The sequence below is a fragment of the Schistocerca americana genome, chromosome 3 (assembly GCF_021461395.2).
Source record: "Schistocerca americana isolate TAMUIC-IGC-003095 chromosome 3, iqSchAmer2.1, whole genome shotgun sequence".
Classification (NCBI taxonomy): Eukaryota; Metazoa; Arthropoda; class Insecta; order Orthoptera; family Acrididae; genus Schistocerca; species Schistocerca americana.
The window spans coordinates 58,410,097-58,554,275 of NC_060121.1; the positions used below are offsets into that span (position 1 = coordinate 58,410,097).

Here is a 144,179-nt window from a genome sequence, read left to right on the forward strand (position 1 = left end):
GCAGAAATTACATCTATGTATGGTGAATTTTGGTAACGAGGCTCTCTGCAGCCCCTTCCAGTCCTCCTTCACCTAGGTTAGAAAATAAGGGAGATATACACAGATGTGCATAAACTACATCTATGTATGGTGAATGTTGGTAAGGAGGCTTACTGCAGCCCCTTCCAGTCCTCCTTCACCCAGGTCAGAAAATAAGGGAGTTATATACAGCTGTACAGAAATTACATCTACGTATGGTGATTAATGGTAAGGAGACATTCTGCAGCCCCTTCCAGTACTCCATCACCTAGGTTAGAAAATAAAGTAGATATATACAGCATTGCAGAAATTACATCTACGTATGGTGAATGTTGGTACAGAGGCTTTCTGCAGCCCCTTCCTGTCCTCCTTCACCTACGTTAGAAAATAAGGGAGGTATACACAGCTGTGCAGAAATTACATCTACGTATGGTGATTGTTGGTAAGGAGGCTTTCTGCAGTCCCTTCCAGTCCTCGTTCACCTAGGTTAGAAAATAAGGGAGATATACACAGATGTGCATAAACTACATCTATGTATGGTGAATGTTGGTAAGGTGGCTTACTGCAGCCCCTTCCAGTACTCCTTCACCTAAATCAGAAAATAAGTGATATATACAGCTGTGCAGAAATAACATCTACGTATGGTGAATGTTGCTAAGGTGGCTTTCTGCAGCCCCTTCCAGTCCTCCTTCACTTAGGTTAGAAAATAAGGGGGATACATACAGCTGTGCAGAATTTAAATCCACCAATGGTGAATGCAGGTAGGAGGCTTTTTGCTTCCCCTTCCAGTCCTCCTTCACCTAGGTTAGCAAATAAGGGAGATATACACAGCTGCGCAGAAATTACATCTACATATGGTGAATGTTGGTAATGAGGCTTTCTGCAGCCCCTTCCAGTCCTCCTTCACCTAGGTTAGAAAATAAGGGAGATATATACAGCTGTGCAGAAATTACATCTACGTATGGTGAATGTTGAAAAGGTGGCTATCAGCAGCCCCTTCCAGTAATGCTTCACCTAGGTTAGAAAATATGGGAGATATATTCAGCTGTGCAGAAATTACATCTATGTATGGTGAGTGTTTGTAAGGAGGCTTTCTGCAGCCCCTTCCAGTCCTCCTTCACCTAGGTTAGAAAACAAGGGAGATATGTACAGCTGTGCAGAAATTACATCTACGTATGGTGAATGTTGCTAAGTATGATCTCTGAAGTCCCTTCCAGTCCTCCTCCATCCAGGTTAGAAAATAGGGGAGATACATACAGCTGAGCAGAAATTACATCTACATATGGTGAGTGTTTGTACAGAGGCTTTCTGCAGCCCTTCCAGTCCTCCTTCACGTAGGTTAAAAAATAAGGGAGATACCTACAGCTGTGCAGAATTTAAATCCATCAATGGTGAATGTAGGTAGGAGGCTTTCTGCTTCCCCTTCCAGTCCTCCTTCACCTAGGTTAGCAAATAAGGGAGATATACACAGCTGTGCATAAATTACATCTACGTATGGTGAGTGTTTGTAACGAGGCTTTCAGCAGCCCATCCAGTCCTCCTTCACCTAGGTTAGAAAATAAGGGAGATATACACAGCTGTGCATAAATTACATCTACGTATGGTGAATGTTGGTAAGGAGGCTTTCTGCATCCCCTTCCAGTCCTCCTTCACCTAGGTTAGAAAGCAAGGGGGATATGTACATCTGTGCAGAAATTACATCTACATATGGTGAATGTTGCTAAGGAGGCTTTCTGCAGCCCCTTCCAGTCCTCCTTCACCTAGGTTAGAGAATAAAGTAAATAAATACAGCTGTGCAGAAATTATATCTATGTATGGTGAATATTGGTAAGGAGGCTTTCTGCAGCCCCTTCCAGTCCTCCTTTACCTAGGTCAGACAATAAGATATATATACAGCTGTGCTGAAATTACATCTACGTATGGTGAATGTTGGTACGGAGGCTTTCTGCAGCCCTTTTAATTCCTCATTCACCTAGGTTAGAAAATAAGGGAGATATACACAGCTGTGCAGAAATTTCATCTACGTATGGTGAATGTTGGTAAGGAGGCTTTCTGCAGACCTTTCCTGTCCTCCTTCACCTAGGTTAGAAAATATAGTAGATATATACAGCTGTGCAGAAATTACATCTACGTATTATGAAATTTGGTAAGGAGGCTTTCTGCTGCCCCTTTCCAGTCCTCCTTCACCTAGGATAAAAAATAAAGTAGATATATACAGATGCGAAGAAATTAGATCTATGTATGGTATATGTTATTAAGGAGGCTTTCCGCAGCCCCTTCCAGTCGTCCTTCACCTAGGTTAGAAAGTAAAGTAGATATATACAGCTGTGCAGAAATTACATCTACGTATGGTGAACGTTGCTAAGGAGGCTTTCTGCAGCCTCTTCCAATCCTCCTTCACCTAGGTTAGAAAATAAGGGAGATATACTCAGCTGTGCATAAATTACATCTACGTATGGTGAATGTTGGTAAGGAGGCTTTCTGCAGCCCCTTCTAGTTCTCCTTCACCTAGGTTAGAAAATAAGAGAGATATACACAGCTGTGCAGAAATTACATCTACGTATGATGAATGTTGGTAAGGAGGCTTTCTGCAGCCTCTTCCAGTCCGCCTTCGCCTAGGTTAGAAAATAAGGGAGATATATACAGTTGTGCAGAAATTACATCTTTGTATGGTGAATGTTTGTAAGGGTGCTTTCTGCAGCCCCTTCCAGTCCTCCTTCACCTAGGTTAGAAAATATAGTAGATATATACAGCTGTGCAGAAATTACATCTACGTAAGGTGAATGTTGGTAAGGAGGCTTTCTGCTGCCCCTTTCCAGTCCTCCTTCACCTAGGATAAAAAATAAAGTAGATATATACAGATGCGGAGAAATTACATCTATGTATGGTATATGTTATTAAGAAGGCTTTCCGCAGCCCCTTCCAGTCGTCCTTCACCTAGGTTAGAAAGTAAAGTAGATATATACACCTGTGCAGAAAATACATCTACGTATGGTGAACGTTGGTAAGGAGGCTTTCTGCAGCCCATTCCAGACCTCCTTCACCTAGGTTAGAAAATAAGGGAGATATACACAGCTGTGCAGAAATTACATCAACATATGCTGAAAGTTGGTAATGAGGCTTTCTGCAACTCCTCCAGTTGTCCTTCATCTAGGTTAGAAATTAAGGGAGATATATACAGCTGTGCAAAAATTACATCTACATATGGTGAATGTTGGTAATGAGGCTTTCTGCAGCCCCTTCCAGTCCTCCTTCACTTAGGTTGGAAAATAAGGGAGATATACATAGCTGTGCAGAAATTACATCTACGTATGGTGATTGTTGGTAAGGAGGCTTTCTGCAGTCCCTTCCAGTCCTCCTTCACCTAGGTTAGAAAATAAGGGAGATAAACACAGCTGTGCAGAAATTACATCTACATATGGTGAATGTTGGTTAGCAGGCTTTCTGCAGCCCTTTGCAGTCCTCCTTCACCTAGGTTAGAAAATTAGGGAGATATACACAGCTGTGCAGATATTACATCTACGTATGGTGAATGTTGGTAAGGAGGCTTTCTTCAGGCCCTTCCAGTCCTCCTTCACCTAGGTTAGAAAATAAGGGAGTTATATACAGCTGTACAGAAATTACATCTACGTATGGTGAATAATGGTAAGGAGGCATTCTGCAGCCCCTTCCAGTACTCCATCACCTAGGTTAGAAAATAAAGTAGATATATACAGCATTGCAGAAATTACATCTACGTATGGTGAATGTTGGTACAAAGGCTTTCTGCAGCCCCTTCCTGTCCTCCTTCACGAACGTTAGAAAATAAGGGAGGTATACACAGCTGTGCAGAAATTACATCTACGTATGGTGATTGTTGGTAAGGAGGCTTTCTGCAGTCCCTTCCAGTCCTCCTTCACCTAGGTTAGAAAATAAGGGAGATAAACACATCTGTGCATAAACTACATCTGTGTATGGTGAATGTTGGTAAGGAGGCTTACTGCAGCCCCTTCCAGTCCTCCTTCACCTAGGTCAGAAAATAAGTGATATACACAGCTGTGCAGAAATAACATCTACGTATGGTGAATGTTGCTAAGGTGGCTTTCTGCAGCCCCTTCCAGTCCTCCTTCACTTAGGTTAGAAAATAAGGGAGATACATACAGCTGTGCAGAAATTAAATCCACCAATGGTGAATGTAGGTAAGGAGGCTTTCTGCTTCCCCTTCCAGTCCTCCTTCACCTGGGTTAGAAAGTAAAGTAGATATATATAGCTGTGCAGAAATTACATCTACGTATGGTGAATGTTGGTAAGGAGGCTTTCTGCAGTCCTTTCCAGTCCTCCATCACCTAGGTTAGAAAATAAGGGAGATTTACACAGCTGTGTATAAATTACATCTACGTATGGTGAATGTTGGTAAGGAGGCTTTCTGCAGCCCCTTCCAATTCTCATTCACCTAGGTTAGAAAATTAGGGAGGTATACACAGCTGTGCATAAATGACATCTACGTATGGTGAATGTTGGTAAAGAGGCTTTCTGCAGCCCCATCCAGTCCTCCTTCACCTAGGTCAGAAAACAAGAGATATATACAGGTGTGCAGAAATTACATCTACGAATGGTAAATGTTGCTAAGGTGGCTTCCTGCAGCCTCTTCCAGTCCTCATCCACCTAGGTTAGATAATAAGGAAGATACATACAGCTGTGCAGAAATTACATCTACGTATGATGAATGTTGAAAAGGAGGCTTTCAGGAGCCCCTTCCAATACTCCTTCACCTAGGTTATAAAATAAGGGAGATATACACAGCTGTGCAGAAATTACATCTACCTATGGAGAATGTTGGTAAGGAGGCTCTCTGCAGGCCCTTCCAGTCCTCCTTCCCCTAGGTTAGAAAATAAGGTAGATATATACAGCTGTACAGAAATTACATTTACGTATGGTGAATGTTGGTAAGGAGGCATTCTGCAGCCCCTACCAGTCTTCCATCACCTAGGCTAGAAAATAAAGTAGATATATACAGCTGTGCAGGTATTACATGTACGTATGGTGAATGTTGGTAAGGAGGGTTTCTGCTGCCCCTTCGAGTCCTCCTTCACCAACGTTAGAGCGTAAAGTAGATAAATACAGCTGTGCAGAAATTACATCTATGTATAGTGATTGTTGGTAAGGAGGCTTTCTGCTGCCCCTTACAGTCCTTCTTCACCCAAGTTAGAAAATTAAGTTGATACATACAGCTGCGCAGAAATTGCATCTACGTAGGGTGTATTTTGGTAAGGAGGCTTCTGCAGCCCCTTCCTTTCCTCCTTCACGTAGGTTAGAAAGTAAGGGAGATACATACAGCTGTGCAGAAATTACATCTACGTATGGTGAATGTTGCTAAGGAGGCTTTCTGCAGTCCCTTCCAGTCCACCTCCACCTAGGATAGAAAATAAGGGAGATACATACATCTGTGAAGAAATTACATCTACATTTGGTGAATGTTGGTAAGGAGGCTTTCTGCAGCCCCTTCCAGTCCTCCTTCACCTAGGTTAGAAATAAAGTTGATATGTACATCTGTTCAGAAATTACATCTACATATGGTGAATGTTGGTAAGGAGGCTTTCTGCAGTTCCTTCCAGTCCTCCTCCACCTAGGTTAGTAAAAAAGGGAGATACATACAGCTGTGAAGAAATTACATCTACATTTGGTGAATGTTGGTAAGGAGGCCTTCTGCAGCCACTTCCAGTCCTCCATCACCTAGGTTAGAAAATAAAGGAGATATATACAGCTGTGCAGATATTACATCTACGTATGGTGAATGTTGGTAAGGAGGCTTTCTGCAGCCCCTTAAAGTCCTCCTTCACCTATTTTAGAAAATAAGGGAGAAATATACAGCTGTGCAGAAATTACATCTTATTATGGTGAATGCTGGTAAGGAAGCATTCTGCAGCCCCTTCCAGTCCTCCTTAGCCTAGGTTAGAAAATAAGGGAGATAATACAGCTGTGCAGAAATTACATCTACGTATTTTGAATGTTGGTAAGGAGGCTTTATGCAGCCCCTTCCATTCCTCCTTCACCTAGGTTAGAAAGTAAGTGAGATATATACAGCTGTGCAGAAATTACATCTACGTATGGTGAATGTTGGTAAGGAGGCTTTCTGCAGTCCTTTCCAGTCCTCCATCACCTAGGTTAGAAAATAAGGGAGATTTACACAGCTGTGTATAAATTACATCTACGTATGGTGAATGTTGGTAAGGAGGCTTTCTGCAGCCCCTTTCAGTCCTCCTACACCTAGGTTAGCAAATAAGGGAGATATACACAGCTTTGCAGAAATTACATCGAAGTTTGGTGTATGTTGCTAAGGAGGCTTTCTGCAGCCCCTTCCAATTCTCCTTCACCTAGGTTAGAAAATTAGGGAGGTATACACAGCTGTGCATAAATTACATCTACGTATGGTGAATGTTGGTAAAGAGGCTTTCTGCAGCCCCATCCAGTCCTCCTTCACCTAGGTCAGAAAATAAGAGATATATACAGGTGTGCAGAAATTACATCTACGTATGGTAAATGTTGCTAAGGAGGCTTCCTGCAGCCTCTTCCAGTCCTCCTTCACCTACATTAGAAAATAAAGTTGATATGTACATCTGTGCAGAAATTACATCTACATATGGTGAATGTTGGTAAGGAGGCTATCTGCAGCCCCTTCCAGTCATCCTTCACCTCGGTTAGAAAATAAGGGGGATACATTTAGCTGTGCAGAAATTTCATCTACGTATGGTGAATGTTGCTAAGGAGGCTTTCTGCAGTCCCTTCCAGTCCTCCTCCACCTAGGTTAGAAAATAAGGGAGATACATACAGCTGTGAAGAAATTACATCTACATTTGGTGAATATTGGTAAGAAGGCCTTCTGCAGCCACTTCCAGTCCTCCATCACCTAGGTTAGAAAATAAAGGAGATATATACAGCTGTGCAGATATTACATCTACGTATGGTGAATGTTGGTAAGGAGGCTTTCTGCAGACCCTTACAGTTCTCCTTCACCTATTTTAGAAAATAAGGGAGAAATATACAGCTGTGCAGAAATTACATCTTATTATGGTGAATGCTGGTAAGGAAGCATTCTGCAGCCCCTTCCAGTCCTCCTTCACCTAGGTTAGAAAATAAGGGAGATATATACAGCTGTGCAGAAATTACATCTACGTATTTTGAATGTTGGTAAGGAGGCTTTATGCAGCCCCTTCCAGTCCTCCTTCACCTAGGTTAGAAAGTAAGTGAGATATATACAGCTGTGCAGAAATTTCATCTACGTATGGTGAATGTTGGTAAGGAGGCTTTCTGCAGCCCCTTCCAGTCCTCCTGCACCTAGGTTAGAAAATAAGGGAGATATATACAGCTGTGCAGAAATTACGTCTACGTATGGTGAATGTTGGTAAGGAGGCTTTCGACGGACCCTTCCAATCCTCCTTCACCTAGGTTAGAATATAAAGGACATATATCAAGCTGTGCAGAAATTACATCTGCAGATAGTGAATGTTTTAAAGGAGGCTTTCTGCTGCTCCATCCAGTCCTCCTCCACCTAGGATACAGAATAAAGGAGATATATACAGCTGTGCAGAAATTACATTTACATATGATGAATGTTGGTAAGGTGGCTATATGCAGCCCCTTCCAGTCCTCCTCCACCTAAGTTAGAAAATAATGGAGGTATATACCGCTGTGCAGAAATTACGCCTGCAGATAGCCAATGTTGGTAAGGAGGTATTCTACAGCCCCTTCAAATTCTCCTTTACCTAGCATAGAAAATAAAGGACATATATACAGCAGTGCAGAATTTACATCTGCAGATAGCGACTGTTGGTAAAGAGGTTTTCTGCAGCCCCTTCCAGTCCTTCGTCACCTAGATTAGTTAATAAAGGAGATACATACAGCTGTGTAGAAAATACAGCTGCAGATAGTGACTGTAGGTAAGAAGGCTTACTGCACCCCTTGTTGTCCTCCTTCACCTAGGTTTGAAAATAATTGAGTTATATATAGCTGTGCGGAAATTATATCTGCAGATAGTGAATGTTGCTAAGGAGGCTTTCTGCAGGCCCTTCCAGTCCTCCTTCACCTAGTTCAGAAAGTAAAGGAGGTAGCTACAGCTGTGCAGAAAATATACATATTGTGAATTTTGAGAAAGGAGCCTTCCTGCATGCCCTCGCAGTCCTCCTTCACCTAGGTTAGCAAATTTAGGTTATTTATACAGCTGTTCAGAAATTACATCTGCAGATAGTATATGTCGATAAGGAGGCTTTCTGCAGTCCCCTTTCCAGTCTTCTTCACCTAGGTTAGAAAGTAAATGAGATGTATACAGCTCTGCCGAAATTACATCTGCAGATAGTGAATGTTGGTAAGGAGGCTTTCTGCAGCCTCTTCCAATCGTCCTTCACCTAGGTTAGAAAATAAAGTAGCTATATACAGCTGTGCAGAAATTACAGTGACATATGGTGAATGCTAGTAAGGAGGCTTTCTGCAGGCCCTTCCAGTCCTCCTTCACCTAGGTTAGAAAATGAAGGAGATCTATACAGCTGTGCAGAAATTAAACCTGCATATAGTGAATGCTGGTAAGGTGGCTCTTAGCAGGCTCTTCCAGTCTTCCTTTACCTAAGTTAGAAAATAAAGGAAATATATGCAGCTGTGCAGAAATTACATCTGCAGATAGTGGATGTTGGAGAGGAGTCTTTCCGCAGTCCGTTCCAGTCCTTCTTCAACTAGGTTAGAAAACAAAAGGAGAAATTTACAGCTGTGCAGAAATTACATCTGCATATGGTGAATGTTGGTAAGGAGGGTTTCTGCAGGCCCCTCCAGTTCTCCTTCACCTGGGTTAGAAAATAAGGGAGATATATACAGCTGTCCAGAAATTACATCTACATATGGTGAATGTTGGTAAGGAGGCTTTCAGCAGCCCCTTCCAGTACTCCTGCACCTAGGTTAGAAAATAAGGGAGATATATACAGCTGTGCAGAAATTACATCTACATATGGTGAATGTTGGTAAGGAGGCTTTCTGCAGCCCCTTCCAATCCTCCTTCACCTTGGTTAGAAAATAAAGTAGATATATAAAGCTGTGCAGAAATTACATCTACATATGGTGAATGTTGGTAAGGAAGCTTGCTGCAGCCCCTTCCGGTCCTCCTTCACCTAGGATAGAAAATAAGGGAGATATATACAGCTGTGTAGAAATTACATCTACGTATGGTGAATGGTTGCAAGGAGGCTTTCTGCAGCCCCATCCAGTCCTCCTCCACCTAGGTTAGAAAATAACGGAGATAAATACAGCTGTGCAGAAACTACATCTACGTATGGTGAATGTTGGTAAGGAGGCTTTCTGCAGCCCCTTCCAGTCCTCCTTATACAGCTGTGCAGAACTTACATCTGCAGATAGTGAATGTTTGTATGGAGGCTTGCTGCAGGCCCTTCCCGTCCTCCTTCACCTTGGTTAGAAAATATAGGTGATATGTACAGCTATGCTGAAGCTACATCTTCAGATAGTGAATGTTGGTAAGGAGGCTTTCTGCAGCCCCTTCCAGTCCTCCTCCACTGAGATTAGAATGTATAGGAGATATATATACGCTGTGCAGAAATTACACCTGCAGATAGTGTATGTTGGTAAGGAGGCTTTCCGCAGGCCCTTCCTGTCCTCCGTCACCTAGGTTAAAAATAAAGGAGATATATACAGCTGTGCTGTAGCTACACCTTTAGATAGTGAATGTTGGTAAGGAGGCTTTCTGCTGCCCAATTCAATCCTCCTTCACCTAGGTTAGAAAATAAATGTGATATATTCATCTGTGCAGAAATTACATCTGCAGATAGTGAATGATGGTAAAGAAGCTTTTTGCAGCCCCTTCCAGTCCTCCGTCACCTAGGTTAGAAAATGAAGTGGATATGTACAGCTGTGCAGAAATTACATATGCAGATAGTGAATGTTGGTCAGGAGGATTTCTGCAGTCTCTTCCTGTCCTCCTTCACATACGTCAGAAAATAAAGGAGATAAATATAGCTGTTCAAAAAATAAATGTGCAGATAGTGAAAGTTGGTAAGGAGGCATTCTGCAGCCCCTTCCAGTCCTCCTTCACCTGGGTTAGAAATTAATAGAGATATATACAGATGTGCAGAAATTACATCTGCAGATAGTGAACGTTGGTAAGGAATCTTTCTGCAGGTCCTTCCACTCCTCCTTCACCTAGGTTAGAAAATAAAGGAGAGACAAACAGCTGTGCAGAAATTACGTCTGCAATTACTGATTGTTAGTAAGGAGTCTTTCGGTAGGTCCTAGCAGTCCTCCCTCACCTAGGTTAGAAAATAAAGAGATATATACAGCTGTGCAGAAATTACATCTGCAGATAGTGGATATTGGCAAGGATGCTTTCTACAGGCCCTACTAGTCCTCCATCACATAGGTTAGAAAATAAAGACGATACATACAGCTGTGCAGAAATTACTTCTACAGATATTGAATGTTGGTAAGGAGGCTTTCTGCAGCCTCTTCCAATCGTCCTTCACCTAGGTTAGAAAATAAAGTAGCTATATAAAGCTGTGCAGAAATTACAGTGACATATGGTGAATGCTAGTAAGGAGGCTTTCTGCAGGCCCTTCCAGTCCTCCTTCACCTAGGTTAGAAAATGAAGGAGATCTATACAGCTGTGCAGAAATTAAACCTGCATATAGTGAATGCTGGTAAGGTGGCTCTTAGCGGGCTCTTCCAGTCTTCCTTTAACTAAGTTAGAAAATAAAGGAAATATATGCAGCTGTGCAGAAATTACATCTGCAGATAGTGAATGTTGGAGAGGAGTCTTTCCGCAGTCCGTTCCAGTCCTTCTTCAACTAGGTTAGAAAACAAAAGGAGAAATTTACAGCTGTGCCGAAATTACATCTGCATATGGTGAATGTTGGTAAGGAGGGTTTCTGCAGGCCCCTCCAGTTCTCCTTCACCTGGGTTAGAAAATAAGGGAGATATATACAGCTGTCCAGAAATTACATCTACATATGGTGAATGTTGGTAAGGAGCCTTTCAGCTGCCCCTTCCAGTCCTCCTTCACCTAGGTTACAAAATAAGGGTGATATATACAGCTGTGCAGCAATTACATCTACGTATGGTGAATGTTGGTAAGGAGGCTTTCTGCAGCCCCTTCCAGTCCTCCTTATACAGCTGTGCAGAACTTACATCTGCAGATAGTGAATGTTTGTAAGGAGGCTTGCTGCAGGCCCTTCCCGTCCTCCTTCACCTTGGTTAGAAAATATAGGTGATATGTTCAGCTATGCTGAAGTTACATCTTCAGATAGTGAATGTTGGTAAGGAGGCTTTCTGCAGCCCCTTCCAGTCCTCCTCCACTGAGATTAGAATATATAGGAGATATATATACGCTGTGCAGAAATTACACCTGCAGATAGTGTATGTTGGTAAGGAGGCTTTCCGCAGGCCCTTCCTGTCCTCCTTCACCTAGGTTAAAAATAAAGGAGATATATACAGCTGTGCTGTAGCTACACCTTCAGATAGTGAATGTTGGTAAGGAGGCTTTCTGCTGCCCAATTCAATCCTCCTTCACCTAGGTTAGAAAATAAATGTGAAATATTCATCTGTGCAGAAATTACATCTGCAGATAGTGAATGATGGTAAAGAAGCTTTTTGCAGCCCCTTCCAGTCCTCCGTCACCTAGGTTAGAAAATGAAGTGGATATGTACAGCTGTGCAGAAATTACATATGCAGATAGTGAATGTTGGTCAGGAGGATTTCTGCAGTCTCTTCCTGTCCTCCTTCACATACGTTAGAAAATAAAGGAGATAAATATAGCTGTTCAAAAAATAAATGTGCAGATAGTGAAAGTTGGTAAGGAGGCATTCTGCAGCCCCTTCCAGTCCTCCTTCACCTGGGTTAGAAATTAATGGAGATATATACAGATGTCCAGAAATTACATCTGCAGATAGTGAACGTTGGTAAGGAATCTTTCTGCAGGCCCTTCCACTCCTCCTTCACCTAGGTTAGAAAATAAAGGAGACACAAACAGCTGTGCAGAAATTAGGTCTGCAATTACTGAATGTTAGTAAGGAGTCTTTCGGTAGGTCCTAGCAGTCCTCCCTCACCTAGGTTAGAAAATAAAGAGATATATACAGCTGTGCAGAAATTACATCTGCAGATAGTGAATATTGGCAAGGATGCTTTCTACAGGCCCTACTAGTCCTCCATCACATAGGTTAGAAAATAAAGAAATTACATACAGCTGTGCAGAAATTACTTCTACAGATATTGAATGTTGGTAAGGAGGCTTTCTACAGGACCTACTAGTCCTCCTTCACGTAGGTTAGAAAATAAAGGAGATACAAACAGCTGTGCAGAAATTAATTCCACAGATATTGAATGTTGTTAAGGAGGCTTACTGCAGGCCCTTTCTGTCCTCCTTAACCTAGGTTAGAAAATAAAGGAGATATATACAGCTGTGCATAATTTACGTCTGCAGTTAGTGAATGTTGGTAAGGAGGCTTTCTGCAGGCTCTTCCTGTCCTCCTTCACCCAGGTTAGAAAATAAAGTAGGTATATACAACTGTGCAGAAATTAGATCTGCAGATAGTGAATGTTGGTAAGGAGGCTTTCTGCATCCCCTTCCAGTCCTCCTTCACCTAGGTTAGAAAATAAAGGTAATGAATACAGCTGTGCAGATATTACATCTGCAGATAGTGGATGTTGGTAACGAGGCTTTCTGCAGGCCCTTCCTGTCCTCCTTCAGATAGGTTAGAAAATAATGGAGATATTTTCAGCTGTGCATGAATTACATCTGCAGATAGTGACTGTTGGTAAGGAGGCTTTCTGCAGCCCCATTCACTCCTCCTTTACCAAGGTTAGAAATTAAAGGAGATACATACAGCCGTGCAGAAACCACATCTGCAGATAGTGAATGTTGGTAAGGAGGCTTTTCGCAGCCCCTTCCAGTTCTCCTTCACCCTACCGAGCGAGGTGGCGCAGTGGTTAGACACTGGACTCGCATTCGGGAGGACGACGGTTCAATCCCGAATCCGGCCATCCTGATTTAGGTTTTCTGTGATTTCCCTAAATCACTCCAGGCAAATGCCGGGATTGTTCCTCTGAAAGGGCACGGCCGACTTCCTTCCCCATCATTCCCTAATCCGAAGAGACCGATGACCATGCTGTCTGGTCTCCTTCCCCAAACCAACCAACCAACCAACCAATCTCCTTCACCTAGGTTAGAAAATAAAGGAGATATATATATATATATAGCTGTGCAGAAATTACATCTGCAGATAGTGAATGTTGTTCACGACGCTTCCTGAATCCCCTTTCAGTCCTCTTTCAACTAGGTTAGAAAATAAAGGAGATAAATACAGCTGTGAAGAAATTACATCTGCAGATTGTGAATGTTGGTAAGGTGGCTTTCTGCTACCCCTTCCAGTCCTCTTTCACCTAAGTTAGAAAATAGAGGAGATATTTACAGCTGTGCAGAAATTACATCTACATATGGTGAATGCTCATAAGGAGACTTTTAGCAGGCCCTTCCGGTCCTCCTTCACCTAGGATAGAAAATAAAGGATATATATACAGCTATGCAGAAATTATATCTGCAGGTAGCGAACGTTGGTAGAGGGGCCTTCTACAGATCTTCAAGTGCTCCTTCACCAAGGTTAGAAAATAAAGGAGGTATATACAGCTGTGCAGAAATTAGATCTGCAGATAGTGAATATTGGTAAGGAGACTTTCTGCATCCCCTACCAGTCCTCCTTCGCCTAGGTTAGAAAATAAAGGAGATGAATACAGCTCTGCAGATAGTGGATGTTGGTAAGCAGGCTTTCTGCAGGCCCTTCCTGTCCTCCATCACCTAGGTTAGAATAAAAAAGTAGATATATACAGCTGTGCATATATTAGACCTGCAGATAGTGAATGTTTGTAAGGAGGCTTACTGATGGCCCTTCCAGTCCACCTTTGGCTAGGTTTGAAAAGTAAAGGAGATATATACAGCTGTGCAGAAATTACTTCTGCATATAGTGAATATTGGCAAGGAGGCTTTCTGCAGGCCCTTCCTGTCCTCCTTCACCTAGGTTAGAAAAGAAAACGAGATATATACAGCTGTGCAGAGATCACATCTGCAAATAGTGAAGGAGGATAGGGAGGGCCTGCAGAAAGCCTCCATACCAACATTCACTATCAGCAGGTGTAAATTCTGCAAAACTGTATATATCTCCTTTACTTTTCTAACCTAGGTGGAGCAGGACTGGTATGGGCCCTTTCTATTCTTTTCACCTAGGTTAGAAAAGTAAAGGAGATATACTCAGCTGTGCAGGAATTACATCTGCAGATAGTGAATGTTGGTTAGGACACTTTCTGCAGCCCCCCCCCCCCCCCCCCCCCCCTGTCCTCCTTCACCTAGGTTAGAAAATAATGGAGATATATACAGCTGTGTAGAAATTAAATCTGCAGGTAGTGAACGTTGGTAGAGGGGCTTTCCACAACCCCTTCAAGTCCTCCTTCACCTTGGTTAGAAAATAAAGGAGGTATATACAGCTGTGCAGAAATTACATCTACATATGGTGAATGCTGTTATGGAGGCTTTCTGCAGCCCCTTCCAGTCCTCCATCACCTAGGTTAGAAAATAGAGGAGATATATACAGCTATGCAGAAATTACATCTACATATGGTGAATGATGGTATGGAGGCTTTCTGCAGGCTCTTCCAGTCCTCCTTCACCTAGGATAGAAAATAAAGGATATATATACAGCTGTGCAGAAATTACATCTACATATGGTGAATGCTGTTATGGAGGCTTTCTGCAGCCCCTTCCAGTCCTCCATCACCTAGGTTAGAAAATAGAGGAGATATATACAGCTATGCAGAAATTACATCTGCAGATAGTGAATGTAGGTAAGGAGGCTTTCTGTAGGCCATTTTTGTCCTTCACCTAGATTAGAATAAAAGGAGATATATACAGCTGTGCAGAAATTACATCTGCAGATAGTGAATGTTGGTACGGAGGTATTCTGCAGCCCCTTCCAGTCCTCCATCACCTAGGTTAGAAAATAAAGGATGTATATACAGCTGTGCAGAAATTATATCTACATATGGTGAATGCTGGTATGGAGGCTTTGTGCAGGCCCTTCCAATCCTCCTTCACCTAGGTTAGAAAATAAAGGATATATATACAGCTGTGAAGAAATTATATCTACATATGGTGAATGCTGGTATGGAGGCTTTGTGCAATCCCTTCCAATTTTCCTTCACCTAGGTTAGAAAATAAAATATATATATACAGCTGTGCAGAAATTACATCTGCAGGTAGTGAACGTTGGTGGGGTAGCTTTCTACAGCCCCTTCAAGTCCTCCTTCACCTAGGGTAGATAATAAAGGAGGTATATACAGCTGTGCAGAAATTACATCTTCTGGTAGTGAATGTTGGTAAGGAGGCTTTCTGCAGCCCCCTCCAGTCCTCCTTCACCTAGGTTAGAAAATAAAGGAGATATATACAGCCGTGCAGAAGTTACATCTGCAGATAGTGAATGTTGGTAAGGAGGCTTTCTGCAGCCCCTTCCAGTCCTCCTTCACCTAGGTTAGAAAATAAATTAGGTATATACAGCTGTGAAGAAATTACATCTAAATATGGTGAATGCTGGTAAGGAGGCTTTCTGCAGGCCCTTCGAGTCCTACTTCACCTAGGTTAGAAAATGAAGGAGATATATACAGCAGTGCAGAAATAATATCTACAGATGGTGAATGATTGTAGGGAAGCTTTATGCAGCTTCTTCCAGTACTTCTTCACCTAGGGTGAAAAATATTGTAGTTATATACAGTTGTGTAGTAAACTTATCAAAAAATGGTGTATGTTTTTTCAAATAAGCTTTCTTTAACATCTTCCGGTATTTCTTCACCTTGGTAGGAAAAAACATGAACCATGCATCTGTGTTGTAACTATACCTATGATGGTGAATATTGGTGAGGAAGCTTTCTGCGACACCTTGCAGTACTTCTTCTCCTATGGTAGAAAATAAAGTAAATATACACAGCTGTACGGTAACTATACCTAATGATGGTGAATCTTGGTAAGAAAGCTTCTGCGGCTCCTTCCAGTAATTTCCCCCTGTGGGTCCAAGGGTTAGAAAAGGCCCGAGATATTCCTGCCTGTCATAAGTGGTGACTAAAGGGAGTCCTTCCCGCTCAAGGGGGTAGTTTGCCACTGCGTCTGGAGATGGATGGTTCCGCGAATTCTATTTGTGGTCATTTTGGTTTTTCACTTATTCTGGTTCCTTACTTCCTTTGTTTGGTTCCTATCTTTGTCCTTCTCCCTCTCACTGTCTTCCTTACTTTTCCCCTCGCCTTCTTCTCTTTGCTTTCTTCTCCTTGCTTTCTTCTCCTTGCCTTCTTCTCCTTGCCGTCTTCTCCTTGGCTTCTTCTCCTTGCCTTCTCGTTGCTTTCTTGTCACCCTCTGGTGCCCGCCTTGTCGTTTGAGACAGTCTGTCCTTTCTCTCCCTCTCTCCCTTTTTTTTTTCCTCTTCTTCTTTCCTCCATTTTCCTGCCTGAAGGCAGACCCACAGGTTTGTACACATAGCCAGTGATGGGGTGACGCGTTATTCCTCGCCCTGGGTAGACAAGTAAGGCACGCACGTACCCCCTGGTAAAGGCCAGGCCCAGGGAAGTGTGACTGCCTGAGCTGACACATTTTGAGCATGGTGATTGTTCTCTCAGTCCGTTTCTCTGTGTGACCTGAGGTGTAAACATTCACCTAAGATGGAGCGCGCAATCCGCAATGGATTTCTCTTCTTCTTCTCTTTCAACTTCTGCCGAAATATGGATCCTTGACTAGCCATCAGTGACAAAAGTACTACCGCCTGCCCCAAAGTTCCTCGTAGTTTCTCGATGTGAGGACGGAAAGGATTTTTCATCTGTCAACCCTTTCGTTATCCAAAAGGGCGTAGATGCCATAGCTGGATCTGTCAAGTCTTGTACCAGGATGCGTAACGGTACCTTGTTATTAGAAACTGAGAGTGCCTTTCAGGCACAAAAACTGCTTCGCGCCACACTCCTGTACACGTTCCGTGTCCCAGTGGTGGCTCACTGCACTTTGAATTCGTTGCGTGGTGTGGTATATACTAGATCACTCAACGGATTGACTGACAAGTAGATTCAGTCTTTACTCACTGGGCAGGGCATGACGGCTGTCCATAAGGTCATGGAAAAGGTCAACAATGACCTTGTACCGACCCAGACACTTTCCCTGGCCTTTGACAGTGTTCAGCTGCCATCGCGCATCAAAGCGGTCTACGACGTTATTTCTATTTGCCCCAATGTCCCGACACCTACGCGCTGCTACCAGTGTCAGCATTTTAATCACACTCGCCAGTCTTGTTCTAATGTGGCTAAATGTGTCACTTGTGGCAGGGATGCCCATGAGGGTGACTGTCCACCTCCATCTCCTCATTGTGCGATCTGTCAGGGTGACCATGCAGCGTCCTCTCGTGACTGTCCAATATACAAGGATGAACGCTGTATCCAGGACATTCGTGTCAAAGTGAAAGTGTCCACCTCAGCTGCTCGCAAGCTATTTGCTAGTAGGAATCCCACACTGCTCCCAGTGTGGAAATACAGTACTGTCCTCGCTTCTCCTCGGACTACCAGGGAGGTGGCGACGCAGACATGCAATCTGACATTCAGCACTACGGTCGTCCGTTCGGCCAGTGCTAAGATCGCCCGGTCAATGTCTCCTCTTCCTCCCCTCACCCCTAAGACACAAGCACCTTCATCAGCTTCTGCCAAGACGAAGACCCAGAAGTCAGATGTACAGGCCTTCAAGAAAGAACCGTCCCATGCAGACCTGCTACGTACATCAAACTCCCAGCCATCGACCAGTATTTCCACTAAATGACCTTCCAAGAAGGCTCATAGGAAGCAAATTTCTCCTTCTCCGCCATGGCGCGTTTCTTCTCCTGTGCCACGCAGCGGTTGCCGCCCCAGGCCGTCGTCCATTTTGCCTGGCCACACCGCTGGTAGCCAAACATCTGACCATTCAACGGCGGAGGAAGCTCCCCCTTTTGGCCATCTTAACAAGATGGCAGACGAACCTATTGAACCAATGGACAATGACTCTCCGCCTATTGGTAGCGGTAGCAGTGCTCGCTTGAAGCCAGGCCCTCAGCGGCCTTCGAGATGACCCCTTCTTGCTTCACATTTCTCTTTTTCTTCTCACGATGGCACTTATTCACTGGAATATTCGCAGCATTCACTTCCACCGAGAGGACTTGAAGTTGCTGCTCTGTTTGCACCGTCCGCTCGTTGTAGCCCTCCAGGAAACGAAGCTGCGCCCATGCAATCAAATTGCCTTTGCACACTACACCTCTGTGTGTTTTGACCTACCCTCTGTGACAGGTATTCCCGCTCATGGAGGGGTTATGTTGCTGGTCCAGGATGAGATTTACTATGATCTCATCACATTGCACACCGGCCTGCAGGCAGTTGCTGTCTGAATTACTCTCCCCACTTTTACATTTTTCATTTGTACCGTTTACACTCCATCGTTGTTTGCCATTACCAGGGCAGACATGATGCAAATTATTGCTCAGCTACCTGCACCATTTTTGTTAACTGGAGCCTTCAGTCCCCACCATCCCCTTTGGGGCTCTCCAGCATCCTGCCCGAGGGGCTCCCTGTTAGCAGACCTTTTCAGCCAGCTCAATCTTGTCTGCCTCAATACTGGCGCCCCTACTTTTCTTTCGGACACATCTCACACCTGTTCCCATTTAGACCTCTCTATATGCACTACCCAACTTGCACACCGGTTTGAGTGGTATGCACTTTCTGATACATATTCGAGGGACCACTTCCCGTGTGTCATCCATCTCCTGGATCATACCCCCTCTCAGTGCTCAACATGTTGGAACATCTCCAAAGCAGACTGGGGGCTCTTCTCTTCCAGAGCGAACTTTCGGGATCAAGCCTTCACAAGTTGCAATAGTCAGGTCACACACCTCGTGGAAGTTATTCTCACTGCTGCTGAATATTCCATCCCTCACACTACTTCTTCTCCACGTCACGTACCGGTCCCCTGGTGGACCACAGCATGTAGACACTTTACGTGCTCGTCGATGTGCTTTATGCACCTTTAAACACTACCCTATGGTGGCGAATTGTATCAATTATAAACAATTACATGCACAGTGTCGTCGTGTTATTAAAGAAAGCAAGAAAGCCAGCTGGGCTTCTTTCACAAGCACCTTCAACAGTTTTACTCCTTCTTCTGTTGTCTGGGGTAGCCTGCACCGGCTATCTGTCACTAAGGTCCACTCACCAGTTTCTGGCTTGACGGTCGCGAATGATGTCCTTGTCGCCCCTGAGGATGTCTCCAATGCCTTCGGCCGCTTTTTCGCAAAGGTTTCGAGCTCCACTCATCACCACCCTGCCTTCCTCCCCTGAAAACAGGCAGAGGAGGCAAGGCCACCTAACTTTCGCTCCTCGAATCGTGAAAGTTATAATGCCCCATTCACTATGCGGGAATTCAAAAATGCAGTTGCCCGGTCATGGTCCTCTGCTCCAGGCCTGATTCTATTCATATTCAGATGCTGAAGAACCTTTCTCCTGCGGGTAAAGGTTTTATTCTTAGTACTTACAATCACATCTGGATTGAGGGTCATGTTCCCACATGCTGGAGCAAGTCTATTGTGTGCCGAATCCTACTCTGGGGTAGGACAAGCACTTGCTCTCCAGTTATCGACCCATCTCTCTTACCAGCTGTGTCTGCAAGGTGAAGGCGTGAATGGTCAACTCTCGTTTGGTTTGGCTGCTTGAATCTCGACACCTATTTACCAATGTAATATGTGGATTCCGTAGGCGCCGCTCTGCTGTTGACCATCTGGTTACCTTGTTGACCTTCATTATGAATAACTTCTTGCGGAAGCGCCCAACCACGGCTGTGTTCTTTGATTTGGAGAAGGTTTACAACACCTGTTCGAGAGTGGGCATTCTCCTCACCATGCATACATGGGGCCTTTGCGGTCACCTCCCTCCTATTATCCATGCCTTTTTAATGGATCGACAATTCATGGTACGTGTGGGTTCTGTCCTGTCAGATGCCTTTCCCCAGGAGAATGGGGTGCTACAGGGATCAGTTTTGAGTGTCGCTCTCTTCGCCATAGCGATCAATCCAATAATGGATTGCCTCCCAGCTGATGTGTCAGGCTCCCTTTTCGTGGACGATTTTACCATCTATTGCAGTGCACAGCGTACATGTTTCCTGGAGCACTGTCTTCAGCACTGTCTTCAGCACTGTCTTCAGCACTGTCTTCAGCACTGTCTTCAGCACTGTCTTCAGCACTGTCTTCAGCACTGTCTTCAGCACTGTCTTCAGCACTGTCTTCAGCACTGTCTTCAGCACTGTCTTCAGCACTGTCTTCAGCACTGTCTTCAGCACTGTCTTCAGCACTGTCTTCAGCACTGTCTTCAGCACTGTCTTCAGCACTGTCTTCAGCACTGTCTTCAGCACTGTCTTCAGCACTGTCTTCAGCACTGTCTTCAGCACTGTCTTCAGCACTGTCTTCAGCACTGTCTTCAGCACTGTCTTCAGCACTGTCTTCAGCACTGTCTTCAGCACTGTCTTCAGCACTGTCTTCAGCACTGTCTTCAGCACTGTCTTCAGCACTGTCTTCAGCACTGTCTTCAGCACTGTCTTCAGCACTGTCTTCAGCACTGTCTTCAGCACTGTCTTCAGCACTGTCTTCAGCACTGTCTTCAGCACTGTCTTCAGCACTGTCTTCAGCACTGTCTTCAGCACTGTCTTCAGCACTGTCTTCAGCACTGTCTTCAGCACTGTCTTCAGCACTGTCTTCAGCACTGTCTTCAGCACTGTCTTCAGCACTGTCTTCAGCACTGTCTTCAGCACTGTCTTCAGCACTGTCTTCAGCACTGTCTTCAGCACTGTCTTCACTCCTGAAGTGTCGCCAATGGCTTCCGTTTTTCTGCTGCGAAGACAGTCTGTATAAACTTCTGGCGCTACAAAGAGTTTCTCCCACCATCCTTGCAACTCGGTCCCGTTGCTCTCCGATTCGTGGAGACAACAAAATTTTTAGTTCTTACATTTGACAGGAAACTTAGCTGGTCTCCACATGTGTCATATTTGGCTGCCCATTGTACCTGTTCCCTAAATGTCCTCTGTGTTCTCAGTGGTATGTCATGTGAAGCGGATCGAGCCGTCCTACTTCGCCTATATCGGTCGATCATCCGCTCACAGCTGGATAATGGGAGCATCGTATACTCCTCTGCATGGCCATCCATCTTACGCCGCATCAACTCTATACAACATCAGGGTTTACGTCTTGCGATCGGAGCGTTTTATACTAGTCCTTTCGAGAGTCTTTATGCTGAAGCCAGTGAATTGCCACTAACCTACCGGCGCAATATACTGCTTTGTCGGTATGCCTGTCGGCTATTGTCAATGCCCGACCACCTGTCTTATCGATCCTTTTTTAACGACTCGCGACCGTCAATAAGGGTTGTATGTCTCTGCCCTGCTACCCCCTGGAGTTCGCTTTTGTCGCCTCCTTCAGCACCTTGATTTTTTACTCCCTGCAACCTTTTGAGTGGGCGAGAGACAAACACCTCCTTGGCTTCAGGCTCAGGTTTGCGTTCACCTTGACCTTGGCGCGCTCCCAAAGGAGGTTAGCCCCACTTCGGTATACCGCTCCATTTTGTCGAACTTTGTTCGAAGTTCACTAATATGACCTTCATTTATACAGATGGCTCTAAGACCAATGAGGGTGTTGGGTGCTCTTTTAGTGTCGGGGCACACAGTTTCTAATACCGACTCCATGCCCATTGTTCAGTCTTCACAGCTGAGCTATTTTCCATCTACCAGGCTATTCTTTACATCTGCTGCCACCGACATTCTGATTATGTTATCTGCTCCGAATCCCTGAGTGCCATCCAGAGCCTCAGTGATCCGTATCCGGTTCACCCTTTCGTGCACCGGATCCAACGCTCTCTTCAGTAGCTGGCGGACGACGGTTCTCTGGTTAGCTTTAGGTGGGTTCCTGGTCATGTCAGTATCCCTGGGAACGAAGCTGCAGATGCCGCGGCCAAGGCTGCGGTCCTCCAGCCTCGGACAGCTTCTTGTTGTGTCCCTTCATCAAATTGTAGCATTTTATTGCTGTGGCATGCCGATTGGTTTGCACTTACGGACAACAAGCTACAGGCCTTGAAACCTCTTCCCACAGCTTGGACGACCTATTCACGCCCTTCTCAGCTGGAGGAGGTCGTTTTGGCCCGGTTACAAATTGGACACTGCCGGTTCAGCCATCGCCATCTGCCGACGGCTGCGCCGACGCTGTTCTGTCCATGTGGGCAATTGCTGGCAGTATGCCACATTTTAATGTCCTGTCCAAATTTTAATACACTCCAAGTAATTATTAACCTAGGGTAGAAAATAATGGAGGTATATACAGCTGTGCGGTAACTATATCAGCAGATGGAGAATCTATGTCAATAAGCTTTCTGCAGCACCTTGAAGTACATTTTCATTTGCGGTAGAAGACAAAGGAGATACATACAGCTGTGCAGTAACTATATCTACAGATGGTGAATGTTAGTATTGAAGCTTCCTGCACCTCCTTCTAGTATTTCTTCACCTAGGGTAGAATATAAGTGTGATATATACAGCTGTGCCGGAAATGTATCTGCAGATTTTGGATGTTGGAAGTGAGCTTCCTGCAGCCTCTTCCATAACTTAGTCACCGAGGTTAGAAAACCTTTACAGTATGTACAGTTGTGCAGTAACTAAATCCGCAGATGCTGAGTGTTGGTAACAGAGCTTTCTGCACATTCTTCTATAACATCTTTGCCTTGGGTAGGAAATCATGGTGATACGTGCACCTGTGCTGTAACTATATTTGCGGGTTTTGAATGTTGGTAAGGAAGCTCTCTTCAGCTTCTTCCATAACTTCTTCTCCTAGAGTAGAAAGTGAAGGCTATATGTACAGCAGAGTACTATCAAGTGTGTTAATGATTAGTACCACACCTTTCAATTGGAGAAGAGGAGACATTGTACCCATCTTCAAAAAATACAATAAAAGGCTTTGGAAAAATCACAGAGGTATAACCCTTATGAGTCATACAGCCAAAATTTTTGAATTAATTTTACTAAATCGAATACGTTAAAACATATAAAACGGCTGAGTGAAGAACAGCATGGGTTTAGGAAAGGAAGAAGCACAATCAACCTAATATTTTCTGTCTATCAACTGGTGGAAGAAAGTTGGGAGTTTAAAAAAATAGTGATAATGGTTTTTATAGACAAAGAATATGGATGTGTCCCTGTTGACAGGGAAAGACTGTGGGATGAAAGAAGAAGATACATGTAGATGACAGATGCATTAATGTAATAAACTAAATGTGCAGAGAACACAATTGTAGAACTAGAACACCATTGGGGAACTCTGTTTACTTCCAAATAAGTCAAGCCCCCCTGCAGGTCCAGGGTAAGAATGGGCCCGAGGTATTCCTGCCTTTCGTAAGAGGCGACTAAAAGGAGTTTCATCCGTTTCGGCCTTCCATGTGATGGCCCCCCTTTGGTGTTTGACTTCCATTTTTCAAAATTCTACAGAAGTACTAGCCTTTTGGGGAAGGACGCCTTATGTGGTGTCTCACTGGTCCTCAGTGCACTAAGACCTTGGCACTCAGCATTGTAACGGCGTTGTAACCACACCCACTATTCCTCAAATTGGGCCTAAACGCCTGATGCGTTACGCAAGTTACGCCCATATTGCGTCCCCATCTGCACCTACGATCATGATGGACATTCCATGGCACCCGAAATCCAGCACAGTAGCCAGCCCGTTGTGGTGGGGTTGTCATGTACCCTCTAGGTTGTAGCCCCTGACTACACATGGATCGTACTGCCGATACCTGAGCTGTACCCTCCCCACGTCGGCCAAGGAGTAGATGCCCGTATCCTTGGGGCATCAGGACTCCCAGCAACAGTTGTCCTGCCAGGTGGCCCTTGCTGCGGCTGGGTGGCGCCCGTGGGGAGAGCCCCTGGTCAGAGTGGGTGGTATCGGGGCGGACGTTTCGCAGATGAAACGTCAACATGTATCAGGCCGCTCTGCGGCCGAGTCTTTTAAAAAGAAAGGTACTGTCTCTGGTTCTGGTTCTCCTGCCCTTTCCCCCTTGGCCACTCCCTGGGAGGAAGGACAGGCCCGCCGGCTTGGGGTGAAGTACCTCCCCCGCTATTTAGTCTATTCTCGGACCGATGGGGGGGACGTTTGCCACCTCCAAGCCCATGTTCTTTATCCAGCACATCGAGTACATCTTCTGGGAAATCGAGGCTCTCAGTAAAATGTGTTCGGGGTCCGTTCTTGTAAAGACCACCTCCGTCATACAGTCGGCAGCGCTCCAGGCATGTGACCGACTCGGGGACATCCCAGTGTCCATTGTCCTGCATCTGGCACTGAATAGGACGCAGGGGGTTATTTGTCATCGGGACCTCCTGCTGCAATCTGATGAGGAGCTCAGGGCCAACCTGGAGTGCCGAGGCGTGCATTTCATCTGGCGAGTCCAGCGCGGCCCCATAGACCGTCGCGTCGACACCGGGGCCTTTATCATCGCCTTCGAGGGGGACGTTCTCCCGGAGAAGGTAAAGGTGATGTGCTACTGGTGCGACGTGCGACCTTAGGTCCCGCCTCTTATGCGCTGCTTTCAGTGTTTGCACTTCGGGCACATGTCGTCACAATGTGAGGCTGAGCCCCTTTGTGGCGATTGTGGACGTCCTCTTCGTGAGGAACATACATACACCCCACCACCTCGGTGCATCAATTGTCCTGGCATCCACTCGCCTAGATCTTTAGACTGCCCCGCATATTAGATGGAGAAGAAGATTCAAGAATTAAAAACTTTGGATCATCTCCCTTATTCTAGGCCAGGAAGAAATATGACCGCCTCCATCCCGTGACGTTGACAACTTATTTGCATCAGTTGTGTCCACTCCTTCCACAGTATCCTCACCCCTATCCTGTCCCCCCTCCACCTCCTCACCCCATCCGAGGTCTATGCCTCTGCCTCCCAAATCCCTCCCTTCCAAATCCACCTCCCTCACGGCCCCTGCCCCCTCTGCCCCAGGGGGAACCCTTCCTCCTCCTCCTCCTCCCCCTCCGCCGCCTGAGAAGCGATCCTCTTCTCAGGCGTCCATCGGGGAAACGATCTGGACCCCGGCTTCTGAGGTCCGACGTTCCAAAATGGTCCACGCGTGTGAGGACCTTCTTCGGGTCCAGCCCACCATCCCTGTTCCTCATCGGACTTCCAAGAAGGCCTCCAAGAAGAAGTCTTTATTCCCCTCTCCACCCCGGCCCGTTTCGTCTGATGCTCCATCCGCGAGTCGCTGCTCCCAGCCATCCTCAGTTTCACCGGGACACTCTGCTGCCAGGCGCTCAGCTGGCCTCTCATCGGCGAATGATGCTGCCCCTCCTACGCAATCCGGGAAAGTGGCCGCAGCTGGCGATGCCTCGATGGAACAGGATCCGCCTCCCGCCGGATGTAGTGTTGTTCCCTCGAACCTGGCCTCCGCGGCCGTCAAGGTGACCCGCTCTTCACCCGTTTCGTTCCCTTTTTTTCTGACTAGCGATGGCTTTATTACATTGGAACATAAGAGGTATTCGATCCAATTGGGAGGAATTACAACTGCTCCTCTGCCTGCACTGTCTGCTCGTCCTTGGTCTGCAGGAAACCAAGGTGCGCCCAACTGACCGTATTGCTTTTACCCACTATACCTCGGAGCGGTCTGACCTCTCCCCTGCGGACGGTATTCCAGCTCATGGTGGGGTCATGTTGCTCGTTCGGGATGATGTCTATTACCATCCCATCCCATTGACCACCACACTCCAAACAATAGCTGTCCGTATTACTCTTTCTGTCTTTACTCTTTCTGCCTTTACTCTTTCTGCCTTTACTCTTTCTGCCTTTACTCTTTCTGCCTTTACTCTTTCTGCCTTTACTCTTTCTGCCTTTACTCTTTCTGCCTTTACTCTTTCTGCCTTTACTCTTTCTGCCTTTACTCTTTCTGCCTTTACTCTTTCTGCCTTTACTCTTTCTGCCTTTACTCTTTCTGCCTTTACTCTTTCTGCCTTTACTCTTTCTGCCTTTACTCTTTCTGCCTTTACTCTTTCTGCCTTTACTCTTTCTGCCTTTACTCTTTCTGCCTTTACTCTTTCTGCCTTTACTCTTTCTGCCTTTACTCTTTCTGCCTTTACTCTTTCTGCCTTTACTCTTTCTGCCTTTACTCTTTCTGCCTTTACTCTTTCTGCCTTTACTCTTTCTGCCTTTACTCTTTCTGCCTTTACTCTTTCTGCCTTTACTCTTTCTGCCTTTACTCTTTCTGCCTTTACTCTTTCTGCCTTTACTCTTTCTGCCTTTACTCTTTCTGCCTTTACTCTTTCTGCCTTTACTCTTTCTGCCTTTACTCTTTCTGCCTTTACTCTTTCTGCCTTTACTCTTTCTGCCTTTACTCTTTCTGCCTTTACTCTTTCTGCCTTTACTCTTTCTGCCTTTACTCTTTCTGCCTTTACTCTTTCTGCCTTTACTTTTTCTGTTTGTACCGTCTACACTCCATCGTCATCCGCAGTCAGACGGGCTGACATGATGCACCTGATTGTTCAGCTTCCTCCGCTGTTTTTATTGTTTGGCGTCTTCAATGCCCATCATCCCCTTTGGGGCTCTCCTGCATCCTGTCAGAGAGGCTCACTCTTGGCGGGTGTCTTCGACCATCTCAATCTCGTCTGCCTCAATATTGGCGCCCCGACTTTCCTCTCAGACTCTACTCATACCTACTCCCACTTGGACCTCTCGATCTGTTCTACCACTCTTGCCCCCTCGGTTCGAGTGGTATGTCCTTTCTGACACCTATTCGAGCGACCACTTCGCCTGTGTCGTTCGTCTCCTGCACCACACCCCATCCCCACGTCCTTCGAGCTGGACCATACCGAAAGCTGACTGGGGACTTTACTCCTCCCTGGCGACCTTTCCGGACCACGATTTTCTCAGTTGTGACAGTCAGGTCGAATACCTCACGGCTGTTATCATCAATGCTGCCGAATGTTCCATTCCTCGTACTACCTCTTCTTCATGTCGCGTTTCCATCCCCTGGTGGAATGAGGCTTGTAGAGACGCTATCCGTGCTCGACGACGTGCTTTACGCACCTTTCGCCGCCATCCTACGTTGGCGAATTGTATTGGATACAAACGGTCCGAGTGCAATGCTGTAGAGTCATCAAAGACAGCAAAAAAAGCTTGTTGGGCCTCTTTCACCAGCACTTTTAGCAGTTTTACTCCCTCTTCTGTCGTCTGGGGTGGCCTACTCCGGCTGTCAGGCATTAAGGCCCACTCCTCGGAACCTGGCCTGACTTCAGGTAATGAGGTCCTTGTTGATCCTGTGGATGTCTCCAACGCCTTCGGCCGCTTTTTCAGGGAGGTTTCAAGCTCCGTCCATTACCACACTGCCTTCCTTCCCAGGAAAGAGGCAGAAGAGGCTCAGCGGCCTTCCTTCCACTCGCTGAGTGTGGAAAATTATAATGTCCCCTTTACTATGCGGGAACTCGAACGTGCACTTGCACTGTTCCGGTCCTCTGCTCCGGGGCCAGATCCCATTCACGTTCAGATGCTGGCACACCTTTCTCCGGCAGGCAAAAGCTTCCTTCTTCGTACCTACAATCGCGTCTAGACCGAAGGTCAATTCCCCATGCGTTGGCGTGACGCCGTCATTGTTCCTATACCCAAACCTGGGAAGGATAGACACCTTCCTTCTAGTTACCACCCCATTTCTCTTACAAGCTGTGTCTGTAAGGTGATGGAGCGCATGGTTAATGCTCGGTTAGTTTGGATTCTTGAATCTCGACGGCTACTTACCAATGTTCAATGCGGCTTTCGTCGCCGCCGCTCCGCTGTTGACCACCTTGTGACCTTGTCGACATTCATCATGAACAACTTTTTGTGAAAGCGTCAAATGGTAGCCGTGTTCTTCGATTTGGAGAAGGCTTATAATACCTGTTGGAGAGGAGCTAACCTCCGCACTATGCACAGGTGGGGTCTACGCGGTCGCCTGCCCCTTTTTATTGATTCCTTTTTAACAGATCTAAAATTTAGGGTATGTGTGGGTTCCGTATTGTCCAACGTCTTCCTCCAGGAGAACGGAGTGCCTCAGGGCTCCATCTTGAGCGTAGCCCTTTTTGCCATAGCGATCAATCCAATTATGGATTGCATTCCACCTAATGTCTCGGGCTCACATTTTGTCGATGACTTCACGATCTACTGCAGTGCCCAGACAACATGCCTCCTGGAGCACTGCCTTCAGCATTGTCTAGACAGCCTATACTCATGGAGTGTGGCAAATGGCTTCCGGTTCTCTGAAGAGAAGACGGTTTGCATCAACTTTTGGTGATATAAAGTGTTCCTTCCGCCATCCTTACATCTCGGTCCTGTTGTTCTCCCCTTCATGGAAACAACTAAGTTTCTAGGGCTCACACTGAACAGGAAACTTTGTTGGTCTCCGCACGTCTCTTATTTGGCTACCCGTTGTACATGTTCCCTTAATGTCCTCGGAGTTCTTAGTGGTTAATCTTGGGGAGCGGATCGCACTGTCCTGCTTTGCTTGTATCAGTCCATAGTCCGATCAAAGCTGGATTATGGGAGCTTCGTCTATTCGTCTGCTCGGCCATCCCTCTTATGCCGTCTCAACTCCATCCACCATACGGGGTTATGACTTGCGACCGGAGCATTCTACACTAGTCCCGTCGAGAGTCTTTATGCTGAAGCTGCCGAATTACCATTGACCTACCGGCGCAACGTACTGCTTTGTCGGTATGCCTGCCGGCTGTTGTCATGCCCGACCACCCCTCTTATCAGTCCTTCTTCGCCGATTCTCTCGACCGCCAGTATGGGTTGTATATGTCTGCCCTGCTGCCCCCTGGAGTCCACTTTCATCGCCTGCTTCGACAATTGGATTTTGGCCTCCCTACCACCTTCAGAGAGGGTGAGAGCCGGACACCACCTTGGCTCCAGGCTCCGGTTCATATTTATCTCGACCTCAGCTCACTCCCGAAGGAGTGAACTCCGGCCGCAGTGTATTGCTCACGGTTTGTCGAACTTCGTGCGTGACTTGCTAGTCACACCTTTATTTACACTGATGGCTCGAAAACTGATGATGGTGTCGGCTGTGCCTTTGTCATCGGGGCTGTCGCCTTTAAATACCAGCTCCTCGACCAACGTTCCAGCTTTACGGCCGAGCTTTTTGCTCTACATCAGGGCGTTCAGTACGCCCGCCGCCACCGCCATTCATCGTATGTACTCTGCTCTGATTCACTCAGTGCTCTTCAGAGCCTTGGAGCTCCATATCCGGTCCATCCCTTGGTGCAATGGATCCAGCAGTCCCTCCATTCTTTTGCTGCAGATGGCTCTCCTGTCAGCTTTCTGTGGGTTCCCAGCCATGTAGGAATGCCTGGGAATGAGGCTGCTGATGCTGCAGCCAAGGCTGCAGTCCTCCTGCCTCGGTCAGCCTCCCATTGTGTCCCGTCATCTGACGTTAGTGGGGTTGTTTGTAAGAGGCTTGTGTCGTTGTGGTGGGATACTTGGTCATCACTTCAAGGAAACAAGCTCCGGGCAGTAAAACCATTCCCAACTGCTTGGACAACATCCTCTCGACCATCTCGGTGAGAAGAGGTCCTTCTGACCAGGTTGCGGATTGGGCATTGCCGGTTTAGCCACCACTACCTGCTCCCCAGTGACCCAGCCCCGCAGTGCTCTTGTGGTCATGCATTAACAGTGCGCCATGTTTTATTGCTGTGTCCCCGTTTTAGTCAATCTCGTGTTGTCCTGTCTCTGCCATCTACTTTACAGGCTATTTTAGCTGATGACGCTCGAGCAGCTGCTTGTGTTCTTCATTTCATTATTTTGACTGGCTTGTCCAAAGACATCTAACTCTTTCACTTATTTTATCTGCATCTCTGTAAGAACTTTCTGGTGTGTGTCCCCCCCCCCCCCCCATGAGTTTTACTAGATTCTATGTGCTCTAACAATTGTGACTGGGCGCTAATGACCTCAGTAGTTGAGTGCTCTTAAACCCCCCCCCCCCCCCCCCCACCCAAAAAAAAAAAAAAAGTCAAGGACTTAAACAAGGAAGTATTCTATCTCCTGCACATTTTAATGTTGTGAGGAAGGGAATGAATAGGGCAGTTGGAGGTACAGTAAAAGAGAAAGACAAAATGATGATTTTTGCAGATGATATGGCAATATGGGGCAATAAAGAGGTAGATGTACAGTTACAACTTGATGTGTGGAAGGTAATAATAAAATAGTATGGATTAAAAATAAATAAAGATAAGAGTGAAGGGATGGTATTTGGAAGAGAGAAAGGGATTAAAGGAAATATTACCTTCAATGGAGAACCCCTCACATTGGTAGAAAGTTTCTGTTATGTAGGTATTGAGGTATTGAAGTATCTAAGGATGGAAGAATAACAAACGATATTAATAGGAGGTTACACAATGGAGCCAATTTCGAACAAACAATAAATCACCCGATTTGGAATAAGGAAGTTTCAGAAAAAGCAAAACTTCTTATGTATAAGATTTTTACTTTCCTATTGTACCTATGCTGGAGAAACATGGGAAATGACAGAAAGGAACAGAAACAGGAGCAGTCCGCAAGCAGGGGAAATGACATTTCTCAGAACAGTTAAGGGAAAAACAGGAATTTAGAGATTAGGAAGGACCTTAAACAGGAAAGTACAAGAGAAAAAATTGAAGAAAAAAAGAGATTAAGATGGTTTGGGCATGTTAAGAGGATGCACCGGCAGAGACACCCCAAAGTTATGGAAGAACTAAAGATGGATGGACAAAGACATAGAGGGCACCAAAAAACACAGTGGAAAATGGCAGTGAGATTATCTGTCAAAACGAGACATGTGACCTGGTGGCAAGTGGAGGAAAAAGAATGGTGGGAGGACCAAGCCAAATGGAGAGGACTCGTCAGTACTGGGACCCAGCAGTAGCTGGAGCGGATTACGAATATTGATAGATGTATGTTCAGCTGTGTAGTAAGTATATTTGCAGAAGGTGAATGTTGGTACGGAACCTTACTGCAGCATCTTCTATAAGTTTTTTGCATAGAGTAGAAAATCGGGAAATATATATAGCTGTGCTGTAACTATATCTGTAGGTGGTGAGTCTTGGTAACGAAGCTTTCAGCAGCTTCGTCCATAACTTCCTAACACAGGGTACAAACTCAAGGCACTATGTACAGCTATGCAGTAACTACATCAGCAGATGGTGAATGTTAGTAAAGAAGCTTCCTGCAACTTCTTGCATAACTTCTTCATCTAGGGTAGAAAATCGAGGCTATACATAAGACTGTGCAGTAACTATACCTGCAGATGGTGAATGTTGGTAAGGAAGCTTTCTGCAGCTTTTTTACAAGTCTTCTTCACCTAGGGTAGAAAATGAAGGTGCTGTGTACAGCCGGCAGTAATTATATCTGTTGATGGTGAATGTTGGAAAGGAAGCTTTCTGCAGCTTCACCCTTAACTTCTTCACCTAGGGTAGAATATCGAGCGATATGTATTGCTGTGCAGTAACGGTATCTGCAGATGCTGAATGTTGGTAATGAAGCATTCTGAAGCTTGTTCCATAACTTCATCATCTATGGTAGAAAATCAAAGTGGTATATTCAGCTAAAGCTGTAACTATATCAACACATGGTGACTGTCGGTAGGAAGCCTTCTGCAGCTTCTTCTATAAGTTTTTTGCATAGGGTAGAAAATTGGGGCGTTAACTATATCTGCAGATGGTGAATGTTGGTAAGGAAGCACTCTACAGCTTATTGCATAACTTCCTCACCTATTGTACTAAGTCATGGTGATATGCACAGCTGTGCTGTAACTATATCTTCAGATAGTGACTTATGGTAGAGAAGCATTCTGCAGTTTGTTTCATAATTTTTTCACCTAGAGTAAGGAATCAAGAGCGATGTGTGGCAATAACTACACCTACAGATAGTGGCTGATTGTAAGGACGTTTTTGCAGCTGTTTTTGTAAATTTTTGCTCAGGTCAAGAATCATTGGTGACATGTACAGCTGTGGAATAACTATATCTAGAGACAGTGACTGGTGGTACATCTTTCATAAATTTTTTCAGCTCGTTAAGAGTCAAAATTTGCATGCTCATCTGTGCAGCAACTAGAACCACAGATAGTGGCAGGTGGTAGAAAAGTGTTCTGCAGCTTCCTTCATCAGTTTTTCACCTAGGGTTAAGAATCATGGTTGATGTGTACGAGTAAGCAGTAACTATATCTACAGGGAGTCACAAGAGGGTAAGAAGCTTTTGGCACCTTCTTTTATAAATTTTCACCCAGGATTAAGAACAGAGTTCAATGTGTAGAGCTCTGTGGAAATTATATCTACGGTTAATTAATGGTGGTATGGAAGCTTTCTGCAGCTGCTTTCATTTTTTTTTCCTTTGGTTAAGAATCATATTCGACACGTACAGCTGTGCCGTAACTATACCTGCAGATAAGAACTGGCCGTAAGGAACATTTCTGCCCCTTTTTTCAAAAATTTTTCCTCTGCTTAAGTATCAATTGTGACGTGTGCAGCTGTGCTGTAGCTCTATCTACATATAGTTACGGGTGTAAAGGAAACAATCAAGGGCGATTTGTACGGCTGTGCAGTAACTATACCTACATGGAGTTGCAAATGGATATGAAGCATTCTGGAGCTCCTTTCATAAATTTTCTACCTAGAGTGATGAACAAAGTTCAACATGTACAGGTGTTCAGTAACTATACCTACAGACAGTGACTGTCATTAGAAAAGCTTTTTGCAGCTTCTTTCATAAATTTCTCACCTAGGTTTACGAATCTAGGGTGATAGGTACAGTTGCACAGTAACAACATCTACAGATAGTGACTGATGGTAAGGAAACTTTCTGCAGATTCATTCATAAATTTTTTACTTACAAATATGAGAATGGGAAATTAGTAACTACACTAATAAAGCAATTTTTAGAATGTGGACAATACCCACTACCTCGATAATTGGTACTTGAGCCCAGACATTTTCTTGGCTTCACACTTACAGGACAAACACATGTGGTGCTATCCATAAGAACAGATGCAACATGCCAAATGTTCTGCAGAAACTGAAATGGAAAGACATTAAATTTGTTTGCACTAACACATAAAGTGGTGTGACAAAAGGGAAGTGTGGACATTGACCACATGTAACACCTCAGAAATTGTTGACAAGGAAAGACTGACAGGAATGTTAGAGAGAAAATTAAGAAATCACAAATCATTGTAGAATATAACTTGAATTTGGGATCGGTTGGTAGTAAGATGTTGATATTAGAGTTTTATCTGTCGTTGGTAAGGGAACTTCCAGAAACGTATGCATCAGAGCGTAGAAAAGCTGGCAGAGGAAGGTATTCTGATGATACTCCTCCAAGGTTTTTGGGAAGGCATTTTCCAAACAGTATAACAAGTGAGCATTCTTAGAAAAGTATGCTAATGTCTAGATGCATTGTTTGCCGGAAACAGAAAATGTGTCGAAAAAGCGAGTACGAATGTAAAATTTGTGAGGTGTGTGTTGTTCCCAGTTTTGAAAATTACCACACAGGAACAAGTTGCCAATCGCAATGAAGAATGAATACAACAGTGCTATCAGAAAAAAAACTTAGAAAATGAAAAAAAATACATATAAAAAGCAAAAGACAGCATAAAGATATATTTTTTAACTTCGCCAGTGCTGGTCCAAAGCCCAGATCAAAAAGAAGGATGGAAAATATATTCACGGAAATATATTCCTAATTTTACAGTTTATGATTCTGAACCTGCACTATAAGTGAATTAAATGTACCAACGACAAGACAGAGATTCCACAGTTTTAAAATGTTGGAAAATCTGTTGAGTACTTACGTGCAACAATTAAAAGTACAGCACAAGGAAAAAAAAATTGTGATGCAGACAGTCATTTCTGGCAATTCCAAGTTACACTACCACTGATTACCATCTGCAAAGGACAGCTGCATCTGTGCCTGGATGGAACACTTCTCACAGTGTACCTATTACAGGCAAACAATCTGACGGCGGATGACAAAGCACTCAGTTTTTTGTATTCTGTGAAACAAATAGTAGACCATGTGAAATTTCTACACAAGTCACAAAACAAACTTACCAAAGTAAAGTAAATTTGTTCTTACCATTGCTTACAATACATTATGATGCTGTAGTGCAATATGAATGATGATGTGTATGTCGTTTTCTGCTATTAACAACATAATATGGCATTTTGAACAACGAAAACAGCGTACGGTTATCTGTAATATATGGCTTATTTTTATTCAGGCTTGAGTTAGTATGGTTAGGAACCAATAGAGAAACCCAGATCTTAGTGTTGGCCAAAAACACAATGATCCATGGCTCTGCCTACTGTGCGAAGAGACTGCTCCAGTCGCAGAAACAGAAAGCAACCCTGTTGCTGCTGGACAGTATAGTTAATGGTCGCAACTGCTAGTGCTGGATGGCAGTGAGGGAATTTGTTGTTCATGTGTAGGATTGCTTTGAAAGTGAGAGGCATAATGAAGGACCTATTCTCCCTGTGTCAAATGTAGTGCAAAGAACAGCCGATGTGCTTGGTATTGGAACTGCTATAGTGAAACATGTTACTCAGGGAAAACGCATAGGCCTTGCTAGTGGTGAGAAAGACTTCAAGCTTAGCATGTCAGGTAAACACAGAAAGGGTAGGAAATGATTGAGAACTACTGACAATTTTAATCAGTGCACTATTTGGGACTATATTTACAATTATCACTTTAAAGGTGAATTGCCAACTAGGAGAAAATCATATCGTTTCTCTTCGTGAAGCAGGGCTGTTTTCTGGGAGTATGATGTCACCTTCTTAGGTTCTGAATTCTTTAGGCTTCAGGTATAAAACATTCAACAATCATAAATTTGTAATGGAGAGGACAGACATAGTAATTCTGCATTGCAGTTTCCTCAGAAACAATGTGCACTATAGACTGTAACGAAGTATATTTATGGATAGACTTGAATTAATACAAACAACAGTGTTTCACACATTTGGACTAATGACACAAGTTCTTCAGTTCTACAAAAATCAACTGGGAAAGGTGGCAGATTAATTGTTTGCCATGCTGGAACAAGTGCGGCAGTCATAGACGGTGCTTTGTAGGCTTTTCCTTCAAAGTAGTCAGGAGATATCCATGAAGAAATGAATGCCACAAGCTACATCTCACGGTTTCAGGATAAACGTCTTTGAAATATTCCTCCCAAGTCTATTATAATGATAGATAAAGCACCTTATTGTTCTACCCAGGTGAAGAAACTGCCGACCATGTCAAACAGAAAAGGTGATTTGTTAAGTTGGTTGCAGTGACATAATGTTAATTGCACTGATGAACCAAAAAAGGCAGAGCAGCTTCAGCTTGTTAAGCCCGTAACTGCCATGTGGAGTGGTCTCGCTGTTAGGAGCACCATGTCGTGGATTGCGCGGCCCCTCCTGCTGGAGGTTCGAGTCTTCACTTGCGCGTGGGTGTGTGTGTTGTCCTTAGAATAAGTTAGTTTAAGTTGTGTGTAAGCCTAGGAGCCAATGACATCAGCAGTTTGCTCCCTTAGGAATTCAAAAACCCACAAACTCTTGTACACATGATTGATGAAATCAGCTAGAACTGCTGGTCACAAGGTTATTCGTTTGCTACTGTACCATTGCATGTACAATGCGATTGAGTGTCTTTGGGCTCAAGCAAAAGGAAATGTAGCAAGAAATAATAAGTGTGCACCTTTTTCACAAAGCAAGGAGTTAAAATTGCTTGATCGAGCTTCGAGCTGCACAAGGTAGCTGTGCGGTCTGAGGCTCCTTGTCACAGTTTGCAAGGTGTTTTGTCCTGAGTGTAAGTTAGTTTAAGTTAGTTTAAGATAGATTAAATAGTGTATAACCCTAGGGACCAATGACCTAAGAAGATTGGTAACATAGGTATTTACCACAAATTTAGAAACTTTTGTCAGGCTTTCACTGAAGTTACAGTAGATATGTGGTGATTCTACATACGAAAAAAAATATTGAAGGTGCTTGCGAGAGAGGGTGAATTATGGAGACCCATATGAAAAACATTGTTAATCTTGGTGAAGCAGATGGTGATAAGAGTGCCAGCAGCAGCTCTGAGGACAAGATTTCAGATGATCATGAAATTCCCAGCGCTTGGTCCAACTACAAGAATATCGGCTGTCTCATTTATTGGATTAATGCAGTGCATGGTGAGTACACAGTTTAGTTGTTCTTTCTTAACATTCACATGCAGAAACATGAACTGCCTTCTTATGTCAATTAAGAATTTCAGGAAACTTATTTCGGCATATAACACGAGTATTTGTTAAGTTTTAGGGTAAGATTTTAATAAATGATTCAACTTTGTAATATTCTTTGACACTTAACTACCGCAGTTTGAAATTGATTCCATGGTGTAATATGTGTCACAAGAGTGATCAGTGATAATTTTAGCAAAAGGTTATTAATATGTTTCCCTAACTATTTTCTCTCTGCTATTGCTTTATTTAAGATACACATACACATGTACGTTGTTGAACTTGTTTATAAGGTTTATTAAACCTATCAAAAATGCAGCGGTTTTAACAACTTAAGTTGAACTGACGAACGGAACTGTGCAATTGCACAAGTATCATTAATTAACATTGAAACTATTAAGAATAAATAATATCCCTCGAATCTTGAATTCTATCAAGGTAGCAACTCACTTTATAGATAAATATCTTGCAGTAATAACACTTCTTGCACGTGATATATACAAAAGAGACAAAATAATTTGAAAACTGTCGATAATATTTCCCACCTGCACTACCTTATGTGTCTCATGGAATCAAATTCCATGGCGTTAAAATAAAACCAAGTAAATTATTGAGTATCAACTTGGTGACTGCTGTTTCGTTCAGGTGGCCAAGCACAGCTATTTAGGCATGTGTTCCAACAAAGCTGAGTACCTGGCACAGGCGCTGACTCCATGGGCCCGAGGGGGCCTGAGCCCCCTCAAGAATCGTTTGGGCGGGCAGGAGCGGGAGCAGGGAGCTCTCCCAATAATTTTAGAAAATTATTAGTTACATTATGCTTTTTAAAATCCCAAAATTATGTTCGAATTTATTATTTTCCTTGTTTGCAATAGTTACCTTTTAAAATACATTCAGTAATGAGTTAAAACAAGTAATTATTATGATAGTAAGCAGGTTAACTGAAAATGAGGGATGTGAATCATGATAGTGTTACGGTGCTGCAGCCACACTTGGTATTTGACCCAGTGTGTGAAATTTTGGGGAAAGGCCGGTGCCAGTAGGCCAGCACTGAGGCTGTGGTGACATCAAAAGGACTGGAGCATAAGTGCCTGGAACTCTGCGCCTTGCATCACCTTGACGCTTTGAGACATTATGACACTGCGGTGATATAAAGCCCACCTTGCTGTCACAGTCATTCAGTGTGGGTAGTTTGATTCAGTGCATGGTGCAGACATGTTTAGTATTCTGACTTTAGTGTCTAGTGGACTATTTTGTATGACTATATTTTATTCATTTACTTTAATCTCTTAGTGTATTGTGAATTAAATTTGCAATGGATAAATGTGATACCAAAAAGGCACGCTTGGAAGTTGTTGATACTGCAAGTCAACCTCTAACAATTATTGTGTCATCAATTGCTTCATTGTCTTCGGGCAAGAACTATTCACACCCGCAACCTGGACAATCTGGTAAGGGAAGGTCATTTCAGAAGTCTTAGTTGATCAATTATACATGGCTGGAATATGAAGCATCTAATAAAAAAGTCTTTTGCAAAACCTTCAAATAGGCAGATGCTAAAAATTTATTACAATTTCCTTAAAAAAAGAATGCATTTACTTCAACAGAATTTTCTAGCTGGAAAAAGGCTTTGGAAAAATCCCATCTTCATGAAAATACATTTTATGGACAAATAAGGTGTTCTGAAACTAAATTCTATCACTAACCAAAGTATGGCCTCCCAATTCAGTGAACAGTTAGACAATAATATGAAGAAAGGCCTTTTAGCTCTTGAGACAAATTTTTAGTACTGTGCAATTCTTATACCAATAAGGACTAGCAATTAGATCACACGAAGACATCATCTCAAATGTTTTCAGTTGTTGGAACTCCGGAAGAATGATGTACCTGAGTTTAAAGATTGCTTAGGGCATTCGGGGTGTAAATGGATGTTCCATGATGCTCAAAAAGAGATTATTGATCTACTAGGAAAGTATGTGTTGAGAAAGTTTATTGGCTTCAATCAAGAAGACTGAACATGTTTCTGTTATGGTTAATGAAACAAGTGATGCTTCAGTTCATGAACAAGTGTCATTTTGTGTTCATACTGTCAATGATTCCTTAATCATCAATGAAGTCTATTGGCTTGTACGAGACTCTCTTTAGTGCACTCTGTTTAGTATTTTAAAAGATGTTTTTACTCATCTTGATTTGTCAATAGATAACTTCAGAGGGCAGTACTATGATGGTGCCTCGAATATGAGAGGTAAGTTCAAAGGACTAAAAAAGTTATTTTTGGATATACAGCCAAAAGCACGGTATATGCACTCCACTGCTCACAGGTTAGACCTGGCAGTTGTAGACAGTCTCCACCATCTTTCATCTATGAGGAATATTATGGCTTCAGCCAAGGACTTAATAAATACCGTAGGGAATCCAACAAAAGGATGTTACTTTTCAGAAGCATTTGATGTGAGAGCGCAATCAACCAAGCTGGTCTATGACCCCTTTGGCCAACTCAATTGACTATGCAGGCTTCTAGTGTCTTGAATGGTGAAAAACTGTGGAGAACTTTTAGAGTTTTTTGAAACATTTTCTGCAGAGGACAAAACAGAGGCAGGTTACAAATGTGCAGTCTACCTTGAGTCAACGTTACAATTAAAGACTTACTTCTTTTTACGTCTTTATTGCCATGCAATGAACCCAGTAGAGGATGTAAATGAAAAAATTCAATGCCTTCATCTAAGTGTTGCTGATCTGGAAAAAATATGAGGGCTTGATTAGTATACTGAATGGAAGGTGTGATAGTTCTGAACACTTTTGGGAATTGTGTTTAAAAGAAAAACCTTCACAAGTTGATGATCCTTCGCTTCCTAGGAATCAAAGTATACCAAAGAAGTATGAAAACAACAAAGCCAGCACACCACACACTTTCAAAACCCAAAAGGAATATTGCAAAGCTATTACAATGAAGTATGTGAAATGGTGCAATCTTGCATTACAGAGCGGTTTGCTTCAACTGGACTCGCACAGGTCATTACAGATGGGTTGAAAAAGTGTGCTTGCTTTTAGTAAACAGAGGTGAAACAAATTTGGAAAAATCAACTGAGTTTTTCAAAAATGACCTAGACATTCAGAGGCAGCACTTACTCTTGAATATGTTATTTGATGTCACTAATAAAAAACAACTGGTCTTAAAAAATGTGCTTGATGTAAGAAAGTACATTACACAAGAGTCTGCAGTTGTAGAAATGTTATGTGAAGTAGTGAAGTGAATTAAAATTCTCCAAGGAGTTCCAATCACGACAGCAAAATCAGAATGGTCATTTAACACTCTTAGATGTCTGAAGTCATATCTCTAATCAACAAAGGGACAGAAGCGATTGGACAATTTGGCTATTCTTCATGCCCACCAAGATGTTATGGATGAATTGGGTATTTCACCAGTCACCAACAACTTTGTATTCAGTAATCCAGTCAGATGGTTGACATTTGCACCTTTATAAAGACACTCTAGCCCTAATAATGGCATTTAGAGCAATATTAAAAATCTTTATAAAATAGAGAATTAAATGCATACACAATGTTAAATTTATAGTTTCTAAATATTAGTACTAGTTTAGTACTGTATTAATATATTACTACAATACTGTATTGATTATTTTCAAATACCTAAATATTTTTAGGGTGTAACACTCAATTAAAACCCACTTTTTACATACTTTTTGACTGAAAGTATTAGGCATACTTTATTAAAGCATTAACTTTGAAATATTGTTTTTATGTAATGAACCCTGAACCTTATTCAAAGTAAGCTTACATTAGCTATTTCACTTATTAATAAAAGTGCTATTACTGTGTGACAGCAATATTTTATGTTTTATTCTTTTAATGATAGTTTAGAGTTCATTTAATATAATTTCAGTCTTTTCAGAGCTATATATTCACTGCTCTGTAATAGTCTGTTAGCATGATTATCACTGTAAATTAAATTAGCTTTTTATGGAAATACCACTGGCACTCATTGCCAATTAGCAAAACCACCAGGGATCATTGTATTTTGGCTCAACTTTAACAATGGGTATGCAAGAAAGAACTATTGAGGTAAATCTAATTAATCAAATCGCTTTCACCATAAGCTAAATACAAGATTAAATCCTTAGTGATGAAAAATAGTTTTAACGATTCAGTTTGATTCTGCAGTAATACATCTGCAGAGAAACTATGTAGAGAGAGCATTTGTTCTGTATCAGCTGTGAGAGGGCACAGTGCTTTGCCTGCAGTCGTAGTTACTCCAGAAATATTCAGCACCGAGCAGGTGCAGGCACCGAGTGTGGCTAGTGGGTGAGAAGCTTTCTGTAGCTCCTTTCATAAATTTTTCACTTTTTTTTAACCCTGCAGGGAGCTCACAGCTCTTTAACAGGTTCGTGCTTGGCTTCCACAGGGCCCCAGCCTTTGCAGCATATTTTCCTTTCTGTGCTGCATATCTGTCCCCTTGCTCTTATTTTTACCCTCCCTTGGGGAACGTGTTTGAGGTATATTTTGGAATATGTTCCACATTTTCAGTGGCTCACATTGGATCAGTCTCACCACTGTGTTTTCATTCCTCTTTCTTTCTTCATTCACCTTCTCCTGTCCTCCTTCCACTTCAGCATTTGATGTTCCTCTTTTTCTTCTTCCTCCCTGTGTACTCCTGTAGGCTGGCCCATGCATCTGACGCATAGCAGGTAACAGGGTAACGTGTATTTCCCAGACTTGGGTCTACAGGTTCTGTTCACACATACCCCCCCCCCCCCCCCCCCCCCCGCCGCCAGTGTAGGCAAGACCCAGGGAGGGGTGATTGCCTGAGCAGCTACCTTCCCAAATAGCCGACTGGTCCCTCCATCAGGTGTTCAGTAGGTGTTACCTGAGGCATGAACAGTCACCTAAGGCAGGTGCTCTGCCTTGAGAAGGGGGCCCCCAGTTGGAAGTAGTACATCATCAGAGATGCTGGCAATCATGGAGGATTTTACTGCAATAAGACAATCATCTTCCCAATCATCTACAAAGCCTAAGTGGAATGATCTATTGATTCAAAGACCATCCCAGTTGCACCACAGTTCCTCGTGGTTTCACTTACTGTAGACGGTGAGTCCTTTGCATTGGTAAATCCATTTATTATTTAGAAAGGTGTTAATGCAAATGCTGGCTCTGTGAAGTCCTGCTCTCTTTTATGGAGTGGCACTTTCCTCTTGGAGACTATTTCTGATTCTCAAGCACAACTGCTGCTTGCCACTTCACTTCTCCTCAGCCATCCTGTTAGTTTCAAGCTGCTCTGAATTCTGAATTCTTTCCATGGTGTTATTTACACTAGGCTGCTTCACAGTGTGACAGAGGCTGAAATCCAAACATACCTGCCTGATCAGGGTGTCACTGCCATCCAATGGGTGATAAAAAGGATAGATGCCTCCATAGTGCTCCCCCCCCACCCCCCCCCCCCCCGCCACACACACACACACACACACACACACACACACACACACACACACACACACACACACACACACACACACACACACACTTTTTCTCACCTTTGTCACGGTCCAACCATACATTCCGAACTCTAAGCGCTGCTACCAGTGTCATAGTATCAACCACACTAGCAGTTCTTTTTGGCATCCGGCCAAACGTTCAACTTGTCATACTAATGTGCACAAGGGTGATTGTCCACCTCCTTCAGCCTGCTGCATTAACTGCAATGGTGTATGTGCTGCCTCCTCGCAGAATTGTCCCATCCTCCCAGAATTGTCCCAAGTATCTCAATAAGGAGGCGATCCAGGAGGTTCTGGGTGAAGGAAAAGTGTCTTACATGGTTGCTCGCAAGTTGTTGGCAAGTCAGAAACCCTGCATTCTACCATATGGCGCCTACAGTACTGTTCTAGCTACAGCTCACTCCACAGAAGAAGTGGCCAAGCAGACATGCAAATTCAAATTTAGCACCATGGTTGTGAAATCGCCCAGTGGTATGGTAGGGTATCCATCTAATCCTTCAGATGTGCAATGCACCATCAAATGTTCGCCTCATGGGACAAATACCCCAGCTATACAACCGGCAGCATGGAAAGGACATAAGGAGTACTCTTGATGTGTTCCTATGTTGCTCCAGCTACCCAACATCCACGTCTTTGTCTGGTAACCAGAAAGATTCAAAGACGTTAAACAAAGGCAACCAGTCTTTCCTTCACTGAATCGAAGATCATCTTTGACGGTGTCGCCACATGATATCCTCGTCTGTCCGATATCTGTGTCACCGGTGCACAACACCAGCCATTTTGTTGCACTGTACTCTACAGGCCAAGAGCAGAAAAATGCCGATGCTCCTGCAGACCTAATGGATTGAGATCCTCCTGCCTTTATGCCCTGAAGCAGAGTGTTTCCGAAGGCTGGCACTTGGCAACTGCCGAGGTGACACCCCTTCATATTTTCCTCGTCGTGAGTATCCTCCAAGGCGTTTCTTCATGGACTGTTTTGACCTTCCCCCCTAAGGTCAGCATTCCATCTCATGGGGGAGCCATGCTGCTCATACAAGATGACATTCATAGTCAACCTATCTCCCTGACTTCCTGCCTTCAAGCTGCTGCAGTTCGCCTTTTCCTTCCTTACTTCAAGCCCTCCCTTTGTGCAGTTCACATCCCTCCATCATTTGATATCAACAGGGCAGACTTCCGCTAGCTTATTAGGCAGCTACCTCTCTCCTTTCTGCTGCTCAGTGACTTTAATGCACACCGTCTCCTTTTGGGTTCTGCCAAAACTTGTCTGAGAGATGGCTGACCTTCTCAATCACCTTAATCTCTTCTTACTTAATACAGGAGCACCCATCTTTCTTTCAAAATCCACACACTCCTATCTCTATTTGAATATACTCTTCTGTGCTGCCCAGCTTCCCCATCTTCCCAAGTGATCCATTCTCTCTTACGCATACTTGAGTGACCATTTCCCATGTGCTACATGTTTACTGACTCCTACCCCATCTATGTGAACACCCAAATGATAGCTTACCAAGACTGCCTGGAGGCTTTACTCCTTCCTGGCGACCTTCGACAAACATCATTTCCCCTATTTATGATGACCAGGTGCAATATATTAAAGATGTTATCCCAACCTGCAGAATGTTACATACATCGCACTTTCTCTTTACCGCGGCATGTCCCAATCCCTTGGTGAACTGAGTCATGCTCAGATGCAATTTGCACACGGGGACGTGCTCCCCACATTTTTAACCATCATCCTATGATAGTAAACTGCATATATTATAAAAAGATGCATGGTCAGTGTCCTTGCATTCCTCAGGATAGCAAAGAAGCTAGCTGGAGTCATTCACTAAGTCTTTTAATAGTTCTACTGCATCTTCTGTAATGTGGGCCAACCTCCAGTGGCTCTCTGGGATCAACATCCATTCACCAATTCCTGGTCTGACAGTAGCAGAGGATGTTATCACGGATCCTACTGCTATCTCCAACACCTTGGGCTGCCATTTTGTGGAGATTTTGAGCTCCTCTCAATATCAGCCTGCATTCCTCCATCAGAAACAATTTGGAGGTGGCTCAGGAGATACCCTTCTCTTCTCAGCATCCTGAGTGATACAATGCTGCCTATGCGGGAGCTAGATCATGCTCTCAGTTCAAAACATGTAGTGTTGAATTTTTACTTTCTTGCATTTTAAAAATCTACATTGTTTCCACTTTCAATTCATATATAGTTTATTCAGTTCAGAAGATTAAAATGATTTTTAAAATATTTTTGAATTTTCTTTTGCATGGGCGTGACCCACTGTGGTGCTGTTAAACTGCTGTCAAATCTTGTACTAATGAATGTAAATGCATATGTGAGAGGAAATGTGTTCTGGCCAACCTGTAATAGATCAGTGTATATCACTCGCTCGATCATCATTTTTTTTATGTTTATTTACTCTTTTGTAACCCTGAAAATATTCATAGTGAATTCTGTTCATTGAAGTCTCTAATTTATTGAAGGATAATCATGGGTGAACCTAAAGTGGCTAGAAATCCTCTGAAGGCTTTTAAGAAAAGAAGAAATGTAGGAAAGCCAATGGTAGATGTTATTAACATAAACAATAAATATGATAACAAAGTGTGTGAACCTAACTATCTTGCTTCAACTGCCCATTGCAGTGACAGTGGAAAAGTAAGTACTTGGCAGAGGAAGCTACATTCAGTTAGTGAAAAGTATGAATATTTTATGGGAAAATCAGATGTGAATGAAAGATTTGATATGTCAGTTCTCAACTTAATTTTTGCAAACTGTGTAAGATGTACTCAGTGTAGTGAAGTTGGTCTGGAACACATTGTAAAAAAATCATGTAGGACTTGCCAGTGAAATGGAATTGAAGTGTGGTAAGTGATCATACATGACAACTTTCAGGAACAGTGTTTCGATAGCTCAAAATGACGAAAATGGTAGCAAAATCTATGAATACAACATTAATGTGTCTATGCCTTGCATACAATCCCTAGGGTGCTACAGTCGGTGCAGTTTTCTGAGGCACAATGAGTCTTCCAAATAGCACTTTAGCAGTAAAATCTAAAAATTGTAGATGTCCTCAAAAAACTAAGGTACACATGAAATAATTTCGCAGCTAACTATAGTGGCAGTAGTGGAGGAATGGAAGTGGCATGTGTTGCTAGCATATTTCAATGATTTGTTGCGTGTGGTAAAGTGTGATATGTGAATTAATTTGGTGGCAGTGATTCTAAAAGTTTCAGACATCTTCAAAGACTGAACTGGTACGCCAATGATGTAGTGTGGAAATTTGTGTGTATTGGACACATACAGAAACGAATGGGATCAAGACTTTGGTGACTGAAAGCTTCATACAAAAAAACAAAACCTCAGTGATGGCAAAGGATTGGATGGGAAGGGAAGGTTAACTGACAGTGTAACTGACAAAATACAAAACTATTATGTATTTGCTATTAGGCAAAGTACACACAGTGTTGAAGTGAAGATGGCTGTTTGGTTTTTTTTCAACCAATGAAAGTCCCCATCAAAGGAGAAAACAGCTGGTGCAACTACAACCAGGGATTGCTAACTGGTGATGTGCACACCTATAAACATAGTCTGCCTGATATGGTAAAGGGGTGATATAACCTGTTTTCAGAGACTTAGCGGCACCATAACTGTGGAAAAAGTATGCTCACAGAAAAACTCAAAACCCCAATAAAAGTATAAATTAAACTGTGTTTTGGTGCCACATGGTGATCACAAACTTGTAACAGACTCAGCATCAAAAGACGAAATAATTAAAGTGTTGCAAGAGGATAGAAACATTCTGTTAGCGAGAATCAGTGAGCTAGAACAAGAACTAATCAAATATGTAAGCAGTGAAAAGTGGTGTACCGTAAAAAGCGCGTCGAACACACACAATTTAAAATCGCAACTAAAAATGCATTCGTGTTATAATGTATCTACAACGCCAATGGTGTCCTGAAAAAGTGCGTCTAAACAAGTAAGTGCAGCTTCAGATAAAAAAACTGTTCTGATGTCAGCTGGTAAAGAGCCAATGCAATGTGTAAGTGTAACTGAAGTCAGTGTTTACACGGCAATCAGCGAAAACGAAACTGTAATGAATGATTCCAATAGTGTTCCAGAAGATAAAGCACCTGAACATATGAAACAAAGTTAAGAGTTGAGGAATGCAGTACGGAATCCGAAAGTTTTAATAGTGAGTGACAGCCAAGACAGGTACTGCAGAAACATTCTGGAGACAAAACTAGACACAAAATATGACATTCAAAGTTTTATTGAACCAAATGCTCCTATCTGTGAAGTTTTTAATCGAATTGACAAATTAGCAGAAGACTTGAACGCAAGTGATACTCTTACATTAATGGCAGGGTCGTACGATACTGGAGACTCCTACAACAACATTGTGGAAAGCATTGATAATGTGTTATCAAGTGTTCTCCAACTCGGTAACAAGACAAACATCACTTTGCATCCAGTTCCCAAAAGATTTGACAAAGAACATATAACCGAAAAAATTGACATGTTTAATCATCATTTAGTTCAAACAGTGAACTGCTCAAAATTTTGCAACAAAAGTAGAATATCCATAAACTTTGAAATGGAAAGACTGTCTCGTGATAAATTCACACGTCGCAGATTCCACTTGAACAGACAGGGGAAGGAGCAAGTATGCTATAGAATGTCTATGTTAATTAAAATTAACAATTGTACAAACCAGATGCATGTATCCCTGAATCAACCAGTCTACCCGAAGAAATCAATGTTTCACCAAAATAAATACAGTGTGAAAACCAGTGCAATAGAAGTGCCTAAAATGAAACAAATGCTACTTGACAAGTGGATTACCATTAGAAGCACCAAAGTACATGAAAGGCAGGGCCCAGAATCCAGGGAACTAGCTAGCAAGAAGACACCACCCACACCTCAAATCAAGGAGGATTTTTTACAGCTAACAATAGCAGATGTAAAAAAGAGGTAAGTGGTCTAGCAAGACACAATATAGTCCCTGCTTCATGCTTTAAATTGTTCCATCAGAGTGTTCAGTCTCTTTCCAATAAAATGAATGAAATATATATCTTGTTAAATGATATGAGTGATATTTCTGTTTTATGCTTTACTGGGCACTGGCTAAATAAAGACATGATAGAACTAGCACACCTACCTCAGTTTAAATTAGCTGCCACATTTTGTAGAGAAGTACGCAGGCATGGTGGTAGCTGCATATATGTTCGAGAAGATATAGACTTCACTAACACAACCAAATTTGACAGCTTATCTAAAGAAAGAGACATAGAACTCTCTATAGTAGAACTGCCAACTAGCAATTACTTCCATGTCAATACAGTAAGTACAAACATTTGAGAGAGAGGAGTGTATCATATTGGCATACTGTTGTACAATCACATGCCATCCTATTTGCAACAGATGCAAAATTTACAAAAGTGTAAAGTGAAACTGAAAGAGTACTTGCTTGACCACTGCTTCTATTCTGTTTCCGAGTTTTTAGAGTATCAGAAAAGTGTAGTCTAACTGCTCAAATAGTCTTAATAAGTCTATCATTTTGTTTAATTATATTGAATTTGTCATCAATATTCAACATGTATTGAATAATTTTAAATTATTTTTCCTTTCAAAATAACAATGTGTATGCTGTTGTATATACTGTACCAACCTGACTTGTCCTACATTGTTCGTGCAAAATATGTACCTAAACATGATTTACAGGACCAATAAAGAAATACAAATACAAATGCATAGCCAAGAATTCACAAGACTGTATTTATGAGAAAAGGAAACAGTTCACTTTGGTGTGTGTGATGCTGTTGCTACTTTCAATGATGGCAACATTGTAAGGTGCAAAGTATTTTAAAACATAGGAATGAAGGTATGTTTCAACATGGTATGAATGATGCTTGCCTTAGGTATGTTACATCTTCAGGCTACTGACAGGAAATAGCCTAAAAAAAACGAGCAAGAGAACAGAGAGAAAGCTGCTAGAGGAGTTTGTAGAAGATGAAGGTAATCCATCTTATGAATCTGGAATGCACTAAAAAGGTAATCCAAACTTTGTTGCTCAATTCCTAAAAGTTTTATTTTTTCATATACGTTCCATGTTTTCTCAGGATCTGCCAAGCCATTTTACTTCAGATCTTCAGGAAATGTAACACAGTCCCTTCCACATAACTTAACACAGTCTCTTTCCAGAAACCTTTATCTTTCTTTATAAACAAAAAATGGCAAAAAATAGAGAAATTTCATTCAAATGGAAGAAATTAATCTCTAACAACTGAACTGAAACTTTTAAAAATTACTCTGTTAAGCCGTAGCCAATACTCCAATAGATAACCTGCAAAAATTTCAACTTGCTAGGTCAAATACTTTCTGAGTAACCATGTTAAATAAGTCCTGTTTTAACTTTGTGAAGATAGTGCTTTCCAGAGACCCTTAACCCTGTTAAGACATTGATAACTCAGCTGACTCCCGATTTCATTAGTGGTAGCAAAACCTGCAAACATTGAAATGAAAATGTACAGTGGTATCCGAAATAGAAAAGTACCAGGGTTACTGCAAAAGAAATGCACACTATTTTCGTAAAAATACAATTTTCATTCTGCATGTGTGAAAGTTTTACAGTGTGTAGATACATCCTTCCCACTTGATTCCAAACTTAGTTCAACTTGTTCCTGTGAGTGGTGCCGTAACAGAATGTCTTCAAAATGGCTGCTATACTTCATGTTAGTCAGAAGCAACATGCTGTCACAGTATTCCTGTGCTGTGAAAACAAGACAGTGGGAAACATCCACAAGAGGTTGAAAAAGGTGTATGGAGATGCTGCTGTCGATCGCAGTACAGTTAGTCAATGGGCAAGTAGGTTACGTGATGAAAGCAGGCACGGCAGTATTTAGGATTGTCCCTGTAGTGGCAGGCCTCGTACTGCACACTCTCAAGACAATGTGCAGAGAGTTAGCGAAATGGTGACTGCTGACAGATGCATCACAGTGAACGAATTGTCACACTACCTTGGGATAGGGGAAGGGAGTGTTTGCAGAATACTGAAAGTGTTGGCGTTAACAAAGGTTTGAGCTAGGTGGGTTCCCAGGATGTTGACAGTGGCTCACAAAGAAACAATAAAAATGGTATGCAGAGAACTTTTGGAACAGTACAAGAATGGTGGAGATGAATTGTGATGGGTGATGAAACATGGCCCTGTCATTTTTCATCAGAGATGAAGAGGCAATCAATGGAGGGGCATCATGCAAATTCAACAAAGGAGATGAGGGGGGGAGGGGGGCGGGGGGGGGGGGGGGGAATTCAAAACCTCACCTTCTGCTGGAAAAGTTATGGCTACGGTGTTTTTTGATTCTGAAAGACTCTTGCTTGTGGGCATCATCCCAAGTGGAACCACCATAAATTCTGATGCATAAGTAATGACACTGAAGAAACTTCAAGCTCGACAGAGTCGTGTTTGACCACATTGGCAAAAGCAGGCCGTTTTGCTGTTGCACGACAATGCATGACCACATGTTAGTCAAAGAACTATGGAAGATCAAAAAACTCGGATGGACAACACTGAACACCCGCCTTACAGTCTGACCTGGCTCCATGTGACTGTAATCTCTTTGGGAAACTGAAAGACTCTCTTCATGGAACAATGTTTGAAGATGATGATGATGATGATGATGATGATGATGATGATGATGATGATGATTACCTTGTGCCTTGTGCACGCCGCCAAACAGTGGGGCCAACAGGTTGGTCCAGAATTTTACCATGTGGGTATACAGGCGCTGATTCCAAGATGGCATAAGGCAGTTGAGAGGGGTGGAAATTATGTGGAGAAATGAAAATATTGTTCCTAAAGGATGTATCTACACACTGCAAAACTTTCAAACATGTAGAATATAAGATGGGTTTTAAAAAAAATAGTGTGCCTTTCTTTTGGAGTGACCCTCATACATAGTTCAAGCATTTAACACTGTGATTAGGAAGAACCAGAATTTAATACAAAAATGAATTTAAATTCAGTCTGCTATTAAATTGCTGTGGTTGGCAGCAGTCAAAATCATGAACCTTCACCAATATCTATCCAGTTTTATTAAAAATGAAACTCCTCCAGCTGTATTTAAGATTTTACATTTATTGGGCTACTAGTTTCGACCTTGCACCAACGCTATCTTCAGGCACTATATAACAACACCATGCATAAAACTAAGACTGTCAAACATCAGTAGTGTGAGCTAGTGTACAAAATAAATATATTATAAACATATTATAAATAGGATGAATTCATTAAAAGTAGTTACATTTTGTTCCTAAATAAGTGAATAGTCAATATATTTAAACTTGTAATTTTATACAAGAACGGGTTTATAAGGATAGGTGAAATAACTGAGTATTGTGGTGTAGTGATGATATGAATGTTAGACTTTGGTCATCCAAGTAAGTGGGTGACAAGGCATTTCAATGATTGTTGTTAACTTATGTCAACTCTTGACTGGATTACGTATAACAATATGAGAGCTATACTTTGTGTATCTTATGCTGTACTCTTCTTCAGTAATTAGTTATTAGAGGAACTAAAAGTATTTTAGATATGTGACGAGCTGCTTTGATTGACAACACCCTGTTTACTTCTATTTGGAGCATTGTTATGTACTTCATTGGTCTTTTACATTAGATTACCTTAGACCTGGGGGGGGGGGGGGGGGGAGGGGAATGTCTCTGGACAGGTGCCTGCATCTCAGCAGAGTGCTGCCCCCTCCCCCAGAAATGCCATTGACTCAGTTGTCTGCTAATTAAAATTCCACTAATTGAGCCTCTGTAGACAGGAAACTATTGACTGTATGGGTACCCAACATTATAGGAATAACGTTCAGACTGAGCACTGCAGGGTTTGTGTTGCTGGTTGTGTATCGTGATGTGCGTTATTTCTCTTACACAAAATTTTTGTTGTACAATCAACCATTTTTCATGGGGATCCCCTCAGGTAGCGGAAGTTTAATTATAACCACCATATACAATGTAAAAATATAGTGTCTCAACCTACTTCCAGGGTGCAAGCACGAAATTGCTCCTACATATGTCGATGGCTGTCCATGAGTGGTAATTCCCTGCATCATCCTTACTGAGAAGTACTCAATGTAGTAACAATTTTGTTCTTAACTCAACCAGCCATGATTTTGGTACAATTCATTGGTGTTGTATAGAGTCGAGTGTCTTCCTGGAGTCAAGGAATACTGTATCCATATCAGTGCCTCAAACTGTGGCTTTTTGTGTGAAAATAGCAAAGTTTTATTTTTGTGTGATTGCTGTTTTTGCTGTCCATACCAGTTAGAACCTAGGACATAATTCTGGTTGATACACTTCATTGTGTTTGATTTCAGAACACAGGGTATTTCAAGAAGTACCAACTGAGCACAAAAAACAAAAAAAAATCACAGCTATTATGTTATTTGAGATGTGTCCATGAATAACACACTGTTGGAAAAATCAAACTCTTGAGTTTCGCATGGCTCCCACCAGGTAGCAGCACTGTGCATCCACTTAAGTTCTAGTAAAAATGGTGTGCAGTGGCAGTATGTAATAACTGTTTAGCATGGCTTTCGTACTAGGTATGGTGTGGATCCTCCTACAGCACAGAGCATTAGATGATGGCATGAACAATTCTGAGAAACAGGTTGTTTGTGCAAAGGCGAATCCCTGGGCCAGCCCCAAGTGTCTGACATGGCCATTGAATGCATCTACCATAGTTTCACAAAGAGTCGGCAAAAATGTGTTCACCATGTAGCTCAACAGTTCAACATGCCCTCGATGTCCATCTGGCTTGTGTTGCGAGGACGCTTACACATGAAACAGTACAAAATTCAGCTACTGCAAGCTCTTTGTGAAGGCGCAAACAAAAACATTCTGTAATTTCATTCTTGGCAAGATGGAGGATGACAGTTTCCTTCCATGTCTAGTGTTCAGTGACGGGGCAACATTTAATGTAAATGGGAAGGTTAACCATCGTTATGGGAGAATATCAGGTATGGAATGAAAAGGTGTCTGGTCCAGTTTTCTTTGCTGAGAACAATGTTACAGGTAGCACATATCTCGATATGCTTCAGAAATATTTTTTTTTCTTTTTTTCTCCACAGTTGGAGACTGGTTTAAATGGATTCATTTACCTACAGGATGGGGCTTCGCCATGCTGGCAACTGGAACTGAGGAAATATTTCAATCAAAGGATTATTCAATGATGGATTGGTTGCATTAGACCAAATGATTCGGCCTTATATTACTGGCCTCCAAGTTCACTGGACCTGACCAAATGTGATTATTTCTTGGGGGGGGGGGGGGGGGGGGGAGTTATAATGACTCTGTTTATGTTCCTCCCTTACCAACAACAATGAGTGAACTGAGACGTCCCATAATAGCAGCTGTTGTAGCTGTACCCCAAGACATGCTCACTGCAGTGTGGGAACGGTTTGAATACTGCATTGACATATGACATGAATCTCAAGGGGGGCATATTGAAGACCTATAAAAAGATATGAGAAAACATTTTGAGTTTTCTGTTCATCAAAAAACAACTCATTGTATATGTTTATTAGTTTCAGAAATACAGGCATGCCAAAGCAGATGAATCTTTTTGATACACCCTATATATTCTAGTGTTCTGTAATGGATGGGCATCAGTGAAACATGACAATAGGTGTGTGGTTCACTTTTGGTAGCCTCCTCCTAGGTGGGTAAACTTCTTTCCAGCCACTGGCCACATTTTTTTCCTTGAGAGATATATACCATATTAGAATTAACATGGGAGCAATCTCTGCTGTATGTTGTGTATAGAATAATGGAGATTCATTTGGGGCCCAAATCACTTCTCAGGTTTAGGGATTTGTAGCTGTTTCTAAATGCCACTGACACAAATAACTGAATCACTCATTTTTGCAGTGGTGTGAGAAGTTTGGCTGTTCATCACCTTCCTTCGAAAAGGAACACTGGGAAATGCACCAGTGCATTTCTGCTTTCCTTTTCTACCCATTTAACAAAGACCTAAAATAGGGGAAAAGTCAGGTAGTCACAAATATTTGTACAGTGACAGGAAGGAGTGTCATGGACAACATACTAAGAATCCCCACTGGTGCTGTGTGCTGTGCTATGCAGTGTGGTGGTGGTGGTGGTGGTGGTGGTGGTGGTGGTGGAAGTTTAAAGGTAACGTTATATGTTTTTTCTCAAACACATCAAAAACCACAATTTCTGGCAGAAACAATTCCCAGTACACAATTAAATTACATTAAATATTCTACAATAAGGTACTCCCTAGGATTACTACTGCCTACATTGCAGGCATTGGAAAAATGGCAAATTATTAAAAATAGCATTTCAGGGGTATAAAAGATGTGACTATTAAATGAAGTGGTTTAGGAACAAATATTAAATGTGTGTACCAGTGCAGTGAAGTCATATTCAGAGAAAAATTGTGTTCTGTGGGTGTAACAGGATGTATCAGTGCAAGGGGAGGCAGGTGTCCATATTGGGGTTGTGCAGTTCCCTGTTCTGTAGGCCTGCGTATAGGCAAAATCTATATAAATCTCTGCACACTGCTCTTTCCTGTCAAAGGGTAATTGATTATCAGTCATCCTGTATGGCAGCTGCAATATTCTTCCAGGAAATGCGACTTCCCACATTAAAAGTGTTGCTCTTGTATGTTTACAGACAGACTATACCCCCCAGCATTTCCTCTCCATTCCCCTTCGTGCGTAGGCAAAATAACTTGACAGAGGTTACACTTGTATACTGGAGCTATTTTCAGTTTATCAAGTAAGTACTCGTTTGCAATTGTTAAGTGAGTTGTCGTGTATAAATGCCCGACAGCTGTAGCTGTCAACTGTCTACCACACTGAAGAACCTGCACAAAGTGTAATGTGCCATCTATACTTATTAGACAGTGTCAATTTTGTGGCTCCTTTCACTGCCTGGAATACTTTCTGCAGTGTGAGGGGTGTCAAATGCATCACACCGGCCTTAACTTTCTGACCAAATGACGAGGTCCAGAAGTTGAAATTCTTGCCTGCATCAGGTCACCCAGGTGATGTAGAACTTAATGTATGTTGACATAATTCCAACGACACATTACAGCAGATTACTGTTTTCAGCTCATTCTGTGAGTACCAGGAATTATGCTTACGAGAACAGGACAGGAAATGCTGGGGAAGTATGTAAACTTAAAAGAGCAGCACGTGCTGCACAGGATGAAGGAGAATCAACAGAACAGTGTGCAGTGATTTACGTGGATCCTGAGAGTAGCATTTTTTGCGCAGCTATTGACACTCATTCATGTGTACTGTGTAGTGCCAATGCACTTTGTGGAAATTAAATAACCCTGGACACCTCTGCACAGTGTCACTGGTGATTTGTAGGGATAGCTGTGGAGGGTAGATACAGCTCAGTGAGACGACCTGTACTTGCTTCTTGTGATGTAGTTGGGTAGCTAGATTAGGGAATCACGTGCTTGACCTTAAATCTGAAGGCCTGCAAATGTGTGAACTGCATGCTCACAGTCTGGCAGCATACTTCTTCTCACACTACAGCCTTCCCACTTCTCTGCCTCCACCCTGTTACACCCCCGGAACACGATATATTTCCCTTAACCTTTTCACTGCTGTGGGCACATATACACATCCTGCAATGTCATTTCCTAGTTCCGATGGATGTGTGTACGTACACCACTCAGGTTCTCCTACAGTGCTGTGGATATCTGAATGTCTCCTACACTGCTCTTGCCTCACTGTTGTGGTTGAGCTACTTCTGTATCTCAGAAAATAAGAGTGTTAAAATTGTTTATTGTACAACATATGTGCCTCATTGTGCGAAATCATTTGCAAAAACCTTGTTTCAATAATATTTTAAATCATTTGAGACAAGATGTCTATTAGTACCACACGATTCACGATGTACGAGGACACGAGTGGACACATCGCGTGCGACAGTCTTCCGGGTATAAAACTTGATAACTAGGTAACAAAAAGATATACAGCTCTCCTCTGAGTTTTAAATAAGATCTCGGTATCTTATCTGCATTTCATTCACTACAATGTATGAGCTAAAACCAGTTGTGCAAGAAAGCTTATGCCATGTATTTTTAATTCTGTGAATGCTTTAAAATTCTGTGAATTTGTTGCAGCACAGTAAGTATGATAGAAAATGAAAAGGAACACATGTCTTCATGGAGTGAAGATGTCAGACTGTGAGATGTACAAAAGTCTTTTTTTTTTTTTTTTTTTTTGCACCTGTTTCAAGTCTTAATTTAAGATTTTTTTTGTCATCCTTTGCAACATCTGAAGATGGCCTTTCAAGTCTGAAAGCAGTTACAGTTGATTCATAAAGTGATTCTGCTGAAAATAAAAAAATACCTTTCTAACATCAATTATCTGGAACTTTTCCATCCCCCACTATGTGGAAACTGTTAATCCTAGACAAAAATGAAAAGGACATTTGTTTTTAGCAAATTTAATGTAGTTTTTTTTTTTTTTTGGAAAGTATGTTCACTAGAAGTAGAGTTATGTAAGAAGAATATAGGAAAGTAAACTTTTCAGTACCCCCCATCATCACTGGTGGGAATTTTTAGTATAGATGCTGTTTATAAACACACTCTTCTAGCATTGTAGGAAATTTTGTGAGTGCACAAACTTTCCCCTATTTTTCCTTTGGTGACTGGACAAATATCATTTCTGTGTAATCCATTAATGTATGTGTGCTAACTATGTTGCCACTGTTGTCATTACCATATGACCAGAATTTGTCTCTTCATGAGAAATCATTAATTATGTTCTGCTACAGTGGTCACTGAAGGTCCCCCATGCCATTAACCATGGTCCTTGCCTAGGCTGTGTGACTTAGGTGGGTTGCTGAATGAGGACAGTGCCATCAAGTAGTTGCAGGAACAGCAGTCAGCATGATTGAATGATATGGTCTTGTAAAATCAGCCTGCATGCCCTTGGCATTCTGATACTGCAAGTTTCTGAAAGCAAGGGGAAATTAGAGCCAACACTTTTCCAGTGAGCATTAAGGTCTACTGCATGACTTAGTGATAGGGTAGCCTATTGATAAAATATTCTGTAGGTAAAATAGTCGTGTCCTCTTCAGGTATTCCGCTGCACTTTCCGTCATTTCAACCCCGTGTCTGTCTCGGTTGCAGTTACAACAAAAATTACAGATCTTAGGTCAGTAAGTTGGACAAAAGTCTCATCATCGCTTGACATTTTGTCAAGCTTTGGTAGATTTCCATCAAAGTCAAATGGCTTCTCCAGCTCGTGACATCTTATCTCTTGTCACTAAGGATAAATATTTACTTATTTTTCCATCAATAAAGTCATTATTCCTTTGTTGTTGGTGTTGTTGGTGTTGTTGTTGTTATAGCTAATTCACACATTAACAGTCAAAAATATCAAAATGTTCCAAAACTGATAAAGAATTACTGCAGAATGTTTGCAGTTGAATAAACATTTCTACAAGATACAAATCCAGTGTAATGTATAGCACACATGTGAAACTTGTGCAACAAAGTAGTGGAAAGAGTATTTTTGTGCTACATGGGGCTAACATTCTGTTGACAATAAAATAGCATCTGCTGAATGTAATTAGCATGAGAATAAATGAACTAAAATGCACACTTAAAGCATCTTGACGTTGCTTTGCTGTCCTTCCACTGCTGGCATTAGGCAAACTGTACCTGCCCACTCCCAGTGCTGCAGTTTACTCTTGTGGATCATGAACCCTCACAGAATGTGAGTAAGCTGTTAGCAAATGTATCTTTGGTGTTACAGGGATTATGTGAGCAGACAAAATGTACTAGTTTCATGTGTCTCATGTGGGGGAAAGTACGAAATTCAGTAGGTGGGACTTGGATACATTGTATAAACCAGAGATCTTTGAGAGTTTGAAGGAGTGTTAGGCAACATTGAGCTAAACCAGGGAAATTAATACAGTAAATGATGAAGAGTTAGGTTTGAGAGATAAAATAGGAAAAGCAGCAGAATGTCACACATGTAAAAATAAAATAAAATAAAAAAAAAGAGATTTGATTGACGAAAGGAGAAAATATAAAATATGAAGCAAATGAGGCAGTCAGAAGTGAATACAGATATCTGGAAAATAAAATTGACAAATTGTGAAATGGGTAAGCACAAATGGCTGCAAGACAATGGCTAGGCCTAGGCCTTAGAGCCATGCATAATTTGGATAAAGATGAGTTGCTTCTACGGGGAAAATTAGAGACCGTTGGAGAAAAGAGAAGCAGCTGAAGGAATATCTAGAGCTCTGATGGCTGGCCAGTACCAAGCAAAGAAGGGGAAGCTGAAAGGTGGAAAGAAAATATAGAGAATTTGTATAAAGGTAAACAAACTTGAGGACAATATTACAGCAATAGAAATAGTAGGTGAAGATGAGATGAGAGATATGATAATGCAAGGGGAGTATGATCGAGCACTGAAAAACCTAAGAGGAAATAATGTCCATGGAGTAGGTGACATTACATCTGAAGTACGGACATCAGTGGGATATTCAGCAACGAAAAAATTATTGATCCTCAAGTGCCAGATATGAGATGGGCAAAATATCCTTGTACGTCAGGAAGCATGTAAAAATTCCAGTTTCAAAGTAGGTGTAGGTGCTGACACATGTGAACAATACTAAACTGTGAGCCTGATAAGCTATGGCTACAAAATAAAGAATGAATTTCTTACATGGAAAAAGCATTACAACTTTATCTTGGAGAGCAATAGTGTCAGTTCTGGAACAACAATACCAAGCTAACAACTTACCCAAGAAGGGCTGAAGAAAGGCAAACATGTGTTCCAAACATTTGTAGATTCAGAGAAAGCTTTTAATAGTATTGTCTTTACAACCATTATTGAAATTTCCAAGGTAGTGGGTGTGACATGCAGTGAGTGAAAAGTTATTTATGACTTCAGAAATCAGACTGCAGTCACAAGAGCTTAATGACATAAGACGGTTGTGGTCGAGAAGAGAGTGGGACAGGAAGGTAGTTGATCTACAGTTTTATTCATTCTACAGTTACTTTTATGGTGTGCAAACCTCTGTGCAGTGGATGGCAGAAGATATTTTCCACTACACATTGTTACAGTTTTGGTGCATTCCATTCACATATGCATAGTGGGAAGAATGATTGTTTAAATCCTGTTCACACACTGAATTAGTCTAACCTCATCTTTGTGACTGCTGTGGAAATGGTACATAGTGGGTTGTAGTATATTCCTAGATTTATCACTTGAAGCTCATTCTACCAACATAATAAGTAGGTTTTCACAGGGGAGTTTTTGTCAATATTAAAGCATTTATCATTTAAGTACTTTCTGAATATTCATGGCACTCTCCCAGAGGTCAAACAAATCTGTGACCATTCATGCTTCCCTTTTCTGTATATGTCAATTATTTGCCACAGTTCCCACACAATGTATGCAGCGTCATTCATAGACTGACTGCATTTCCCTCATTATCTGCCAATGAACCTCATTCTGTCAATCTACTTTACATATGATTGAGACTCTGTCATTGTTCTAAGAGGGTGATTCAAATGAAAATCTTAAAAGTGTAGTAATATTTTTAATTGGAACAGTGGACAAAACACTTACATGTCATTTTTCAATGTAGTCTCCCTGATGCTGAATGCATGTATTCCACAAATTTGGAAGTGCATAGATACCAAGATGAAAGAATTATTTTGGTCATGTGTGTAGCCAGTCGTGCACTGTGGTTTTCACCTCTTCACCTCTTCATCACTTCTGAAATGCTTATGTACCGTTGCTTGTGAGTGTGCATTTAACAGGTGATTCGCTAGGAGTGTGGTCTGGTGAATGAGGAAGATGTATCGGACATTCAAATTTAATTTCCTGAATAATCTCAATCTCTTAAGGTCTGTGTGCAATTTGGCATTGTCTTGCTGTAGCAGTATTCTTAAAGTCAAGAGTCCTCATCATTTACTGCTGATTTCTCAGCATTTCTGAATAAGTAGTTCTAGTTACCATCACTCCACAACATACATAATGCTCCAGAATTACTCCATTTGCATTCTAGTAGAGAATGAGCATGACTTTTCCAGCAAACACCTGAGTGTGGATTTTTTTGGATTCGGAAATGAGGTGTGTTGCCATTCGTCGCTTGAATTTTTAATTTCTCATTGGTGAAAGTGGACCCAAGTCTCATTGATTGTAACAATTTTTCTCAGAAATGCACCTTCACAGGCACTGACGTGATGCTCTTTCGATTCGACAGTCAGCTGACGTGATATCCAACTCAAAAACATCTTATTGAACTGCAGTACATTGTGAACAATATTCTGTGCTGAACCAATATTAATCTTCAAACTTGTAGCTACTTTGTTCAAAGTCAGGCATCTATTATCTTTTGCAAGCTGCTCCTCTAACCCAGTGTTCTCATCCATTACTACACAGTGAGCCTGCACTGGTCTTGGGGCATCCTTAACAGAAATTAGACCACTTTCAAACGTCCTACACCACTCATACCCTTGGTGCAGTGACAAACGCAAACCATCATACTGCACTGTCTTTCTGTTATGAATTTTGATACCACACTACAGAAAAAATGCATCGCAGTCTTGCTCATTTGCAGTGCATGTTGACAGGGAAGCAGCCATATTGTTGTGGATGGTGCTGTCTTCTGTCTGTCGTTCTGAGCCCCAAGGAACACTACTGCCACCTACCAACCCCAGAGCACAACTTTCCGAAATTTTGTTGAACTTCTAAGGCTTCCCTTTCAATCACCCTCATATTTTGTATCGGTACATCCATTTATCTGCACAGATTCTGACTGTCACTCATGGTACTACAGTTATAGGGTAGTACATATTTTTGTTTTGTGAAGTGCACAATTTTACATTGCAAACATTTAAAAACAAGTTGCCAAGCTATATAACACTTTTAAATATTCTAAAGGTCTGACTGAATATTTGGGCAGCTTCTTTTGGACAATACTTCATTACAAATAACTGTATCATCCACAAGAAGCCAGAGGTTAATAATGTAGATGAGGCCACAAATGTACAATACAAACGACGACAGTCCTGACACATTTTCCTACTGCACACCAGATTTCACTTCTACATCTGTCAATAACTCTATGCCAGAGTTAGCACACTTACTGTGTGCTTCCTATCAAAGAATCCTCAGCCCAGTCATAAATTTTTCCTTACCCTCAAATGGCCCTACTTTTGATAATAACCATAAGTGGTACAGAGACTTATGCATTTCGGAAATGGAGAAGTACTGAATCTACATGATGTCATTGACCCAAGGCTTTCACTTGAGTGCAGTGGACAGTTTGTTGAGAAGATGAATATCAACAAAGCAATACAATGTAATGGTATAGAGGCAAATTAAATCAGGGAATTATGTTAGGAAATGAGACACTACAAGTATTGTGAATTTTGCTATTTGGGCAGTGAAATGGTTTTCAAAGCAGAAGGGCAATTAAATGCAGACTGGCAATAGCAGTTTATGAAAAAGAGGGCAGGTTAACATCCAATTTCAGTTTAAATGCCAAGAACGTTTCTAAAATTATTTTACTGTAGTAAATGACGTGTGTGATCAGCATTTCAGACAACAAGAGAATAAAAGCTTTTGATGTGTATGTAAGAATGGTGTTGATCAAATAACAAATTAGCAGATAATCAAATGAACTGGGTAAAAAGAAAATTTATTGAATAACTTCATTGAAAGATGGGTTCAGTTGAAAGGACCCTATGAGAGCTATCAAGGAATTGTCAGTTTGTTAATGCAGGGCAATGTGAGGTGTAAATATGACAGAGGGAGATTAAGGCTTCGGTAAAAGTGGGTTCAGATGCATGTATGTGGTAGTTTTGCAGAAATGAAGAGGCTTGCACAGGTTGGACTTACAAGGAGAGCTGCATCAAACTAGTCTTGAAGACAGGAACAACAACAACAACAACAACAACAACAATGGAAACAGTCATTTCAAGGTTTCATGTTCCGACCTTTTGAGAGTGAAACGTGATTCCTTCAGTAGCTCTCTATCTACAACCCTATACTTTATTTTGTACCTGCTATGGAGTAGTTCCTGCTTCCATCAAAGCTGCTGCACAGTGATTGTGTATGGCGGAGCATCCATCCCATCACAAGCTGTTCTTCTAGGATTTGAAGAACAAATATCTTGAGCTGGAAAGATAATATACAAAGAAAAAATGAAATATTGGTGGCAGGCAATGAAAACCTCTTAAATACATTTTGTTAAATTTTGGAGTTGAAGCAAAAATAGTTTCTGAAAAGAATACTATAATGTAATACAGGAAGTTGCTAAATGTGTAAATACATAAGAGAAGCCTAGTTATTGACAGATTAGAGAAATCCATGCTGTTTCAAAACACTCTTTGATTATGGAGTTACTGGTTACTGGAAGTTAGTTTTCACAGACAGATGGAGTTAGGAGGCCTAACATCGATATGTGAAATGTTAGTTTGACTTTTATGACATGAAAAATTGCCAAATACAGGTCTTGTTGCCTTGGGAACACTGAAGATGGCAGATGGGACAGTTTGAATTCATGGAAGCTGTTTGTGCAACACTGAATCTGTTGAATCCTTCACTTGTTGGGTGTCCATAAAAGGGCAGTTGTAATAGAAGAAGAAGAAGAAGAAGAAGAAGAAGAAGAAGAAATCTAACAGTGATGTAATGATAAGTTCTGTGAAGTTTGGAAGGTAGGAGATGAGATACTAGTGGAAATAAAGCTGTGAGGGCAAGCCATAAGATGGGCATGGATTCCTCAGTCAGTGGCACTTGCTTGGGAAAGGTAAAGCTCCCAGCTTTGAGTCCTGATCTGGCACGTAGTTCTGATCTGCCAGCAAGTTTCATGTTTGTGAGTTGTACCAATATAATGATGAGTTTGGAAATCATTGCATAATTTGTACTGTTATAGTGATTAAGTGTCTCTCATTAGACGTTGCTTCATGTAATGTTCACATTGAAACTCAGGTCATTGATAGTGAGACACTTGTACCTATAATAATTACTGAAGGTATAAGGGCAACAAAAATTAGTATAATGATTTACATGTTCAGTAAACTACATATATAGGTAGTATTATTATTTTAAATGGGGACCTGGCAACATATAACTCTGGGGAGGAGGATGTAGTGGAACTGTAGCTGAAGCTTAGGATAGTTGAACTAGTACTGGATAGATAGAATAGTTTGTGATGGGAGGTACTGTGCACAGTTTGTGGTCTCTTTAAGAAACTCCAAAAGAGACTAACATTCTACGTAGTACACATAAAACAAAGCATAGTATTATAGACAGGGATGTTAAATTAATCTGGGTGGCTGTTGAGAGTAATGGGATGCCTTCACTTATTATTGTAACAGAATATTATTCAAAGACATCTCACAAAACACAAAGAAATTCCAGTCAGTTGTAAAGGCAGTAAGTGGCACAAAAGTTAGTCCAGGCACTTATGGACGACACAGGAAATGGAGTGGAGTGTGGCACATGAATAGCAGAAATGATGTGCAGTGTTTCAGAATGTTCCTTTACTAAAGAAAATCCAGGAGTAGTGTCCCAATTTTACACTGATCTCCAGGAAGGGTAGCAGAAGAGATCCAGAAAACACAAACACAATCACTGTAAGATACCATGAGATAACTTGTACAGAATGAACCTCCCCCCCCCCCCCCCCCCCCCCCAATGGCAACAGGTAAGGATTCCAAAAGTATCAGTCCTACAGAATGCAAGTTTTGTGTTTCTTGCACATTACCCTGAAAGCCATGGCTCAAGGCTGTCAGGTTGGTGCAATATTTCTTGACTTGTGAAAGCATTTGACAAAAAAATGGAACAATGACCATATATGGCAAGGCTAGTCAACCTGTTTGTACGTTCTGTTGAATTTTTTATCTCCTGTTGGTAGTAAAACTTTTTTCCCACCCATCAGTTCTACAGTAATGGTGACTTATAAACTAAGAAAGTAACAATTATGTAATAATAATTACTTAACAAATACTTTGTCAGAATTTTATGAAAACCTAATAGAGTACCTGTTGGTGGGTGGTAGTGATCTGATCGACTATCACTGATGTATGGTATCCATTGAAGATTGTGAGCAGATGGAAGATTTCTCATTAGGCTGGATGTAGCACATTATTTCAAGTAGTGAGTCATCGCCAGATGTAGATGTACCTTCAGGCTCGTCCAGGGATATATGTTGGGGCTTCTGTTGTTGATGTGGTATATTAATGAACAGGGAAATAGTATTAACAGTAACCTCAGTCTTTTTGCAGGTGTTGCAATTACTGATAATAAAGTAGTACATGATGAAACATGCACAAACAAGGTGTGTGAAAAAAAGTAATGAGACTGATTATTTATCTACCAAGTTTTTATATTTCTTGAATAATAATACTGTCCCTTTCAAAGTAGCTCCCTTTGACAGCTGTACCCTGGTGGAGTCATCACTGCCAGTCTTGATAGTGGCACTGAAAGGCTTAAACTGTTACAGCTTTTAATGTGATCAGTCATGTTCTTTTGAATGATCTGCAAAGTCCCAAAATGAGTTCCTTTTGAGACATTTTGCAGTTTCAGGAAAGAGAAAAGTCACAAGGAATCTAATCAGGAGAATGGGGGGCTGTAGAATACTAGGAATGCCTCTTCAGATCAAAAATTTCCTGATGGAAGGGGTTGTGTGACATGGGGCATTGTCATGATGAAGCATTCATTTGTAATCAGTGTCTAGTCTCCCTTGATTCGCACTTTTCCTGGGCCTTTCATCTTTACAAAATAATTGACAGGCAGTTTTTCCTGGAGAGTGTGTTATAACTTCAAGTTGAATAAATATATTTCAAGGACGACACAACACATGTAATTCGCAGATCAAGTAAACAAAGTAAGACGTGTGTACACTTTAACAGTCAAATCAGAACCGAGTCCGAGTCTAGCGGCTGCTCGCGGCTGGCCGCTTAGGTGGCCTTGCTGCGGCGGCACTTTGAAAGATTGGCGATTCACAACACTATTCCCCCCCTTTCAATTTTTGCACAGATCTTGATGGAGTTGGCCTGGAGATTGCTAACATCCATAGGTGTTGTTTGACTGGCCATAAAGCCTCGAGGAGGAGGCCTCTCGTATGGACGGATGTGTCCCCAATGATAACGGGTTGAAATGACAGGAGACGTGGGGGTTGCATCTGCTGGGGCCATATGCACCAATCTGCCCATTGCGGCAAGTCCGGTTGTTATAACAGGAGACAAGGGTGATGTGTTCGCGTCCGTAGGAGAAGGAGGCAAGTAGAGTTGTTCTGACAGGTGGTGGTCATCTGGTTCCTGCATGGGCACATCTCCTGTTGGCGTCAGTTCTTGTGGTGGCACCGAGATGATGGTGAGAGGACTGTGTTGTGAGTAATGAGATATTCCAGGATCCTGAGTGTCAGGTAGAGCCGAAGGTGGTGTAGCGGCATCCGGAACAGGTGTTGCCGGCACACGAGGCTGAACCTGGTCTGAATGACGCACTGCAACACCTGTGTCCATCTGGATTTCATACAGGCGTCGGCTACAGTGTTGTAAGATGCGGCCAGGACTCCATTTTGGCTGCCTGCCATGTCCCCGTACCCATACACGGTCGCCGGCGGTGAACTGGCCAAGCAAAGGCATCCGTGGCCGTGAGGTGGGAGGCTGCAGAAGAGGAACTAGCGTGCAGGGCAGTCGGCCATGTAAGTGCTCAGCCGGGCTGTGGTCACCAATGGGGGTGAAATGGTAAGAAGCCAGAAATTGGAAAAGCACATCATCAGCAGCTGAAGAAGTCAGCAGTTTCCTCATTTGAGCCTTAAATGTGCAGACCAGACGTTCAGCCTCACCATTTGACTGTGGATGGAATGGAGGGGCCATGATGTGCATGACGCTGTGACGGGCACAAAAATCAGCAAAATCAGAAGAGGCAAATTGTGGACCATTATCAGTAACAAGAGTAGAGGGAAGGCCTTCCAAAGAGAAAATGCGAGTTAGAGTATTTGCCTTCCAAAGAGAAAATGCGAGTTAGAGCATTTGTGGTTGCCGCGGTGGTAGGCGATGGGCAACGGACAATGAAAGGAGAGTTAGAGTAGGTGTCAATAGTGAGAAGCCAATAAGCACCTAAAAAAGGTCCCGCGAAGTCAGCATGAATATGCTTCCAGGGCTTCTCAGGCGAAGGCCATGGTGACAAAGATGACTTCGGTGCAGTGGCCTGTGACGCACAAGGGCCGCAGGCAGTGACCATATGTGCGAATTCTGAGACAATTCTGGGCCAGTACACATGACAGCGCACCAGAGATTTTGTGCGAGAGACACCCCAGTGCCCTTGCTGAAGGAGACGCAATACCGAAGCACGCAAAGATGCAGGTACCACAACACGCAGTGAAGCATTTTCGGTGGAAAGGAGGATAACACCATCCCTATGTTTGAGGTGGTAACACAAAGTGTAGTAGTTCCGCAATGGATCAGAAGTCTTAGCAGACAGATGATCTGGCCAACCCTTTTGAATACAGCGTAAAACCTGGGAGAGGGTAGGGTCAGAACCCGTAGCAGCCACCAGCCGGTCCCCAGTGAAGGGGAACCCGTCCACAACCCACTGCTCGGGCACATCCAGGTGGAAACACAAGAGTTCATCCCTATCAAATGCCAGATCAGGACCCATGGGAAGGCGAGACAGTGCATCAGCATTCGCATGTTGAGCCGTTGGCCGGAAATGAATCTCATAATTGAAATGAGACAAGTAGAGTACCGAACGCTGGAGGCGGTGTGCAGCCGAGTCAGGAAGCAACGTTGATGGATGAAACAAGGAAACAAGTGGTTTGTGGTCCGTAACAAGATGAAATTTGGATCCATTGAGGAAAACACCAAACTTATGAAAAGCATAAATAATGGCCAAAGCTTCTTTTTCAATTTGAGAATACGTTCGTTGGCCATCTGTGAGCGTTTTGGAGGCATAAGCAATGGGTTGTTCAGAACCGTCAGAAAAATGGTGGGCAAGGACTGCACCAATTCTGTATTGAGAGGCGTCAATGGCAAGAACAAGATATTGGCCAGGTTGATAAGTAGCCAGGCACGGGTCCTGTTTCAGCATAGTCTCCTATTTCTGGAAAGCAACATCGCATGACATGGACCAGTGAAAAGGCATGTTTTTATGCAACAGGCGATGCAACGGCTGAGCCACTGAAGCAGTAGACGGTAGAAACCTGTGATAGTATGCTATTTTCCCCAAGAAGGCCTACAGTTCCTTAACAGATGTGGGGGGGGGGAAGGGCATTGATTGCAGCTACAGTTTGCTGAAGTGGACAAATACCATACCGAGACAGTTGAAACCCCAAGTACGTGATAGAGGCTGGAAAAAATTTTGATTTCTGCAAATTACACTTAAGGCCAGCAGTCTCTAAGACATGAAAAAATGTCGTGTTGGCAGAAGAGCCAACACCTTGTTACTAGAGGAGCCCGAAATGCACACATCTTAGCTCACGCAGGCTGCCGTGAGGAGGGAAGAACTATACTGACATGAGGTCTGGAACATGACAAGGAATTAGAATTCAGAAAGCGGATGTAATTAGTTTCATATTTAACTTTAATCCATTAATGATGAACGTTGCTCTTGACAGTACATGCGTCACAATATTATCTGTTCAGAAGATATAGTAACTGAATATGGCGCCTTGTTAGGTCGTAGCGAATGATGTAGCTGAAGGCTATGCTAAACTGTCGTCTCTGAAAATGCTAGCTAAGCCGGCTGTACAACTGTGGCATGTGCTAGGGCGTCTCTCTAGACTAGACCTGCTGTGTGACGGCACTCTGTCTGCAATCACTGATAGTGGCAACATGTCGGTCCAACATATACTAACGGACCGCGGCCGATATAAGCCTACCACCCAGCAAGTGTGGTGTCTGGTGGTGACACCACAAAAAGTGTGCAGAGATTCTGAAGACGTTCTTCAGTGGTGGAGACATTGACAACAATGTAGTCCATGTAATTTATACACCCAGGGACAGTGAGCAATAATTGTTCCAAGAATCGCTGAAAGAGAGCAGAGGTGCTGGCAATCCCGAATGGCAATCGTTCGTATTGATAGAGGCCAAAAGGCATGTTAAGGACCAGAAACTGCCAGGAAGCAGCATTGTGGGGAAGCTGATGATAGGCTTCTGACAGGTCAAGTTTAGAAAAATACTGGCCTCCAGCAAGTTTAGTGAACAGTTCTTCAGGTCGAGGCTTAGGGTAAGGGTCGATGAGGCATTTAGTATTTACAGTGGCTTTGAAATCGCCACAGAGATTAATATCACCATTGGGCTTAGCAATGACAATGACAGGAGAGTACCACTTAATGGAAGTGACAGGAAGCAAGACCCCTGAAACAGTGAGACAATCCAGCTCCCGTCTGACCCGATCACGAAGGGCCGCAGGAATGGGCCAAGCCTGAAAAAACTTAGGCTGAGCAGTGGATTTGAGCGTGATATGAGCTTCAAAGTCGTTTGCACAGCCTAACCCAGGACAAAAAAAGGTACCAAAATGTCATTGACAAGGAATCCAATTGAGCATAAGGAATAGCATCGGAGACAATACTGACAGTCATCTATGGAGAACCCAAAAACACAAAAGGCATCGAAACCAAAAAGATTCTCCGCATTACTATGTTCGACCACAAATATGGGAACAATACAAACTTAAGATTTGTAAGATACCTCAGCACCAAGTTGTCCCAAGAGAAAAATCTTCTGTTTATTGCAAGTCCATAATTGCCTAGCGACAGGTAGCAGGATTGGAGAACCCAACTGAATATACGTCTGAGAATTGATGATAGTGGCAGCAGAACCAATATCCACCTGCATGCGAACATCCCGACCCAGTATTTGGACAGTGAGGAATAACTTCCCTGAAAGGGAAGAAGTACTATTGACAGACAACAAAGAAGCAGAATCAGCATCATATTCATGAACATCATGTATGCGGTCAGATTTGCAAACGGATGACACATGACCCTTCTTTGTGCATTTGTGACACACGGCCCAACGTTGTGGACAATCCTCTCGTGAATGTTCCGTAAAACACTGCGTACATGAAGGAAGTTGCCGTGGGGTTTCCTGCAGTTTCTTAGAGGTTTGTTTACGGCTGGGCTGAAGCTGCACTTGGGAGCATACTGCGGCAACGTCGGCTGGCGGGGACAAACAGCATGCTTCGTCAACAGCTCACAGAGATTGTACAACCTCGATGTCACTCTATGCCTCTATTTGTGCTCATGCGGCGCGAAAAATTTCAAAAGACTGAGCAATGGATAGGACTTCATCTAGAGTCGGATTTGCCAACTGAAGTGCACGTTGCCTGACTTCTTTGTCGGGCGCCGACCAGATAATAGCATCCCGTACCATGGAATCGGCGTAGGATTCTTTGTGAACGTCAGTAACATATCAACACTTTCAACTAAGGCCATGAAGTTCAGCAGCCCAAGCACGATAGGATTGATTCAGTTGTTTTTGACAACGATAAAAGGCAACACGATAGGCTACCATATGCGTATGCTTTTGAAAATATACGGACGGAAGTGAGCACATTTCAGCAAAGGACAAAGACGCAAGATCTTTCAAAGGAGCCAATTGTGACAACAACCGATACATTTGAGGTGAAATTCATGAAAGGAAAAGAGACTTACATGTTTGGTCGTCCAAGACATGAAGTGCCAAGAAGTGCTGTCGAAGACGTTTTTCGTAATCAGACCAGTCTTCCGCCGTCTCGTCGTAAGGAGGAAAAGGAGGGAGAGACCATGACAAGAGACACCCTGCATTAGATGCCACGACAAAATTACGAATCGCATTTGTGAGAAGTGTTTGCTGTTCAATGAGACCTTGCAATAGTTGACTTAATTAGCTATGGAAACCTATGGGTCAACCATGAAAAAGAAAAATTCACTACCTCGTCGCCAATTGTTATAACTTCAAGTTGAACATATATATTTCAAGGATGACACAATTTATGTAAGTCACAGATCAAGTAAACAAAGTAAGATGTGTGTACACTTTAACAGTCAAATCGGAATGGCGTCCGAGTCTAGCGGACGCTGGCTGGCTGGCTGCTTAGGTGGCGCTGGTGCTGCATGGCTGGCAGACAGCGCCGCATGTGGAGGACGCGCGTAACTGCGCAGCGGCACTTTGAAAGATTAGTGAATCACAACAGAAGGTTGTGGAAATCTCTGTGCCACTCCTCACTTTGCTGCTTTGTCTCAGGATCATACTCCAAAATCTAGGATTCATCACCTGTGATCACATAACTGTATCATTTGTGGTCATTGGTAGTCCTCTAAAAATCAGTGCACATATTTCTTCTGCTGAATTGGAGTTTTTAGCACCATTTTGGTGCAAACCTTTTACATGTACAAAACTTCAGTCAAAATTTGATGTATGGTGAAAGTGTTCAACAAGTTGCCCACCATCCTTATTGTTAAACGTCAATTTGATTTCTCACGAGTGTACAAACATTAGACTTTTTGTTAGTCTTTGAAGTTGAAAGTCTCACTGAGTGAAGTTTATCTTCAAGTTGTTCTCAGCTTTCCAGAAATGATTTGTGCCATTGAAAAAGGGGTGCTCTTGATAAGAAATGTTCCCCTTAGGCCTGTTTCAACTTTTCAAATGTCACATTTCTGCATTCCACACATTAAACTGTGCTGTTCCATATTCATAACACACAACATAAACCCGACTTTGCTTATAGCACTCTCAAAGATAATGTGACAGCTATACAGATCTGTAACTTGGACTGAGCATCTGGAAGGTATGATTACATCAATCCACACAAGAACAACAACACAGCATTGCTAGATCACTTGCAGTGTTGTCAGTCTTATTGCTTTTCCCACACACCTTCCGTCTTCAATGAAATGTTGCTAAGTTTTAATAGTGCTAACATTGTGTAACATACTGTCAAGATTTATGATATTAGTGATACTACTCAAAGTTGTTAAAGACTCGGATGCTATGCATGCACAATTTAAAAAATCTTTGTCACCCTTCTGATTTGCATGGTGCATTGTGATAATTATATGGAAGTACACAGCCATTTTCTGTATCAGTTTGCTGTCATTCATTAGAAGATGAACAACCTTAAGTACAAGTATTCTCTTATGATGAACTAAAATTATTATAATCTGCTTCAGAAATACTTTCTGTTCATCCAGACAAACTTATACAATTAAACTGAATTTGTATTTGTACTTCTATGAATTGTGAAGCAGTTTGGTGATTTCTTTCGAGAATCAGTTTCTCTCACCACGTAAAACTAAAGTGACACACCTCATTGCTGTACATTGTCGTATAAGAAGTGAGCAAATATTAAATCCTTTCTTCAACTTTTTAAACATGTCACATTTGTATATTGCTTTAAATGTCTAGAAATTTAAAACTGAGCACTTCACATTATGGAGAAACGTAGTGTCCTGTGATTACGCTGTCAGTGAGTTGTGATCTGAATTGGTCAACATGTACAGATACTTGGGTATAGCAGTTTGTGGAATGATTACATAAGCATATTCATCAGTGAATCGAGTGGCAGACTTTTTCACAAGTTACTAGAGAACTGAGTAAATCTATATAAGAGACTGCTTGCAGAACTCACATCAGGCATGTGGAAGCTGTATCAGAAATGAGTAACAGGAATATTGAATATATAAAGAGAAGGGTAGCAGAGATAGTGACAGGTAGGTGGACACATGGAAGGATATGATGGATATACTAACTGGGGTGTTCAGTAGTTCTGGCAGTTGTGCCAGTGGAGAAGAGATGTACAAAACAATTCTTATCAGGGATACAATCAGAACCGCTCACTCACTGAAACTGACAATCTCTTTTTGACGAATTACCACTCAGCATTCGCTTGACAAATTAAATGAAGGAAAGGTGCTTTGCCTTCTTCATTAAACATCATTATACCTGTATTTTCAGGTTATTTCAACATTTACTGTAAAATTTTTAATGATTTTGTCTTTACTTTTTTTGCAGTTTTAATATTTTGGGGGCCTACATTACAACTTGTGTATTTCTATGCCATCAGTGTTTAATTTCTTGAAAGTGCTGAGTATTCAAGGATAATTGATCATTTCCTTTCACATAATTTGCTGTCAAATGTACAGTTCGATTTCAGAACTGTGCTAACAACTGAAAACTCTACAATGCTATATTACCATGAAGTGCCAAAGAAACTGGTACAGGCATATGTATTCAAATAAATTATATGTAAACAGGCAGACTATGACACTTTGGTTGGTGCTACCTATATAAAAGAAGTGTCTGGAGCAATTATTAGATCGGTTACTGCTGCTATGGCAGGTTATCGAGATCTGTGTTTGAACGTGATGTTATAGTCGGTGCACGAGCGATGGGACGCAGCGTCTCCTATGTACTGATGAAGCGGGGATTTTCCTATATGATCATTCCACAGGTGTATCGTGATTATCAGGAATCCAGTAAAACATCAACTCTGACAGCTGCACTCGTAAAAATATCCTGCAAGAAAAGGACCAACAACAACTGAAGAGAATCATTCAACATGACAGAAGTGCAACCCTTCCACAAATTGCTGCAGTTTTCAATGGTGTACCATCAACAAGTGTCAGCATGTGAAACATTCAATGAAACATCATCAGTATGGACTTTCAGAGCTGAAGGCTCACACTTGTACCCTTCATTGCATGACACAAATATTTATGCCTCGCATGGGCCTGTCATAACTGACATTGGACTGTTGATACTGGATACATGTTCCCTTGTCAGATGAGTATTGTTTCACATTGTACCGAGCAGATGGACATGTATGGGTATGGAGACAAACTCATGAACCTATGGACCCTCCTTGTCAGCAGGGGACTGTTGAAGCTGGTGGACACTCTTTAATGGTTTGGTAAATTTTCTATTGGAGTGATATGTGACCCCTGACGTGTCTAGTTATGACTCTGTCTGACCACCTGCACTCATTCATGCCCATTGTGCATTATGGCAGACTTGAGCAATTCCAGCAGGACAATGCGACACACCACGTTTCCAGAATTGCTACAGAGTGGTCCCAAGAACACTCTTCTGGGCTTAAACACTTCCGCTGGCCACCAAACTCCCCAGATATGAGAATATCTGGGATGCCTTGCAACGTGCTGTTAAGAAAAGATCTCCATCCCATCGTACTCTTACAGATTCTTGGTATCAGTTCCCTCCAGCAATACTTCAGATATTTGTTGAGTTCTTGCCACATCCTGTTGCAGCACTTCTGTGTGCATGCAAGGGCCCTGCAGGATATTAGGCAGGTGTACCTCTTTCTTTGGCTCTTTGGTGTATTTCCTCTTTGGGGTACTGGATGGATAAAACAAAAGGTTTCAAACACTAGTCACCTTACTTAATTAAGGCATTTGATTGTGTCAATCACAAAATTTTGCTCCAGAAGTTGGACCATTATGGAATGTGGGGAGTGGCTCACAATTTGTTGATCTCTTTAAGAACAGAATAAAAGGTCGTTCTTCATAGCACTGAGAATGGCTACGATGTGGAATCAGAGTGAGGCACAGTTAAATGGGGGGCGACGTAGGGTCAGTTCTGGGGCCACTCCTGCTCCTTATTTATATAAATGATGTGCCTTGTAGCACTAGAGATCAGAGGCAATTCTAGGTCAGTCAAGCGGTGGACAAATGATGTAGTGGGAAGGGAGTAAGGGGTTTGGGGGAATGGAATATCGCTTAACAAAAGGAGAGTTGGGGGTCCTCCACAAACAAAATGTTAAAATTTGGTGTTGCTTAAAGTAGTTTTTGGTAACTGTTTTGGAGTTCAGGGTAAAATCATGTCTACAGAATGTGTGTGCCTAGGAAATAATGTGATTTGACACAGATGTCTGGCGATTTTGAAGGTTTTGTCCGGGGTCAGCAGTTTGTTTTGGCAGGCATACCCAGCATATTTAGCTTTCTTGATTATTGTAAGTGGTACTCATACGTGGGTCACTCCAAAAGAAATGAACACTATTTTCTTAAAATCCATCTTTTATTCTACATGTTTGAAAGTTCTACAGTGTGTAGATACATCCTTTAGAAACAATATTTTCATTACTCCACATAATTTCCACCCCTCTCAACTACCTTACGCCATCTTGGAACCAGCACCTGTATACTCGCATGGTAAAATTCTGGACGAACCTGTTGGAGCCACTGTTTGGCAGCATGTGCAAGGGAGTCATCATCTTCAAACCTTGTTCCACAAACAGCGTCTTTCAGTTTCCCAAGGAGATAATAATCACATGGAGCCAGGTCAGGACTCTAAGGCAGGTATTTCAGTGTTGTCCATCTGAGTTTTGTGATCGCTTTCATGGCTTTTTGACTGACATGTGACCATGCATTGTCATGCAATAGGAAAATATCCTGCTTTTGCTGATGTGGTCAAACATGAATCTGTCGAGCTTGAAGTTTCTTCAGTGTCATCACATATACATCAGAATTTATGGTGCTTCCACTTGGCATTATGTCCACAAGCAAGAGACCTTCAGAATTGAAAAACACCGTAGCCATAACTTTTCGAGCAGAAGGTGTGTGTTTGAATTTTTTTTCTTGGGTGAATTTCCATGATGCCACTCCATCAATTGCCTCTTCGTCTCTGGTAAAACATGATGGAGCCATGTTTCATCACCAATCACAATTCTTCCAAAAAATTGATCTCCACCATTCTCATACTGTTCCAAAAGTTCACTTCATACCATTTTTCCTGTTTCTTTGTGAGCCACTGTTGACATCCTGGGAACCCACATGGCACAAACCTTTTTTAACGCCAACACTTTCAATATTCTGCAAACACTTCCTTCCCCTATCCCAATGTTGCGTGACAATTCGTTCACTGTGATGTGTCTGTCAGCAGTCACCAATTCGTTAACTCTCTGTACATTGTCTGGAGTGTGTGTGGTACGAGGCCTGCCACTGCAAGGACAACCATCAATATTGCTGTGCCTGCTTTCATCACATAACCTGCTTGCCTACCAACCAACTAACCGTACTGCGATCGACAGCAGCATTTCCATACACCTTTCTCAACCTCTTGTGGATGTTTCCCACTGTCTTGTTTTCACAGCACCAGAATTCTATGAGAGCACATTGCTTCTGACAAACGTCAAGTGTAGCAGCTATCTTGAAGACATGGTGTGAGGGCTCCACTCACGGGAACAGGTTGAACTCGGTTTGAAAACAAGTGGGAAGAATGTATCTACACACTGTATAACTTTCACAGAAGCAGAATGAAAACTGTGTTTTTAAAAAAGTAGTGTGCCTTTCTTTTGGAGTGACCCTCATACATTAATGTACATGTTGTGTCAATGATTGGCACTGTTTCAAATACTGCAGTTGAAGAGACACTTCATTTTCTACAAACTTAACTCTAAATCACAGTAAGACTCAGTTTTTAGTTTCTAACAAAGGGTTCAACAAAACCTAACATTTTAATTATCCAGAATGGGCATTTGAGTAGTAAGACTGAACAGTTCAAATTTCTAGATGTCCAAATAGTAAACTGACATGGAAAACCACTTTGCAGCATCTCGTTCAGACCTAATCCTGCCATGTTTACTATTAGGACAGTATCTGAAGTAAGTGGTAGTTGGGCACGAAAAGTAGTCTACATTGCTTGTTCCCATTCACTGATGATGCATGATATATTTTGGGATAACTCTTCCCATTGTCGACGTGTATTTTTAGCTCAGAAATCGGTGGTTTTGGGCATATGTGGTAAGTTACATATATCCTTTACTGTCATTTCTTGTTAATAGTATTCCAAAGGATTAGCAACTTTCACTTAATATTAGGAAGCAGAAAGGCGTGCAGTGTTCTGCTGCATCCATTTTCAGTAAGCTACCACAAGAATTCCAAAATCTTAAGTAATGCATACTCAAGAGTGCCCTCATGGGTCACTTCTTCTATTCTGCCAAGGAGTTCCTCGAAAAGAAAAGCTCATTCCTGTGTCATGTTGTTGATTGTGCTTACATGAACTTACAGCTTGATGTCTTTTTAGGATTCAACATTTTATTTATTGCTTTTATGTTGTAATTTCATGTGCTGACATGTTCCATGAGCATGGAAGTTTGCTTGTCAATTCGGTCCTACAGAACTAGACATGTAAAAGAAAAAACAAAACTGAAAACTCACTATAAAATCATGAACAGCTTTTAATGTTATTAAAAATGAAATATACTACAAAACATAAAACAGACATTATCTAAATCCTGGAATTACCTACAGTTGTTTTTTTTTAGGCAATAACTCCTGGGTCTGTTCAGTTGGGGCTAAAGGTATCACCCAACTACTCCGGAACCAAAAAATTCTCAAATAACTGGGTTAGTCTCTATTTTCCTTTTATTTGAGTTGAGTGCAAACAATGCATTTCTTCTGACATGGTCCATATAACTGAGGGTCTCATTGCTGCAGGTGTAGAATGAATGATGTAAATAATTACAATGCTGTGAAGCACGTGCTGAAGGAAGTTGTTCTTGTTGAACTACTAAATGGGACATATTTGGAGATATTCCAGAGGTAAATAAGACATACGGGAAGTGCCTGTGATGTCGGTTTAAGAACCAGGAAAATATTTAAATAAAATTTCTGGAATTGATTTTGGCCATGCTTGTAACAAGGACAGAACATTTTATGAAGCTGTTTGATGTGTGATTCAAATTTAGGTGCTTCAGCTATCATTTGTTTGTGACATTTGTTTGAAAATGCAAAATAACAAAATTTTCAATCTCGGGAATATTTTTAATAACCATTAGTGCAGTTGTCGTGTGTATTGAATATGGAGTCATTCAAGATTTTCTTTTTTCAGAGTTCAAATATCATTGTGATGATCCCTTCCTATGAGAACCTATAAGCAAACTTAAATCTACAGGATGTTCACCTGGATTCTTGTACTACTACTGTGTGCATAGCAACATACTTATTGTTCATGAAGTGCTTGTAGATAATAACAAGTGAGTGTTGAGGAAAGTGTTCGTTTATGTCATATTAACACAACAAATTTAGTCCATCTCCCTACTGCATTGCTACATCTCTTACAGCATTCTGTATGTTGCCTTATAAGGATATATTTTCTGTGAAAGAACAGTATTCATTTTCCATGTCTTGCTCAGAAGTAGACAGAAGACCTTGGTTTTCTAATTCAGAATGTAATCCTCAAGGAAGTAATGTTACAAGCATATCCTCATGTAATAAACATTTCAAGATTTCTTTGGACTGCAATATCCACATTATTGAGGAAAAGATACATTCTGGATTTTATAGGCACTGTTGTTCTGATAAGCAATGTCATACTTAAAGGTGCTTTTAATTGTCTCTCTCGGAATCCAATGCATAGTAGAGGTAGTAATCACAACACAAATTGCATTATTACCTGCATACAATCACTGCTGCTTTGAGAATATCGGAGTTTGTGGCTGTGGTCATTCCTGCTGTGTCTGCCCAGCTCTTTCGCAGCAGGCATTTTTTTGTGTGTGAGAAGCCCAGATACATACCTGATGCAATCTGAGGTGCCAGGTGGCAACAACTGTAATAGCATATAACCCCTCCTGTACCTTCTCTACAGCATGATAGGTTGGAGACATTTTCTGTCTGGCACTAATGTTTAATCAACCGTCTCCTACATGCAATAAGTTATTTAATATTTAAACTATCCCACTCAAGCAGGTCCATATTTGGGAAAGGGTGAAGGTAGATTGTTTAATGAAAGAAACTGGAAGCTCTACCACAAGTAACAAGTTTCTGCAGGGGTGCATTATGTCTTAGAAAAAGAAGTTAGAAGTTCCACGGGAAAGTATATCTGCACGTGAAAGAAGCACGTACCGTAGTGATTCAGAGCTTCATGTACAGGAAGGATGTGAGCACCTAGGAAGGGGGATGGAGAGGAGTGCGGGTGGAATTCAGTGCTGAAACAAACCATTTTGTAATGGCATATCGATAATAGAGCTACTGCCACAGCCGCTGCTGCACGATCACCACCAAATTATTTACTTGAGGAAAATCATTTCTGGTGTCCTGGTGCCTTAGTATAGTTCTCCTGTGTTGTGTTCTGCCCACTCGTTTAATATATAGGGTGCCCTAGGAAACCTGCTTATTTGGATTGCTAGACAACAATTTGAGAAAATCTTACTAATGGTGTTCATTACAAAAGGAAAAGATTAGAATACTTTGTGAGTTATAGCAGGGGGGTAACAAATACAGACAAGCTCTTCAATATATACAATTCACAATTCTAGTGAACCAGTACTGTATCTGAGTCACTGCTGTACCATTCATAGGTCAGCTTGACTTCAACTCGGGCCTCGGCCAGTTGGAGTGGCACTTATATTCTCTTGGCCTAGATGCTACTCCTGTCTCAGTGTCATCCTAGAGAGGGGTTTGTCAGCCTAATATTGGCTGATGTCATCTCACAACCCTCCCTGCCCTTCCGCTCTTGATCTTCGTGTTGGTGCTTGACATTACGCTGAAACATCCAGACAGACAGGAAACAAAATTTCAAATTACTCTAACAAAGTCAACAACTCCATGTACAAATCCAAAATAACTCAAAGACAAACTAACTGCTCTCTCAACGTGGAAAACAAATCATTAATTTTATAGATTTTCATTCCATCTTTGACTCCTAGCATATCAGAGTGCAAGTGGAAGTGATTTATCAACTCCGATACTGAATTTTTTTGCTTGTGTCAGGTGGGAGAGGGGTGTAATGTGAGTAGAAATGAGGAACAGAAGTTGGGATGGAAAGAGCCAAGGTCATATGGCGGGTGTTGTGTTTCAGCCCTATATCAGAAGTGCAACAGACTGTGTGACGGATTGAGACAACAGCTCTTCTCAGTTGCTGGACCTGCATTATTCTGGTTTTGGGGAGGAGATGGAGTGGACTTAGTTTCTCATAGCAGTTAGCTGTGCAGGGTAGATGTGGTATTGTGCAACATATGTAATCAATGTGTTGATACCTCAAGGATTTGACATCCGTGTCTTGCCCCACGTAGTTGTTTTCTCAGTTATATCAGTCTCCTTGTCCTTTCCACTGTTTTGTAGCCTGAAAGCTTTGCAGCTTACAATTTTACACGAATATCAACAGTTGGATGGGCCCATTGCACATCTAGTTTTGCCAATCAGGTCCAGCCCTGATCAGCTGACAAGAAGCTACTAGTGTGACCATATGCTTACTATAGAACCTACAAATATGTGCTTATTTTGCTGATTATTCAGCATTTCTGAACATCCCCCTCAGTAAATTGATGTTCCCAGAGGTTGTTATATGAACAAGGATGCCAATTAAGAGCAGCTATCAACAAGTGAATGTATCCTTAAGCACTACAAACATACCACCAAATGTAACCACTGAACCAATTGATTCAGTTCATCCATTGTGACAAATCAAGCCAGGATAATTTTTCTTCCCCCACTTGTTTTGCCATGTGCTTCCTTAAAATTTATTTTTTCACTTTTGACTAATTACATATGGGAGTATAATCTGTGTTTTCATAAAAGAGAAAGGTTGGCCCTCAGTTTTAAGGAATTTAGCACCACATCTAATTTTGTGCTTTGTTTTATGTATGTAATTGATGTGTTAATTTATTTTGACTAGTTACTATCTTTCATTGTAGGGCAAAATCAGTAATTATTTTGTAACTTAAATCCTGTTGTTGATGTATAAACAAATATAAATTCTATAATAATTATAAACATTTGGAAGTTGAAATACTAGCATTCATTAAGTATTTATTTGGGCCTATTCGAAAACATGTTAGTAAAGTCAGCCTTTCATTAATTCCAAAGTAATTAACAGTTTTGACAAAAGTATTGCTTGTTTAACAATATTTCTCAATTTCATGATTTAAAGAAATAATTTGGCTTAACCCTCGTAGTACAAGAAACTGTTAAAAAGAAACAATTTTTAAATGTATTCAGTTTCAAATGTAATTTCTGTAAATTTAACTTTTAACAATGTGTAGTTTCAGCACCTATTATTGTGAGGATATAGAAGGGCCCAATTTTAGGTTCAAGACAGTCAGTCCACAGAAGAGTTTCAGATGAGAAACCGGTGTCGCTTACATCAACAACAATGTATCAACTTCACTGTGAAATAAGTGTAACACAATTAACCCATGTGTTAAAACAGTGACAGTGTCTATTCCTTATGTACCTGATTATTCTGGAAGAACTGTGAATTACATTTTTACTGCTCATAGATATTCAACACTAAACTATTGTAGCAGTATGTGGATGTTTGCCTCAAAACTATTAATGAGGCTTATCGAAAGTTTAAACAATAGTGCACTGGCCATACATAACTGTATATTATTGATATGGGGAGGGAGAGGGTGGGGGGGGGGGGGGGGGGGTGAAAAGAGAATGGAAACAACTGTGAAACGCAATGTGCACCTCTTGGGAATGATGACACTTGTACATAACCACTGTAAAGGAGGACTCCCAAATTTTGAACAGTGAACTTAACAGTAGTTTACAATGCAATGGTGCAACAGCCAATTGGCGAGCAGGTTCTGTGGAAGCAGCCACTGAGCACCGGAGCAGCCAATCAGCTCGCAGGTGGACACAGCTGACTGGATTAAAAAAGATGCCTTTCTGAGAGAATTAAAACTTGCAACAGCCATTTGGACGACAAGTCGAGATGACAACAGCAACAACAGGACTCAAGTGATTAAAAGTAAGGTAATTCCATAGCAAAATCTGTTTTGTATTAAGTGATAAATAATGAGTGTCCTTAATGAACAAGACAGTGTGATGGGGGACAAGGGGCAACAGGAGACTGATACTGTAGATGGTGGTGATTATAAATCAGATATGAATGTAACTTTGAATGATGGGCACAAAAGTCCTATTGTAGACGGAATGATAAGTGTCATGTAGATTGTATGGTGATGTGAGCGAAATGGACAAGAATACTACTAAAGTGGATGAGATAATTAAGGTTAAGGAGGAGGAACCTAGTAGCAAAAATCAACAAGGGCAAAAGTTTATGGCAGATGGAAAAGTGGAAGTGATGTTAATGTGAGTTATGAGTAGTTTGAGTGGTATGTGTATGAAAGAAGACATGACTAGTTTAAAGAATGAACTAAAGAAAGAAATTTAAAAAATTAAGATAGTCAACTCTAATCTTCCAGACTTAAATAAGAAGTTTGAGGTGGCAGTTGAAGATTGTGTCTGTAACACTAATGAGAAATTAATATATCTAAAAACACAGATGATGTGACTTACGAAACAAAAGTGCTGGCAGGTCGATAGACACACAAACAAACGCAAACATACTCATGAAATTCAAGTTTTCGCAACAAACTGTTGCCTCATCAGGAAAGAGGGAAGGAGAAGGAAAGACAAAAGGATGTGGGTTTTAAGGGAGAGGGTAAGGAGTCATTCCAATCCCGAGAGTGGAAAGACTTACCTTAGGGGGAAAGAAGGGGTATACACTTCTTTCCCCCTAAGGTAATTCTTTCCGCTCCCGGGATTGGAACGACTCCTTACCCTCTCCCTTAAAACCCACATCCTTTCGTCTTTCCCTCTCCTTCCCTCTTTCCTGATGAGGCAACAGTTAGTTGCAAAAACTTGAATTTCATGTGTATGTTTGTGTTTGTTTGTGTGTCTATCGACCTGCCCGCGCTTTTGTTCGGTAAGTCACATCATCTGTGTTTTTAGCTATATTTTTCCCACGTGGAATGTTTCCCTCTATTATATTCATATCATTAATGAGAAATTAACATTGATGAGTGGTAAATGTGTAGAAGAGAGAAACTAACTTTGTGATGACTATAGATTGGATTAAATTACATTTACTTTCATTCCAAGTGATCCATAGTGAGGAGATACTCCAGGGTGTAGAACATGTCAGAAAAACAACAATACATGACAAATATTTACAACTCAAACAAATAAGCTAACGTCCATTCCACAGGTCCCAAGTGGAATGATCGTCATTCTTTAATGAACATTATATGAAAGAATCATTTTACAAATACTAATGCACTGAATTTAAAATAAAGAAGTTTTTATTAAATTTATTTATTAGGTAATAAACGTGTAATACAACTACTAAAATATTTACAATAAACACATTACTGCACTTAAATGGCGAAGTTAGATTATACTTACACACACCACACACACACACACACACACACACACACACACACACACACACACGCACACACACACACACACACACACACACTTACAATGAACACACTAATCAATTGAGTCTACGGAGAAATTCAGCAATGGTATCGGAGGAGTTGGCCACAGATAATTTCTTTAGGCTTCTCTTAAACTGAATTTCATTGGTTGTTAAGCTTTTTATGGCTGCTGGCAAGTTATTGAAAATGTGTTTTCCTGAATAATGCACACCTTTTTGCACAAGACTAAGTGACTTTAAATCCTTGTGAAGATTTTTCTTATTTCTAGTATTGATTCCATGAATTGATCTGTTGGTTTGAAAAAGTGATCCATTTTTAATGAAAAATTTCATTAAAGAATCAATATATTGGGAAGCAGTAGTTCCCTAAACACACTTCTGCAGGATGTTCTTGAGTTCACACCACATATAACTCTGACTGCACGTTTTTGTGCCCAGATAACTTTAGCTTGGCCTGATGAATTACCCCAAAAAATAATTCCATATGACATTATGGAATGAAAGTTAGCATAATATGCCAGCTTTTTCACTTTTATATTCCAAATATAGATTTATTAAGACGCTTCAGCAGTTCTGTGGTATGCTTTTCCCACTTGAATTTATTATCAAGCTGTAATCCCAAGAATTTAACACTGTCCATTTCTTCTATCTGCTTCTCGTCATATGTTAGGCATATACTTGTGGGACACCCCTTACAAGTTCTGAACTGCATATAATGTGTTTTTTCGAAATTTAGTGACAAAGAATTGGCTAGGAACCAGTGATTCATGTCCACAAATATTTTATTAGCTGATCTTTCTAAGACTACATGTGATTTGCTATTTATTGCAATGTTTGTATCAGTGGCAAACAAAATAAACTTGGCATCTGGTAATGTTACAGATGAATGGTCATTGATACACACAAGAAAAAGTAAGGGCCCAAAAATGGAACCTTGTGGGACCCCTAATGTAATTAGTGTCCAGTTGGATGATGCTTGATACGTGTTTCTTTCCTAATATCACCCTTTGTTTCCTGCCAGAGATATAAGATTTGAACCATTTTGCAACATTTCCTGTTACACTATAATATTCTAATTTACTTAAAAGGATATTGTGATTTACGCAGTCAAATGCCTTTGACAGATCACAAAATATACCAGTTGCCTGAAATTTTTGTCTAATGAATTAAGCACATTTTCACTGTAAGTGTAGATAGCCTTCTCAATATCAGAACCATTTAGAAATCCGAACTGTGACTTTGACAGTATGATAATTGAGAGAAGATGGTTATCAAGCTGATTGCGCATTACATTTTCTAAAATTTTTGAGAATGCAGGCAAAAGTGAAATTGGATGGAAATTTGATGCTATTTCTTTATCTCCCTTCTTAAACAGTGGCTTAACATCAGCATATTTTAACCATTCAGGAAATATTCCACTGTTAAACAACTGGTTACACAGATAGCTTAATATTTTACTTAACTCAGAATCACATTACCGAGCGAGGTGGCGCAGTGGTTAGACACTGGACTCGCATTTGGGAGGACGATGGTTCAATCTCGCGTCCGGCCATCCTGATTTAGGTTTTCCATGATTTCACTAAATCGCTCCAGGCAAATGCCAAGATGGTTCCTTTCAAAGGGCACGGCCGACTTCCTTCCCCGTCCTTTCCTAATCCGATGAGACCGATGACCTCGCTGTCTGGTCTCCTTCCCCAAAAAACAACAACAACAACAACAACAACAACAATCAGAATCACATTCTTTAATTAGCTTTGTTGATATTTCATCATACCCCCTAGATGTTTTTGATTTTAAAGATTTTATGATGGACATTATTTCTGCTGGGGTAGTGAGGGTCAAATTCATATTATGGAAGTTACTTGAAATGTCTGATCTGAGGTATTCCATAGCAGCATCTACAGAACCTGAAAACTCCATCTTTTCAGTAACAGTTATGAAATGTTTATTAAATAGTTCTGCAACACTATACACATCTGTCGCCAATGTTTCATTCACTCTTAATGCTATTTGTCCCTCTTCATGTCGGGTTCTATTGGTCTCCTCCTTCACTATATCCCATATTGTCTTTATTTTGTTATCTGATATGACTTACTTTTCCTTGTAATATATTTGCTTTGATGTCCATATTAAAGTCTTTAATATTTGCAATATTTCTTGTAATGTGCTATAGCATCAACATCAGAACTGTTTTGGATTGACAGATACAGTTTTCATTTTGTTTTACAAGATACCGCTATTCCTTGAGTAATCCATGGCTTCTTTGTACACATTGCTCTAACCTTGGTACGTTTTGAGGAAAACAGTGTTCATATAAGGTAAGCACTTTATTAGCAAAAGTGTTATATTTTTCATTCATGCCATGAGCACTCTAAACACCAGTCCAGTGAATGTCTCTGAGGAGTGTCCTAAAATAACCAATTTTTGGCTTATTGATTAACCTCTTGAGCTCAGATTTAACAGATTTTATATCCTGTTCAGTGTTAACATTTAACAGAAGGGACTGCATGTCACAATCTGAGAGGCCATTGATTCTTGGTTTTGTAATATAATTTTGTTAGTTGGACTTTTCTATAAAGATACTATCAATGGCTGTTTGTGAGCAATTGGCTACCCTAGTGGGAAACTTTGCAGTGGTAATTAAGTTGAATGATAGTGTTACTAAACCAAATAAGTTCTTGTTGGTAGAGTCTTTAAGGAAATCTACATTGAAACCACCAGCAACCACTATTTCTTTGGTTTTGGTTGTTAAATGGGCCAGTACAGCTTCAAGGTGGTTTACGAACAGATTAAAGTTACCAGCAGGTGCTTGATGTACACATAATATTATGGAGGATTTTTTGTGAAATTCTACATCTGTTTGCACAGCTTCCATATGCTGTTCTAGGCAAAATTTATGAATGAATGTCTATGTTCTTAAATTTATGACAGTTCCTGATAATTTTGGCAACTCCACTTTTCTCCATTTCTGATCTACAAAAGTGAGATGCTAACCTAAACCCTGTAACACTTAACAGTTCTATATCAGTGGTCACATGATGTTCAGAGAGGCAGATTATGTCAGCTGTGTTTGAAGACTAATTCATCTATGCAGATAATTAATTCATTAATTTTATTTCTCAGTCCTCAAATATTTTGATGCAATAAAGATAGCTGACATTTCACATTGACTGAGTTAACATTGGGTAAAGTTAGAATATCTGCTGAGTGTTGAAAATTCTTAACCAATGGCTGTTTATGCTGATGCAATAAGCTAGAATTATGTTTCTTGGTTTCTTTCTCAAACTGAAGGTTTGCCTCAGTCCTAAACCTCTCTTAAAATTTGCTTTATTTCTATCCTCCCTACCCTAAAAAAGGGTCTTTTCTGAACCCTATAACCAGTGGTATTTTATCACTCATGACAATGCCTCCCCCCCTTTAACTTTCTTGCTATTTTCCCAGCAAGTTTACCCTTCCCCTTCCTGTTGAGGTGAAGGCCATGTTTAGTACAATCCCACCTATTGAGAGAATCAACAGGAACCACACCAGTGTGTGATCCTGCACCCGACACAAGCAACCATTCCAACTCCAAATTAACTCTCTTGACAGAAGAGTTCAAATAAGGTCGGTCATGGCACCCAAGAACAGATCAAACTCAACACTAGTATGCTTCAATGGTGATGCAATCTTTGGCAGTTCACACTCTATACTGTACCCAGGATCTCTGTCAATACTAATACCTGCCCCCAAAACTATAACCACAGAGTTTTCCTTAGTGAAATCTTTGCAAAGTGATCCTAAATTCTAAATCCTCTGTCGCCTGCTCCAGACCAGCACTAGGTTGAAAACAAAATTGGTGACCTGGTATTCTGATCCTAGTTCATCCTGGAAAAGTTGGCCAACACCTCTTCCATGGGAACTAGGTAGTCGGACGGTGGAGGCTTCTGAAAAACGATGCAAAGATGAAGTCAGAGGTGCCAAGAAATTTTGTGTGGAAAACTGAGTTAAATAATAAATAAAAAAAGTAAATAAAAATATAGTTTCCAAATTGGCTGAAACGGAGAAAAAGAGGGAAGAGGTACAAAATTGAAACCATAGATTATATAGTATACCAAACAGTCTTTCATTTGTTAGTTTTAAGAAATTTAATAATTTTGAACCCTATGAGGTAGGGCATCCACTGGATTTCATTATGGAATTTAATGATTTGCCTGAAATGTGAAATGGTAAAGAAAAAATGTAATTTGTGAGGGGCTTTTTGAAAGGGGATGCTTATGGATGGGCAGCTCACATAGCTGATAGTTGTACTTCATGGCAAAGCTTTGAGAAAGCGTTTTTAGATGAATATTGGTTGAAAGAGAAGCAGAAGAGAATTTTTAGTAAATTTTGGGGGAGGAGAGAGATTTGACTCTAGGAATGATACTGTGAAGGCTTCTGTCAGTTTTGGACATACAAACTGAAATATTTGGACAAAGAGCTAGGTAGTGAATTAATAATTATGGGTTTAGAAACTTCAGAAACTTAGATAATTGCTTGTACCTGCCCCTATGGGCAATATCAGTGATTTCTTGAATTATGTTGATGAAGTGGAGAGGGTGAAGCCATCAATGGAAGATGGTAGGAAGAATTTTGATGACTATAATCAATCAAGGAGAGAATTTCAGGTAAATAGGATGGACAGAACTAATTACAATAGAAATTCAAGGAATGGTTGGGTGGAGGATAGCCAGAATGGGCACAGAATTGGTAGGAGAAATTCAAGTAAAAGAAATGGAGGAGATGGCTTTAATTCTGGACCAAACCATTTAAACTAGATAATGCTCCAGTTTTGGATTGCACTAGAGAAGGTAGTGATGTAGAGCCAATTGTGTATAATTGTGCTGTGATCACACATAAGGGTAATGTAAATGATAGAAGTAAGACTAGTGTAATTTATAATTCTAATGAGATGTTGAATGATGGTGTGGGTAACAAATGTTCATTCTGAAAAAAGAGAGGAGGAAGTTATTGTAATAAAATCAAGTGACGAAACAGAGCATGTTGCTGTTGCTCAGGATGTCCAAAGTGTCAAAATGGATGTTAAATTTTTAAGAGAACATAAAGAATTCAGGTGTTCTGCTTTGTGGTCTAAACGGCAAACAAGGATCAACCAATTTGCCAAGTATTTGAGGACAGTGTAAGTGGTAGTGGGTGTAATTCTGACAGTAGTTTTAATTATGATAGCAGTGACAAATCCAGTAGTGATGAGGGTTAGGTATTTCAATTTATAGTTGATAATGATGCCCATGCCATAAGTAAAGAAAGAGTAGAGGAGGATGATATTAGTCCTAATGAAGAGTAAGAGTTTGAGAGAGGTAATGAGGAAGAGGATGATGCTATCTGTCATTTTACTGTGTCTGATAATCAATTTTGTAAGCAGGATGATAGTTTTTCCAGGAAAAGGATTAATGAGGATTTGTTGTATGAAGAAGATCACATGATAAGTTAAAAGGGAGTGTGCCACCCTGTAATAACAGCAAAGGTACAAGGTATACAAGTTAAGTGTGTACTGGACAGTGGTAATGATTTGAATGGCATTTCACAGACATTTTTTGAATCTATCAAGAACACAGAGGTTATAGTAGTGATGCTCGTTTCTGGAATAAAAAATTATTGGTGCTTGTGGCAAGCTATCAAAGAGTGTGAAACAAGAGATACTGTGAACAGTGGAATTGGCAGTACAGCTGTTGGAGTGCAATTTCTTGGTGATTCAAAATCTCAACATTGATGTAATACATGGAACCAATACCTTGTTGAAGTGGTGTGTAAATGTAGATTTTTGCTAGTAGTGAGTTTAGCTTTAAGTTCAACGGAAGTAGGGACGAAATATCATTTTTGGAACATGTGAACAAGTGTGTGGAAACTGAATCAGATTTGCCATTAAGAGTTTCGACTACAGAGCAGGTTACTGAAGAATAAGAGGAGGAGAGAGTGAGATTGGAGAGAATAAAGAGAGTTGAAGATGTTGAAGGTATTACAAACAATCAAAGGGAGGAATTAATGGGTATTCTCCCGAGCAACTGTAAGGCATTTTCTGACAGGCTAGGTTTGGTAAAAGATTTTGAGTGCAAATTAAAGTTTAAGGATGATGAACCATTTTTTCAAGAAGCCTTATATTATTCCACTTTCAAAAAAGGAAACAGTGAGAAAACAAATTCAAAATATGGTCTCATGGGGGATTATTGAAAGGTCAAACAGCAGGTATAATAACCCACTTACGGTCGTAAAGAAGAAGAATGGTGGTCTCAGGTTGGTTCTGGATGCCAGGAAGTTGAATGAAATTGTAATAGTGGAGAGTGACAGACCAGCTAAAGTAGATGAAATTTAGCAAAAGTTCCATGGATGTAAATTTCTGACTTCTTTTGATGTGACTCATGACTGAGCTATTGACCAATAAAATAAGTCTATGTAGATGATATCCTAGTAGTGAGTGCAGAATGGTACAAGCACTGTAAGGTTATGAATGAAATATTGACAACTATGTATAGAGGAGGTATGAAACTAAAATTAAGTAAATCTGAATTTGTAAAGAAGGAAATTTCATTTTTTTGAACACAGGATTAACAAGGAAAGTATACAGCCTGATCCAGAAAAGTTTGCTGCTATTGCAGATTTCCCACCCCCCAAGGAACAAGAAGGATTTTAAAGCTATGTTTGGCTTCATATCAGATTGGTCATTTAACCATCCTTGGATTGGTAATTAGTTGAAAAACGATGTGGTGTAGAATTGGACAGGGTAGTGTGGAGAGGCATTTCAGAGTTTGAAAAAAAATTAGTAAATAGTAAGAAGTTAGGACATCCAAATTTTTCACTGCCTTTTTGTATGAGTACTGATGGAAGTTTGTAGTGTTTGGGGGTAGAAATTTTCCAATTAATACTTACTGAGATGAGGGTTGAACACAGAACTATTGCTTTTGCTATCAGAACATTACAGCCACATGAAACGAACTATTACATTCCAGAATTAGAGGCTTTGGCAATTACTCCTGGATTTCAAAAGTTTGAGTACTATTTGCTTGGACTTGAGACCATAGTGTATATAGATCATAATGCTTTGATAAATGCAGGGTGCAGGATGAAGCACACCAATTTCACTGTGTAGGCTGCATATTTGCAACAATTTGATTTGGATGTAAGGTATGTAAAAGGAAAAGCCAATTTTGTGTCTCATGCATTATCTCACACCAGACAAGTGTATCCCCAATGTTTGCATAGTAGAGTGATTATGGTGTATGTGTATGTGGAGAAAGTGTTTGCACTGCAGTCACTGACATAATGTAACTGCGGCGGAATAAGGGGAACCTGCCCGCATTCACCAAGGCAGATGGAAAACAATCCACAGACTGGCTGGCACACTGGACCTCGACATTAAACTGCTGGGCAAATTTGTGCCAGGGACTGGTATGCTTTCCCACCCGGAAAGAAGTGTGTTAGACTGCACGGCTAACCAGGTGGGCTTAAATTGGTACCTTGGTTAAAGAATTTCTGTCTAAAAGGTAAGGTAAGCAGAAAATGAAAAGTGTGAACATATGAGGAGGATAATTAACATCTAAAGTAATCTGCTGATTGGTGGAGCAGTGGAGGCAATATGCAGTATGAACCATCTTGGATATCAAGTCTTAATATTAATTGTGGTATAATAGAAGTGTTTGTCTTCAAAGGCATCAGTATATTGAGATAACAATTTACCTATAGATATGTGTCGTGGTACAGCCTCATCTAACATAAGGAAATTACAACTTTAAACATTGTTGCCTAGAGTAATGTGTGGAAATAATAAGCAAGATTTGTATGTATATCACACTTCAAGCTAAAATGTTAAGTAATTTGATGGAGAAAAGTGAAATAATAGACGTTCTAAGTGATAATTTTGTCTGGTTGGTAATGAGCATTAAGTTTGCCATAGCATAAGACTCTGTTACTTTGGAGTGTTTTTCAGTAGAGTCAGTTTTGCATTAGGTAAGCAGAGCAGGTGTTTATTTATTAGATAATGAAATAATAAAAGAGTGAATAATGTTATTGACTTAAGGGTTAGGGAGCCTGTCTCTGCAGTTGGTATATTTTTTAATAATGTGCTCCACTAGTTAACTAAGTGAGACATGCTTGATTAATGAAAAAGATAAATGTATACAAACAAATTTGGTGTAAATGTATTAATGATCTAACTGTGATATAAGCAACATTGGGTACTGTTTATATTGTGCAATTCATGACACTGCAGCTGGGAATGAGAGATTAAAAGAAAGAGTAATATTTACAAGTCATATAAGGCTCCATTATTCAATCTCTATGTTATCTGGAAACATCTATTTGTTTTCTGAGGAATTATGAGATTAAAGTGGATACTGAAATGAAGAAAAGTAATTTTGCTGATTAGCTGATAACTGTGATGATAGACTGATGTAAATATTCTGACAGGTTAACTATTAGGTAAAATTTTGTGATTTTTGTGAGGATTTAATTTTCAGTTTGAATGAGACTAGTGCTTAGAGTTAATTAGAGATGTGGGGCAATGATTTGGTACAACTTCCATCCCCATAAATTTTGATTTGAATAATAATTAAGTTATCATCACATAAGTCTTTTTCTTTTTGTAATGTAAGGATTAGTAAATATATACTACTGCACATCTTGAGTTTTTGCTATTTTGCAGTTGGGAAAGAGACCCACATCTTTCAAGTTTAACCATTTTCAGGCAGTTATGACTTAGAGTAATGTTTTGTAGTGTAATGTGCACTTTATTTATAAAAAATTCTAATCCACACCTTGCGTACTATAGTCAATTTTAGTGCTAATTGTTAAAATGTTATGAGAACTATGTGATGTACTTATTTATGATTTAAGAACTACTATTTGCCATTAGTGTTAAACTTTTTTTTTTTTTTTTTCTTTAGACTTAAGTTTCAAGAAAACGTAAGTGTAGTAAAGAAGTGTATTTTGTCTCATTTTTTTAACATGCTGTGGTGGAGGAGAACCACTTCCATACTAACTGCCACTTGTACCTGTTGCGGGGATGGGGGACTTGATGAGAAAGTGCATAACAGCTCATTAAAAGTGTGAAAGTGCTTGTGAAAAATACCAAACATTGAGCAAGTGAAATTTTCTGCCTGAAAGTGAACTGGAGTGCACAGTGCAATTTAACTTGTTGCAACCCATGGGAATTTATTATTTGAATCAAGTGATATGTATCTTCAAATGTAACCTTTGTTTACCCAAAAATGACATCACGTATGATGAAGATGCTTAACTGTTATTAGAAGTATAACTTGTAGATATCTTATGTAAATGTACACTACACTGTATGTAAATATTTTGTATGGGGTTTTTGTATGGCCAGTTCACATAAGTATAAATTTGAAAAAAAAATTTGTACTGTGGTTTGGATAAAATTTCATATATTTATTCTTTTGTGTGTAGAATTTTAACCCACTGTCTGGGGTCACTGGTGGTCAGTAAATTGCCCAGTTAGCTATTTGCAATATCTATCTACTCAATCCAATGAGGGATGATGCGATGAAGCAATTCAGGATAATTTTTCTTCCCCTCTTGTTTTGCAGTGTGCCTCATTAAAATTCATTTTTTCACTTCTGACTAATTACCATTAGCATAGGCGAGTATAACCTGCATTTTCATATAAGAAAAAGGTTGGCTCCAAGTTTTAAAAAAATTTAACACCCGATCTAATTTTGTGCTTAGTGTTATATATGTCATTGGTATGAAAATTTATTTTGACTATTGCTAGTTAGTATCCTTCATCATAGGGTGAAATCAGTAATTGTTTTGTAAATTAAATTCTGTTGTTGACATATAAACAAATATAAATTCTGTAATAATCTAAACATTTGGAAGACAAAACACTAGCATTCTTACGTATTTATTTCACTCTATTCAAAAACTAGTTACTAAAGCCACCCCTTAATTAATTCCACAGTAATTAACAGTTTGTTAGAAGTATTATTTATGTAACAGTATTTGTTAATTTCATGATTTAAACAACTAAATTGGCTTAACCCTCACCATAGTAGAAACTGTTGAAAAGAACCAATTTTTTATGTATTCAATTAGTTTAATGACTAAGTTTTAACCCTTTAACTGTTCTGGAAATTTTAACATGGACGCCTTTGCCCCTGTCCCTGTCCCAGTCAATCAATCAATCAAATTTTATTGTTGTTCAGCTCATAAAGCAATAGACAACATCAAGAATACTTTCATTTTTAACATTAATTACTATATATAATTTAGTTTGGATTACATAAGGCCATCTGCTAGATACAGTGTTGAAATACAGTATTTTCAGTTTCAAAAAATTCATCTACTGTGTAGAAAGGTTTATTTACTAGTATTCTGTACAACTCAGCTTTGAAGATATTGACACGTAACTCTTTTAAATCTATACTTAACTAATTGTACAACTTAAGTCCAAGAACTAAATATGAATTCTGTGACTTGGATAGTCTTTGATATGGTACATCTAAACATGATTTGTTCCTGGTGTTATGGCTATGTACATCCCTTCTTAATGATATATTTGAAATATTGTTCCTAACATACAATAGAGCATTATAAATGTAATAGTTTATTACCGTCAGGCATTGCAATTTAACAAACAAGGGTTTACAGTGTTCTAACTTATCGGAATCGGTTATTATTCTTACTAATTTTTTTTGTTAAAGTAGAATGCCCTTTATGTGACTGCTATTGCCCCACAATAAGATTCTATATGATATGATACTTTGAAAGAAAGCAAAATATGCTGATCTTATATAACTATTACGGACATGTATTTTTTGTTTCTAATTAAATAGATAACTCTTGAGAGTCTGGCAAATAAATGTTTGACGTGTGGTTCCCATGTCAACTTGTTGTCTACTAAAACACCTAAAAACTTTCTACTTTCTAAGTCATGATTCTCTCTTAAGCAGAAGGAAAGTGCCTGGGTCTTACTTTCATTTAGTAGAAAACCATTTGCTCTAAACCATAATGAACTCTGAGCAAAGGTATCTTTAACTATATTTTTTAGTGTGTTTAAATCTGAGCTTTTATTTAAAAAAGTTGTGTCATTGGCATACTTTATTGTGTGAGAGTTTACAAAAGATGGCAGGTCATTAATCATAAGTAAAAGCAATAGAGCTCCAAGTACTGAGCGCTGTGGCACGCCAGACCTAACATTAATCAGATCTGACTACTCCCTGTTAATGCATGCTACTTGTTGGCGGTTCTCAAGGAAGGATTTAATCATATTTATGCTGCTATTAGCAAAACCATAATAGGATAGCTTATTCAGTAAAGTATCATGTTCCACACAGTCAAACGCTCTGCTCGAATCACAAAATGTAGCCTGAGCAAATCCCCTAGCCTTAAACACATCCAGAACAAATTTTACAAGCATGTGTTGTGCATTTACCTTTCATGAATCCATATAGTTTGTCACTGATTAAGTTTAAGTTATCTAAATACATACTAACTTGATTATACATAATTGTTTCGAGAATTTTTGAGAAAACAGAAGTTAACGATACTAGTCTGTAACTAGCAGGACAGTTCTTATCACCTTTCTTATATACTGGGACCACTCTAGATATTTTTAGTACATCAGAAAATTTGTTTTCAGCTAGACATTTTTTTACACAGTAGGTTAAGGGATCAATTATGCAGTCAATAGTATCTTTCAATAAGTTACATGATAAATCATAGTAATCAACGCTATCTGAGGCTTTGAAAATTTTAACTATTTTCAGAATTTTATTGGTAGACACCTCTGTGAAGTTGAAAATGCTCTGGTGGGGCCTTTCAAAATAGTAGTCAATGAAGTTATAGGCATTTTCTAGAGGTTTGTCTATTGAGCTGCATATTTCTCCAATAGATTGGACGCAGAATTTATTGAATTCATCTGGGGATATGGCAAAAAGTCTTTTTCTTTAGTGTGTGCCACAAAGTTAATTATACTCCAGACTTTTTTGCATTTATTTTTAGACTTTTCAATGAGGGCTGTATTACACAGCTTCTTAGCATCATTAATAGCCTGTCTATAATTACACTTAGCTCTGGAATATAATTCTATATGTAGTTCAGATTTGCTGTTCTTGTACATACCAGAATAGAGCATAACAGTGTCTTTCGTTTTCCCTAACTGTGGCGTATACCACTCCCTGTTTTTCCTTCTCTTATAACAACTACTATCTTTAATATTTAGCACCACCTACACAAAAGTATAGTAACCTAGATCTCAACACTCCCTGTGAGAAACTGCACTTTGAAACATCAAGTATAGTAATTGAGTGCCTTAAAATATTACTAGTAGTAGTAGTAGTAGTAGTAGTAGTAGTAGTCCACAGATCACCTAGTGGCAAACACCTTCATAGCACACAGCGACAGGTACAAATGCATGCATGTTAACACATCCAGAACAGTTAAAGGGTTAATTGTAATTTCTGCAAATTTAACTTTGAATAATGTGTAGCTTCAGCACGTATTATTGTGAGGATATATAAGGGCCCAATTTTAGGTCCCAAGACAGTCAGTCCATGGATGAGTTTAAGAAGAGAAATCCGTGTTGGTTAGATCAACAACAAAGTATCAACTTAACTGTACAATAAGTGTAACAAAATTAGGCCATGTGTTAAAACAATGATAATGTCTATTCCATATGTACCTGATTATTCTGGAAGAACTGTGAATTACATTTTTACTGCTCATAGATATTCAACACTAAACTATTGTAACAGTATGTGGATGTTTGCCTGAAAACTACACTCCTGGAAATGGAAAAAAGAACACATTGACACCGGTGTGTCAGACCCACCATACTTGCTCCGGACACTGCGAGAGGGCTGTACAAGCAATGATCACACGCACGGCACAGCGGACACACCAGGAACCGCGGTGTTGGCCGTCGAATGGCGCTAGCTGCGCAGCATTTGTGCACCGCCGCCGTCAGTGTCAGCCAGTTTGCCGTGGCATACGGAGCTCCATCGCAGTCTTTAACACTGGTAGCATGCCGCGACAGCGTGGACGTGAACCGTATGTGCAGTTGACGGACTTTGAGCGAGGGCGTATAGTGGGCATGCGGGAGGCCGGGTGGACGTACCGCCGAATTGCTCAACACGTGGGGCGTGAGGTCTCCACAGTACATCGATGTTGTCGCCAGTGGTCGGCGGAAGGTGCACGTGCCCGTCGACCTGGGACCAGACCGCAGCGACGCACGGATGCATGCCAAGACCGTAGGATCCTACGCAGTGCCGTAGGGGACCACACCGCCACTTCCCAGCAAATTAGGGACACTGTTGCTCCTGGGGTATCGGCGAGGACCATTCGCAACCGTCTCCATGAAGCTGGGCTACGGTCCCGCACACCGTTAGGCCGTCTTCCGCTCACGCCCCAACATCGTGCAGCCCGCCTCCAGTGGTGTCGCGACAGGCGTGAATGGAGGGACGAATGGAGACGTGTCGTCTTCAGCGATGAGAGTCGCTTCTGCCTTGGTGCCAATGATGGTCGTATGCGTGTTTGGCGCCGTGCAGGTGAGCGCCACAATCTTGACTGCATACGACCGAGGCACACAGGGCCAACACCCGGCATCATGGTGTGGGGAGCGATCTCCTACACTGGCCGTACACCACTGGTGATCGTCGAGGGGACACTGAATAGTGCACGGTACATTCAAGCCATCATCGAACTCATCGTTCTACCATTCCTAGACCGGCAAGGGAACTTACTGTTCCAACAGGACAATGCACGTCCGCATGTATCCCGTGCCACCCAACGTGCTCTAGAAGGTGTAAGTCAACTACCCTGGCCAGCACGATCTCCGGATCTGTCCCCCATTGAGCATGTTTGGGACTGGATGAAGCGTCGTCTCACGCGGTCTGCACGTCCAGCACGAACGCTGGTCCAACTGAGGCGCCAGGTGGAAATGGCATGGCAAGCCGTTCCACAGGACTACATCCAGCATCTCTACGATCGTCTCCATGGGAGAATAGCAGCCTGCATTGCTGCGAAAGGTGGATATACACTGTACTAGTGCCGACATTGTGCATGCTCTGTTGCCTGTGTCTATGTGCCTGTGGTTCTGTCAGTGTGATCATGTGATGTATCTGACCCCAGGAATGTGTCAATAAAGTTTCCCCTTCCTGGGACAATGAATTCACGGTGTTCTTATTTCAATTTCCAGGAGTGTATTAATGAGACTTATCGAAAGTTAAACAGTAGTGCACTGGCCGTATTAAATGTGTATATGGGAGGTTGTGTGAAGTGAAAGTAAACAGCTCTTAATTGCAAATGTGTACCTGTGGGCTTCATTATTTACGGCAGACAGTACTGCATTTCCACCCCCTATTTTTGCAGCTAGTACATCGACACAGAGGACAACAAATGAAAAAATAAAGAAGACAAACTAGCTCATAATGACTCCTTACAGTGGCTCCAACAGCTTTGCAAGGACGTGATCTTTAACTGGATACCTGGCCACATCAGGATACAGGGAATCGACATGGCCAACAGAGCAGCCAAGGAAGCATTTCGGGATGGTGGTGTTTGTCAGAGTCCCATCCCTAGGCATGCTGTCATCTCATTATCGAACTGTCTCATCACATGTCTGTGGGAAACCTGTCTGTCACCTTCAGCCATTTAAACTGTGGTTCCCCAAATTGATCGCACAGTCATGACACACTTTAGACTTCGTGTCACCCTCTAAGCTGGAAGCAGGTTCTGCTTACCAGTCTGTGCACTGGACATAGCCCTTCCACAAATGGCTTCCTCTTCTTGTGGGAGGATCCATTACTCTCAGGTTTGTGGCGTCATTTGCATCCAAGTGATAAACTTCTGGACAAGACTCCTAGATGACCAATTATAGGAACTGGAGAACATGCTGTGTGTCTACCCAGTTGTAAAAGCCTGTATAAGAGAAAGGCACCACTCATATATAGTGGTAGGAAGGTTGGCACCCACACACATGATAGGAAATAGTATTCTCACTCGCTGTTGAGGTCTTTAAGACTATTTGTATTCTTAACTAGTTCTAGAGAGTAGAATTATTTGTCAAGCAGATAAGATTTCATTTTGTTTGTATTGAGTTTTATTACCTATTAAATTCTTTGCATCAATACGTATGTGATACATTTTTATGAAAATACGTCACTTTCTTCTATGCCACACTTAGGCCAATGGATCTTTTCGTCATAAACATGGAATGATTTGGCTTCATGGCTACACCCACTTACTATGCTCAGGGGACAGGCTTCATGAGGGGAAATGAAGAGTCATTTTCATTTGTGATACCCATTTATTTTCCCGTACCTTACAAGATGGTACAGACAACATTGGTCATCAATATCTGTCTGTACAGGTGCATTGCACTGACAGTATGGCTCGATCAATGAAAGCAGAGGCTATACGCTCCGGTGGTGAGCCGTGGCATAACCGCATGGACTGAAAACGCCGCGTCTCTGAAAGTAAAGTTTTTTGTGCAGCTGATGGAGGCTTGTGACTTTCATGGGTGGGAAAAATGCATCACTAAATGAACAGATGCATGCCATGAATTGAGCAAATGTGCAAGACTGCATATGTTTTTGTGGGGAGCCATTTTAACCCATGTGGTTGGCACTGAGGAAGATCAGAGACATTTTGTGTAATGTTGACCAGCTCACACTGCCCACATGCTTCATCCTGTGAGAGCCGGAGCACAATGCACTATTGCCAAAATTTGGCATAATGGGAAAGTTGTGCACTTGGGCAGTGTGATTGCTGGCACTCTGTGCTTGTCGGCTGTGCTGCAGTTATGCTCTTGTGTGTCTCTGTGGTGTGGCTGCCACCCAGATCCCCCCTCAAGGAGAGGTACTCCAGAGCTGGCTAGTGAGAATCTGCTCCAATTGACCTCTCTGCAGAGGTTGAGCAGCTGCCAGACACCTGATGATGGGCTGGTACTGCATCATCACATCATCTCCTCTTTGTTGGAGAGCTATCTGGATCTGATGATTCATCATTTTCTTTTTCCATTTAAATTCTCAGATTCCCCTTTTTTCTGAATTGAGCTTGTGGGCTCTCGATGAAAGACAAGCAATCATTGCCCATTGGAAAGGTGAGTGGAGCTGCAGTGGTGGCACCCACAGCAGCTGCGGGGTGTGTGGAAGCTGCTGCACATGCACCAATCACAGGAGAAACTGCACCTGCAGAAGATTGGTAGCGTATACTGCGGCTGCATGTGGGAGTGTTCCAGCAGCTGATAGAGTATGGTGATAAGTTGAGACTGTGAGTACTGGGCTGGCCAGAGGCAGGCAGAGCTGGAGCATTTCTCTTGTCCTAGCACTAAGTGCACCCATTGCTTTTTCCATGGTGAGATCCGCTGGATCAGCTCTATCTGCAGTTGTTTATATGATGAATGCATTGGTACGTCAGTGTTATATCCTGCACTTAAGCCATGCATTTTTGGTACAGTTGGTTAATTAAAAGCTCAAATTTTGCAAGGTAACAGGTTACACAGATGTTCATGAAGACAGCCTCTGTTTGGCCAAACCGTATTAGAAGGTCGCAGGGCCAAGTAGCCTGCCCAACACCCATTCAGTGCTTGTGGGTGCTCCTGTAATTGTAGGAGGCATCAGTGTGGTGGAGTTTCGTGCTCTAAAATTTTCTTTGGCTGTCTGCGGCTGCACGATGCCGGATTGTGTAGGGCATGATTGTATCTCCCTCTACAGCCTGTGGTTGTTTGCGAGCAGGGCTTGTCACCATCTTAGCTTAGTCAAGTCACACTTTGATCAGCCAGCTGGAGTGGCCGAACGGTTCTAGGCACTACAGGCTGGAACCGCTTGACCGCTACGGTCGCAGGTTCAAATCCTGCCTCGGGCATGGATGTGTGTGATGTCCTTAGGTTAGTTAGGTTTAAGTAGTTATAAGTTCTAGGGGACTGATGACCTGAGCTGTTGAGTCCCATAGTGCTCAAATCCATTTGACCATTTTGAACCGATGATCATTTATCATCTCATTTAGTCTCAGATCATATCAGTCACCAGTGATGGGGTATGTAGTTAGCAGTGCCTACACATAAGTGTGCAGTGAACAGGCTTTACTGGCATGCCCATACATGGTGCTCGTGGGACAGACTTGGTGACTGGAAATGATGAGTCATTTTTGTCAATGACACATTTATCCATATCTTGCAAGTTGGTACAAACATCTGTCATTAATGTCCATTCATACAACCATGTTGTACTTGCAGCTAGGTCATATCAGTGTTTCAGAAGGTTTTACACTCCAGTGGCAAGCCATGGGTTGACTGTGTGAACTGAGAGAGTAAAAGGCTGCATCTCTGGAAGTTCACTTTTCAGCACATCCCACGGAGTGTCGTGACCTTCGCAAAAGGTAGAAAAAGCACCAGGAAATGAATGGATGCACACTATGAAATTAATGAATTCACAAGTATGCATTTGTGGTGAGACTCATTAGTTTGACCCACATGGTTTGTGAAGAGAAATCTCAGAAACGTGTGTCACGTCACGTTGACCAGCTCGCATTGCCTGCCTTTTCTGTGCCTTGTCGACCTGCAAGTTACACACTGTTGCCAGACTTTGACGTAATGGAAAAACTGTGTGTGTGTGGGCCACATGCATGCTTGGCACCAGTGACTTGTCAGCTGTGCTGCAATCACACCCTTCACGCGTTTCTTTGGTGCAGCCACCACACAGCTATTTCTGTCATTGATCATTACCGACAAATCTCATAAGGAAGTAAATAAGTTGGAAGCTGTCAACACCACACCCATTCATTTTCAAGAGCTTTTTGGAAAAGTTTCTAGAGTGAAAACCGTGCATTATCTTTATTACATGCTTCTATTCAGCACACACTTTCATCATCAACGAGACCCCTGAATATAAGATCGTAATTCAATAGTGAATGAAAATACCTTCAACAGTTTGATCTTAAGTTGAAAAGGTCTAAAATATTTCCATTATATCTTGGCTGTTGAACTAGTTGCTCAAGACAGTTTCTGGAAAATGTTCAAAACACTTCACAAGCTGGGTTGTTGCTAACCACTACAGTCAGGCCATTGTTGCCCCAGTCTATTCTTAAATAGCAAAAGTTGCCTCCAGCTAATGAAAGACGTGAATTTCCTATGCTACTGAGTGTAGTCCTCCTTGAATTTTTTCCAAAACTACTGTGGTGGAATCAGCTGTCCAGTAAAAACACCTGATAAATTACTTTTCACCTAGACCTGCTACTCATGTCAAGGTAACTTCAGCTACACCTTTCCATCCTAAATGGTTTAATACTTTTGTGAACATCAATGAACACTCCCTCCTATGGTGTCCAATGCCTTTGCAATAAATGTTCCATGCGTCATTAAATATTTCAGACCTTTCTGCTGCAAGTTTTTCACCTCTCAATCCCAAGAAGAATTTGAGTGTGAGAAATTTCTGGAGAGGAGTAAATTCAGAAACTTAACTTTGACAACACACTGGTTGAATTTTGGCAGTTTAAAATATCCTTATTCTGGAAGCAGTCTGATTAGACTATCTGCAAATCAACTGCCAAGTGCTCACCAGAGGGCCTCAAATGACCGCCTAGATTAAGACCCTTATGTACACTCCACAAGTGCTTGGTTAACCAAGTAGCCTCTTACTTTGAGTAGTGCACCCCTTCCTATCAAGGGGAGTGCAACTCTCCATCTGATAATGCAGATTTAGAGATCAGAAGCTACAATTGCCACAGTTGTCAAAAGCTTTGCTTGAAACACATCACCCAGCTTCAAAACAAAGGATGCTGATCAATTCTGGTAACAATGCTGAAAAATAATCACACTCAGTCACTGGTAAAAGTGGACAGGTGAGATTGTATCCTTTGATTGACCAGTCTTCTTATTTATAAAATGTGCAAGTGAATAGAAATTATTTGCACTAGCCAACCTGCCATTGTATTTGCAGTAGTCAAATAATTTGTAATCTTACCACATACAAATTTTGAAAAACTTATGATTTTCAAGTGCTCACCTAATGCAATAATATAACATAATTTGTTTGCAAAAACACATAAGTGAATATCAGTGTTTCAAGGCAAATGTAAATCGGCCATGGATGTGAGAATCAGAAAACGAAAACTGATATCTGATTGTGAATCAAATGACAATGGTAGGCTCAATACAAATACTAAATTTGGTTATCTGGAAGAAAAGAATTTAAGAGGGTGATTTGCAAGAATAATTACTCCATTTCTGCAGAAACAGAGTAGGTTTATTTGACTCCATATGACCTGCATCGTTGGAGGTATATCTGCATCCTCAGCAAACCACCCCACAGTGCTTCGTGGAGGGTATATTGTACCACTACTAGTAGTTACCTTTCTTGTTCCAGTCTCAGATGGAGTGAGGGGAAAAAACTGAGTACATTTCTCCATATGAGTCCTAGTTTCTCATATGTTGTTTCATTAAATATTTGTTGGCAGCAGTAGGCTAGTTCTGCAGTCAGCTTCAAATGTTAGATCTCTTAACTGTCATGTTGTTAGAAGTGCACGTCTTCTTGCATTCAGGGACTCCCATTTGAGTTCCCAAAGCATACCCATGACTCTTGCATGCTGATCAGACCCACCAGCAACAAATCCAGCAGCCTGCCTCTGAATTGCTTCGATGTCATACTTCAGTCCAATCTGGTGCAAATCCCATTCAGTTAAACAGTACAAAAGTGTAGGTAACACTACTGTTCTACATGCAGTCTTCTTTGCAGATGAACCGCACTTATCTAATATGCTCCCAGTAAACCAAAGCAGACCATTTGTCTTGCTTACCACTAACTTCACAGGTACTATGGGATGCTGGGGTTTGTGAAGTCTGGTACCATTTGGGAAGAACAGGAAGTTACTTGTTCAAAGTAACAGTATTTCCCTTTTTCGTCATGTTACAAAGCTCTGACATGTGAAGCAATGAAAAATACTATGTGAAAAACATTTTACTATTCAGGTGCATTTTTAAACAGTTAAAATTTAAAGTAACATAGGGAGAGGATTATGTATGACATCATTCTGAACTGCTTCTTTCTCAGGAATAAACATGTGAAAACTGTTGTAAGATACCTTTATTTGTGTAGGAGTTATGATCTATGAAATTTTGGGACACTTGTCAAAGTCAGCATTACAGCATATGCTCAATATGACGTCCATTGTGCCAGTCCAGTTTTGCGAGTCATGCTGCACACATCACAGGATCTGAGGCTCCAGCTGTAAGATCAGGATCCTGTGGTGGCCATTCAATAAAACCCGTCCTACTTATCCAGTGACCTCCAAAATATTTCAGCCAGAAACAGTCTGACTTCAGTGGCTTATTGGGGAGGTGCACAGTCTCATTGGAAGGTGGTTGGGGAATCACTCTCTGATTCATCAGTGTTGGAAGCACATAACCATGGATCATATTAAGATACTTCACACCATTCAAGATTCCACCAATAAACACTGGACCAACGATTCTTGGCCCAAATCCCATGACAGATGATCAATTTTTGACCATTAGCACGTGTCTAGGGATCCACGCACCAGAGTGTTAGCATCTGACAAGTGTAAATGATTTACTTCTCCTTGTACATAAAAATTAACTTTGTCACTCAACAACACCTGTCATATGAAGTTTGGATTCCTATTACACTGATCAAAAGCCCAGTCCACAAATTGCACCTGCCAATCAGAATCACCATCAGAGATGATACTGAGACTGTAGCTAATACAGGTGCCACAAGTGTGTGTTCAACACACACAGCTTTAAACCTTGACACCAGATGTTACTGATAACCAGTGCATGCAGTGATGTGGACTTACCACAAAGAGTGACAAAATTTCTTACCATCTTGTCATCAGTGGTTGTTCTTCGACGTCCAATACATGGCTTGTCAAGTAACTTGAATAGTGTCGTGTGTGAAATACCATTTCTCTCAGGATGCCGGACATTGAAGTCAGCAGCAATCACTCTGGTACTTCACCCACCACCCATTAACACAAATTCAATGTGTCCCTGTGTGTGCCATTGTGAATCACCAGACTCAGGAGGACGTCGTTATCAGGAAAAAGAAAACTGGTGTTTTACGGGTCGCAGCATGGAATGTCAGATCCCTTAATCGGGCGAGTAGGTTAGAAAGTTTGAAAAGGGAAATCGATAGGTTAAGGTTAGATATAGTGGGAATTAGTGAAGTTCAGTGGCAGGAGGAACAAGACTTATGATCACGTGAATACAGGGTTATAAATACAAAATCAAATGGGGGTAATGCAGCAGTAGCTATAGTAATGAATAAAAAAAATAAGAGTGTGGGTAAGCTACTACAAACAGCATAGTGAATGCATTATAGTGGCCAAGACGGACATGAAGCCCGTGCCTACTACAGTAGTACAAGTTTATATGCCAACTAGCTCCACAGATGACGAAGAGATTGATGAAATGTATGATGAGATAAAAGAAATTATTCAGATAGTGAAGGGAGACGAAAATTTAATAGACATGGGTGACTGGAATTTGGTAGTAGGAAAAGGAAGAGAAGGAAACATAGTAGGTGAATATGGAATGGGGACAATGAATGAAAGAGGAAGCTGCCTGGTAGAATTTTGCACAGAGCATAACTTAATCATAACTTAATCATAGCTAACACTTGGTTCAAGAATCATAAAAGAAGGTTGTATACATGGAAGAGCCCTGGAGATACTAAAAGGTTTCAGATAGATTATATTATGGTGAGACAGAGATTTAGGAACCAGGTTTTAAATTGTAAGACATTTCCAGGGGCAGATGTGGAATCTGACCACAATTTATTGGTTATGAACTGTAGATTAAAACTGAAGAAACTGCAAAAAGGTGGGAATTTAACGAGATGGGACCTGGATAAACTGACAGATACAGAGGTTGTATAGTGTTTCAGGGAGGGTATTGGGGAATGATTGACAGGAATGGGGGAAAGAAATACAGTAGAAGTAGTATGGGTAGCTTTGAGGGATGAAATAGTGAAGGCAGCAGACGATCAACTAGGTAAAAAGATGATGGCTAGTAGAAATCCTTGGGTAACAGAAGAGATACTGAATTTAATTGATGAAAGGAGAAAATAAAAAATGCAGTAAATGAAGCAGGCAAAAAGGAATACCAACGTCTCAAAAATGAGATCGACAGGAAGTGCAAAATGGCTAAGAAGGGATGGCTAGAGGAAAAATGTAAGGATGTAGAGGCACATGTCACTAAGGGTAAGATAGATACTGCCTACAGGGAAATTAAAGTGACCTTTGGAGAAAAGAGGATGACTTGCATGAATATCAAGAGCTCAGATGGAAACCCAGTACTAAACAAGGAAGGGAAAGCAGAAAGGTGGAAGGAGTATATAGAGGGTCTATACAAGGGTGATGTTCCTGAGGACAATATTATAGAAATGGAAGAGAATGTAGATGAAGATTAAATGGGAGATATGATACTGCGTGAAGAGTTTGACACAGCACTGAAAGATCTAAGCTGAAACAAGACCCCGGGAGTAGACAACATCCCATTAGAACTAATGACAGCCTTGGGAGGGCCACGCCTAACAAAACTCTACCATTTAGTGAGCAAGATGTATGAGAAAGGTGAAATACTCTCAGACTTCAAGAAGAATATAATAATCCCAATCCCAAAGAAAGCAGGTGTTGACGGATGTGAAACTTACCGATTTATCAGTTCAATAAGTCATGGCTGCAAAATACTAACACAAATTCTTTACAGATGAGTGGAAAAACTGGTAGAAGCTGACCTCAGGGAAGATCAGTTTGAATTCTGTAGAGATGGTGGAACACGTGAGGCAATAATGACCCTACAAATTATCTTAGAAAAATAGATTAATGAAAGGAAAACCTATATTTCTAGCATTTGTAGACTAAGAGAGAGATTTTGACATTGTTGACTGGAATACTCTTTCAAATTCTGAAGGTGGCAGGGGTAAAATATAGGGAGCGAAAGGCCATTTACAATTTGTTCAGAAACCAGATGGCAGTTATAAGAGTCGAGGGACATGAAAGGGAAGCAGTTGTTGGGAAGGGAGTGAGACAGTGTTGTAGCGTATCCCCAATGTTATTCAATCTGTATATTGAGCAGGCATTAAAGGAAACAAAGGAAAATTCAGAATGTGAGTTAAAATCCATGGAGAAGAAATAAAAATTTTGAGGTTCGCCAATGACATTGTAATTCTGTCAGAGACATCAAAGGACCTGAAAGAGCAGTTGAACAGAATGGACAGTGTCTTGAAAGGAGGATATAAGATGAACATCAACAAAAGCAAAACGAGGATAATGGAATGTAGTCAAATTAAGTCAGGTGATGCTGAGGGAATTAGATTAGGAAATGAGACACCTAAAGTAGTAAAGGAATTTTGTTATTTGGGGAGCAAATTAATTGGTGATGGTCGAACTAGAGAGGATATAAAATGTAGAGTGGCAATGGCAAGGAAATCATTTCTGAAGAAGAGGAATTTGTTAACATTGAGTATAGATTTAGGTGTTAGGAAGTCGTTTCTGAAAGTATTCGTATGGAGTGTGGCCGTGTATGGAAGTGAAACATGGACGATAACTAGTTTGGACAAGAAGAGAATAGAAGCTTTCGAAATGTGGTGCTACGGAAGAATGCTGAAGATTAGATGGGTAGATCCCATAACTAATGAGGAGGTACTAAATAGAATTAGGGAGAAGAGAAATTTGTGGCGCACCTTGACTAGAATAAGGGATCGGTTGGTAGGACATGTTATGAGGCATCAAGGGATCACCACTTTAGTATTGGAGGGCAATGTGGAGGGTAAAAATCGTAGAGGGAGACCAAGAGATGAATACATTATGCAGATTCAGAAGGATGTAGGTTGCAGTAAGTACTGGGTGATGTAGAAGCTTGCACAGGATAGAGTAGCATGGAGAGCTGCATCAAACCAGTCTCAGGACTGAAGACCACAACAACAACAAAAACAACATGCAGTGATACAAATGTAAAGTTGAATAATATAATAGCCATAGCACTGTTATAATGAACGATGTCATCAACACCCACTGTCACTCGTGTTGAAGCACCATATGCACCAGTGTCACAGTGGCTTGCGAGCTGTGGAAGTATGAGGTGAGAAAGTGTCCTACTGTGTTCATGTAGTATTTGAAAGAAGTGACTGTCCCTTGTGTTTTAGTCTTGTCGTGGTTGACAAAAGCTGATGATAACAGATAGGCAAGTGAAAATACAAGCACACATGATCTATAGCTTACTTCTTCACAGAAAGACGTATGCCATAGTCACTAATTCACCATGTTGTTGACCGGCTTTAACTGTCCCCGCCCCATTGATGAGTTTTATTATTTGCGTAGTTCGACTCTGTCTTAATGTTGACTAAATCTATCGAGTGAAAGAGGGGACAGCACAGCTGATGAAGAAAATGTCACCTATGGTGATCATTCACCAGTAACTGACGCTGTCTGACTGCTTCTCGTAATAACTCTTAGTCAGAACTCCTTTTTACAATAGTTACAGTGATTTATTTCTGATACCTATGTACAGTAAGCTCTTGAGGTACTACCTACTGCGTAACCAGCCATTAAATTGCTTCTTCTTACTTTCGCTGTTATACACAAAGTTTCTCATTATACATTCTTCGTTTTTCCCTCAGAAGTCCAACAACCATGTCAGAGTATCCAACCACCGTGGCTCTGGACCTCCCTGTAACAACGTCATCAGCCTCACTGTGTTTGCTCCATGGCGGCCCGCTAATTGCTGCATCAACGAAAGTCCGCTCCGGTTGCTGGCTCGGTGTTTGAATTGTGTGCACAAATAAAAACCAAATACTTCCACAGTATTTATGCACATAACTAAGAAATCCTAACCTGCAACTCAATTTTATCATTTAATTAGTATTTGTGCTAAGCCAGGGGTGATAGATGGCACATGCAACAGGCCACTTGTCGACTGTTACACCACACATCCCTCCTGTAGCCCCAGCCTACACAAATCCTTTGACATTAACTATATACAAAATTATAATATTTATATAACCTTAAACTCTGCCTTGCATAGACTATCTTGATTACTTGCCGCATGTCCATGTATTATTTCCCATGTGGTATTTCTTACCTTTACCATACCTACTTAATATATAAAGTCTATTTATTCATTATTTGTTTCATTAATCATTCTTACAGCACAATGTCTATCATATTATTGTCTCAAATTCTAAGTCATTATAGTGTCATTAACTAGAGTTCTTAATTATTAATCACACTGTTTACTTTTCCTTACACCCCTTTTCTCATCATAACAATTACACACACATGTGAAATTTGCTCTACTTCTGAATATGAAAATGTTGTCATAATTACTTCAACCTTAAGTTGTGGTACCATAGGTTATACTTTACATTCTTCTTTGTTCCTAGTTTGTTCAGCTCATTTTAATACACCTATGATTATTATACACACTTTAGTAACCAGTCAACTTATAACAATACATTGTACTCATTATTAAATTTACTAATTTTACTACTGGTTTTCATAGCTTAATTGTTCTGTACAAAGGTTGCTTTGTATTAATTGCTGTAGACATTGAGGAATAGGTACAGTTATTTAAAATATTTCTGCTAAGGAGATATATTATTTCATCATTATTACTGTAAATCATCTTTCACAGCTAATATGGAGGCTAATTTGCCTGTCAGTTAATGCAATTCATCTATTAATATATTCATGGTGGTGGATAACCATTCTACACCTGGCATTATATCCCTAACAGATCAAGAGCACTGCCCTTCTGGGTCCTGATAGCATCTCATTTAATAATGGAGAGCCTTCCTCTTGGGTCAGGTTACATCTCCTTAAATATATCTATATGTAGGTATATCTCTTTTCTCTCTTTTGAGGTAAGACCCTTCCATTCTACAATATTCCTAATACATAATAACCGAAACTGCCAACCTTGTAAGACTATGTTTCCCAAACCACGTTTCCCCCTTATTTATAATTTATCTACATATATCCCTTCATCTCTATACTTAAACATTCCTCTACCTGCCTCCATCTTTAAATAACATTAGCCTCAAGCTCTTTTCCTTTAATTTTTAATTATGGTTGTTACTAGTCAACTACGTAATGATGTCTAAGTATCTACTCTCCTGATACTCCTCCCATTAAGGAGACATCATTACGTGTATTATTAACAGTGTGCACAAGCTTGATCATGTAAATCCTATATCTCCAAGTAATAAATAAAAATACACAGAGAGACATACCCACTTCCTCAGTCAGTAAAGAACTTAGATAAATAAAAAAATAAATAAAAAACTATGTATCCATGTTTACTATGAATAGCAATTGTCTTCTTTAATGAATGGCTTTATATGTTCCAATTTGTATAATCCTATATCTTTACCTGTTGCATGATCTATATGTTCCACATTGTATAATCTATATCTTTACCTGTTGCATGATCTATTAGGTATACTGCCTTTGAAAAGGGTATGTTTAATATCTCGTATGGTCCTTGGAATCGTAAAAAGAATTTGTCTTTAGAACCAGTTAAAGATGAACGATGTGGGTGAGATCTTGGTAGTACTTTATCACCCACTTTAAATGCAGATGTAGGTCGACACTTATTAACTTTTTTAAGTCTATTGTCTGCACTTGGTAATAACCTCTACATGATTTCTTCATTAATAAGACATTGTCTGTTTAATGTATGTTGTGGCCATCGGAAACATTTTAGTGATGGTTCTCCTACAAATGTCCCCTGTAAAACTTCAATGGGCACTAAACCCATTGATATGTGTGGCAATTCATTAAGTACTGTTTCTAATTCCTGTAATCGTAATGCCCATTTAGTATGTTTATCGTAACAATACATTTGAAAGTATTGCCCTAGTTCCTTCATAACTCTTCCTGCTGGATTGTATTCTGGATGGTACCTTGAAATTTTTATGTTTAATTGACTCCCACACTATGAAATTCCACAATGTTTTACTAATAAACTGTGGGCCATTATTTGATGATAAACGTTTTGGTTTTACCACATTGACGAAGTATTTCTGCAACAAAGCTGCCTTTATAGGATAAAGTTTCACATACTTAGACCAACAGTCCAATGCTATTAAAATGTATTTTACACCTCCTCTACTAGCTGGTAATGGACCATAAAAGTCTAGTGCCACTATGTCCAATAAGCCCTTAGGTATTACAGGAAATAACTTATATTGGTGTATCCACTTACCATCTTTTGCTTCCTGGCATAACTCACAACTTCTAATTACCACTGTTACCTTCCTTGACATATTTTTAAAATAATAAAACCTATTTAAATGTCTGAAACACGTTTGAACTCCAAAATGTGCATACCCCTTGTGTATGTACCATGTTAGAGCTTTTACTACAGTGTGAGGGATGCATAATCTCCAATCATTTGTTTGTATTCTGTTTCTCCAAAATAATACATCCTGAGTCCATAACCAATGTTCCTTAGATGTTGTTGGTACTCTATCACCTTCCAAAGATCTTACTATTGGACCAAAATAATCATCTATATATATATCTGATTTGATCCTACCCTGTAAACTATTCTCTGTTATTTGCTGACCTTATAAAATAAACTGTAAAAGTAGATCTCGGTCCTTCTGTTCGATCTTCTATTTGCATACCTAATGGCAATCCTGACTAAACATCTGGAATAATATTGCATTGTCCTTTGACATAGTCTATTGACATATTGTACTCCTGAAGAAACAGTGCCCAGCACATCAATTTACTGTTGAGCTGCTTACTCACCATTCGAAATTGCAAAGCCTGATGGTCTGTGTATACATGAAAGTGTGTTCTGCCCAAAAGGTAATGAAATTTACGGATTGCCCAAACCAAAGGAAGTAACTCTTTTTCAGTCATACCATAGTTGATTTCATGTTTATTTAATGCACGACTCTCGAAAGGCAATGTGTAATGTGTCCCATTTGTGTTGTTGAAATCACCTTGAAACAACTCTGCACCCAACCCGTACTCGGATGCATCCGTTGACAAACAAAATTCTAAATTTGAATGAGGATGATGCAGTATTTCAGATGTCAATATTTATTGTTTGATATCTTGGAAAGCCTGTTCCTGATTGTTTCTCCATATCCATGCCGTTCTAGCCTTTAGTAATCATAACAAGTGTGGATTATTCATGGATTGTCCCTTTATGAAGCATCTATAAAAGCCTACTAGTCCTAAAAATGACTTTAGTTGTTTTGAATTCTTCAGTGATGGACATTCTGTTACCACTTTTAATCTATCTGGATTCAGCGAAATTCCATTTGGTCCTACAATATGTCGAAGAAACTTTACAGATCGTTTCACAAATGACAATTTTGATAGTTTTATCTTTATTTCTCTCTGTAGTAATGTGTCTAAAGTACTATGTAATAAACACACATGCTCTTTCCAGGAAGCTGATGCTAACATTAAATCATCAACATACACTACTATTTGTTTCAATAATTCTGGGCACAAGGCTTTATCTAATGCCCTAATGAAAACAGCTACACTAATATTGAGTCCAAAAGGTAATACTTTGAAGTGATAACTTCATCCATTGAATAAGAAAGCTGTGTATTTATGTGCATGTTTCGATAACGGTATTTGCCAGTATCCTTTATTAATAATGTATTGTTAAGAAAATGTAAACACACTGCATGTTTATACAACCAGTCGGCCCCTAAAAAAAATTGTATCATCAGATTTCTTGTGACTGAAAATGTGTGATGAAATGTGTAGGATAAAATAGTACAGCATAGCCTTGTTTCTTCTGTTACTACCTTACTTTTCTTTCCATCTATTCCTAGTAAGTGGTCTCCTGTAACTGGTAATACTAGACATTTAATGTGTTTTCTCAATTCTGTGAAAACTTCTAGTGATATTATACTGACATCACCGAATAAGTCCAGCGCAAATGAAATTGCATAACTTTCCACATAGTCTTGTACTGTCAGTAATACAGTTTGGTGTGTAGTGGTATTTTTAATTTGTTCCATTAATAAATCGTCCTTAATACCATTGTGTTCTAAAAAATTTACACAACAATGAACATCAGTTGGGTCTGAAATACTTACTTCACGTTCAGCGAAACGACCCTCTGCCCATAACGTACCTCGTTTTCCGAATTTGTGGTCTGTTGATAGTAATCATTATCATTTCTTTGACCCTTAAAGCCCTTGGATCATTGAACCCATTCTTGTGATCTATTGTTATTACTATTTCTCTCTCCTGACCTATGATTTGAATTAGATGAAGCATTATATCCATTCGGTAGCTGCTGTATCGTATTTTGTATGTTAGAAGTGTGTTGTCTAGTATTATATTTATATCTATTTGCTCTGTCTGTTTGCTCTTTATCAAACATATCCAGGTGTTCTAATACTGTCAACAACTGTGTTAATGTTTCCCAACCTTTACAAAAAACTTCTTTTTGTATCTGTACTGGCAAACGTGTTAACAATACATCAGCCAGTTGATCCTCAGGTATAGGATTATCTAAGTATCTTCTTTTCATTAAATGATTTTGCACATAAGCTTTCAATGTTCCCTTATGCCTCTTAAAGAATGGTGGATTCGGAAGGTACTTTCGCAACTGATCTTGAGCTCCCTTTGACCAAAACCTTTCCTTAAATTTATTTCCAAAGTCTAACCATGAAGTAAATTCTTCCATGTGTGTTAGTCCCCAATCATGAGCTTCATATTCCATATATTCTATTACAAAATCGATCTTACATGCAAATGTCCAGGTCTCAGGTAATGAACTAGGGAAAGCCTTTAAAAACACAATTGGATGGGTCTTACCATTAGATTTAAAGTATGGAAAATGTTTCACTAAATTATTGTTATGCTCAATAAAGTGACATTCTTGGTTTAATTTAGACATTTTTAACTGTTCTAGTTCATTTATCTTATCACTAATGTTTATCAATACTTGATTCTCTACCTCGTTTTGTAGCTGTGTAAAATCAGGTAACTGGGACATAACATTGGTCGTTAATGATGTTATTTTACTTTGCATTACAGCAGTTGCTGTAGAGATAGTATGCACCTTATCCACAATGTCAACCTTAAAAGTACCCCATATGTTTGTTAAGGTCGTTACTGGTTTTTGGATATCCGTAAGCAACTCAGTTCTAATCGTATCTAGGTTAGAACTGTTTTCCTTATCCCACTCTTCCAGGTTTTGATTGATTTCTGTTTTATACTTACCTAAATTAGTATAAAGCTTATTATTATTTTCATTAATTTGTTGAGTAATGTAATCTTGAATGTCAGTTTTAAAAGATTCAAGATTTTTCATATTTGCTTCTATTTGGCCATTAAGTCTTTTATCCAAATATTGTTTTAAGTCATTCAAAGTTTTAGCCTGTTGTCAAATTTCTTGTTTTGTTCGTCTGCAAAGTCAGTGAAAGCTTGTTTCTGTTCCTGTTTTAAATCATTTAAATTCTGAGCCTGTGTGTTTGTAAAGTTCGTGAAAGTTCTGATCAAATAATTGTTGCATTTGTTGTAATAGCTGCTCGATATTTGAACTCATATTGCATGTTAATATTGGCATGCAATAGTAATATTATACTCATAATACAAATACATAATGGAATGGACAGTGTCTTGAAAGGAGGATATAAGATGAACATCAACAAAAGCAAAACAAGGATAATGGAATGTAGTCAAATTAAGTCGGGTGATGCTGAGGGAATTAGATTAGGAAATGAGACTCTTAAAGTAGTAAAGTAGTTTTGCTATTTAGGGAATAAAATAACCAATGATGGTCGAAGTAGAGAGGATATAAAATGTAGACTGGCAATGGCAAGGAAAGCGTTTCTCAAGAAGAGAAATTTGTTAACATAGAGTATAGATTTAGGTGTCAGGAAGCCGTTTCTGAAAGTATTTGTATGGAGTGTAGCCATGTATGGAAGTAAGACATGGACGATAACTAGTTTGGACAAGAAGAGAATAGAAGCTTTTGAAAAGTGGTGCAACAGAAGAATGCTGAAGATAAGGTGGGTAGATCACGTAACTAATGAGGAGGTATTGAATAGGATTGGGAAGAAGAGAAGTTTGTGGCACAACTTGACTAGAAGAAGGGATCGGTTGGTAGGACATGTTCTGAGGCATCAAGCCATCACAAATTTAGTACTGGAGGGCAGCGTGTGGGGTAAAACTCGTAGAGGGAGTCCAAGAGATGAATACACTAAGCAGATTCAGAAGGATGTAGGCTGCAATAGGTACTGGGAGATGAAGAAGCTTGCACAGGATAGAGTAGCATGGAGAGATGCATCAAACCAGACTCAGGACTGAAGACCACAACAACAACAATACACAGTACAGAAATCACTGCCTATCATTATATCTTTTTCTTTTTCTCTCTGTTTTCTAATAAACGTAACTGTATTGAAATCACTGTTTATTCCAAATATCACTGATCACATTATGGTAGTTAATTATATTTAAACAGTTGTAGCTCACAAAATGTGAATTGTAGTGGTTGGCTTGTTGGCTAGCATCGTCTGCTGGTGTGTCTCGGCTGTAGCACATCTGGCGTTGTCTGCTCTGATGTAATTAACTTCTTTGGTGATATAGCTGTAACTCGTAGCATCGCTCACTTGTTGGTTGTTCTTGATGTTTGTAAGTGCTGGTTAAACTGTCTTATCATGTGTTTGTATTCGTTTTGTTACTTCGTGATTTTCGTTATACTTGATCACTTTCAAAGAATAAAAGGTTTCACTTCTCTCATATGTTCTACTTTCTTATGTAAACATTTTTATTTTTATTAGATTAATTTGTTGCTTCAAGGTTCAAGGATGCGAAATTGTCTTCCAATTGCAGGGTCACCAAGTGTGCTGTCGCCGCCCTACTAATGAGTTTTATTATTTGCGTAGTTCAGCTCCAGCTTAATGTTGACTAAATTCATTGAGTGAAAGAAGGAACAGTGCAGCTGATGAAGAAAATGTCACCTATGGCGATCATTCACCAGTAACTGACGCTGCCTGACTACTTCTCGTAATACTTTTTATTCAGAACTCCTTTTCTACAATAGTTACAGCAATTTATTTGTGATACCTATGTACAGTCTGCTCTTGAGGTACCGTCTACTGCGTTACCGCCCATTAAATTGCTTCTTCCTACTTTCACTCCTATACACAAAGTTCCTCATAATACATTCTTCATTATTTTCCTCCAAAGTCCAACAACTGTGTTGGAGTATCCCGCTGCCGCGACTCTGGACCTCCAGCGAGTAATGTCGTCAGCCTCACTGTGTTTGCTCCATAGCGGCCCACTACTTGCCGCATCAACGAAAGTCCGCGCCAGTTGCTGGCTCAGTGTTTGAATTATCTGCACATATAAAAACCAAATACTGCCACAGTATTTATGCACATAACTAAGAAATCCTGACCCGCAACTCGATTTTATCATTTAATTAGAATTTGTGCTAAGCCAGGGGCGATAGATGGCGCATGCAACAGACCACTTGTCATCTGTTACACCACAGGCTGTTGCAGCAACTTACCCTATAGTACCCATCCCACTTGCTGACATCACAGGAAACATTTGGTTCTTAATAGATATCCTTTTTATCCAGCCACCTGTCCCTCACTCTATAGAATGATTCAGCTCTCTGAAGGAATTTTGTAGCTTATTGCCCATATCTAATGGTCAGTAAGCTGAGCATTTGAGGTAGGGTTGCCAGCTGGGATTAGTGTTACATTCAAATGCATATTTTGTCCCAAAAGCTGGACTACCACTTTAAATAGAACTGACCAGTTGTGTATTTTCACTTTTTGATCAACAATTACTTTGAGGGGGTACTAACATTAGCTGCAATAAGCTATTAAAATAATTCAGTAGCTAAAGGTGAAAATTTGTGCCAGACTGTGACTCAAAGCCAGATTTCCTGCTTCACATAAGTCTTTGCCTTAGCTGTTTCAGCTATGTGAACACACTCTCTATCTGACCCACATTCACAATTTCAAGCACGCTAACTGATAACATCCTCAGTGCATGTGCACGATAGGGTTCAAACCTCTAGTGGGAATATGAAAATTGCTGCAAACATATCTTGTATGTGGGATAGGTTTAGAGTTTGGATCAAATGAAGGGTGTGCTCAGGTAGCCAGAATGTTTTAGGTGACTGCTCATGTAAAGCAGGAAATCTGGTTTTAAATCCTAGTCCACCACAAACTTTTAGCTTTCACCAGTGAATTGTTTCAATGTCCAATTGATGCTGATATTGGTATCTTCCTCCAAAAATTGATAATTACAGTCACTGTATCGAGAACAGAAGCATGTTCTGCTGGGCATGTCTGATGGAACATGCCACACGTATGTAATAAGTAGTCAGATTTGTGATATCAACATGCAACATGTTTAATGGGAAAAAAAAATTGAACAGCCTTGTAATTAGGCAGCTATAGTATCAACTAAGTGGTCTGTCTTCCGAACTGTTTAGCCTTTTTCCTAAGCTATTCGTATCTCAAAATACTTGTTCCTTATCAAAGAAAATAAACAATTATCTATCCTACAGAGACAGAAAACTTATACCCAATAACTTTGGTTACTTTAAATGAGAAATGGATACTGAAGTATAGCTTCTTATATTTTTGTAAATCTAATTAAACATATTTTAAGAAGATCTTTAGTTTTCTTGGAAATCAGGTTCCAGAATTTTTGACAGAATAGTTTTAAAGTACAGGACAGTGTTGTATTAGTTGATTTCAGTTTGTGTTTTTTTGTGAAATGAGTACAGACTTTAGATGTCGATAATAAGTCTGGGAATTGCATAGTAATATTCTGCCACTTTCAATAGTGCTTAATGAAAATGAAGCTGCAGATTGAAAGAAGCTGTCATTTTAGTGTGTCAGTATCTTTTTACATGCAGTTGTCTTTTCTTTTTTTTTCATTAAATTCATGAAATTTTGTCACTGATCAAAGAAATTGCCAGTACAGTGTTTAATGTTCTCTGCTTGAGAACATGCCCAGTTCTTGACAGTTGTACCCAGGTTGGTTCATCAGCTAATGTCATTAGCTGTACTGCACTTTAAAAAAATATGGGTTCATAAAAATTATTTGTTAGTGAAGAACATAAATATAATTTTTGATATGTAGTTCCTAATAAATCAGCTGTCTTCAGATAACAAAATTTTTAGTGTTAATCAATAATTGATTGAATACATTGTCATAAATTACAGCTGTATGCATTATACAACCTTACAACGTTTTTTGATCCTAATTTGTTTGCTATTTGATATTCAAATTGTATTAGTTATCAGTAAAAAATTATATTTATGATCTTTACTAATGGATTTTCTCTGAATGCACAGATTTCATTAAATGCAGATCACTCATCTCCAGTTCGACTGTCTGTGGCAGCATGGTTTCTTTCTTCCATTACCTGGACCTAGCTGTGAATCCACTGTGGCAGATCATGGGTAGGAAAGCTATGCAGAAACCTACTGTACTGAAACTTGCACCAGGCAGCATACAACGTAACTATTCCAAGCATCAGAAAAGGCCTTAATTTTGAATGAAAGGTGGAAATAATGGCAAAACTTTGATATATTCTGGAATTTGATAATTTACACATTCACTGCCAAGCCCATGCTAATCCAAACACAGTCATGTACAAACCCTTTCATTCATGTTAGCAAGTTTATGGTAACATATTTCCCAAAACCTGAACAGCTACTAAGCACAGATCGTACTTAAATGAAAATGCTTGCCATACTATTATGTTTATCGACGTATAATACACTCAAGTTTTCAGTCAATGAACTGCTCAATATGCCACGTAGAATTACTGCCTTTTTTTCATACACAAAATTACATTCATTGCCACGCAGCTGGACTGCTGTGTCATATTCAGACACAGTGGAGTTATTGATAACAAAACACAATAAGGGCATTAACATAAACTAGTTAAGACTTTTGATAAAGTGTTACTGCCAACTGTTTGAAAGATGTTGCAATGCTTGGCATCTGAAAACATAGCAAATTTGTACTCAACACCATTCACAACTGTAGGTACATAATTAACATAAATAAAGGTGAAGAGGGTCCAGGGCAGGACGCATTTCTCTCCCAGACACTAATCCACGGGTATTACTAAATGACTAACCTGGTTCATGATACCCAGCACCAGTTGCATGTTGCCTATGTAATGGCTTCCAGGACCAATGAAATTTGACTTTCAAAATTTCATAAATATCTTTCAGTTTCAGCCAGTAATTAAATTCCTGCTATGGTCTACTCATTAGGAGGTATAATCTTAGGTCAAATGTTGAATGGTAACTGTTGGAATCTGGCACCTCATACAAATACCTGGGTGTAATCCCTCACAGGGGTATGAAAAGGAAAGATCACGTAGGCTCAGTTGTGGGTAAAGGTGGTAGACTACAGTTTATTGGCAGAATACTGGGGAAGTACAGTCAGTCTATGGAGGTGATAGCTTACAAATCACATGTGTGAACAGTTCTAGAATATTGTTAAAGTGTGTGGGACCTTTACCAAATAAGTCTAGCAGGGCATATTGAATGTATACAGATCAGGGCAGTATGAATGGTCAGAGGTTGTAATCCACTGAGGGAACTGACCTGGAACCCTCTTGAAGATCGACACAATTGATTCTGAGAAAGTCTGCTGTAAAGTTTAAAGAACCAGCTTTATATTATGACTTTGCAAATGTACTGTAGTCCTCTCTGTATTACTCACATAGGGATCATGTGGATAAGATAAGAATAATTACTGCATGCACAGAGGTGTTGCAAAAGTAGGTGTGTACCCACACAAACACAGTTAGAAATCCGAAACTAACAGAGTCTGAACTCAAGTTTATTTTTTATTTGTTTCACGTATAACAGGTTGTCAAATAAGAGAATACATAAAAGAGAATCAATAACAAAGAGTAAAAAGGTAGGTATGAGAATCACAGTTGATGGCTCTCTTCTCTGTGACTCCCGTGCGAACTGTGGAGAATAATCTCTGTGGTTGGCGCAAATTTTACGAGTCAGCTGCGATCAATGTGTGCGGTAGTCACCACATGAGACCCCTTGGTGAGAGCAGAGTTCAGATGTTCCTCTCTGTAGCGGGCAGGGAAGTGCACTTGTCTGCCTGAATGTGTGGTGCATCAAGGCTGCTGCTTTACTGACTGCGGAGGTAGCGGAGTGGGGTTCTGCATCGTTGTCTTGTGCTGATCGCTGTGCAATGCTGACATTGCCAGAGTGTCTTGAAGTATATAAGCAGGTTTCACTATACTTAGCGATATGGTGGCTTGTTTCCCATTCAGTACTATGTTTAGGGTGTGTGCATCTCTGCATATCACGCAATGAGGTCCAGTGTATGGCGGGTGTAGTGGTGGTTTGACGCCATCTGCGCATAACAATACATGCGTGCAAGTTTTTAAATCGTTGTGCATGAATGATACCGGGGCTCCATGTGTGGACTCTTTCGCAGGTTTGATTTCCTTGATCATTTCTCTCAATCCTTGTAAATATTCTGACTGAACATCTGCATTCGGTACCCCTGAGTCGTCAGCAAACTCTCCAGGCAGACGTATTGTTTCTCCGTAGACATACTCTGCCGGGGAGGCATCCATATCAGGTTTAAAGATTGTCCTAAGACCTAACAGTGCAATGGGTAATGCTTCCATCCATTTAGTACCGTTGCAAATGAGGGCTGCTTTTGAGGTACAGTGCCATTTTTCTACCATTCCGTTGCTTGCCGAATGGTAGGTGGTGTTGTGGTGATGGCAGTATCCCCAGAATCTTGCTAACTGAGCAAATAGTTCTGATTCAAACTGTCGTCCTCTATCAGTTGTTGTGTAGAGTGGGTAGCTGATTCTTGATATCCAGGTTGACATGAATGCCGTTGTCAGAGTTTCCACCAAGATGTTATCGGTAGGTATTGCTTCCGGCCAGCATGTATACCTGTCAATGATTGTTACCAGGTAGCGATTACCACCTGATGGTGGAAGAGGTCCAACGACATCCAGATGACTGTGCAAGAAGCATGCCTTGACATCCGGGAATTGTCCAATTGGAGGGCGCATGTGTCTGCTCACTTTGAATAGCTGACAGCGTGGGCAAGATCTAGTCCAGTTACGGCAATTAGGGTCTATTCCTGGCTATACAAATCTTTCGGACACCAGTCTGGTAGTTTCTCGCACACCGGGGTGAAATAGGCCATGGAGACAATCGAACACTCTTCTGCGATGTGTGATTGGAACGTAAGGGCTTGATCGATCATGTTGTACATCACAATGTAGTCGTATATATTCCCCGGGCACATCGACTAGCTGTAACTTCAATGCCGTGTTGTTGTCACTCAACAGGGTGTTTAGCTCATCATCTTCCTGCTGGGCTTGCGCTAGTTTGGCCACAGTTACAGACTGTGTTATACTGGATACCTGTGACAAACAATCAGCTACCACGTTAGTTAAACCTGCGATGTGGCGTAAGCCTGTGGTGAATTGGCTTATGAACTCCAATTGAGAATACTGCCTTGGGGAGTATTTGTCACTGTTCTTGTTGAATGCGTAAGTCAAGGGCTTATGATGGGTAAAAATTACTTGTGGTCTGAAATGTTTGATCACTAAATATACAGCAAAAAATTTTCTATCGTAAGCACTCCAGCGTTGTTGTGCTGGTGACAACTTGTGTGAATAGTATGCTAGAGGTTGCCATGTGCCGTCCACCAATTGTTGCAGGGCTGCACCAACACCAAACTGGTTAGCGTCCACCACCAGTGCCAAAGGTGCTTCTAGTTTATTGTGTGCCAGCAGTGCGGCCTGAGCCAGGCTTTGATGTGTCACTTCGAATGCTGCATCAGATTCCTCATTGCATTGCATGGTTGCATTGCTGGGAACCTTTGGGCCAGCTAATAATGAGTTTAACGGTGCCTGCTGTTCAGCTGTCCGTGGTAGATGCCTTCTGTAAAAGTTTAACATGCCTAGGTATCTTCTTAATTCTTTGACCATAATAGGCTTGGGCATGTGTAGAATAGCCTCAGCTTTTCCGGGTAAGGGTGCTGAACCTGTAGCGGATATGCGATGACCTAGAAATTCCACTTCAGGTTGGCAAAACAGGCTTTTCGCTGTATTTAACACTATTCCAAACTTCTCTAAGCATAGGAGTACTTCTTTTAAATGCTGCTTGTGCTGTAAATTGTTTGCAGAATATATGAGAACGTCATCCAGGTAGGCAAAACAGAAGGTCAATCCTCGTAATACAGAATCCAGAAAACGTTGCCATGTCTGTGCAGCATTTCCCAGACCAAACGTCATGAAATTACTTTCAAACAATCCAAAGGGTGTTGTTATGGCAGTGTTTGGTACCCCTTCTGGCACTACAGGAATTTGTGTATAGCCCTTTGCGCAGTCTAGCACACTAAAGACTGTGGCACCGTGCAGCGCGTGATTGTAGTCCCTTAACAAAGGTACAGGATAACAATCCGGAATAGCTATGGCGTTCAGTGCTCTGTAGTCGCCACACAGACGCCAGGCTCCACCTTTTTTGGTACGAGGTGTAAGGCTGACGCCCATGGACTGGATGACTGGCATATAATTCCTCCTTTAAGCATTAGCTCGAATTCCACTGTAGCTATAGCGAGGCGTTCTAGTGGTAGTGTCCTAGGTTGACATGACACAGTCTGTGATTTTTATGTAGTGTACTGTATCATGCAACACTTTGTGCAGTGCTCCAGGTGGTTTCATTAATTCAGGAAAATCTGCTAGGGACTGCGCGGTTCTCTGTGTCTGCCATTTGAACTAACTTAATACTGGTACAATCTGTGTCACGATAATGACAAGCCATTGATAGGTTGGTGAGACTGTCTATCAGGCAAGCATTGGCCAAGTCTGGCAAAAGTCTGAAGTGTGATAAGAAATCAGCTCCTAGTATTGCTTTTGCGACATCTGCTACTGTGAAATTCCATTTAAAATCTCTAGGGAGTCCCAAGTTCAGATTCTCTTGTTGTAATCCGTATGTTGAAATCTGTGAATTGTTGGCAGTGGATAAGTTAAATGTTGTGCACGGCTGGTAACAATGCAAGGACTTGATAGTATACTGAGCTCTGAACCAGTGTCGATTAAAAATTTCCTGCCTGGCGCACCATCTGTTATAAAAAGGCGTCAAGATGCAGGAAGATAGGAGGTAGCATCTACTGCCACTTTCCGCTCCAATTTCTACATCTACATCTACATCCATACTCCACAAGCCACCTGACGGTGTGTGGCGGAGGGTACCTTGAGTACTTTTATCAGTTCTCCTTTACATTCCAGTCTCATATTGTTCATGGAAAGGAGGATTGTCGGTATGCCTCTGTGTGGGCTCTAATCTCTCTGATTTTATCCTCATGGCCTCTTTGCGAGATATACGTAGGAGGGAGCAATATACTGCTTGACTCTTCAGTGAAGGTATGTTCTCAAAACTTCAACAAAAGCCTGTACCAAGCCACTGAGCGTCTCTCCTGCAGAGTCTTCCACTGGAGTTTATCTATCATCTCTGTAATGCTTTCACAATTACTAAATGATCCTGTAATGAAGCGCGCTGCTCTCCGTTGCATCTTCTCTATCTCTTCTATCAACCCTATCTGGTACGGATCCCACACTGCTGAGCAGTATTCAAGCAGTGGGTGAACAAGCATTTGGAGAAAGAACATGGGCTAATGCATTTACGTGCCTGCTCTCCATACCGACTATGATACCAACAAATGGTCTGTCTGTTCTCGGTTGTAGATTGCGATGCGAAACGACTTCCATGTCGTCATCGGCTACGGCTTCTCTGATTGACAATGATGCCATTCGACATTAGTTTTGAGAGCTGTGTGCATAGCAGATTGACCTTGGCAGTTAGTGCATCGTAATCTGCCCAAGACACCATAGTAGATGCAGCTGCTGCGCTGATAGTTATGTCTACAACACTGACCTGTGTGTTCGGTGTGATCGCTTCCAGTATGCAGTCGGCGACTTCTGCTACTGTGTCCAGTGACGTCTTGTTCTGCGTGCCGATTACTGCTTTTACCTGTAGTGGCAGGTGGGAACTCCACAGGGTATGCAGAATGCTATCTGGAATCATGCCATGGTCCACCGTGCTGCGGAGATTGTGCAGGAACAGTAAAGGTTTCCTGTCACCAATTTCTTCTTGCGTCAATACTTGCCGGATTCTATCTTCTTGAGAAATGGCTAAGCAACATATCAGTTCAGTCTTTAACTGTTCATATGCATCCTCTGTTGGAGGAGCTGTTATGATATCCTGAACTTCAGTTGTGTAACGATGATCGAGTTGGCTATTTCATTGTTACATTGAGTTTTCTTCAGTTTTGTCAATTATATGGAACTGTGAAGATGGTCAGTGACAGAAACCAGCTGTAATAAGTTTCAGAAAGCAGCTGTGTCATGCATTTCTCAAAGACAGTACTTGCTTAGTAATTTTAGGCAGAGCCTCTGTGTACCTCAATGTCTTTGTGTGAAGGCACACACACACACACACACACACACACACACACACACACACACACACACACACAAATGTATCTGTTATACCATTTGATCATTATCTATCCTGTACCCTGACCACTACCACCACCATGGATGGGTCCCTTAGACTGTGGGCTTGTATTTCCTTTCTTACTGTCTCCCAATGTACCATCATATCCTGAGGAAATGACTGCTACAAAAGCTGTAGTTTTCACAGTTAACTTTTTCATTTGATACATAAATTCTTTGTATGAATTTTTATGTTAGTATATACTCTGTTACAGTTTTTCTGTGTACTTGGCAGTTTGTGTAAAATTTGATAATTATTTCATGTTTATTTACTTTTCAATAACTTGCACTAATTTTCACATAAATTCTGCAAAGTACTTCATAAAAATTGAATCTGTGGTGTGTTTGAGTACTCGTATCGATTCCACAATAGATTATTTTTCCTGTGTTCAGAGAAATTTTTAGATGTTCATATTACATTATGTAATCATCATTACCTTTTTCTGTTATCAAAGTCATTGGAATATGCTCTCTCTGAAAGGAAACAAAAGTTTTTTATGTTAGTGATGCTCTTCTCTAGCATTCTAATAAAGTGAGTTTTAAAAATACTTCTCTGTATTCAAAATAATTTTGTAAATGGTAGATAATGAAATTATTGGCCTACAGTTGAGTTGTTACAAAATCTTAATTTTTTATATTCTGACGAGATCAAGCATCATTCATTATTATTGGTTCAAATATAACAGGCCTTATTTTAATGAAGTTTCTGTTTATAGCTATGATATATGTACATGTAACTGTGATGTGTAAAAGCACATAAATTCCATTGTGGAATACAAGATATCACATGAGCAGTGAGTGTATGTTGTAAATTTATGTTTAATGAGTAACAGTGCTGTTACTCATTCATGAAATTTTGCTATCCATGAGAATATCTAATGCCTCATACAATTTTCTTTTTGTCATATGGTCCTTGACAATCTTTGAAAATGCCACCACATGACTGACAGCTATTAAGCTGTTAACTAAGTCTGTCATTGCTTCCACTTATTTGTCAGACTACTGTACTATCACCTTTCCTCTCGGCCTCCCTTGGCCAACTCTTGTTTTTTCGACCCCGATGGTATTAGGTTGCGAGGCCAGAGGGTGTCTTTCATTTTCTTTCTCTAATCATTATGTGGAAGGGGGGAGGAGGGCATGTTCAGGTGTGGTGAAGCCAGCATTTCTTGTGGAGCAAATGCACAGCACAAATCTCAGTCTTCAATGCTGTGGGTTATATAAGGCTGTTAATATGACCATGTAAAAAATTGTCCTCAAAATCCAGAAAATAATAATCCTCAGATATGAATTACAAGTAAGGAGTGGTGATGTTGGAACAGGTCATAGACCAGTGTTCATATGATACCAGTCTCACCCAGCTCTGATTTTGGAACGAAATGTGCCCAGAGTTAGATATGTTTGTCTGCATGAAGTAAGCGGAATGGAGAATGAGCCTACTGCATAAGTATGCACACTCGGTAGTACGGTGTAAAACACATCAAATATTAACTGTTGCTGGGCTGGTATGTGTTTCCACTGAAAACCACAATGAGGAATTTTGCCACCATACTACATGGTCAATGATGGAGTGGTGCACAACACTGAAGTGACCTCGATCGCTAGTGATTAAATACAGAAGCGACAGAGCAGGCTCCTGTTCTAAAATACCAGTAACAGTGGGCAACAGGCTGGAGATGACTAACGAAGAATGTAATTTGTGGCTGGCAGATGTGAAAAAGAGACCAAACATGAATATGAGTACACTATGATGTGAAGTAACACTACTGAAAGTATGAGACACTGATGTACTTCTTCCCAAGGCAATCTCTTTTCAGCACACAGCATCTCAATTGGTACCATATTCAAAGGTCTGTCATCCTAGACCTCACTGATGTTGGCACCAATCCTCATTTTTATATTGGTGTCTACTACTTGGAGAATGACAACTGTTTGTCACTGAAGATTGTTCTGCATCCCTGCAAGCAGGAATATGAAGAGTTTCAACCAGATGTATACCTGCTCTCCTTCACTTGGGGAAAAGATGTCAGCTGCCTATAGGGCAACTTCCTTCCATAACAGTGTGATAGAAATGTGACAGATAAGAAGCTCTACCTGCCAAGTAGCGTGCTTGATGCAGTACTGTATGTGTCTCGGCTTTGCTAACATGCCCTTCAGCATTATAATAGCCAGGGTAATGAATAGAAGTTTGGGTGCCTAACTACACACATGCATTCTCTGGCACTCTTCAACAGAGTAGTTACTCATGGCACATTATTAAGTATTAATGGACTACTGCTTTAGACTTACCAGAAAGCAGACAGCTTACAAGAAATACAGTACAAGATACCAGCAGTTGCCTGCCACCTCAAATGTGTAACTTGTTTACCAATTTTTTATGAGGAGTCGGAGAGTAATGTTAATTTGAACACTCTCTCTCTCTCTCTCTCTCTCTCTGGCTACGAGTATAGAGAGAGAGAGAGAGAGAGAGAGAGAGAGAGAGAGAGAGAGAGAGAGAGAGAGAGAGAGAGCGCTACTCTGTGTCTAAATTAGCATGTAAAATTTCATGCTGAAGATGTATGCACTTGAAATAATATTGTTACAGGTCACTAATCCAAGTAATTTTTTAATTTCTTAATACTTTTACATATTATGTGAATGAAAATAACAGTGTATCCATTGCAACTTGCATCGCATCATTTTAAAATAGGTCAAATGTGCACCATTAGTTGTGCTCTATTGTCATAACGTCTTTTCAAAATGTAAGTGAAAATGTGGAAGTATTTCACCAATGCAGAAAACGTAAGTTGTGTGGTCAAATGCAAGTAATGTTAATAGGCATTATTGTGGCATTGCTCTTGCACTCTGCCGGTATTCCACACGAGGTGTAATTCTCCTCCTTAAATGTAACAACTGCATTTTTGTGGGTTGGGTGAAAAACTGTAGCAGATTTAATGCTCTTTAGAGTCATACAGTTGGTGAAAATGGAGATGTAGCTCCAAACCTCATTTGACAATAATAAATAAGTGATCAATTTGTGAATGACAGAATACCAACCAACTCAAGACTCACTACATTTGTTTGTGTTACTGCATGTTCACAAAAATTTTTGTTATGTGATGTCCATAAAGTCGTTCATTCATAACAGTTTGTTGTAAAATAATAACCTGATTGCATGGTTATCACATCAATATTTCAAATACAAGAAAGTCACTGAAGTGGAGTTTCCATAAATCTCTAATTTCCTCATGTATGTTCTGCACATGATCATCCACATGTAAAAATGTACCAGTAAACATCTGATCCCTTAAAGAATCAAACACGCTTGCATAAAACAGCATCAATAGTCTGATTACTTTAAAAATGAATTATTGTGTTAAATGTTTGACTTCAAGTAGCTGGTGCCCATTGCCACACTGCAGTCCACTTACCATGGGTTGGAAACCACTGCTCTGCACTATTCACTATAGCACGTACATCATTAGCCCAAATCAGAGAGAGTAATGGATATAGGTCAGTATTTATTGTATTCCCAAACAGTATTCCATCAATACTACCTAATGACTAACCTGGTTCATGACACCCAGCACCAGATGCATGGTGGCTATGTAACAGCTTCCAGGGGCAACAAGAATTTGAATTTCAACATTTCATATGTATTTTTATATTCAGTCAATAATTAAATACCTGTTTTGATCTACTCATTAACAGGTATAATGTTAGGTCAAAGGTTTAACACAGTTTGACTGTAATATGGACATGATGGTGTTTTCAGTCAGTGTAGCTCATGATTGGCAAATTACACAGACTATATTAATGTAGTGCTTCATACTGAGCAAACTTGGTGACCTCAAACATAAGTTCAAACGTTATCTAATTTTTTTCTTCTTTGCCTGTGATTCAGATATTTAACACATTTAAACTGCTGCAAACATCTGATTGCTTTACAAATAATTTAAAAACTTGAGTGTTTGGTTCCTTAAGATATCATAGGTTCACTGTTTAATGTTGATTTGCTATTACTGCTTCTTCAGATGAAGGGTTCTTCTGTGGTTTATATTTTGCCTCCTTTCAATGTATTTTAAATATGCACTTGAGTTGTAATACATTTAGTCCCTTGAGAATTACATTACCAATTTAAGTTATGTTTTAGCACACACTTTGGCCACCATATTGCTTGTCTTCTAATCCCATCATACGCCTTTGAAGTTAACAAGGGCCAACAAAATTAGATTACATTCCTGATTTTGTGAATTTCAGACTTCTGACCACTCATGGCTTTTATTGTATACAGTATAAACATTTGTTCTATCTTTACACAGTCATGTAGTGTTAGGACTCCTGTTCCTTTTGTTATATCACATGACAGTTTTTACTTAATTACTCAACATTGTGGTTTGAGTGTAGATATGTGTTAATAATTGTAATGATGGGTTCAGTGTAATCTGAACGTGATGTATAAGTACAGAAAAACATATTACTCCTCTAGTGCTTTCAAAGCTTTCCCAATCCTTCACTCTCTATGAGTACTTCCTCATCAATTGGTGGGCATTATGTACTGTATTTTGCTCTAAATGTTTTGTTTCCATGATTATGCTTGAATTGTGAATATTTCCATTTCCTTTTAGTTTTTGTGCATGTGGAAAAATAACAGGCAGGTACCTAGAGTGCCAGTGGTCTATTCATATTGATCTCCCTGCCCCTTAAGTAAAGTAGTAAACCAAGTGTGTGATTACATTATGAAGCTCTCAGGTTATTTTGATGTGTTGTCTTGCTATTCAATGTGATTTTCTATATACTTCCAGATGATACATTATTTAATATGATTATTTAATCACTCATGTATTCCAATCTTGTCTTAGTGTTATAAACTTCAGAAATATAGTACATAAATGTGTTACTATATTTCTTGATGATTTCATTAAATTGAACTCAAGTAGGCTTAATAATGGAACTCCTCATGACATTTAATACGTATGCCATTTACTTAAATTGCGGTTTGTGCACTGTTTCTTTTATTATACTTGTGTGGCATATACACATACAGTATATGCACTCTGAACATACAGTTTGATCATGGGGTAAATAGTTTAAAAATTTTGAAGTTCATTCATTGAAAATTATCGTTTACTGTCACTCTACGCTATCCACATACATGCTCTTTGTCTGTATGATCTACTTTGTATTACCTTGTGTACCTGACAGACAGTGTATAGTCTGAAGCACTGGATATGTATGTTTGCATTCCTTACATTTTGTATTACCTTGTGTACCTGACAGACAGTGTATAGTCTGAAGCACTGGATATGTATGTTTGCATTCCTTACATTTTGATTGCGACAATTTTTTTTTCCTATGTGGAGAAATGTATGACAATTGACAAAATATTTTTCTGCAAATATTAAAAGTACACTTCAACTATAATACACTATTTCATTGTTACATTGCTTTATTTTCAGTTTTGTCAATTATATGGAACTGTGAGAATGGTCAACGACAGAAAGCAGGTGTTATAAGTTTCAGGAAGCAGCAGTGTCATGCATTTCTCAAAGACAATAGTTATCTAACAATTTTAGGGAGACTCTCAGTGCACATGAATGTCTTTGTGTGAAGACTTAAACACAAAAGTATCTTTGTCTACCATCTGATCATTTTGTATGCTCACCACCTCCTCAAGGGTGACTCAGATTGTGGGCTTGGATTGAGTTCCTCCTCATTTCTTAACTTCTCCAGACATACCACCCTCTCCTGATTGGGGAAGTGACTGTTACAGAAACTTTAGATTTTGCAGTTAAATTTTTCATTTGATACATAAATTTCCTTGTGTGAAATTTGTATGTTAATACTGTTGCAGACTGACAGTGTGCTGAAGAGTTTGTGTAAAATTAGATAATTTTTCATATTTATTTACTTTTCAATAACACTGGGAAATTCATGTGAACATCAGTGCAAAGTACTTTGTGAAAATGGAATTTGTGGTGTGCTTGGAGTACTGACTGTGAAAGAGAAACTCTTTGATATTTGTAATGCATAAGTTTGGTGTCACTGTCATTTGTACGATTAATGTCATTGGAATTTGCTCTCCTTTAAAGTAAGCAAAAATTTCATGTTAATCTTACTGAAAAGCACTGTAATGAAGACTTGTAAAAATGTATCTGTATTGGGCATGCTTTGTTAAATGGTAGAGACAAAAATTGTCACACAATTTGCTTGTTAGAAATAACTTACTGTTTATATTATGATGGGATGAAGCAACTTTGTTTCAAGAATAACAGCTAATTTTTTGACTCAGAGAGCTGGTACTGATAGCTAAGTTGTAGCCTGAAAGTAGCTTTTGTTGTGTAGATGTACACAACTTCCCATGTGCAATAAAAGATAACCTGTAAGAAGTGTCTGTAATGGTTTTGTTCTAAAAGTTATATTTATTCAGTAACAGTGTCATTACTGTATAAGTAACAACTTGATTCCTTTTCTGTGCACTGATATAAAATTGTAGTTAAACTGCAACTATCATGTACAAAATTTCACAATCCATGGAAATACTCTGTCCTTCATACAACAATGATCCTTTTTCATCAGGCACTCTCTGACAGTCTTTGAAAAGGCCACCACATGACTGACTAAGCTGTTACCTAATTCTGACATTGATTTTACTTATTTATCAGACTACTATCACCTTTCCTGTCAGCCTCCCTTGGCCAACTCTTGATTTTTTGACCCCAATGGTATTAGGTTGTGAAGCCGGGCGGTGTCTTTCATATTCTTTCTCTAATCATTATGTGGATGGGGGGAGGAGGGCATGCTCAGGTGTTGTGAAGCCAGCATTCCTTTGAGAGCAATCACATAATACTAAGCCTGGTCCTCCAAGCTGCAGGTTATGTGCTTAAGGCTGGTAACATACCCATGTAGATGTCCCCACACACCTGAAAATAATCATCCTCAAATAAGAATGCGAAGTAAGAGGCGGTGAGGTCGGAAAGGGTTATTGTGGATGTGTAGAGAACAGTGTTCGTATGATATCACTCTGATTAAGCTCTGGTTTTGTAACAAAATGTGACCACAGTTGGAAATGTTCTTTGCATGAAGTAAGTGGTATGGAAAAATGAGCCTGCTGAATAAGGAAGCACCCTTGGTAGAAGGGTTGCTGGGTTTGGATGTGATTCCACTGACAGGCGTTATGAGGTGTTTTGGTTGCTGGGTTTGGATGTGATTCCACTGAAAGGTGTTATGAGGTGTTTTGGAAACACGTAATCTCACATTGCTGCCACTACTACATGGACAATACTGGAGTGGTGTATATCAATGAGGTGAACTCGATGGTTACTGAATAAATACAGATGAGACAGAGCAGACTCCTGTTCTATAATACCAATGACAGTGTGCAGCAGATGAACAACATAATTGTGGCTGCCAGATCTGAAGAGGAGACCAAAGTGAAAATGATTACACTATGCTGTGATGGAATACTGCCAAAAGTTACTTCTTCCCAAGGCAGTCTCTCTTCAGTATACTGCCTCTCAAGTAGTACGATGTCTGAAGGTCTCTGTCCTGGAGCTCACGGATGTGTGCACTGTTCCTACTGTCCGTGACTATTACTATGAAGACAGTGACTGTTTGTTGCTTATGATCATTCTCCATCTTTGCCATCATATGAAGAGTTCCAGCCAGATGTGGACCTGCAGTACTTTACTTGGGGCAAAGGACATCAACTGCATGTAGGGCAACAGCCTTCCAGAACATTGGTAGAATTGGCAATTCAAGAGAACTACCTGCCCAACAACATGCTTCACCGGTACTGTACATGTCTCACCTTCCCTGACGGCCATCAGCATTATAGATGCTGAGGTTGTAAATGGCAGTTAGTCCCAAACTACAGGTAGTATATTCTCTGGCACATTTCACTGTAGTAGATGTGGCACATCAAGGTATTCTGATGAGTTTTCAGCTGATAGTAATATTTAGTACCAGTGGACAATTACTTACACCTAATCAGAAAGCAGCCAGCTGAAAAGAAATATAGTCAAGATGCAAGCAGCAGCCTGCACCTCAACAGGATGTGGTAATGACAGTGACTGTTTAATGGTCAGCAGCTCTTATGTCAGTGAGACACACTTTTTCCCCTCTCCAAACCCCCTTCCCGTCGACCTGTTCTGTTGCTCATATAGCAATAGAAGCAGCAAATGTCAAACAGCACTGAGTATAAAGTCACTCTGTATTTAAATTAGAATGTAAAATTTATGCTCAGTGTGTTAGTACATAAACTAAAATGGCTAGTGTATAGTTCTCCAAATAATCTTTTAATGTCATCTTTTATTTCTTCAATTATGTGAATGGAAATAATTGTAAATCGATTATAATCTAAATCACATCACTGTAATATTGGTTAAATATGTATTATTAGTATGTAGTATAGTCATAGACATTTCAAAAATAGTTTCAGAATGTAAGTCTAAATGTGGAACTATTTCAACAATGCACAAGACAGAGGAAGTTCTGTGGTCTGATGTTTGTAATGTTAGTAGACATGATTCTCCATCTCTTTTGCACTCTGCCATCATCCCAGCTGATGTTAAATTGAAGGAAGTTAACTATACAATTTTATCATTAGATGTAAGGTGAAAAATTGAAACAAATGTAATGCTCATTACATTCACACAGTCAGTGAAAATGGAGATGTAGCTCTGAAACTTGTTGTACAATAATTAAAAAATAAATACCTATGAATGACAGAATATTGACTTGATTAATGCTTACTTAATGTTACTATTTCTATTATATTGACAAATATTGTTGTTATGAACAAACAACTTTGTGGACATATCATGGCAACAGTTTGTTAGAAATTTATAACATGCTTGCATGGTTATCATGTAGATATCTTGAATACAAACAGGTTAATGCAGTGGATTTCCAAACGTGTCTAATTTACTTGTGGAAATTTTGTAGCACATGGATGACATGGTACAAATTTACCAGTAAACTACAGATCCATTAAACAATCAAACTCCCATGTGTGAAGCAACTTTAATAGTTTGATTACTTTAAAATGAGTTTGATTACTTCACAGTGAGTTAGTGTGTTAAATATTTGACTTCAAGTACAACAGCAAACCTTACCCAAACTTTTTCCACTCATGTGCTAAAAGTTAATTGGATTCCATTAAGAGGTCACATTCTCAAATACTGGATAAACAAACCCCAGGTAGCAGCATGCTGTCAGTTACACTTCTTAAAGACAAGTTCACAGTGCCTAAATCTAATACTTGTTTCTTTCTGTTTTAAACTTATAATATATTTCCTAATGTGCAGTTTCAGATTATGAGGGCATTTTAAATTTTCAGATTTGGTCAGTCATTATGTGGAATAACAAAACTAAAAACTGACTAATTCCAGGGGCAGTTTTTTTTTTTTTTTTTTTTTTTTTTTTAAAAAAAAAATGCTCCAACAGGTCTTTGTTAGTACAGTAATATTTATTCTGAATGCCAAGTCTACCATTACTGGTATTAAAATAATCCTCTCATTTTGGATTCTGCACTTCTACACAGTTACAACTGCACTGTGTCTCAATAATGGTATACATGCAGCTAAAGATCAATGTGATACAGTACACTACATCCCACAGTTGGATGTATTTGACATTTGGAGCCCAGTGCTATCTTACATAATCAGCACACTGACATAGGGTGGTCAGATGAAGAACTTTCAGTGAGAGGTGTAAGGATGTTACCCGAACTTCTTAGATTCTAGTATTTTATTATTTTCAATATTGCTCTACATTCAGCTTTCAAATGTTCATGTTTATATTTTCTGTTCAACAAACCTTCAGATTCTCCTTTCCTGGATATGAATTGAATTGTCTGCTTGTGTGCAAAGTTTAGAAGTTACCTCAATCTGTCAACTGTAGGGAGAGAAATTAATTCCTATTTGCAGTATGCAATAACTGTAAGTCATTATCTGCGTCATTGTTAATAGTTTATGGTGGTTGTTGTAATTCAGTGAGCAGCTCATCAAATTTGTCAATCTGATTGAAGGACACCTGGAATATTTGTATTGACTTGAGTTGGCCCACTAGTAAATCCTGCAACTTCTCATTTGCTGAATTCAGAGCTTCTGGAAAGGAGTGTTTTTCACTGCTGCATCAGTCATGGTGGGATGTGATTACTGATAAAAGTGATTGTGTTTTGTGACATAACTTCTGCACTCACTGGCTTTTTCCTTTTTTTCTTGTCTTCCAGAGAATAGTGATCTGACTGGAAGGTGATTTCTTTGGGTTTACTAAACTTGAACCCAAAATTCACCATCACATGTGATATTACTTCCATGTTATAAATTAGTGAAGATGCCCATTTTGAAAACGCCGAAATTCACTCTCTCTCCATTTTGTTTCAAGCTGTGTACAATTGCATGTTGCATTCATACAATCATTCATACTAATTATAATGTGCATGGCTCAAACTTTTGGAATAGAGAGTGTGATGTTTACTGAAAACCACTATTCTACAAGCTGAGATCACTTTCATTCTCAGTTACTCAAACACAGTTTGTGGGTGAGAACAGAAAAATTATTGCAAAGTAAACAAAACATGATAAGCAGTTAAGTAAATAGGACATTCTTACAATTTGTAATCATAGCACCAAAAAAGATGACAAAATCTGATTAAAACTTTCATTCACTTCCTTATTCACTTTCCTAAGGAAAATGAGAAAAACTGCTCTCTTCAATTGTCACAAGTAAAACACCACCCAGTTCACTCTGTAATGCAAATAGTTCCCGAGGAAAAGATACTTAAAGCTGTGAGAACTTGAATTTGCTAAAAATTGATGCCCAAAACAAAGACAGTAGTTTTTAGTGTCAAACAAAACAGGGTTTCAGATCTCTATTGATACCCCTTATGTCCAGTATAAACAGAATTACAGGGGTATCCTTCAGCTAGGGTGTGGAACCCTGTTCTGTTTGGTTTTTAATTAGTGTTTGGTATTAGATTTCTGCAAGTTTTCACTGCCGGTGCACTGTCACGCTTAGCACTGGTGGACAGTTAGAGTGGTGCAAGTGTAGTAGACCTAGATAGTGTACAAAGGAGCTGCTATATGCTTTAATTTCTGTTTGAATGAGTTAGTGTGCCGGATTAATCACCTGAAGATGCTGGCCAGGTGAACCTCTTGGGTGACGTCATGTTCTGGCTGGAGCCTGGTTATGAATAATAATGATATAGTAATGCTGGACACGAAAGCAAGATCACATATGAACATAGTTTTATATTACATTGTACACAGCTCCTGAGAGCTCACATACAGATACAATACACATCATAGTGTTATGCCAAATGCTTTAGTTGTGTATGAAAGCTCTTGATGTATGAATTCCAAAGACACTCTGTTCACCTAATACTTGCATATAAAAGACTGCCACTAGGTTCTTCATGTGAGATATTCTTAACACCGCAATCAACATACTTAGTTCCAAATTGCTGATTTCTTGGGGTGTATGAACTAGAGGATTTTTTAGACCTTTGCAGCTGCAGAAGTGGTTCAATGTCATGTTGTGTATTTGTCCAGTGCCACATCAGGTCAGTGAATAAATCACCGAGAGAATTAGCTCATTTCCAAGATTATGAAATCCTCATTACTGAAAATATACAAATACTGCTGAATGTCATATGATAATCAGAAACTGTGCAACAATGAAGATTTCCCCACGAACTCCATAGATAACTACTCCAGAGTAGTTGTGCACATTAGATGGAAACTTGCTACCCTCCAGTGAATGTGAGGTATGAGTGAAGGTCGGCAAGATGTGTCACCTGTTAACGTTAATTGTCTGATATGGTAATTAGCTATCTCTTGCCAGAAGGAGCTGCATTTCCTATAATTGTCATGATGGTATTGCTTTTACTTGGCAGGAAAGACCCAAGGAGTTTCAGACAGTTAAAGGGTGCCCACAACACTTAATGCATGCAAGATTACTGCACAACTTTTACAACCTTGAAAGATGCCCCAGCTATAGGAAGCAATGGTTAGGCACAAAAGCTCTCCTTCAGTAGTAGACCTCTGTTTTCATATGAAGCAGGGTCTGTAACTAAAAGACATGGCCTATATTTAAGGCACTGTGCTACAGTAACTGGGAAAACTCAGTAATCATTAACTCTTTGTCTTCCTACTGACAGGCTTCTTCCATTTGGACTGCACAGTGCACTGTATATCCCCTGTATTGCTATGTGACCTGGAGCTATGGTAGCTCTGCTAACAGAATTGTCTGTAGTGACTGCAGCATGGGAGTTCAGGCTCCAGGTTCTATTTCTGGCGCTGCAGAGTGGAGACCTGTGTCCGTTACATACACTAACCTGTCTGTATGTAGACAGGTACCCTCCAGAGAGGAGAATCTAACTTAGTTAGGTAGGACTATTCCAGCAGAAAGTCTTGCTAACGACTGGAACATCAGACATTGCTGGGAGTGTTGTGGTGTGACACTGTGATTACATTGCAAATGCATGGCATTAAAGATTCTGTGGCCTGTGACCCTTTCATTTTACTTCTTAGATTCATTACTCATCTATCCAAATACAAGTGGTGTGACACATATGTTACAATGCAGTGCTGGGTAAGTACAAGTTGACTAGTACCAAAAATTATTTTTGGGGGGATGCAAAAGTTGCTTAATTGTAGCTTGCCCAATGCTATTGGTATTTATCAGATAAGATGCAATCCAAAGCTGCTTCTTTCTTCTTGTGAATTTCCATATGGCTTCCAACTAACAATCTTCATTCAGATACCTAATCCGTAAAGTTATAGTGCTTCTTTAAAGGCACCCACACTCCATACTTATATCCAGTCTCCATTAATCACTCGTACCTCCATATTTACTACTGGAAAATCCAAATATGTCTTGATGGATTGCAGCACATATTGCATCATCCATACAACAATATTTTACATGATCTGAGACACCAGAGATCAGACATTGCATACTGTTACATCTGTTAACACATTTTTTTTAGTTCACTGCTTCTGGCATTTGCTACAGGAGAGGACTACTATATCATTGTTCTCATGCAATTTTTGTAAAAACTATTGTGTAACTCTGAGTATCTATCACAAAATTCTTTGCAGTCAACTAAAAGATGAAAATGAGAATTTCATTCCCTAGCAGTGTTCCATACTGTGCATAAATGAGAGAATTTGAGCATAAAGTAGACTATGTCATTGAGACAACATTCTACCACATGAACCATTCAATGTTGGATTGGAAGCCATCAAAAAGACAGCTCTGCAACCCCCTGTTGGCTGTAGGTAAGACTAGGAGAAGCACTAGGCTGGTATTGGACATGAGGGCAATTAATAAAATAATAATTGTGTGAGAATCTGAGCAGAGAGAGAGAGAGAGAGAGAGAGAGAGAGAGAGAGAGAGAGAGAGAGAGAGAGAGAGAGAGAATAAATTTCTTCTGGCGCATTATTATGCCTCAATATATCGTAATTGACAAAACAAAAATACAAAGAGTTCATAACTTCCCAGTATACCAAACAGGTGCAGTTAAAAGTATCTTCAGATTTAGCCAATGAACATTGTCATTTTGTTCCAAACCAGTTTTTATATGCAGAACAATTACAAAACTTTTACGCAGACTGATCCCTTAGATTGGGTCTGAAGTAATCCAGTCTGCTTTTAATAAGATCAAATATGCACTAGCAAATAAACAGTTGGTGTACCATATGAATGTCCCAGGATTTTTGCTTGACAACTGATGCTTCATTTACCAGGTTGGGAGCTTCTCTCTTCCAAATCGGGGGTTTAGATGGTAGATGAAGTGTCTGTACACTACCCTTTCCTAATGGGCCTACACAGCCACTGAATATGAAGTTGTCACAATTATGTACCCTTTTAGGAAATTCTACAACTATTTTGTTGATAATTCCACCAAAGTATATTGTGGTTGCCAACCTTTAAGCTTTCTTCTCAGTTGCAAATTACTGTATGCAGAAGTGGTTCACTTCAGTAATACAATTTAAAAATAGTTTGTCATGGAACAGAACAGTGTAGTAACTGACACATTACCATGTTTACCTGAAGAAATATCCAGTAACATTTGCTCTGAGGGATGAAGTTCTAAATATAATGTCTTTCTGGTGCATGATAACACTTATTGTCTGTGTTTCATGTCAGCAGCAATGTGTGTCATCTCCAAGACAGGAATCCTAGGTGGAGAGAAATCAGAATACAATCTGCACTTGACCCACCTAAGACACTAGTTAGATACTATGTTCTTCACAATAATGTATTATTTTGTTGTTGTTTTACCCAGTATAACTGGTGTAATTGCATTCCAGAGGACAGCCTGGGAAACCTAATCTTGTACATCCATTAAGCACTGGGGATCCTGAAGTGGTTAAATGTGCTGAGAAAATCAATGGCTATTGCTATTTTCCTTACCTGTAAAAGAGAGTAAAATGGATTATCCACAAACATCTACTCTGTCAAAGTGTGAAACCTCCAAACTATGGCTCTGAAGGTGAGCTCCACCCAGTCTGGGTGGAAGAAGAGATTTAGGTGACAATACCTCATGCTCTAGAGTTTGCTTTCCAGTTACGGTCCTCTGCTGCTGTGCACATTCAAATCACCCACTATATGCACAGGCACTCACATTAAGCTAAAGTTTAGGAGCACTGTGCTGCCACAAAAAGCTGAACACAGGTTGTAAGTCAGCTGGAGTGAGACGTGGGCTGCCAGATTCACTTGAAGGACACAGATCTCTAGTGTGCCTGGTGAACTGAAGAGATCAGCAACGAAAAGCTATAGTTTATTATCTAGAAAAATTTATTTTAGTATAGAGGTCTAGTAGGTACAGGTAGTACATATACATAGTAAAGATGGGCTGGCAGGCATGATTGTGGAATGAGGACAGAGTAGCATGTTCTGTTTCCCACAACCTACATGAATGCATTTGAAATGTCAGATGAGGAATCATAATTCAGGTCTTAGATATGGTAGCCAGGTAAGCTTTCAGCTCAGTAATATCACAGACAAAAAATTTAGAGCAGCCAGCTACTAGTCAGACTTGGGACAAACTATTTGATACGAGATTTAAAACTTTCATGGCTTTGTTGACATTTTCTATCGTAAGTGGCCACGATTTCTTTTTTGTATATGAAAAGTGGTCAAAACACTTCATCATAAACTTTAGTATTTCTATCAAACAAAGATTTGATAGATTCATCCACATTAGTCCATGTTGATGTAATTCAATAACTGAAGTGAAAAACGTATAAGTAGTTTATCAGATAATAGCGAAAATCAAAAGATCCTAACTCCCAACACTAAAATGATATGGACACTTGCAAAAAACATAAAAATATATGTGGACACTACATTAAATGGTGAAAATGTGTGGATGTCAGCATAAATGCTGGGGAATTGTATGTTTTGATGTAGCAAAACATTTATAAAGATTTGATATAGCACTATGGCAACAAAGGAGTTACTACTGTAATTTTGTGTTTCCTTGTTAGAGTTGTGGGGCATTTCAGTAGCAGTGCTATCATGTGTAAACACCGCTGTGTTTCAGTATTCCATATAAATCTGACCACTAACAAAATCTCTAACCTTGGCTATGGTGTACGAAAAAAGATGTTTCTGCAAAGGATAACAGTTCAGGGCTGTAAGAGTTTAGATTAGTGAGGTTTCCCGCTTTAGGCCCAACAGTGTCCTGCAGTTGTAACTAAGTGAAGGCAGCAGCTTCTAAGCAGTCAGCGTATTAATTACATGTCACAAAGTACAATCAGTAGGTCTATAATAACTGTTCCACATTCAGTACCATTCTGCTCCAGATAACTTTACTTCTGCTCTTATGTGTTACCTTCTTTAGAACAGCCTGAATCTTTTGAAGTGTGTAGATTGTTGTCTTTTATGGATCACACCTACAGATATCTATTATGAGGTTTGATGTAAGAAAAAGAAAGATTAATTTCTACATCTACATCCATACTCCGCAAGCCACCTGACGGTGTGTGGCGGAGGGTACCCTGAGTACCTCTATCGGTTCTCGCTTCTATTCCAGTCTCGTATTGTTTGTGGAAAGAAGGATTGTAGGTATGCTTCTGTGTGGGCTCTAATCTCTCTGATTTTATACTCATGGTTTCTTTGCGAGATATACGTAGGAGGGAGCAATATACTGCTTGACTCTTCAGTGAAGGTATGTTCTCAAAACTTCAACAAAAGCCTGTACCAAGCCACTGAGCGTCTCTCCTGCAGAGTCTTCCACTGGAGTTTATCTATCATCTCCATAACGCTTTTGCAATTACTAAATGATCCTGTAACGAAGCACACTGCTCTCCGTTGGATCTTCTCTATCTCTTCTATCAACCCTATCTGGTACGGATCCCACACTGCTGAGCAGTATTCAAGCAGTGGGCGAACAAGCGTACTGTAACCTACTACCTTTGTTTTCAGGTTGCAATTCCTTAGGATTCTTCCAATGAATCTCAGTCTGGCATCTGCTTTACCAACGATCAATTTTATATGATCATTCCATTTTAAATCACTCCTAATGCGTACTCCCAGATAATTTATGAAATTAACTGCTTCCACTTGCTGACCTGCTATTTTGTAGCTAAATGTATTCATAGCTCATTAAAGTTGTCTACATTGAGATTGAATTGCCATTCCCTGCACCATGCGTCAATTCACTGCAGATCCTCCTGCATTTCAGTACCATTTTCCATTGTTACAGTACTTGGGCACAGTCAGCTTCAATGATTTTGTGCTGCCTTCTTGCAACCTGTGATTCTGTTCCTGCTCTTGCCACATAAAACAGGTAGCTTCATGTTTCTATCTCGGTGTGCACATGTAAATCTCCACTAGAACACACATGCTACAAAAATATCTGTAGCTAAAAATCTTAAGACATCAAATCTTTGTGTGTGCCTGTGCACAACAAATCAGTTACCCACAGATGAGTCACTGCCTGTCTTCAGTTTTTGTTGTTGTCATGTTATTGTAATTGGTAAATGGCTGCACATTGTGTTGGTGGCTAGTGCAGGTAGAGGAGACACAAGGATGATAACTGCTTTCAAATAATTGAGGTGTCAGTATTTTATGTTGGAAGTGAGGGACCACTTGAAGTCCGATTCATATGTAGGACAAAAATCCCCAGTTAATCCAAAGTGAAGAAGATTAATATGTGTCAGAAGGTGTAAGCCTACAACTGTGTGAAATCTTTCAGTTGGAATTAGCCCTTCACTGTTAAATTTGGTTGATCCCACATGGCTACCCTGGAAATATCATGTAATGTACAGTGGTTTTGTCAGTTGAAATAGAAAGCTTGGTATAATGTGTGACCTGTGATTAGCAAAAGTCAGAAACTGATGACACACAGTTTCACAGTGGCTGAGGATCCTGCAATTTAAAAAATGCTTTAGAAGTAACAATTGACCCCTACCAAATTCCAAAAGCCTGATGTGCCTTTTTAGACTACAAAGAATGATCTCATGCCACATGTGATTTTTAGTATGGTCATATTATTCTTTCAAAAGTACCCTGCTACTTAAATGGAAACTTTTACACATTGCAGTGTACAGTTTTGTAATATGTCTGTGTTGTGGGGACATTATCTGGTGGCAATTAATGCAGATAATCTGAGCTCTAAATGCAAAAGTACTTTTGTAACGTTCTCTTACCTAAATCTGATGTCGTTATTTTCTCTAAACATAGTTGGCTGTGAATTACATGTTGAGATTGTCAGACAATTTCTTCCATAAGCGAAAGCTCGTAGTTTATAAATTTTTGGCTTGAAATTACTGTATGTTCAATCTCAGAAATGTCTGAGAAGGATTTTTAAGCATTTTTTAAATTATTATACTTGGAAACAATTACAAATAAGTGTATTGTTCAAATTTTGTAGCAGTATAGGCTAAGTAAAATCCTTCTAATGCAGATGACAAATTGATGTGTTATGTAGGTACTGTGCATGAAAACTGCTAGCAGTGAGTAGTCTAAACAGACAGATGTGTCTCAATAATGTCCAGTTTCAGAAAATTATCTTACCATAAAAGATGCTTGTTGGTTATGTCTACAATAAGACAGGCCATTCATTATATGCTATTTCTCACAAAGCAAATCTGCAGTTGCCAACCCACACAATTTCAAAGTATGTGAACTACCTACATTAATTGTTTAGAAGTTCTCATTGCTTGTCAAACCTCAGTCTATGCAAACATGTTCAAGATACGTTACTTGGTGCCTCCATATGCACAACAAAAAAAATCACACACACACACACACACACACACACACACACACACACACACACACACACACACACACACACACACACACACAAGCCACAGTTGTTAGACTTAGGAAGGTGAATGATGTTTCCAGGAGAATAAAGCATGGGGAAAATGTCTTGCATATCCAGTTTCTTCTACACCATTGTATAGAGTTGCATTCATCTTATCCCAACAGTATGTACTTTTGTACATAGTGTGTTATAAATTTCTGTGCATGTTTCAGAGTTGTGCTTACATATAGCTCCTTCCACACCTGCATCCCTAACAGTTTTTTTTTAAATCACTGATTGTTTCCCTACTAGGAACTGATATGTGAATTATGGTGATTTAGGTACCCCCAAGTGTTCCAGAGGTATGACTAGTGCGTACCTGCATTATCTGTTAAGCCCTCTGACTCTTGATCAGTCTTGTAGAAAAGCTGTAAACTGATTTACAGAAATTGTGCAAATGATGTACACTATACAGTTTTATACTAAAATGACTTTTTCCCATATTTATTACCACCAGAAAATACTATGCACATCAAATGCTTCTATGCAAGTAAATTTGCTCATCAACCAGCCTACCTCTCTCTCCTATGACATAGTACCACAGTAGCAAATGCAATCACTGTCTGAAGTTACAGTAATTCCTAGATGCAATATTTTCAGTATAGTTTGACAAAAACTAACATTCTTTGTGTAGCAAATGCTCACAGCAGTTCCAAGACATATGTTTATTAGATACTTAGTGTAAGGTGCTTTGTCAATGGCCACATCTATACTAGTGTAATTTGGCACTGAACTCCACTGCTGGTTTTTCTGCTGGGTGTGAGGAAGATGATGGGAATGTGTCCATGGATGTCTCCTGGTGTCAAAATAGCAACATTTATTAATAAACAGCAATATATTGGTTGTGGGCACTCTAGGCGAGGGTTGCTTCCATTCGTAATATTTTTGGTGGTGACAGAGGTGACTGGTGGATGTTCACACATGCGCCAGCTGCTGCATCTGTAATTGCATTGGCATAATTTGAATCTGCTGTGTTGCCAGTGGCACTCCAGCCTTCCAGGACATTTTGCTGCAGCTGGAACCACTCACTGTGGGACTCAGTGATGCTGGCAACTGGGGGATGTGGCAGGACAGATCAGTGCCCTGTCTCAGCAGACATCCCCAGCACCGACACTCTGGTGTGAATGGGCCAGGGTCCCTGGCCCTGCCCCAGTCATGGTGTTCAAGCCAGCAGCATCCAGGATAATGCCGACAGTGCATTATCACAAAGTACCCCAAGCAATGGCTCGAAAGACAGTGTCCTAAGATAATTAAGGCTGGATAGTTATGGCAGTGGAGTCACTCTGGGAGCTCCTGGGAAACTACCTGCATTATGACAGTGACTATTACAATGATTGTGATTGCAGTTACAACTCTGAACTGGTGGTGGTGGTAAGTAACACGGCTCTGTGTCACTCAAACACCTCAAGAGAGATGATGTTGATGAGCGGGCTGCCGGTCCTTAAATGTGGCTTTCTTGCTGGTCTGCTGTTTTTCTTTCCCAGTAGGTCAGGGGAATATTCTGGTGTTGCTCAGCTGGCCTATCTGATCCAATTACTGCCTCGATGTCGGTGCCCTGGCTTGCAGTGTGCTGCTTCTTGTCATGTCTTCTCCTGTGTGGTGAACTGGCTGTTGACACAGCATTATCCTGTGTTACTGTACTCGGCACTCCACTGACCAATTATGCCACAGTATCATAGCACTGAACTGCACAACTGAGTGTAACACACACAGATTCAGGCTCCTAATACTCCTTCACTTTTTAACTATTTTTATTATTCCAAATTCCTAGCTTTAACTAATTTAATCACTCTCATCTTTCAACACAATATAGTTTGTTCAGTCCCCAATTCAAATATTGTATTGCTTTCAGTTTGAGAGTAAACAGGAGTAGAAGTCAACTTCCTCATGAGTGTGGTTCCTGAACTCACCTCTAGGTTTTTAATATGGGAATATGTAAAGCGTATTGTATACTCTTTACCAATAAGAACAGTAGTTGGGCTTTTCAAGTGAAGGTGTGCATCTTTCATAAACTTATTCTATAGTGAAAAATTATACTCTTTGCAAAAATAATGTGTTGCTAATGCTTTATCAGGAATGATGATATTATTAGGTTTATATTTCAATATACTGAAAGCATATGAAGACTGATCAATTTGTAATACAGTATGGGCTTATCGTTGTTTTTTGAAAATGTTTTCATGGGATACATCTTATCAGTGGATCATGATTCCACACATTTGCCACAACACTCAAATCAAGTATTACCAAGGCACCACTTGATTCTTCCTCTATGGACCTCCTTACTTCATTCAGATATATTTATATAGCACTAACTGAACAGTCAACCAACAGCTTGAATGTGTCTTTATCAACAACAAAATTTAATTTTACACCCTTTATGAGACATCACATTTATTGTATGGATAATTGTTCATACAATAACATTGTTGTTGTTGTGGTCTTCAGTCCTGAGACTGGTTTGATGCAGCTCTCCATGCTACTCTATCCTGTGCAAGCTTCTTCATCTCCCAGTACCTACTGCAACCTACATCCTTCTGAATCTGCTTAGTGTATTGATCTCTTGGTCTCCCTCTACGATTTTTACCCTCCATGCTGCCCTCCAATGCTAAATTTGTGATCCCTTGTTGCCTCAATACATGTCCTACCAACCGATCCCTTCTTCTAGTCAAGTTGTGCCACAAACTTCTCTTCTCCCCAATCCTATTCAGTACCTCCTCATTAGTTACGTGATCTACCCACCGTACCTTCAGCATTCTTCTGTAGCACCACATTTCGAAAGCTTCTATTCTCTTCTTGTCCAAACTAGTTATCATCCATGTTTCAGTTCCATACATGGCTACACTCCATACAAATACTTTCAGAAACGACTTCCTGACACTTAAATCTGTACTCGAAGTTAACAAATTTCTCTTCTTTAGAAACGCTTTTCTTGCCATTGCCAGTCTACATTTTATATCCTCCCTACTTCAACCATCATAAGTTATTTTGCTTCCCAGATAGCAAAACTCCTTTACTACTTTAAGTGTCTCATTTCCTAACCTAATTTCCTAACCTAATTTGCTCAGCGTCACCCGATTTAATTCGACTACATTCCATCAACCTCATTTTGTTTTTGTTGATGTTCATCTTATATCCTCCTTTCAAGACACTGTTCATTCCGTTCAACTGCTCTTCCAAGTCCTTTGCTGTCTCTGACAGAATTACAATGTCATCGGCGAACCTCAAAGTTTTTACTTCTTCTCCATGAATTTTAATACCTACTCCGAATTTTTCTTTTGTTTCCTTTACTGCTTGCTCAATATACAGATTGAATAACATCGGGGAGAGGCTACAAAACTGTCTCACTCCTTTCCCAACCACTGCTTCCCTTTCATGCCCCTCGACTCTTATAACTGCCATCTGGTTTCTGTACAAATTGTAAATAGGTTTTCGCTCCCTGTATTTTGCCGCTGCCACTTTCAGAATTTGAAAGAGAGTATTACAGTTAACATTGTCAAAAGCTTTCTCTAAGTCTACAAATGCTAGAAACGTAAGTTTGCCTTTTCTTAATCTTTCTTCTAAGATAAGTCGTAAGGTTAGTATTGCCTCACGTGTTCCAACATTTCTACGGAATCCAAACTGATCTTCCCCGAGGTCCGCTTCTACCATATTTTCCATTCGTCTGTAAAGAATTCACGTCAGTATTTTGCAGCTGTGACTTATTAAACTGATAGTTCGGTAATTTTCACATCTGTCAACACCTGCTTTCTTTGGAATTGGAATTATTATATTCTTCTTGAAGTCTGAGGGTATTTCGCCTGTCTCGTACATCTTGCTCACCAGATGGTAGAGTTTTGTCATGACTGGCTCTCCCAAGGCCATCAGTAGTACTAATGGAATGTTGTCTACTCCAGGGGCCTTGTTTCGATTCAGGTTTTTCAGTGCTCTGTCAAACTCTTCATGCAGTATCGTATCTCCCATTTTGTCTTCATCTACATCCTCTACCATTTCCATAATATTTTCCTCAAGTACATCGCCCTTGTATAAATCCTCTATATAATCCTTCCACCTTTCTGCCTTCCCTTATTTGCTTAGAACTGGGTTGCCATCTGAGCTCTTGATATTCATACAAGTGGTTCTCTTCTCTCCAAAGGTCTGATTAATTTTCCTGTAGGCAGTATCTATCTTACCCCTAGTGAGACAAGCCTCTACATCCTTACATTTGCCCTCTAGCCATCCCTGCTTAGCCATTTTGCACTTCCTGTCGATCTCATTTTTGAGACGTTTGTATTCCTTTTTGCCTACTTCTTTTACT

At 40.4% G+C, this 144,179-nt stretch overlaps 1 protein-coding gene across 1 annotated transcript; it reads right to left on the bottom strand.

The window, feature by feature from the left end:
* Positions 1 to 15,737: 15,737 nt before the first annotated feature.
* On the bottom strand, positions 15,738 to 118,881 carry LOC124605871 (caldesmon-like). The gene is made up of 5 exons (XM_047137818.1): positions 118,662 to 118,881; positions 25,896 to 26,560; positions 22,827 to 22,933; positions 20,273 to 20,883; positions 15,738 to 15,766 (listed from the first exon to the last, which is right to left on the bottom strand). The coding sequence occupies exons 1-5, from the start codon at positions 118,879 to 118,881 to the stop codon at positions 15,738 to 15,740; spliced, it is 1,632 nt and encodes a 543-aa protein (XP_046993774.1).
* Between the last annotated feature and the right edge of the window lie 25,298 nt (positions 118,882 to 144,179).

Coding starts and splice junctions, on each gene's coding strand:
- LOC124605871 (XM_047137818.1), bottom strand. CDS start 118,881: ATGCAATGCAATGAGGAATCTGATGCAGCATTCGAAGTGACACATCAA. Junction 26,561..118,661: donor ACCAGCACAACAACGCTGGA/GTGCTTACGATA, acceptor CGGTACAAACAG/AAAAAGTAAAGGCAGAAAGA. Junction 20,884..22,826: donor ACCATGATTTCCTACCCAAG/GCAAAGATGTTA, acceptor TGCTGAAGACAG/TGCTGAAGACAGTGCTGAAG.